This window comes from Thamnophis elegans, chromosome 3 (genome assembly GCF_009769535.1).
Source record: "Thamnophis elegans isolate rThaEle1 chromosome 3, rThaEle1.pri, whole genome shotgun sequence".
Lineage (NCBI taxonomy): Eukaryota > Metazoa > Chordata > Lepidosauria > Squamata > Colubridae > Thamnophis > Thamnophis elegans.
Genome location: NC_045543.1, coordinates 114,028,083 through 114,172,261, shown reverse-complemented (window position 1 = coordinate 114,172,261; position 144,179 = coordinate 114,028,083). Strand labels below are relative to the sequence as shown.

Genomic DNA, 144,179 nt, shown 5'->3' with positions numbered 1-144,179 from the left:
ACTGAATGTATAACTGTCTGAAATTGCATTGCTGGCAAGCTTGATGGACAGCTGTCCAAAAATTTTTTTTTTTTGAAACTTTGGAATTGCTGAGCTTGTTTATGATCTTGTCTTACACTTCATCTCCTTTTTTAATGTTAAATTCAAATAACAAATTCTGTGTTTGGTTACTTCAGGCTTTTGTTAGCTAGGTTTTAAACTCTTGGGATTGATATATGCCTTTTCCATGCTATCCCAAAAATAAAAGAATTTTGATATTTTGTTATGGCAATATTTTTTAAGAAAATATTATTTATTAACAACATAAATACATATTTATTTATTATTATTTATTAGAATCTTTTGCCACCCATGCTGCCTATAAAAATACTTCAGCATCACAAGAGTAAGAATTCATCTTATTCCAAATAGAAGTGTGGTTGATACCTTTTGATAGTTTTCTGTAGCATTTTAAAATGAGTGTAAAGTATCTCTATTTCCCTTTCTTTAAATAAGCCATGGTCCTTATTAAAATATGAGAATATCACTTTTGAACCAAGGCTGATCTACATGTATTTGAAAGTTCTAAATTCTAATGTCAGCAGGGAGTTGAAATAGCTTTTTTAGGAAGAAAGCAATGGTGTGTTTGTGTGCGTGTGTAAGAGAGAGATTTAATTTAAGGAACAAGACATCTAGAGAACCATAATAGTAACTTGTATGGTGTAAACAAAAAGGCTTTGCGGTTTTAGGCTTCCAAATACATTGGAATAAATCTTAGATTTTCCACTGAGTGGGAAAATTGAAATGACTGGAAATGATGAGGACTATAATATTATTAAGTCTGGAGAGTGTCAATAGAGAAGGGGTCATCAACCTGTGGGCCACAAACCAATACTGGTCCATGGTCTGCTGGGAACAAGTGACAGACGAGTGTGCGAAGCTCCATTTGCACATGTACAGAGCTTGTTGTACCCATGAAACCATTCTCTCCTCCTGCTTCTGCTGCCATCACCACTGCCACCACTGCTGTTGCTGGTCTGTGGAGCCAGAAAGGTTGGGGACCACTGCAGGAGAGGAAGGCTGACATTATGGAATGAAGATGCTTTTCTTATATTAATACTAGAGTTCCAGTGAACCTGCATAGTAGAAGATTCAATAGAAACAAAACAAAGATTTTTTTTTTTGCTAGAAGCTACGCAGAAGCTACTCCAACTCCAGATGGCTTAAGACTTCCTCTTATCTGGTTCACTGGAAGTCTATATATGTTGTATTGCCCAGCTCAGCAGAAGAATGGCAGGTTGGGAAAAGCTAATCTTGCAAAAAGAGCGTGTATCTGATGAACTGTATATATGACCAGCCTTCTTATTGTGGTTGAAGATTCTGGAAATTGCAATCCCCAGATATCTGGGTAATGAATGTAAGATTCATTTCAGTAATTAAATAAATTAATCACCGGAGAAATTCTAGGGATTACTTAGATTGGTTCCCTTTAGAATCAAGTGGTTAAAGGTTCATGAGCTTTTGCGATCTTTGCTTTTATTTGACACACAGAGTTTGAAGGTAGCCATGTTGATCAGACAGCCAAAGTACACTGTACATATCATGTCTCCAAGGAGCTAGCTAGTAATGTAATCAGTGTACAGTACACATTGTTTTTTGGCACCAGAAATCCGGATTATCTTTAGGTGAGAGGAAGAAGGAAAACAGAGTCTGTTCCAAAGGTGTGTTCTAGGCATTCTGAGCAATTAGCTAAGCCTAACAAAAGGCAATTTGTTGGGTAACTCTGCTGAGACTATTACAAAGCTTGCATCTCTATTTACCCAATTAATGGAGCCTGAAATTGCATTGAAAACAGCTTGAGTTTAGGAGAGAGCTTAAAGAAACAGTTTTTAAATATCCTGCTGTAGATGCCTTTTAAAAATCCTGCTTTAAATAGTTTCATTAAAAGTATCTTCTTTCTTATTAGTTAATATCCTTTGAGACTCACTGCTGTTTGAACAACACGAGAAAATAAAAGGAAGCATTTGCTGGTGCATTGGAGCAGTGACGTTTTAAATTATGGATAGGATGCAAACTATTGTGGATTCACACAACAGACAAAAGATGTGGCTGGTCTACCTGTGGTTACTCTTGGAGGAGATATTTTCCGCTTACACCAGAAAAGAGGGAATGGTGCAGTCCTATTATTTTGATTTTGATTTGATTTTATTGAACACTTATAGGCCGCCCTTTTCCCTGAGGAGACTCAGGGCGGCTTACAATAATGAGGGAGGGGAGTGCAAGACAAGACATAAAAGAAAATGTGAGTAAAAATAATTAACAATAAAAGCACAACATTCACTCGGCATTCGGGCGGGGAGAGAGTAAAGTCCTATCCCCAGGCCTGACAGGATAGCCAGATCTTAAGGGCCGTGCAGAAGGCCTGGACGGTGGTGAGGGTGCGGATCTCCACGGGGAGATTGTTCCATAGCGTCGGAGCTGCAACTGAGAAGGCTCTCCTCCGCGTAGTCGCCAGTCGGCACTGACTGGCGGATGGAATTCGGAGGAGGCCTACCCTGTGCGATCTGATGGGACGCAGGGAGGTAATTGGCAGAAGGCGGTCTCTCAAATATTGTTTGCCTCTCGTCAACTTTTAATGTTAATTACGTAGCTTACATAATTAACTGTGAGTAAGGGAAACTTTACTGCATGGCTGATCACAACAAACAGCGCTGAGAGAAAAACCCTCTCATATCCAGTGCTATTCAATATTTATACAAAACAACAGGAATACATTTTAGAAAATTAGAAGTACAAGTAATTTATATGTTATAGACCAGGGGTGTCAAACTCAATTTCATTGAGGAGTGCATCAGGGATGTGTTTGCCCTCGACATCACTCGTGTCAGAGCACCTTGTGTCGGGGCGCCTGTGGTGGCCTGAGCGCCCTGCCCGCAAAAATGGGCTCCAAGCTCCATTTTCGGCTGCAATGGCCTCCTGAGGGCTTCCCACAGGGCTTCCCGCAGCCATTGCGAGCTCCGTTTTCACTGGCAGAGGCACTGTGGGCCAGTCCCCTACTGTTTCCAGAGCAGCCCTACGGGCCAGATCTAAACACCCCACAGGCTGGATTCATCTCCCGGGCCTTGAGTTTGATACCCCTGTTATAGACATATAGCTTTATTTTTCACATTACATCTAAATCATCCATGCAGGTCTTTGGATGGTGTCTGGATTTAATGGTGAACTGGAAAAATGCCCATAAACTAAGTTTGAATTCTTCTTAAGAGTGGTCGTTTATGAGCAATTGATTCATAATCCCGGAAACAGTCAATTTGTGCTGGATGATGTTGTTCTCATTGTTTCATTTTGTTTTTTAAATCCTATGAGTCTAATTTAGAGAAAAAATATGCGTACTTCTAATCATATTAACAACATAATAAACCATCAAAATCAGTTATGCTAAGAAAATGACAAAATGACTAAAAAATTATATTGCAAACAGAACATTGCTAACAAAAAGATTTCTTTTTTAGCACTTCATCAAAAATATGTATAATAATTATTTAAACCAGCTCCAATGCTGAAAGTCTGAAATTCTTGATATTTTTATATACGGCAATTGAAATAGAGATCTTCCAAATATTTGCATCTCTAATGGAGTGATAGATCTAGAATCTTTTTAACAATCTTATCTGTTGATTTCAGCTCTGAATACAACAATATTAGAGTAAGTCCAAACTATAAGAGTTAATGATCTAATTCCTAAATTGCAATAAGACAATTACAAAATAAAAACAAAAAACCCTCATTATACATTCCCCAAAATATATTTTCTCTGAAATATACATACAACATCTTTGTATATAATAACCATCTGAAATCATTAAGAAATTGACTTTACATTATTTAAAATAGGACAGGATGTTCAACCCGAGTATTATGTCTTAAAGATTACTTGTTAGATATCTAGTAGTCCTGTTTAAAATCTCATTTCTAGTGAAGAGAAACAAACCACTGGAACACCAATTGGGCTGTTATTCTTCTTATCTGACGTATTAAGTTTGTCAAATCTGCTTAGTGTTGGATTCCAATTGGATAGTTCCAGTTGAAGTGCTTGTTTCAGTGAAACTCCAAAGCAGGTTTCAACACAGAAGCCCCATTGGTTGCACCTGTGAACCTGTGGTGGATCATCTGGACAAGAATAGTGCATCCAACTGAGTGCTCTTTGATCTCTCAGTAGATTGTGATTCCATTGGTCATGATAAACTTGTAGACATTTTCTGTCATTGATCTTGGATATGATTCTACTTCCTCATTTGAAACTGGTACACAATCTGGGGGTAATCTTGGACTCACAGCTTCTGCACGAAGAGCAAGTGGCAGCTCTGGAAGGGTGGCACTGGCACATCTGTTGTTCCCTTTCCTTGACCAGGAAGGCTGTTGAGACTGATGTCTTTGACATTTCATGGATCACTGTAAAGCAATCTAAAGAGGCTAGACCTGTGATGGTGAACCTATGGCACACAGGGCCACAGGTGGCACACGGATCCATATTTGCCAGCACAGCAGCTCTCTGCAGACCTCAGCTCTGGCGCGCATGCACGTACTGGCCAGCTGATGGTCGGCCTTCTGGAGGGCCAGGAGAGCTCTTTTTTGCCCTCCCCAGGCTTCAGGAAAGTCTCTGATGCCTAGAGAGGGTGAAAAACAGCCCAACATCCCAACAGAAGTTCAGGAATGAACTTCCAGTTGGCCTGTTGGGCCGTTTTTTGCCCTCCCCAGGCTTCAGGAAAGCCTCCAGAGCCTGGGGAAGGAGAAAATCCCCCCCACATGAGGGTTGCTCACACATGCACAGGTGGGCGGGCACCCACACACACACACAAAATAGCACCCGCGCACACAGTTTAGGCACACCTTTTGAAAAAGGTTAGCCATCACTGGGCTAGACCTTGGAGACCATTGAAGAGCTACTGTCGAGAATGCAGTGATATAGGCAGTGATGGGTGTTCTTCCTGCCTATGTGATCCCGTTGTTGTTACACGAGCTACACTTGCTGCCATTTACTTTCAGATGCAATTCAAAGTGCTAGTTATAATTTATAAAGGGACTTCCTGGTATAGACCTGGTTATTTGAGGAACTGCATGTCTCCAGTTGCTTCTGGTGAGAGTAGTCATGCTTCAGGTAGTTATCATCTAATAGGCCAAGGAAAATGGGTGTAATGGTTGCAGTGTCTGCCTCTAGAATAATATCACCCTAGAGATCTTGATTGCTTACCCTGATAACATTCAGGCAGCTATTAAAGTTCTGGCTACTCTTCCAAGTTTTTGTATAGGGTGAAAACTAAGCCCTTGTTAAACAGGTTTTTTTTGTTTATATCTTTGTCATCTGACCATTCACTCCTTTTCTGATTTTTTTTTTGCATTCTTTTTAAATTTTAAGTTTCCCCAATTCATTAGAAATTGGGCAGTCTCTAAATGGTTTCTTCGTATACAAAAAAAAATACAATTAATTTCTTCATCTTTTAAGTTCCTGTAAATTGCTAGCTTACTGTAGAGGCTACAATTAACCCTTTCAAAAACCCAAGCTTCTGTAGGACAGCAGTAGCTATGGCATCTAGATCAGTTGGTCCAAACAGCAAATGCTTGAGTAAATTACCAAGCATGCTGTGGTGAATGAAATGTTAATCCTGCACAAGTTTTAAATATGATTTTCTCACAAAGGAACTGATTCAAGGCAAAACTATTAGGACAGCCAAGGGCACTCAGAAAATGAATTTATGTTATTTTTAAATTAATATTATCCCATTGTGTAACATTTTAACTGATTAAAACAGGAATAAGCTCGTCACGGTGATTCATGCATTGGTAACCTCACGACTTGATTAATGTGGTGTGTGAGCCTTTCCTATACGATATGGAACCTGCATTGATACAATCACTAAGCCAACCATAGCAATATGCCATCATCACTGAAAGAGATGCATTGGTTATCCATTTGCTACCAGGCCATATTTAATTATTTAATAGACTCTAGAAGGATCTAAATAGCTTGAGGCAGGATAATTGAGAAAATGTTCCATATAGATCTGCTGATAATCATTGTAATAATCCACAGGATCATGTAATCATACTACACCCTGTAAATAATTATTGGACACCAGTCAGGAAGATTCAAGGCTATCTGGTGGCAAACTAGCGAGTTTCTTCATGTAGTTCAGAAGTGGGTTTCTGCCGGTTCGGCCCGGATTGGGCGAACTAGTAGCGGTGGTGGTGGCAGGCTCCGCCCACCCATCCAGATGCTTCTGTGGATGCGCAGAAATGTTGTGCGCGCAAGAGTAAACTGGTAGTAAAGAAAATGGCAACCCACTACTGGTGTAGTCGGATGGCCACTCACTCTTGGCTAGATTGGCCAAGAGTCTAATTCCACAAGGTACTTCTTATATTTCTGTAAGGGTCTTCTCTGTTACAGGAAGAACTAAAAATGCATCAATCTTATTTCACATTGTATATTAACCAATAATAGACTTATATGATATATACATTCTACCTTTGCTCAAGTTGTTTACAAGGATGTATGTGATATTCTCCCTTCCCCAGTCTTAGATTTGAGTGAGTAATTTGGGCATTTCCCCCCTTCCCATGTGCTCATCAAGAAGATTTCAGAACTAAGAAAGGTGATTGCACAAGGGATGTTTTCTGGATGCCTTGATGTGGGTTAATTGTCACACTGCTGAAACATCATACATCATACAGTGGTCTGATTATGAGTTTTATATACTTCTATTGTTTTAAATGGTTTATTTAAAATGGTAAAACATATATTTTAATATATACAATCTACAGACGTATTACCTGCTCTGCATTTAGTGACCACCTCGGTTAGTGACTGTTTGGAAATATGACGGCTATAAACAGAAATTAAAAAATCATTTCCCAACCAATGGATGCATTTACAACCTCATTTCGGGTGCCTGAAAACAACAGATGCCAGAGCAAGACTAAGGCTATTGTAGATGCATGAGACAACTCTGTCTGAACAAAAGAATAGCAACCAGTGATGTTTGCAAGATCTCTCTCATTCTGTGTGTGTGTGTGTGTCAGGGGTGGGTTACTGCCAGTTCTAACTTCTTCTATAGAAGATGTTCCACAAATCTACAGTGCCGTATAGAACCGGTTCCAGCTCCCCCCCCCCACCCGTCTGCACATCATCAGGATGAAGAGCGAGAGGAGGAATTCTGAGAGTTGAAGTCCACAAGTCTTAAAGCTGTCAAGTTTGAACACCCCTGGGTTTTTTTCTTAAAGGATTAGGAATGCAAGGGTCTTGTAACTTGACAGATTTAAGACTTGCACACTTCAGTGCGAGAGTTCCTGAGCCAACATGACTGGAGGAGGAATTCTGGGAGTTGAAGTCCACAAGCCTTAAAGCTGTTAAGTTTGAACACCCCTGGTTTTTTTTTCTAAAGGGTTAGGGATGCAAGGGTCTTGTAACTTGACAGCTTTAAGATTTGCGTGCTTCAAATGCCAGAGTTTCTGAGTCAACATTTTGGTTGCTAAGCAAGAGCGTTGTTAAGTGAGTTTCACCACATTTTACAAGTTGGCCACTCCCACCTGGTCACATGGCTGACAAGCCACTCCCACAAAGCAGTCTCACCTACATTTTTAGAAGAGATTCTAAAAATTTTGAAACCCACCACTGGTGTGTGTGTATGTGTCACTAAGCCACTATGTCACTTAACAAGCAAGTTGTTGGAATGGAATTTAGTTAATAATGAGAAATATATGTATGGTATTAGAAATAATGTATTTTTAAAAAATTCCTACAAGACTATCATCTTCTCTGGGTCCCAGCATGTGAGTACCTTCAGATTATTACACCCACATGGCATCAGTGCAGCACAAAAGACAACTGAAGCCTTCAAAAACATCTCAAATATACCAAGAGACCCAGCAGACCCAGAAGAAAAAACAGGGATCAACTACAGTATACAATGCAAGGACTGCAATAGCCACTACCTACAGAAGTGGTATTCAGCAGATTCTGACCAGTTCTGGAGAACCGGTAGCAGAAATTTTGAGTAGTTCAGAGAAACAGTAAATACCACGTCTGACTGGCTCCACCCCCATCTATTCTCTGCCCCCCTGAGACTCAGCTGATCGGGAGGAAATAGGGATTTTATAGTATCCTTCCCCTGGAGTGGGGTGGGAATGGAGATTTTACAGTATCCTTCCCCTGCCACGCCCACCAAGCCATGCCACGCCCACCAAGCCACACCCACAGAACCGGTAGTAAAAAAAAATGAATCCCACCACTGACTACATAGGACAAACAGGCAGAAGACTGGCAGAATACATCCATTTCACAGCAGATGGGCAGACTTAACCATAATTTCAACTTGGAAAACCATGGCCATCCAAGACCAGGCCAAGTCTAAAAATGCTACAAAATTCCTGGCAGCCTGGCACTCTTGACAAATTGGCCAAATCAAACAGACACATAGACCCAAACAATATGTACATATAGTGTGATGAAAGAAATGTCCTTCTGGGTTCAGCTCCAAGTGGAGAAGAAGACACTGGAGACATGGAGGCTGCTTGGAAAGATGGTTTATTGTTGGACAGGGCCACATGGCTTGAGCCCTGAACACAAAAGGTGATCACATGCTTCAATGTTGGTGGAGAAGAAGAGAAGGGCTGAAGGAGGGGCTTGCTAGGCTTTTTATAACCTGTTCAGTCCCACCTCTCTGTTTCCTGTTCCTGTGTAAGAAATGTTTATAGGTTTTATAGGTTTTATTGGGATTTATATGCCGCCCTTTTCCCTGAGGGGACTCAGGGCGGCTTACAACCACAGGGGAGGGGAAGTGCAAGGTCAAAACAAACACTTTGTGAACAAAAGAAAAATAATAAAACACAACTTTCATTCAGCAATCAAACACTCGGGCGGGTAATTGGAAGCCTATCCCCAGGCCTGCTGGGAGAGCCAGATCTTGAGGGCTGCGCGGAAGGTCTGGATCGTGGTGAGGGTGCGGATCTCCATGGGGAGCTCGTTCCATAGGGTCGGGGCAGCAACAGAAAAGGCTCTCCTTTTCATCATGTATTCTGATTGGTTGTCAGACTCCCATGGGGCCATGCAGGGGCTACTCTCTAGGCTGTGTTTTGAATCCAGGTATGGATGAGTTCTCAGATGCCATGTGGTCAGTTGAGTAAAGTTCCAATATTATCATGCCTTTCTGTAGCTGCTGGTGAAGTCTTTATTATGTAAAGTGGACAAGCCTGACCATCTTAATGGCCCATTAACAGTGGGGATGGGCAGGAAGCTACAGACAACTATTCTGTCTTTTAAAACATGTTTCTCTGTTTTCACATCCAGAGAAATATTCTGCCTTTTCAATATTTCCTAGGATATTTCATTTTTCTGGGAGAGGGCTGAATGATAACTTCCCACAAGTGCAAAAGAGGCAATCGAGAAACCAAGATGGGAGCAAAAATAACTTCCCTATCAGCAATCAATATAACCAGATGAGCATAAATTAACAGCAAGATAAACAATCTAGGAGTGAACAACACCCCAATCAAAGAACTGCCAAACAAGCCAATAGTAAACAGCCCAACCTTAAAAAAAAACATCGACCACTCCCACCAACACTAACAAAATATAAATTGAGAGCAAACCCCATTTACTAGCACTGATATGTTATCTAGTTTGAGTAATGAAACATCTGAAGAAAAGAATCAAGCACAGACAGCACGACTCCTGTCTGTTAAGGATTCCTCAAAGATAAATTTATGTTTATGCATCACATTCCAAAGTTGTTTATTTGTCTTCAACTGATTGGAACCCTAAATATGTGAGTAGTCTTGTCTAAAGTTCCCAACAAATTAATTCCTGGGTAGATAAATCAATAGTCCCTATAACCAGTATTCCTAAAATCAGTGGTCTCCTACCTTGGCAACTTTAAGACTTGTGGACTTCAACTCCCAGAGTTCCTCAGACAGCTTTGCTCTGGGAGTTGAGGTCCACAGGTCTTAAAGTTGCCAAGGTTGGAGACCACTGCCTAAAATTATATATTTTTCTAGTACAATCACTGATACACAGCTGTAATGCTCTAGTATTAAAAGGCCATCATAGCATTTCCCCCCACCTCCCTTTTTGATGCTACATTGTCATTCTGTAATTTTAAAATTTCTAATTTTAATTTTTTAAAATGTTTTCATGTTAATTTTTATGTGGTTTTATTTATTGGTAACATTATATTATGCGCCGCCCAGAGCCCCTCTTTGAGGAAGACGAGAGATTTAGAAGTATGAAATATAAACAAGTTAATAAATAATAGTTTGGCTGGGTTACCAGGTTGTCATACATCCATCTTTAAATTAAGATTCATGGTTTATGTTGTAAGTACCAATCACTCATTTGGAATGAGTTCCAAATGAGTGAAGTTTAAAATAATTACTTTACAGTAATAGATTAATTTATTTTAATAATTATGACTAATTGGCTATGATTGGCTTGTTTACAAAGCTCAAGAAGTATAATAATGATTTATCAGGTGATTAGTGTTATATAACTTTAGAACAGAGGCTTTTTTTAAAACTAATAAAACTGGCTTGATACATTGTGCCAGGCCCTGGTTTCTGGTACCCATACTTAGCCACACATACACTGTGCTACTTCAAAGTAGCTATAATTCGTTTGTGGTTTAGCACAGTGTGTCAACTTCATTCAGAGAACCATTTTGGAATGTTCACTTTGGGATACCAACTTTGTTCCTGATAAAAATTATTTGCAATGAGGGAAGCTTTCTTAATCATGCACATTCAGTGCCAGATCCTCTCCCTCCCTCATTTCCCACTCCTCACCTCCTCCTCCTCTCCCTGTCCTCTTTCCCAAGAATTCCTGCTGGCTTCCCCATTTACTTTGCCCGTGGGAAAGTTTCAGGAAGTGGCGGGTTTCTAATTTATTTTACTACCGGTTCACTCGTGCTTGTGTGTGATGCTTCTGCGCATGTGCAGAAGCATCCGGGCAGGTGAGGGGAGCCTCCCGACACCGCTACTACTGGTTCGCCTGATCCAGGCCAAACCAGGGGCAACCCACCTCTGCTTGCAGACAGAAAATTAGTGGGGAATCTGTCAGAAAGTTGAAAGTCCAAAGCGAAGCATGCAATCACTGAACCAGTTGTTAAACTAGCAGGATCCCACCGCTGCTAATACAGTGTAATAAATTAATTCCTAACATCTACATTATGTGAAGGTAGCCTTCCTTGATAAAACTGGCTAGAGAATAGAGGATTTTCAGTCCACCTCATTTGGCGGCATTAGTGTCCTATACAGTGTTAGAACGATATTTGTTTTTTTTTTAATAGAAATTAGCCAGTTGCTTTCTCAATAGACTTCTCAGGTGCTGGTGATAGCCATTCCTTGTTCACTTTCAGGCAGTCAAGGCAATTCTGCAAAATAATAATAATAATAATAATAATAATAATAATAATAATAATAATAAAAAATATTACATCCTTTACTGAAAAGGCGATGAAACAATGGAGAACTGAGTTGGCAGTAGGGATTGAGATCTACGGAATGGTTAATATCAAGCGAGGAATTTTCCAGGGTGATTCACTTTCACCTCTTCTCTTCATCATCGCAATGATCCCACTATCAGTAATCTTAAAAAAAATGAAATTAGGCTACCAAACAGCCAAAGAAGCTGAAAAAATTTCACATTTACTATATATGGATGATTTGAAACTCTATGGAAAGTCAGAAATAGAAATCCAATCATTGACAAACACAGTCCGAGTATTCAGCACCGATATTTCAATGCAGTTTGGCATGGAAAAATGTGCCACTGTATCCATAAAAAGGGGCAAAATCACTGCATGTGAGGGAATTGAAATGCCCAATGGCCAATTAATTAAATGCAAAGAAAATGAAGCCTACAAATACTTAGGCATTCTGCAGTTGGATAACATCAAGCATGGAGAAGCAAAAACTATTGTCAGGCGAGAGTACACCAACAGAGTTAGGAAAATTTTGAAATCTAAATTGAATGGTGGAAATACAATTAAGGCCATAAATACCTGGGCAATACCAGTTATAAGATACACAGCTGGTATAGTTAACTGGACACAAGCTGATTTGGACCTCTTGGACCGAAAAACCAGGAAACTAATGACAATGCACTACAGTTTACATCCACGTGGTGATACTGATAGACTGTACCTGCCCCGAAAATCAGGTGGCAGAGGATTATTACAAGTGAAGCAAACAGTTGAAGAAGAAAAACATGCCCTGGCTGATTATTTAAAAGAAAGTCAAGAACATCTATTAATTGAAGTAAAGAACAAAAATCTATTGAAGGTCCAACAGATGAAACAAGAATACAGAAAACATGTGATAAAATCAAGAATGGAGAGTTGGCAGAACAAAGCACTGCATGGCCAATTTCTGGAAAAAATAAAAGATAAAGTGGACAGTGAACAAACTTGGTTATGGTTAACAACAGGTACATTAAAGAAAGAAACAGAGTCACTAATCCTGGCTGCGTAAGTACAAGCGATCCGCACAAATGCCATTAAGGCCAAAATCGAAAAATCCTCTGATGATGCCAAATGCAGACTTTGCAAAGAAGCTGATGAAACTGTTGATCACATATTCAGCTGCTGTAAAAAAAATTGCACAGACTGATTATAAATTGCGGCACAATTCAGTAGCGCAAATGATCCATTGGAATTTGTGCAAAAATTATAATATTAAAACAGCAACAAACTGGTGGGAACATCAGCCTGAAAAAGTCACCGAAAATCAGATGGTCAAGATCTTGTGGGATTTTCGCATACAAACAGACAAAATACTGGCGCATAATACACCAGACATCACACTGGTTGAGAAAAATAAGGTCACAATCATAGACATCGCAATACCAGGTGATAGCAGGGTCGCCGAGAAGGAACATGAAAAAATCGCAAAATACCAGGACTTAAAAATTGAAATTCAACGACTATGGCACAAACCAGCAGTAGTAATTCCAGTGGTAATTGGCACACTGGGTGCTATTCCAAAAGCACTGGAATTACATTTAAAATAGTTAAAAATTGACAAAATCACCATCAGTCAAATGCAAAATGCCGCACTGCTTGGATCTGCACGCATATTACGAAAATACGTTACGACGTCCTAGGCCCCTGGGTGGGGCCCGACTAGTAACCAATGCCAAATCCGGCGAAACAACTGGCCGCTGTGATACAATTGTATAATAATAATAATAATTACAGCTTTCTGCAAAAGAAGGGATTTTTCCGTAGTGCCCCAAAATAGAGATAAATTTGTTTTCACAAGCGAGAACATCTTCCTGTTATGCAGCTTTTCCAAATGATAGCTTTAGTCATGATGTCTCCATGGAAAATAACTGCAAATTCCAAAATAAATCTGAAATGTGTATAATGTTGCCTTAGACATATGTTTTGATTTCTTGATTTATGCACTAATAAATAGTGCATTTATATCATCGTCCTTTTAATAGGCTATATTAATAGAAGCCATTACTGTTGCATATTATCTTGTATGACCAAAAATTACAGTTTATATTCCGAGGAAAAAGTTGTAAATTATACAATGGGCAAAAGCGGAAAGTTTAACTATCATGCTGTCACTGAACATTTTTTGGTAGGTGGGTTTAGTTCTTGCCTTTTTCCTCACCCATTGTATCTTTCTTCCTACCTTTTATTACATTAATATTCAGCTTATTCTTTTTGATCTCAAGATGTTGTGTGTCTCCTCTTACTATGTCCTCATAACTCCAATCTTGTAGGTAGATTCAGGGGTGGGCTGCTTCGCACATGTTCAGGCGATTCTCCAGCTAGGATTCTGCCCAGTTCAATGCACCCCAAATGCCACCCCTGGCTGGCCACCCTTGCCCTTCCCCTCCTGCCTCTCCCCTCACCTCCCAGTTTTCATCCTCCCAGGAATAAGTTTTTATCCTCTTGGAGGCTCAAGGAAAGCATCCAGCACCAGGGTTCAGGAGTCCAGCACTCCCCCTCCTGTGGTTCAGGAGTCCAACTAGGCCACACCTACCATGGCCACACCCACCTAGCAACAGGGCAGTGAACCCGTTGCTGCAATTTTTGAAGCCTACCCCTTGTAGATTGGTCTATGTTGAGAAACTAAAAGATATTTGAGTATTATTTTGACAAATAGCAAATTTTCATTAATCACCAGGTATTAGTACAATAATACAAAATTTCATTCTAAGTCACATTATTTGATATACCCGTGCTGTTTTCCAAGAAAGTGAAATACTGTTTTGCTGATAGAATCATTATGGATGTATATGTACACCCATAAATATAGTAACAATATTCTAGCTGATAAGGCAAACAAAATACGGTGGCACAGTGAGAGAAAGTAAAAAAGTAGATGACCATCTACCTTCTCTGCCCATATTTTATTTTGATATTGCAATAATACAAAAGAAGATAAAAGTAATTAATATTAGTACTGAAAAGAAAATGTGATGAGTCTCTGCTTTGTGAAAAAGCATGCAAAGACAACAAGTAAAAATACAATCCTGGAATCAAAGAATGGGAAATCAGAAATCAGAAGACAGCAGTCTCTCTGATACATTATTGGGCATGCTCATTTAAATCCCATCATGTTGGAACATGAGGAAGTATTGGCTTATTCTGAAATGAAATTGTGAGGTCTTCATGAAGACAAACTTGGAAGTTTAATACAAATACATACAATACTTTAAAAAGGGGGGTATAGCAGACAGATTGAAAGACACAAAAGCACTGAATCACGTTGTATATTAAGTTATAATACAGTTTGTTTTGTTTTAGCATGTTATGTAAACTCAATCAATGATGGTTTATTGTTGAACGCATTCTATAAACCCATTCTTGTTTTTAAACTATTTTTAGACAAATTCATGTGTTCCTTATCTTAAAAAGAGGAAAACTACACTGTGGGTTTCTAACAACTGCAGATCAGGGTGAAAAAATGTTTCTACTACTGTTTTAATTAAGCAAGTGAACACATTTTGAAAGCTGCAAGTTATGGTAATTAGAGAGATAACCCATCTTCTGTTTCTCCACTCACCTGCTTTACCTTCTTTGAATTAAATTACTTTAAGTGTTGGATGGATCATTCCATTCCACCAAATTGATCCTATAATGGTGCTGTATAGAGGAAACTTCGCTTGGTGTCCAAATTTCCACATCAATTTTGCCAGAATTAAAACCAAAATAACTAAAGGCCATGCTCATGTTGATTACACACTCTGGAAAGAGCTGTGCCTTTTTGATATACAGAAAGATTATGTAAATTCTTCCCTCTTATTCATATCCTTCTGCCCCACCCCACCCCACTCCCCACCCCTTTTGGTTTCCTTTCATTCTGCATTTGATCTTTGCTGATGTTTAATAAAGATCAAACTATATTTTTGCTAGCTGAGCTCCATGTTGTGTGAGTGATACTGTATGAATAGAGAGACTGACTAAACTGGAAATTATCCATAGGAATTTTCCAGTGTTAGGAACAGTCTAGCTAAAGAGATGCAGTTATACAAACATTATCTATGAATAGAATTATATTAAATCTGACGATTACATCATGAAAGAGAACTTTGGAATTTTAAGTCATTTTTCAGTGGGAACACTAATTCATAATCCATGTATTAAGGCATATCCTGTTTCCATGTTTATTGAGTGAAATAAAATGAACCAAAAAATTGTGGACTAAAGTTTATTCCGTTTGTTTATTAACATGCAATTTTGGCGGTAATGTCAAATATTAGTTGTCTGAAATAGTATAGGTTTTTCTGCCTGAGCAGGGGTTGGACTAGACCCCCAAGGTCCCTTCCAACTCTGTTATTCTGTTATTTTTGTGTTCTACCTATTTTCACTAAGTCAAGGACAAACATAGGGTTTACTATGTCATTTTATTTAAAAAAAACCTATGATGTAGTTTGTGTAGGGTATTTTTGATACACACTGTATTCTGGGAGTTCCAGAAACTGTAGTCTTAGCAACAAAATAAATATTCAAAAGAGTCCCAACACTATGTTTGCTTAACAGCCAGTAATCAAATACTATATACCTTGTCCTGACCCCACCAGGTTTATTTGTGAATAAACATTCCTTTCTCCGCATGGAAATAAAATATAAATAATAAGAATAAAATAAAGTATTGTTAAATTGCTTTTTCTTCCCCCATGAATCTATGCTTGTGATGGCAAATCATTTTTGCTTACAGATTGCCTACTACTGGTATATTGGCAATGATATACATTTGGACTCTGTTATCTAATCATGCCCGCAGGCTGCTAGGATCAGTGAACAAATCACATTTTCAGGCCAAAGGCAATCTTGAAAGGGTATACCTTAGGCTCAGAATTAGCAAGCTCTATCCACACCCACCTTCTCAGTAGAGGAGGAAGTACCAAAGTTATGTGCAATTGCAATGTAATAATTTGACCACTCCTACCACCCCAGTAGGGATGCAGTGGCTCAGTGGCTAAGACACTGAGCTTATTGATCAGAAGGTTGGCAGTTCAGTGGTTTGAATCCCTAGCGCCGCATAATGGAGTGAGCTCCTGTTACTTGTCCCCAGTTTGAAAGCACATAAAAATGCAAGTAGAAAAATAGGAACCACCTCAGGTGGGAAGGTAACAGCGTTCTGTGCGCCTTCAGCGTTTAGTCATATAGTCATAAATATGAAACAGTTGCCATACATGATCATGGTGATGCTTCAAAAGTCATAATTCTGAAAATAGTTCTGTTACTTTTTTTCAGTGTCGTCGTAACTTTGGACAGTCACTAAATGAACTGTTGTTAAGAGAAAACTACTTGTATTATTATAGCCAAAATTCCTCGATATAATTTGTATCTGAATCTAAAAAGAGAAGTAAGTATTCAATTTATAGGAAGATTGACATAAATCATCCTATAAAATGCTAAAATTACAGTCAACCATAAAAAATTATTGAAATAAAAATATAAGGGTAATTATTAGTGTAAGTGTAAAACTTGGTTACATTTTAACTGTTAGAACATGATAGAAGAAAGTCAAAATAAAATTCTTCAGACCAATCTAAAATCTGCAACAACAGATGAAGGATGAACCATTATCAGAGGATGTTATAAAATGGACAATGTAACTGCACATAAAAGATAGATTTAGTTGAATCCTCAAGATGAGGGCAGGTGTGACTAGCCACAGAGACTAAATTTCCTCCATGGGAGTGCTAAGCATAACTTATTGAACCTGGTTCTGAAAAATTCACAATTATGAACTGAGCAGGATTAAACGTAACTTTAAGTCATGCATGTTATTCCCAAGATTTGGCAGCCCTTACAATTGATAGGGTGTTAGCAATTTACAGTATAATTGTAAGAGTGAAAGGAGAAAACAGGAAACATTATAGAAAAGCTAAAATGGGACAAGTAACTTTTTTTTCTGGAGAGAGTTTAAACATCTATTGCAGTGTTTCTCAACCTTAGCAACTTGAAGTCCGGACATCTTCAAGTTGCCAAGGTTGAGAAACACTGATCTATTGTATTCCTGCTTTTAATAGACACCTACAAACAGTAAACGCTTATTAAAATGTTGTTTGGGGCATTAAAAAGAATTATAACTTTTCAACTAGGAAAGGCATCTTGCCCAGCTTGACAGATTGTGGGCTATTAAAGAGAAATCAGCCCACAAAAATCTTGTAAATGGCAGCGTACATATCTGCTTTCAGGCCAAAGGTAACGCAGAATTATGTATTAGGCCAGGGGTTTCAAACTCAAGACCTGGGGGCCAGACCCAACCAGCAGGATGCTTAGATCAGGACTGCTAGGTAAGCTGTTGGGAGAGCGAGTATGTTCAGCGAAGCGTTGTGAGAGTTGTGTTGGAGAACACACAAACCAGCATACAGAGACATTGCAGTTTAAATAGGCTTTTACTTTCGTGGAAATAGAGATATCAGAGTCCATCAAACAGTCCAAGTCATACATGGATAAGACAGTCAGTCGTCAATGTCTTTCAGTTAAGAGATAATCCAAATAACATAGTCCAGTATCATATAATCAGTTCAGTACTCAGAGTTTGCTAACAGTTGCAAAACTTACAATAGCTCCGGCACTCAGATCAGATCAGCCCAGCATCTAAAGAAAAGAGAGCTAACAGTCATTCTGGCTCCCTCTTATGGCCGATTGAGGAAAACAGCAACCAATCACATTTTACAATATGCTTTAAAGAAACAGGTATAACATTGTTACTTGATTTATATATTGCCAACCCAACCGTTAGATTATATTCTTAACAAGGACCATGGAACCACACTGGAAACAGCAAAGGACCAATCCATGATGCCTCTGCCAGCAAAAATGGAGCTCGGGGGGGGGGGAGGCGCTTGCGGCCCTCCCAAGCTCCATTTTTGCTGGCAGAGTGTTGAAGAATGCTGTCATAGCTGAAAATGGAACTCAGGAGCCCATTTTCTCTGGCAGAGCACTCTGGCCACCCTAGATGCCCCCAACACAAATGATGTCAAGCTGGCCATGCCCCCCCCAAAGTCAAACACAAACCTCATGTAGCCCACAATGAAATCAAGTTTGACACCCCTGTATTAGGTCCTAATTTACATCTTATATTAATCTATAACCACACACTTGCGGCCATAGTGACCTCAACAGTTTTCCAAAATGTTCGGAACACCCCTATTTTTAGAAATGGACCATTCTTTTGTTTTTCCACCAATAAGAGTGTATGCAGCATCATGCCTGTATAAGTTATTTGGGGTTTTCTCTAGTGGCATTTGAACTTGAGTTTCAGTCATTTTGACCACAGATCTTGGTTAACCTTTTTTTAAATATAATGTTGGGGCCAAGTTTTCCACCAAGAAGAGTGGGATTTGGTGATCCAAACCTCAAAGAAACTGTTCTAAAATGGTATGGAGAAGCAGAGAATGATCTGAGTGAAGTGGAATCGAATTGTGACAAAAGTTTTGTAATGAACAATGAGGAACTTGCCGCCGAGTCTAATATCAGCAATGATGAAGCGAAATTGATGACCAGGTACAATCTACATCATGCAAAAATTTATATGGGAAGAACAAATTCAAACGGCCTTCTGCACCTTTTGGAAGCAATGGATCCAGAACCACTAATCACAATATTGTTGTACAATTACCTGGACTATGTGTAACAGCTAGAAATCTTAGAAATTCACCTACTCCCCTAGAAATTTGGAAATTATTAGCACCATCGTTCAGTGGACTGCTGTAAAAATTAGAGAAGAAAGGTTGAAGTTCAAGGATGGAGAAACAAGAAGTGACCTGTTCAATGTGGATTTGATAGGGATCAATACATATTTTGCTTTACTGCTCTATACATCAATTTTTAGTTCCAACCATAAAAACATTGAATGTCTTTTTGCTATCGGGGTCATTATGACCTCATGTCTGTAATAGCGCAGTCAAAATAGTACGTCTGTGGTTAAGAGTTAAACTACAATTTGTCTAACCAGACGTTGCTGAACAAATAACAGTTGGCTAGATTCACCCAACACATTAACTTATATGCTGCAGTGTGCAAATCATATTGCTAGATTTATACAGTGTGTCCCTCAAAATGAGATCAGCCCTTGAGATTGGCTTTCTGAAAGGGCCGGGAAACCTGGCTCTGCCAATTGGCCTGGGATGTCCCACTTTGGAAATACTGGTAATTGGTTAGATTAGGAGAAGACCCCGCCTCCACCCCATTTACATATTGGTCCCTTTTATCTAGTTCTTGGTTAATTTTAATGCTTTAATTCTTAATGCTGAATGTTTTTTAAATGTTATTAATGCTTTTATTGTTTTATGTTGTGTTTTTATATTGCTGTAATGTAAGCTGCCCAGTGACAGAGTTGGGTAGCATAAATATTTAATAAATAAGTAAATAAATCTTTGTGATCTGACCGTATTGGGTTGTATCACACTGGAAAAAGATGAAACAACACTCATTCTGAAGAAAGTAGCAATGGAATGGAGGGGGAGACCAATGTATCATGGGTGTTCATGGCTTAGACTCGAGAGAATTTGGCATTGTGGCTTATTTAGTAAATCATCTATCCCTGACCTCAAGAAAGCTTTCTTAAACAAAGGAACTTTAAAGGGTTTCCTTGTACAGAATAGTTGGACTGCAAATTTCATGTTTGGTTGGGATCAGAGGTGGGTTGCTCCTGGTTTGGCCCAGATCAGGCAAACTGGTAGTAGCAGTGGTGGGAGGCTCCGCCCACCCACCCGGATGCTTTTGCTCATGCACAGAAGTGTTGTGAACACGCGCAAGCATGCCTGAACTGGTAGTAAAAAAATTGGCAACCCACCACTGGTTGGGATGTTCCACAGTTCCACTCAAAAGGCAGTGCAGGTTGACACTGAAAAGGAATCCAAAATTTCTGGAAGTCACCATGATGCTACTCTTTGATCAAGAGAACCAAACTGATTTTGTTTGGCTTAAACAGGTTCATACTTCTTAATTTATATTGTCTGCCTCAATCGGTGGAATTAATCAGTGGAACAACTTGCCTCCAGAAGTTGTAAATGCTCCAACACTGGAAGTTTTTAAGAGATTGGACAACGATTTGTCTGAAATGGTGTAGGGTTTCCTGCCTAAGCAGGGGGTTGGACTAGAAGACTTCCAAGGTCCCTTCCAATTCTGTTATTCTAATAATTCTAATTCAATCAACTTAATTTCTTTGACAATGTATTGCTTTCAGTGCCCCAGGTCATATATGTATAACTGAGCATTACACTGATAATTACCATAGTCTCAGAAATGATATGTTTACCTTTAATGTTGACATTCATTTCGTCATGCAAAAATAGGGTGGCCGTTTCGTAGCTCTGTATATTTTTTGAAAGATCCCTGGAGGCTCTATCAAATCAATGTATCTGCTTGAAGTTTCTTTGAAAGAAAGAGGGCTTAAAATAAGTTGAGTTGTTTATGCATTTCAAGGCCTATTTTGTTCTGAGTCAGAAGAAATCCAGTAGATAAATCAACCCAAATGTCTTCTGTGATTGCATCACTTCCACTGAGGCTCATGCTACTGTATATACAACGCCAGTTGGCCACATTTATCTACATTCCTCCAGTCTTTGAGCTGGTAGAACAGTATGCCAGAATAATTTGCTATGCCATACCTTGCCTCAGTAATAAGGGTGGGTTATCTATTTGTTCAATTTCTTTGTTGTTCATATTGATAGGGCTACGTAAATCCATGAAGACACTGGATGGCATATATTTAAAAAAAATAAAAATTGTGACAAAAAAAACCCTAATGAAAGTTCCAAACAGAGGGGAAAAATTATTGAAACATCCAGAATCCTATAAAAGGTTCATCACCAGAGGTGGTATTCAGCCGGTTCGGACCGGTAGTGGAAATTTTGAATAGTTTGGAGAACCAGCAAATACCACCTCTAGTTGGCTCAGCCCTCCTGTCCCCACCATTCCCTGTCCTATATTCCCTTGTTTTATAGCTCATCTGATTCGCGCAACAGAGTGGATTGCTGCGCCTCAGCTGAACAACAGCTCAGCTCACCAGAGCTGACACCGAAGGCCGTCTTTGAGTGCTGCGTGCCATGTCGTGGAGTGTCGTAGGCGGTAAGTATGCATGTGGTGGACGCCCGGCCCCGTTGCACCGTATCGGTTGCACTGGGATCCAGAATCCACCACTGGTGCATGTGCACGCAATGTGAAGCACGCTCTCATAGAAACGGTAGGAAAAGATTTGGAATACCGCCGCTGCTCATCACCCAACTTATGCCAAGGCCTATGGAAAAAGCCAGCCTTTTAGAACTCTTTCTAAGCAGTCAAGATAGCAGCCAGATTTTTAAATAGTTTTTAAACAGTCAGTATAGCTGCCATTAGCAATTCTGAAGGGATACTGTTCCAGGTGGCAGAGATAGAGAAAAAAAGGCCTCCTTCCTGAGTCCTAACAGATGACTTTGTTTAATTAGTGAATTTGGCTCAAACCAATTTTATCTGATGGCATAGGGTGGCCAGAAACTATCAGAGACTATTTGCAGAGACTGTTGGCTTGCAAATAATACTGTCCACATTGCTCTAAATCAGATAATTTAAAGGCAATGATTAGTTGAGTCCCCTTGATACATTTCCCCTCCCACAAAATCATTGGCCCCTGGGACAATCTACCACCAATTGCTTTTCTTAATGCATAATAAAGTTGGGATAAATGTGAACGTGTGCCTATAGCAGAAGCTTCAGACAACTTTCAAGTTGCTTGGTGATGCTTGCATTCACAAAGAGCCTCCATAGTAGGCACTTTGCAAAGTGGGTTAGCCATCATATGTCCAGCCTTTCCTGCAGCGCAAGCAAAACTGACCAATTGCAATGATGAGAGGGTGATCCTAATATGAGCTGGATAGCCACTGCTGCATCATCACCAACATTATCAATGAGATGTTGCAAACTGTCCATACAGAAACAGCCTCAGAGGTGGGCATCCCATAATGTAACAATCGGTTCGCCCAGAACCAAAATGTCAGCTTATTTCTTATAAGTCTAAAAAAATGTGCTAGGGCCGTGATGGTGAATCTATGGCACGCATGCCACAGGTGGTACGTGGAGACATATCTGCTGGCATGCAAGCTGTCAACTTCAGTGCTCATATATGCACCAGCCAGCTGCTTTTCAGCCTTCCGAAGGGCTGGGGGACCATGACCCAACAATTGCGCGATAGACATATGTGCACCAACAAAATAGCGCCGATTAAAACGCGACGTCAAAATCGCGCCCACAAATTCACGACATCAAAATCGCGCCAACAAAAGCATGATGACAAGCACAATAAAATTGAAAAATTTTTAGGGTTAGGGTTATAACGTACGTATACGCGTCCCACTATGTTAAAGGCCCAGGACACTCACTGGGCTGTCTATAGTTTGTTGATGACGCGATTTTGTCATTGCGCATTTGTCGTCGCGCTATTGTCGAAAATCAATTAGCGATTTTGACGGCGCTCATTTGTCCGTTGCGGTTTTGTCGGCACGCATATGTCTATCGCGCATTTGTCTGTGAACTCTGGGGGACGCCATTTTCACCCTTCCCAGGCTTCAGGAAAGCCTCCAGAGCCTGGGGAAGATGAAAAATAGGCTCAATGGGCCAACCAGAAGTTTGGAAACAATCCCTTTCTGGCATCTGGAGGGCCCCTGGAAGGCTGGGGGAGGCTGTTTTCACCCTCCCCAGGCTTCAGAGCCTGGGGAGGGCGAAAAACGGGCCCAACGGGCCAACTAGAAGTTCATTTCTGAACATCTGGGGTCGTGCACGCATGCGTGTGGTCATGTTTGCATGTGCAGGTGGGTGGGGCACATTGCATTGTGGATATGGGGCACACAGGGACATGTTATTTTGCGCGCATTCACAATTTTCGCACACATTTACAAAAAGGTTCTCCATCACTGTGCTAGGGCCTTCTTGGGTTTCTTTCATACCGAAAGAGGCAAGAACTTACATCCATTTCTCAGTACTTATAAAGCTCTCATGTATATGCACATAATAACCTAAAGCAGGCATACCCAACCCATGGCCTATGGCCTGCATGAAGCCTTGCTTGTAATGTAACCCCCCCCCCCCCGATTGTAAACCTTTAATATTATTATGCAATTTATATACATTAACTATATTATACATTTTATATACAGCCCAAGACAATTCCTTTTCACTCAATAAGGCCCAGGCAAGCCAAAAGATTGGCTACCCAGGACCTAAAACTTAGATATCATCCGGTCCAGATCCCTAAGAATGCTATTCCTATTACCTGGTTGCATCTCAAATGAAGCACTTGGCTTAGAAACTGGGATGATTCTGGAATCCAGGGCATGGAGCTGTCAGCTTTATTGTGGTCTCAAGTTCCATTTTTCTAGAGACTCCATGGCTGTTGGGATCCTTCTTGGTAAATGTTCTTCTTTCTGGAAATCATGAAAGTGGTTTGTGCTTGCCTAGCTTGTAAATGACAACAGGTGTTTAACAAAGATATCTTGAGTCCCGTAGGACTGAGTTAGCCATTGATACTCACTACATATGAATAGGAAACCTTTCACGTCAGCAAATATTCCATATTACCTCCCCATTTATTGCAGAGCCTTTTCTGTAGCTCACTTTCATGAATTGCTCTTCACAATTTTAGAGGAGATATATAATAATACTTCTTTTGCAGAATGAACTGGCCCCAGAGATCGAGAGGAACCTGAAATCCCAGCATGTGTGCCTCTTGGATGTTCACAAGACACAGCTTGTGTCTTTTCCTTATAGTTCCACTTGCTAATAGTTGTCCCAGTAATTCTGATGATTTAATTTTCTTCCTATTGTTTAACAGGAACCTTAATATATCTCAAGAATTGTTACACAGGAAACTGTTCCCTAAACTTTTAGGACACAATTAGCACATAATTTTTTTCTTTTTCCTTTCCAAATGTGTTATCTACCGTCTTATGTTTTGGGCCTTTATGTTTTACTGATCACTTATCCCTGTAACATTTATACACACATATGTATATTTTCGCAGATTTGCTCACAGTTTGGTATTAAATCTGTAAGCATTTAGCTTTTTATTCATATTTAGATTCCTCAGTATCATTATCTGCATGTCATTATTTTACACATTTTTATTGATTTCAGAAAATGTACTTTTTAGCTTGCACTTTGTAACATCTTATTAAAAACTGTACATAATACTGGTCAATTATGATAATCGAATTAACTCATCTATATCTATCTATCTATCTATCTATCTATCTATCTATCTATCTATCTATCTATCTATCTATCATCTATCTATCCAAATAACTAAGTACCGTATTTATCGGCGTATAACACGCAGTTTTAAAACTAAAATTGCAAGCTTAAACCCTGCCTGCGTGTTATACGCCGATACTCCGGGTGGCAGAAGCCCGGGACCCAGTCAAATTCGCTGCGCAAGGTGAAACGGCCGGCAGCAGCCCTGCTCTCCTGCTGCGGCTTCTGTTTCAATAGGGAAGAAAACTTCCTTTCGCTTCCCGGGCTTCTGCCGCCCGGCAGAAGCCCCGGGACCCAGTCAAATTCGGGAAGCGAAAGGAAGTTTTCTTCCCTACTGAAACAGAAGCCGCAGCAGGAGAGCGAGGCTGCTGCCGGCCGTTTCACTTTGCGCAGCGAATTTGACTGGGTCCCGGGCTTCTGCCACTCGGCAGAAGCCCCGGGACCCAGTCAAATTCGCTGCGCAAGGTGAAACGGCTGGCAGCAGCCTCGCTCTCCTGCGGCCAGCGTCCGTTTCAGTCGCTTCCCTTGTCCGTCTTGATTGCTGGAAGCAGTAACAAACGGCGCGTCCGCTCCGCATCGCCCTGACAACCACCCCAGCCGGCGGCTGCCAGGCCTCGCTGGAGTCAATTGCAAAGCTGCGTTCAGCGCTTTGAGGACCTGAGGCATCTTGGGAAATGTAGTTCCCTATCAGAAAGAATGGAGTAGCTGCGAATTTGTAACAACATAATATAACTTGGTGCTTCGCAGGTTACGAAAATCTCGTTTGATTTGCACACTGTTTTTTAAAAGTTAGATAAAGAAATTATGCTGTGAAAGCGACTAGATAGCCCCCTCCCCTTCCTGTGTGTGAGAAAGGGAAGGAGAGGAAGGAAGGAGGGAGGGGGGAGGAAAAGAAGAAGGGAGGGGGGGAGAAGATGGAAGGAGAAAAGATGGATGGAAGGAGAAAGAATGGAAGGAGAAGGAGGAAGATGGAAGAAGAAAGGAAGAAAAAGAAGAAGGGAGGGAGAAGGAAGGAGGTAGGAAGAAAAGGGGAAGAGAGGGAAAGAGCAGAAAGACAAAGAGGATGAAGTTGATAGGCAAGAGGAAGGGGGAAGGAAGGGAAAAAAGAGGGAGAGAGTGAAGATGAGGAAGAGGTTTTTGGTTTTCCAAAAAGCAGTGATTCTGATTAAGTTTTTTTGCTCAAAGAGGTGTTTTTTCATTTCATATTTGCCTTTTAAGAGGAGTTAATGTTATAATTCATGTTCTAATGTTATAAATTTTAATCCAACATTAAGTTCCGAGCTTCCAAGTCATTTATTTTTAATGAAAAAAATTTTTACTCAAATTTTTGTGTTAAAATGGGGGGTGCGTGTTATACGCCGGTGCGTGTTATACGCCGATAAATACGGTATTATTATGAAGATATGTTTCCCCCAAATGGTTAGCCAATTGTTTTAAACTGGATAGCTGTGTAAGTTGAAGAAATAAATGAAAAATAGATTTATATACCTCAGCTTCACATGAGGTTTGCCCAATGTCTAGCTTTAATGACTATACATTACTAATGGATTATTATAACTATTCTCTGATCTTTGTTGCTAAAGAAATAGGACAGAAATAACATTTATTCTTCCGCCTTCTTTCAAGGAGTTAATTAATAGCTCCCTCTGGTGGCCAAAACCATTTAAAACATAGAGTGAATTTTGTACTTTTCCCATCTTATTATCATGGGGTTGGAAATAAATCGGTTGTGATATAAAACAATAAACTTTTGTTGATTGGTCAACTTTTGCACGTGTTGAATTTGTGGCAGACTGGCAAGGGGAGGGGGCAAGGGGAGGAGTTGAAAGAATTTATATCCAGAATGTGAGGGATCTGTAGTTATTTTCTCAGCATTCTTTCTGACCTGTGCAGTATACAGGTCCTCAATGGAAGGCAGGCTGGTTGAACCAAGATGCATCATAGTGCAGTGGTTAGAATGCAGCATTCAGGCTAATTCTGCTGACTGCTGACCATCAGCAGTTCAATTCTCATTGGCTCAAGGTTGACTCAGTCTTCCATCCTTCTGAGGTTGATAAAATAAGGACCCAGATTGTTGGGGACAGTATGCTGCCTGGCTCTGTAAACTGCTTAGAGAGGGCTATAAAGCAGTGCGAGGTGGTATATAAGTCCAATTCATTGATGGCAAATCTGTGGAATGCACGCCACAGGTGGCACTTGCGCTATATCTGCCAGCACGTGAGCCGTCAGTTTCAGCACGCATGCACACACTGATCACTGATTTTCGGCATTCCAGAGGGCCTTTTTCACCCTTCCCAGGCTTCAGGAAAGTCTCCAGAGCCTGGGGAGGGTAAAAAATGGGCCCAACGGGCCAACTGGAAATTCGTTTCTGAAAATCCGATGGTTGTGTGTGTGGGGGGGGGATATGGTGGGTGCATTGTGGGTATGGGGCACATGGGAGGTGCTATTGTACGCTCACACACAATTTTGGCACGTGTTTACAAAAAGGTTCGCCATCACTGGTCTAAGTGCTATTGCTAAGTGCTATTAGTTTTTTTCTGCAGACCTAACTATCCGTTGAAGTCTGTACCTATCCTGTTTAGTTGTTGTACCACACCAGAAAGTTATAGAAGAATAAATAGATACAATTTACCTACAGTTCTTTTAATTTGGGGAGAAATCTTTCCAGATAATAGGGACAACTGTAGGCACTTCGTTGAGACTACAATAGGCCAATATCTTTAGGGATTATGTAGAATATAAATAGTTTCTCATAACACGTTCTTCATCTTCTATTATCTAAATTATCTTTTTTATCCAAAATTAATCAATGACTCATTTATTATTTGAATTAATAGTTTGTGGTGCAGGGAAATTTAATCAGTGCTTTTAATAACTTTTATCCCATTGTGAATCTGAATCTAGCCCACTTTGTCTAATCGACTGTCACGAAACATCATGACGCACACACTTTCTGGGTGCCACCTTATCAGTGGCGGGATTCAGCCAATTCACACCTATCCAGGAGAACCGGTTGTTAACTTTTTAAGCAGTTCAGAGAACCGGTTGTTGGAAGAAATCTTACTTTGATTTTTTCCACTTTACAGAGCAGGCAGGAAGGCAGGAAGGAAACATTCTGGTGTTGTTTCTAGCCTAATCTTTATTGCCCTGTTTACAGAAACTTCCTCTCCGGTTAGCCTTTATTACATTGTAACAGTTGAGGCAAAGCGCCCATTGACCTGAGTGACGTTGAGTTGGCCACTCCCACCCAGTCACATGACCACCAAGCCCCGCCTATTCAGCCAGTCATTAAGGCAGAGAATCGGTTGTTAAATCATTTGAATCCAACCACTGCACCTTATATAGTTAAGGATACTTAAATCTTTATCTTTCCTTCAGAGCTATCACATAACTACTTTGGACAGTCACTTATGTGACTGTCATGGTCCCTTAGAGCACAGTTTGGAAGAGGAGGAGGAGTGGGAACTGGGACTGTCCAACAGGGAAGGCATGCCAGGAGTTGAGGACAATGCTGTCCTGGGCCCCTCAGGCATTGGGGGAGGTGGTGAACCAGATGAAGAGTTTGGCTGCTGGCACAGACACAGGGGACGATCGGCTGTTGACCAGCAATGGTGCTGATAGGCAGATGATGCCCTCTGATGAGGAGCAGCGATCAAGGCTATTCGGGTGGAGGTCACCCCACCCTACTCTCAAGGAACATCTGGAAGGAAGTAACTGAAGGAGACGCTGTGGGATGTTAGTGTCAGCCAGGAACAATTGTTTGCTTTCGCTTACACTCCCCTGGCTTTGACTGGTGCCTATTGCTATTTGCCGTGCCTCACTTGGAAGATTGCCCTTCCCATTTAGCTTTGGACCTAGGACTTCTCTTGGCCTTTGCTTCACTATGCTTTTTGAACTTCTTCTTGGCTGGGATCCATTTCTTGTCCTGAGGGCTGCCCTTGTCTTATGCCTGGACTCTGCCTCATGGATTGGTCTTGGAATCCTGGGCCTTGCCCTGTGAGTGTGCTCCTAATAGGTGGGCTTCCTTTGTACTACCTAGGCTGTGTTTGGAAGAATGAGGGTGTCTGCCTTCAGGGTAGCATGGGGGGTGGTGGAGTCGTTGGAGGTCCGTTGACTGGGAAATTTGTTAAGAGAAATAAAGAACTCTCTGGAGGCATGCCTTGCCTTGACCACCTGGGTCATCGCAGTGACAGAGACACATAATTTAGAGCTATAATAAAGCATTTCCCTAATTCAGAGATGAGGAACAATGTTGATAATTCTTCACCACAATTTATATTGGATTAATTGACTAATCTCTAGAGAAAAAATGTACGCAACTTCTACACTAAATGTTAACTGATTATGCACCATCGAGTTGGCGTCAACTCTTAAATGACCATGTAGATCAGGGGCATCAAACTCGATTTCATTGAGGGCCACATCAGGGTTGTGTTTGACCTCGGAGGCCCGGGAGGTTGTGGCCAGAGGGTAGTCATGACTGGGGTTGGGGTGGGCATGACACAGGACTCATCTCAGGGGCACCTGTGGTGGCCAAGTGCTAAGGCAGGACTTCCCTGAGACCCTCCCTCACTCTCATTATAATCTCCTTCCTTCCTTCCTTCCTTCTTTTTCCTTCCCGCTTCATTCTCTTTTCTTCTTCCTTCCCCTTTCCTTATTTTTCTTTCTTTCTCTCTTCCTATCTTCCCTTCTTTTTCTTTGTCTTTCCTCTTTCCCTTTCTGCTTTCCTGTCCCTTCTTGCACACTCAAATGCAAAAGGGAAACATTTCTTCTTTTGTTTTATTTTTAGTTTGTTTTGATAGCCCTTTGCCAGCAGAAACAGAGCTCAGCCCCCTCCCCCGTGCCCCATTTTCACTGTCAGAGGGCTGCAGGAGGCCATCCGGGGTGTATGTGGGGCCCTCCAGAGCTCCATTTTCACTAGCAGAGGCACCGTGGGGTGCAGTGACGTGCGGTGAAGCTTATGGCTGGTGAGGCAAAAAGAAAGAAAGCGGCTTTTGCCCCCACCCGCAACAGCTATGTCCGAAATAGAGGCGTCCCGCGCCCCACAGCTATGTCCGACCCAGCTGTGGGGCACCTCTATGTCAGACAGAAATGGTGGGGCGCTTTCTTTCGGTTTTTGCCTGCCCCGCAGGGCAAACACTTCCACTTTGCAGGTGCTGGAGCCGCAGGCCACCAGGACTACGTCCCGCCCGCAGCAGAACAGCGCCGGTTCCTGCCCAGGCTGGAGCGAGAGCTGCGGAGGCGAAAGGCGAAGAGGGGTGGGGTGGGGTGTTCCAAGAGGCCCCCTCCCCTTTCGCCTCCGCGGCTCTCACTCCAGCCTTGTCTGGGCTCCTCCTCGGCAGGCCTGCCGGAGCTCTGGAAGAAAGTGGCGGGAGCCGAGGCTGGCTACTCGGGGCTTGAAAAGGGGAGCGGAATGCGGGTCCTCCACTGCCGGAAAGTCCGGGGAGGGAAGCGGGGATGGCTCGTTTCCTCCCGGGGCTGCTTGGAGAGGGAACCGGGGCTGTGGAGACTTGCCCGCGGCCGGCTTCTCTGGAGCGGAGGGTGGGGGATAGAAGTGGAGCTGAGCTTCTTGCCGCTGCAGGCCTGCCTTGCGGAATGTCAAAAGGGGAGGGGGGCTCTTGGAAGACCTCCCCACCCCTCTTCGACTTTCGCCTCCGCGGCTCTTGCTCCAGCCTCGTCTCGGCTGTGGGCTCCTCATTTAAAGAAGTCAGCTTCTTTTTACCACTTTAAATATTCTTTTAGGGATTCAGGGAACTATTTCTGTTTCAACTAGTGAACCAACCAAATAATATATACATGTTGCAGTGAAGAGCGAGCCTTCTCCCCCACTCCTCTCTCCTCTGAAGCGCGCCCTCTGAAATAACCCGCCCAACGTAAGCGTGCTCAACTGCCAACAAGGCATGATTCGCTGCTCCCAGATCAGGAGGCGGGAGAATCAGTGCCTCCTATGCATACATTTTTTTTTTGCTTTTTAACCCTTTCTTAACTTTTAAAAGGCGAAAAATTCCTTATGCAAAAGAGGCCCTGAGTTCTCTCGCCTTCTCCGATAGTTAACACTAAGCACAGACTCCAAGTCACTGTGACTTGGAATCTGGTAGCAACTACCTTGGCTTTAATTATTTAAAAAAAAATTCTTTAAAATTCTTTCCTTTTCCTGATGAGACTGGTGAGGCCCCGCCTCCCCTGTCTCTAGTGACTGCACATCCCTGGTGGGGTGATCCTTTGCTGTTTCCAGGCTGGCCCTGCAGGCCAGATCTAAGCAGCCCTGATGTAGATAAACCTTTTCCAGGATGATCTGACCCCAACCTGGCACTTTAGGCTTTCTAATGGTGCACCCATCACTTCTGTAATTAAAACCCATCCACTTTGATGCCAGTTGTCATCTTCTCTTCTCTTCTACGTTTCCCAGTCTCCCACCCCTAAAATGACCTGATGGGGAAGACTGTAGCAATGAAGCTGTTAAGGCCAAACGCTTCAATACGTTCTTCAGCTCAGTCTTCGTCGACAGCAATGGCTGCTACTCCACATTCCCTAGTCGTACCACAACAAATTGTAATGATTTGCTATATATTGATTTTACAGTAGACAATGTCGAAAGGGCACTACGTAACCTAAAGCCATCTGTATCTCCCTGATGGATTATGTGCCTACTTCTTAAAAAAGAACTTTCCACTGCCATAGCTGAACCTCTATGCACAATCTATGAGATATCTTTCAGAACCAGCTCCTTGCCTATGGCCTCTGGTCATTAGCCAAGGTCATACCAATCTTTAAAAAGGAGACCCTAGTCCAGTAAAAAAAAAAATTACAGCTGAATTGTGCTGGGTGTCCTGTAAAGTCATGGAATCAATTATAAATCAATCCATCACCCTCCCCCTAGAGAAAAACAACCTGTTCTCTAACAAGCAATTTTGGTTCAGGAAAAAAATTGTCCTGTAATCTGCAACTCCTACACTGCAGAAACATTTGAACCACACATCTTGACCAGGGTAAAGCAATAGATGCAATTTACATAGACGTCTGCAAAGCCTTGGATTCAGTGGTGCACGACATACTACTGTTAAAACTAAGTTCTTATGACATTTCTGGATCCCTACACAAATTTATAGCTGCATTCCTATCAAACAGGCAACAAGTAGGCAAAATAGGGAGTGCCCTATCAAATCCAGCACCAGTTACCAGTGGTATCCCCCAAGGCAGCGTTCTAGGACCCAGACTCTTTCTGCTTCATATTAACAACCTATGCAATCATATTAAAAGCAGCTGCGTCCTCTTCGCTGATGACGTAAAATTATTCAACACCACTGACAATACCACTACCCTACAAATTGACCTTGACCATGTGTCTGAATGATTGCACAATTGGCAACTCCAAATCTTGACTAATAAATGCTCTGTCCTACACACTGACAAAAAAAAATCAAAACACCAAATACAAGTTGGACAGAAACTACTTCGAAGATGACCCCCACTATGTCAAGGACCTAGGAGTACTCATCTCAAACAAGCCCCACAGCTCACTGTAACAGCATTGCCAAAAAGGCATTAAGAGTTGTTAACCTAATTTTGTGAAGCTTCTTCTCCAGAAACATTGTATTGCTAACTAGGGCATACAAAACCTTTGCCAGACCAATTCTCGAATACAGCTCATCTGCCTGGAATCCACACTGTACATCAGACATTAATATGATTGTGTCCGTCCAGAGGTACTTCATGAGAAGATTACTCTACTCCTGTAGTCATAATAGAATTGCCTATGCCACCAGACTTGAAATTTGGGGCTTGGACAATCTGGAACTGTGCCACCTGCAGTATGTTCTAAGCACAGTACACAAAATTGTCTGCTGTATCGTCTTACCTGTCAACAACTTCTTCATCTTCAACCTCAATAATACACGGGCAAACAATCGATACTAAAGCAAGGTAAACTGCTCCAAACTCGATTGCAGAAAATATGACTTCATCAAGAGTGGTCAATGCCTGGAATGTTCTACCTCAGTCCATTGTTACATCCTCTAACCCTCACAGCTTCAACTTTAAACCGTGTTCAGTGGACCTTACCCCATTCCTAAGATGTCCGTAAAGGGTGTGTGCATAAGTGCACAAGAGTGCCTAACGTCCCTGTCATACTGTTCCCATTTATTTGAATTCATTTCTTTCATTTATATCCATGTTTATATTTATACCTGCTATCTTGTACATGTTTGACAAACTAATAAATGCAAATACAAATTATAAACTTCTAACGGGAATTAGGTTTTAACATAATGGTCCTGGACATGAAACTTTAAGCCTAGTAATTGTGCCTCAAACGAGAACTCTGCATTGATTTATTTTATGAACCATTTATTTTCCTGACCATCCATGGTGTTGTCAGGAGTTTTCTCCAACACCAAAACATCAATAATCTTTCTGTCTTATTTTTCCAAAATTCAACTGTTGTCTCCATGGAGTGTCACAAGAAAAAAAAAATCTGACAGCACAGTTCTGATTATTATAGGTATAAACATGCTATTTTCCAAGAGCTACATTGCTACCCTTTCAGATGCTAGTCTATGCGTTTCCTATCTGCTTAGGATACTTGCAGTAGTTCAATTCTGTCAACTTATTTAAAGCTAAGAAGCTTGTCATGGTCCCATCAGAGCCAGTTCAGAGGAGGAGGAACTAGAATAGAATAGAATAGAATAAGAGAGGTGGAAGGGACCTTGGAGTCTTCTAGTCCAACCCCTTGGTTAAGCAGGAAACCCTATACCATTTCAGACAAATGATTATCCAACATCTTCTTAAAAACTTCCAGTGTTGGAGCGTTCACAATTTCTAAAGGCAAATTGTTCCACTGATTAATTGTTCTGTCAAGAAATTTCTTAGTTCTAAGTTGCGTCTCTCGATTACTGTATTTTTCGGAGTATAAGACACCTCCCCCCCCAAAAAAAGAGTGTGGAAATGTTAGTGCGTCTTATACACTAAATACAGCCATTTTTGGCTTCCCGAAGCCCTATCCCCACATCCCATTTTTGCAGAAAATGGGCCTTTTTCTCAAAAACTGAGGCTTTTTTGCCTTCCCTCAGCCCCCAGCAGACCTCTGCGGGCTTCAGCAGGGCTGGGGCAAGAAACGAGGGTGTTTTTTGCAAAAACGGGGCAAGAGTGCTGCTCTTGAGGGATGGCAAAAACTTTTTTTTCTTACCTCTTTGAAATCTTGGTGTGTCTTATACACCGGTGCGGCTTATAGTCTGAAAAATACAGTAGTTTCCACCCATTGCTTCTTGTCCTGTCCTCGGGTGCTTTGGAGAATAGCTTGACTACTTCTTCTTTGTGAAAACTCCTGAGATATTGGAACACTGCTATCATGTCTCCCCTAGTTCTTCTTTTTATTAAACTAAACATATCCAATTCAAGCAACCATTCTTTATATGTTTTAGCTCCAATCCCCATTGAAGATATTTAACCTTAGTCCCATTTCTTCATTATGCTATTTGGCTTTAATCAATAGCGCTAGTAGAGTCTTTGAATTTTCAGCTATCAGATAAAGGCTTTAACATAGCTCAAGTTTCTGGTATTTCTTCCTGTCATTTTAAAACCATGTTCATCTTCTTCCACTGCAACTTCCCTCAATGTACAGTATATTCAAGATATAGGTTGAATAAATAGAGAATATGCAACCAAGTATCATTCTCTTGTCAAACTATTGTTCTATTCAGACAATACTTTCTGTCCTTTAAATAGATTTTTCATGAGGATAATGAGAGATTCTGGGAGTTCCTAAGTACATCCCACAGTTGAGATAAGACGCAATCAAAAGCATGTTTAAAATCAGTGAAGAACATACTGACTTCTTCGGTGTTCTCAGTTATCCAACATACATCAGTATATTGTGGTTTGGGGTTTTTTTGCCTTTTCTAAAATAAAGTTGGGCATCAAGCACCTCCTTTTCCATGTATGGCTGTAATCTATGTTAAATGATCTATACATTGTTTTGCTACAATGTGAAATCAAAGGATATATAAATGTTCTTTCTTTGGATATGTAGACAGACCCCTTCCAATGCCGATGTGTTCTCTTTGTTGGCAGTTTGATTAGAATCTTTACTGATTCTTCTATGAGTTCCTTTAGCCTTCAGACATACTAATGACAAGAGTACTTATTTAAGTTCACCTTCTTCTATTAAATGTTCTTATAAATAGAGAATCTTCTAGATATCTTGAACATTGAGATCTCTACAGTACAAAATTTTAGTACACTTCTTCCATTTTGGTTTAATGTTTGAATCTGTTACTATCTGTTCATTGGGAATTTTAGGATAAGAATTCAAGGTTAGACCCTCTTTCTGAGTTCAGAGACATTTTGGAAAACTATTTTTTCCATCTTGGCAGATATTGTAATACTGCTTGTTTTTCTAACAATTCTCAGGTTCTTTCTGGGATATTTGCATCTTTCTTGGATTTGGCTTCTCTTGCAATTTCCACCATTTGTTTTGACTTCCAGTTTGCTTTCTTTTGGTTTTTTGTTCTTTGACAGTCTTTTTTTACATTCATCCTTAAAATGTGTTGAATTCCATGTTACAGTTTCACTGTTTCCTGACCTGAGCATTGCATTGCTATCTAACAGATAACAGATTAACAGAGTTGGAAGGGACCTTGTAGGTCATCTAGTCCAATTCCCCACCCAAGCAGGAGACCCTATACCATTTCTGACAAACCGCAGTCCAATCTCTTCTTGAAAGCTTCCAGTTGATCAGAAGTTGGATTTGAAAGAGACTGAGAACTTCATTTTTTCCCTTTGTAATACTATGTGGGAAAGACCTTGAGACTGGCCGAAGAGACACTGCCAAGAGAACAGTCTGATAAGAGACAGCATAGCTTGCAGCAAGATAGTGAGCAAGGCAACTGCTCTAGTTTCTTGGGCTGTAAGGAGCTGAGGGAGGGGAAATCTTTCATACAGAAGATTAATGTTGGCCTCATGAGGTAAACTAGGTAGGAATCATAACTAGATGAACTAACTATACTGTATTATAAAGTTTTATTGACAGAAGATTGATATCACTTATGAGCAAACCAGATAGGAATCAGATAAACTAATTCTATGTTATTAATATGAAGCTACATTGACAGAATCTTGTAAGAATGAAAATATAATGCTCTCCCGACTCCCCCAACTCTTTTACAACATGAGAAACTAGGGAGGGCTTCTTCTGAATCTTTTGCCTTGTCCACTATGTAGCCAAGGATTATGTTGTCTCTTATCTGTCTGTTCCATGGCAGCATCTTTTTACACAGTCTCCCAACTGTCTTTCCCACATACCATTTCATCCTATGAATAATTCTGCAGTTCTACGTTTATGGCATTTTCACAAAATGGCTGTCATGACTTTTGTGGCCAATCACAAAACATTCTCTTGTTAGAAGGCAATCTGATGAGATTATTCAATGTTACTCTCTCTAATATACTAAGCAACTCTATGGAAACTCAGGCTTTAGTTGTGATATTACACTATTGTGAGCTACTGTATTAATTTGATGTATTGTATTTTATACTGTATCTGATTACTGGCTTAAACTACTATTATTACCTCATCTTCTTTGTTTTTTAACTTGGATAGATGGGCATACTTCCAATTACTCACTACTAAAAGTACTCAGTTTTATTTTCTCAGAATGCTTCTGGGTATTTTTGGAATATACATTATGACAAAAATTGGCACTTTTCTCAGAAGCAGGTAAATCCACAAACATGCAAATAAAGCTGGTAAGCTCAAATTGTTTTAATTTATGAATTTCATATATGAAGATAAAATATGCCTTTAAAATAGAAAATAGGAATCTACACATGCATATTGTAAGCAACCTTTTTGATTATAACTGAGGCTAAGATCCTCTGCTTATTAAAGCATATGGCCATTGATCACTGTAGTACGGTCATAATGTTATTGTATTGTATTATTATATATAGAAAAAATGAATAAACAAAATGTTTGGAGAACCAGGAAGCTACTGTAGCTTCCCTGTTTCTACCAAACTTCAATAACAAGCAGGCACAGAATACAGTAGATATTTTAGTCGTTATAAATACTGTTGAATAGACTGATAGTTTCATGTCAATAGTTACTTTTAGCACCTTATAACCAAAAATTAATGTCTGTACCTCTTCATAGAATTTTTGTTTTATTAAACATAATTAAAAATCTACATTCAAATAAGCAAACAAAAACCCTACCCCTAAATGTAAGACTTTCACTGTTGCAATAAAAGAAATTCCCATTGCTGGTTATTTAGATCTATAACTGAAAAATTCTAGAAAATGCAAGAACCTCTTTCTTTGAATCAGAATGGAAAATTTTTCTGCCCCAAGTGTTTTGGCAAAAAAATAATGTAATAGCAAAGGATCTATATTTTAAATCTTTTTTTAAAGGAACATAAATAAATAATTACCTATAAAAATGTTCTGGATATAAACATGGAATATATAGCATGCTTATATTCTTAAGATCACATTTGTATGAATACAAGCATAAATATGCATATTCCCAAATTTTTCTTGATTTTCTTTTTTCATCTTGATATTCTTTAGATTTTACACATACACAAAAAAGATTAAATCTATATTCCAGGAGTCTTGACAGTTTGATTTTTTATCTGAATAAAAAATATGAAGAATACATCTTGAGTAATTCTATGTATATGAATGTTATGGTTAAACACTTAGCTACTAATGCTACGGTAGCACCTGCTGTTTGTTTTTCCTTTCAGGAGTATTAACATTTTTCAGAAGCTACCCTGACGCTTTTCAACTGATTGACAGCAAAAAGATCCCTTCTCAGTGGGCCAAATCTCCTCTTTTCAGTCAAACATGTTAATCTTCATTCTAATCATACCTGCCACATTTTTATTTACACTGCTTTGTTAATGGCACTGCTGTTTTCTCTACCAGAATGAAATCAAAGGCAATGCTACCCTTCCAAAATGTCTGTGACCTTTTCTATCTCCATCACTTGGCTTTGGATATTGCCTGGCCCTGCACTATCCTGTCACCAATCAGTTACCCAGTATTGTTCTCTGGAACAGTTGCAGCCATTGCTTGAAAGAACACTGCAAGCAGCACATCAGGGTGGTGGGGGGCAAAAAAAAGAGCTTCCAATTGAAATACAAACAAATATATTTGGCGCCAGGCAGGTTGATCATGCCATCTTTCCCTTTACATTTGCATTTATAATCAATCGCCTGGCCGTTATTATCTTTGCAAGCCTTCCAAAAGCTGTCCTTGATTGGGGGCCATCAGATCTGGTGATCTGCGCCCATAATTTTCTTTTGTTTGTAGCGGCGGCTGGCTCCCGGCCGGCTGGGAGATGCGGCGAAGAGGGAAGCGGCAGGAGATGCCGAAGCGGGCACCTCTGAAGGCTCCAGACGCTGCAGAATGAATGCGTCAGGCACGGAGAAGAGAGAGCGGAGAGGGAGAGCAGAAGGGGAGGGACGGCGGTGATCAGATCAGGCGCCTGCCTGGCAGAAGCCGCCAGGGTAGGAGGCGGAGGAGAGCCTAGGTGGACTTTAAACCGGGGCAGCCCCTCTCCAGCTGCACTTTTCTTTGCAGAGCGAGCGGAAAGCGGCTTGGCGAGTGGTTAGTGCAATAGGGGCCGTTGGAAGAAGCCAGCTTTGATGATAACCTGCGGATGCGCCTAGCCGAGGCGTACCAGTCTCCTCCTCCTCCTCTTTCCCCCTCCTCTTCTGGGGAGCCAGGACGATTCCGAGGCTGGCAGGGCGTTGGGTCTCCCAGGCGCGCGGGGAGGCGGAACAGCCCCTGTGGTAGAAATCCCCGACTCGGCACTGTGGAGTAACGCCAGAGTTTCGGTCCCCTCATTGGCAGGGGGGCGGCTGCGCCAGTCCTCGAGACAAGCCAGGTGGTGGGCGGGGGGGACGACGTGCCTCTCCCTCCGTATTTTTACGCGCGTTTACGCCCGCCCCTCCCAAGGCTCTGGGCCACTCTGCTTCTGGGCAGGTAGGCTGCGAGCGCCGGAGGTGCGCGCCTGTTACATCTGGAGCGCCGCTCTCCTCTGTCGCTCCCTTCCAATAGGACTACGCCCGGCGCGCCTCCGACCTTTCCAGGAAAGGGCCAAAAGTGCGCGCTTGGGGCTTTCACGCCCCTTCCCCGCCTGGTTGGTGTTTGCCCCCCACCCCCCCTTCCACGCACGCCCACCTCTCCTGTCCGCGTGGGGGTGTGTGTGAAGGCAGCGGTAGGACGCGGCGCGCGCTTGGGGAGGTCTTTGCGTCGGTCTCAGCTGTGGAGAATGAATTAAAGCGGCTTTCCAGCAGCGGCGGGGCGCGTCTCTCCGGTTACGGTGCGTCTTTCTGATTGAATGAAAGGTAACGGCTCTCCCACGTAATTTTTTTTGGGGGGGGGGAGGCGAGGCGTTGTCGGGGCAGTCCCGCGAAATTCCGACACCCCCGCCCTCCCCTCCTCCCCCTCCCCAGGTCGCTTTTGGATCAACCCCCCCCCCCTCCTCTGTTTCCTCTGTAGAGCGATCCTATCTGGGTAGGCCAATGGATGTAGTTAAAGGGCGGGCGGCGCTCGTGGTCCGATAGGAAGACCGCCTTTTAAGGCTCCCGATGTGGGCGGAGGGGGGAGAGAGGGAAATATGTGCACTACTCCATTTGCAGACTTTCTGTTCGGGGTGTGCAACGCTTACGCTGGAGGGCGGTGGAAGGGTTTGCCGGTGCTCGGTGGATCTTTCGTAGCAACCTTTTGCGGGCTGGTGATGCCTTCCGCCCCTGTAATTGACAATGCCATATTGGCTGGGAATTCTGGGAGTTGAAATCCAATACATGGGGAAGGGGATTCCAGTTTTTTTTTGAGAAGGCTTGTTTTATAAGAAAATTGTTGTTTGAGTCTTCCCGCGTTAATTACGTTTGTTTTTAATAAATTAAGGAGGTTTTGAGCCACACAGCTGAATGGTTGTCCAAATGTAAGCACGTTACATAATAGACTATATATGGATGGACGTATTAGATTCTTGCACAGATTTACACAAATTCATATCAGGAATGAGGGACAAGATTTTGGGTTTTTTTTGCATAATGCCTGTTACCTTGCAAAACAAAACAAAACATTTTAGGCCTAATAATAAGGACTGTAACTTTTACTATCTTTTGGAAAATTCATATTTGGCTCTTGAGAGTTTAACATACTCAGACTGACTTACACAAGGGCCTTGATGGTTTTGTGAATTATTGCAATAGAAAGAGGCCCTGTACTTTACCAAAATTAATACTTTTAGTTTTGTTACTTATACAATGGCAGCTGCTAACACTATCTTTCAAGAATAGTTTTAGTGTTAGTGCTATCTCCTTAAAATTACTGTTCAGAAAGTCCTATTGGAGATGTTTCTCTTCTAAAAATCTGTAACTGATATCAAAACTGATGTCGAGGGAGTAGAGATCATTTATTGCAGAGAGTAAGGAACACTTTTAAAATTTATTTCACTTTTAAAAATCAAAATATCCGAACATTCTAGTAAATCACCTATGCAGTATCGAGAGCTACTGAAAATCTGAATTTAGCTCCCCAGCTTATTGAGCTCTTTTAGTCTTGCTTTCTTAAATCCTTTCTGTTGAAAATATAGAACATTGCTTTTTTGGAAATTTATGTTGATGGAAGGACCAATGTTACTGTTTGGCGTCTATTGCTTGAAAAAACGTAACCATATTGATTCGTAAATAATGCAAATTTGCAAATAATGTTGTCCTAAGCTGCATTCTATATTTATTTATTTAATTGCAATGGGGAACTGGAGAAGTGTATTATAACTATATAAATATTTTGCAAGGCAGGAAGGTTTTTATTCCCAGTGAGAAAATTAGAAGTTCTGGATAAAATCTGCAAAAAAAATCTACCAAGTATTTTCTCCTTTAGAATAGTTGAAATGCTTTTAAGGCACATTGTTATGCATTCAAAATACATCATCTAAAGTTTCTCATAAATAAAAATTGAGAGAATTAATCATTTTAAGAAGGATCAGAAAGATTGGGAGAGGAATCTGAATCCTTTTTAATTTTTTTGTTGAAAAGTTGGGAAAAATAGAATTTTAATTTTATCTAGATTGTGTTTGTTTCATGGAGAATCTTTATCAAACCATTTCTGTAAATTATCTACCAAGATCATTATAATTCCTCTGACATTTTCATGAATGAATAAAGAGGGAATCAGTGTGTTGTCTGTGAGCGATCTTGATCACATTTGTAATCAATTGTTTAGTGGTTCTGTTCTTGTCTTCTAAAAATATGACAGGTTCAAAATTCTGAAAGTGCTTTGGAATAAGCAGCAATGCATTATTCCAGTGGAGATTAGATAGAAACAAGGAACTTGTGATGTTGATTACCTAGACAGAGCAAGTCTAAAGGTTTGGATGTTGGAAGGAACTTCCCTTGATGTTGTAAGTTTATTTTGAGAGTCACAAATAGAGCTAAATAGAGATGAAATACATCATTGTTGCAAGCAAGAGTTCTGAAATCTTTATAATTAGTTCTATTTTACCCATCTTAGAATTTGCATAGATATGAAAAGAGACTATTGTTTGATATTCACTGGGTAACCATTGTAAAAACAGTTTTTACATTTCATTGTATATAATGCATTAAATTTCTCCAAATTATGCTAAAAACAAAGGTTAAAAAAATCTGGAAATTTTTATATTTTTATTTTGATCTAGCAGTATCATTGGTTGCTCCTGGTTCGGCCCCGTTTGGCCAAACTGGTAGTAGTGGTGGCGGGAGGCTCCGCCCACCCTGCCAGATGCTTCTGCACATGCACAGAAGCATTGCACGTGGGTGTGCCCGAACCAGTAGTAAAAATCTTTGCCACCCACCTCTGGTCAAAACTAGTGTCTTTGGCCAAATATCCTTCAAATGAACTACAATTTTTGGAATTTTCAGTCGTTGTGAGCACTGATCTTTTTGAAATTCTGGAAAATCTTATGCCCTGAGGTGAGATGGGCTCCCACCCTCCTGATGTGTTAAAAAAGTCTTAAGAGCTAGCTCTGCCAGATGGCTGGAGACTCGGTGGGGAGAGCTTCATACTAAAGGTGATTGTACTAATTAAAATTCAACTCCCTCCCCTGTGTGTCTGCCCTCTTCTTCGCCATCTTGTCTCCTTGAGTTTATCCGTTAATGTTTTTATTTGCTGTGGTTTAGTAATGGATGATTTTAATGTTTTTCAAAGTTTTTATGTTGTTAGCTGCCTGGAGTGAGATGGGTGGCAAATAATTTTTTAGAGATAGATAGATAGATAGATAGATAGATATTTTCTCTGAAGGACTGATATGTAGGAGAAAGGGTTAATTTGTTCATTGTTTTCTAAATGGCAGAACAAGAAATAGTGGGATTAAATTACAAGATATCAGATATCAGAAACAATTTCCTAACAGTAAGAACTATTCAACAATGGAACAGTCTGCCTTGGAAGATGGTAGACAGATGGATGGCTCTCTAATAGTGGATTACTATTCCTATGTACAAGATCTCTTGAAAGTTGCCTAAGCAAACTATTTAGTTGTCGAGTTACCTAATTTTTAGATCCTCTAGAGTTACTTTTCCAGAGGTACAGATGGGGAGAGATTAGTTTTTCTTCTATATATTTCTGTAGAGAGTAAGAAGGATAATCTTAATGGAGATATCCAAGATTATGTTGCCAGGGCAATGGGAGATAACTTATTTTAAGCCCACAATAGACAGATAATATTCAGAAGTGACTGGGCAGACACCTTCCTAATTTACTGAACAATAAGCAATAAGTACAGCACAACATACCTGCAACATTCTTCTTATAGTCGATCTCAATGAAAGCATTTTTAGCCTTTCCATTTTTTGGATTCATCCACCTAGTGTGCTGAAAATTCTTAATTTGCACTCAAACCCAGACAATGAGTTTTGAGGTAGAAATGCATATGACATTTATAAAAATCTAATGAGATACATGCTAGAAATATGGAGAAAAGAATAGTAGTTAATGTTCAGGCAATTGGTATGTCTATGTGTTCTGGGAAAAATCTCCATAAGGCTCTGCATTTTAAATATCTATGAAACCAATATATACGTCTCACTGTTCTTATTCCATGTGTTGTTGAAGAATTGAAAAATCTTAAGTGTTATCGTGCTAGCTTTTGAAATAAGTGCAGTTGCTTAATAGTTTGAGTATTCCTTAGCATTGCCATTTTATTTGGCATTGTATACTGCTATGTTTTCTATATCTGTTTACAAGCCACAAACTGCACTGTATGTTTTGTAAACCTTAATTGTAAAAACCTTTGTGGGTTCTGTGAATGTGCCAGGATTGTATAATTTCCCAGTAAGTACAAACGGTCAAGAAAGTAAAATTTTAAAATGCTATTTTGGCAATAATTTAAAATACATTCTGACACAGTGAGAAAAAACATTGGCTGCCTGGCAGCTACTTTTTGCATTCAGATTGAAACCTATGAATTGTGTCTCTTGCTAATCTATGAAAGCATAAGATTCTTCTGGAAGATTACACAAAATATGGCAGGTATGTTAATCTGAGCTGCTTGGCTGATGCTTACAATCTATTTTTATACCAGGCGACCAAGATTTTACTCCCATTGTAGCATTTAGGCTGGCTGCATTGAGGACCCGAAAATATCTTAAATCATTTCTGTTCTGAACATCTAAAGAAAATTGCTGGGGGAAAAAACCCATGTCTACCAATTTGAGAACATATAGCAACTCTCTCAACCTGATACCTTCTAAATACGCTAAATTACAGTTCTTAGCCAAACAGTGGTTGACCATGCTAACTGGGAATTTTGAAAATGGTGGGATAATATGTATGGAGGACATTCAATTGTATAACAATAGTATAACAATACATATAACAATATATAGTCTGTTTTTGTTTTTAATCTAAAAAGCTGTTTTAGGAAAAGATATGCTCCTTGAGCAACATTTAGTTCTACAGACACTGTTGAATCCACATTTTCATTATGCTTACTCAGCTAAGCTACTGATAAGATTTGATGAAATTTGTCCTCAGAATTTTGATTCTTTTGTAAGTTTTCTAAATTGTTTCTAGGAACTTCTGATATTTATATTCAGTCTAAGTTAAATTCCTATGTTAATTCTGGAGTTAGGGAATCATATAACAATCTTCCTTTCATAAATCTTCCTTAAATACTTTTATTATCATAACTATCCCATGCTTGGAAGACCAGGTTATGGGCAGATGGTTATGGAATAAATTTTGGTGGTAGTGTGGTTTTCTTCATGGTAGTTCCTTGATTGGGGTATTGTTTTTTGCTTGATAATTATTTGTCTGATGTTAATCCCTGCTTATCTGATGTTGGCTGCTGGAGAAGATGTTTTCTGGTCTTTTTGTTTCCTTTGTAGCTTTTTTATTGTCTCTTATGAATGGCTTGTAAATGTACTTTATCTCTGTGTGCCTACAGATGGTGATTTTTCTGAATACTAAGCTTCCAGGAATTCCATAGGAATTTTGGATTTAGCTTGGTCTAAGATGCTCACACTCTCCCAGTTGAAATTATGGTTGAGTCTGTCCATCTGTTGTGATATCAAGGAATTTTTTTTCTTGTGTCATCTGCCTGCTAGTTGGTGTTTGTGGAGGCATTAATCTTTTGCATGTCTGTCCTACACTGTGGCTATTACATTTCATATTGTAGATACCGTATTTATCGGCGTATAACACGCAGTTTTAAAACTAAAATTGCAAGCTTAAACCCTGCCTGCGTGTTATACGCCGATACTGCGTGTTATACGCCGGGTCCACTGTTCCCTCTAAGGTGCGCGGCCGCGCACATGGCAAGAAACCCCCGCGCAGAGGTTTCTAACTCCCGCGCAGAGGTTTCTTTCAAAGCAAACGTGGGGAAGTCCTTTGCAGGCAGCTAGAACTGGCTGCCTGCAAAGGACCTCCCCAAACTTGTTTCAGCGGCAGCTCTCAGCCTGGCGGCAGCGTCACACAGACTGTGGAAGGAGGGGGAGGAGGAGGGAACCAAAGAGAGCTTTTACCGAGTCTGCGCCCCACAGCCAGGACCGTCCTGGCGCCTCCAGCCGCGTTTCTTCCTGCAAAGCCCTTCGGGCAACCCGAGAGTTCCGCTTGACGCCAGAAGGGCTTTGCAGGAAGAAACGCGGCGTTTCTTCCTGCAAAGCCCTTCTGGCGCCAAAAGGAACTCTCGGGTTGCCCGAAGGGCTTTGCGGGGAAGAAACGCGGCTTGAGGCGCAAGGACGGTCCTGGCTGTGGGGCGCAGACTCGGTAAAAGCCTCTCTTTGGTTCCCTCCTCCTCCCCCTCCTCCTCCTCCTCCTCCTCCTCCTCCTCCTTCTTTCTGGAGCCCCTTCCTCAAAGATTTGGTACCAAAGCAATGGCGGTGAGGAAGTTGTGTCTTTTGGATTTTGCACTGTTGTCTTTTCAATGGTTCTCAGACTGGTTGAACCTTTAGCAGCTGGGGTGATATTCTTTACTGTTAAGGTTACAATTGGATGTGTTGGACAAATCTTAAAAGATGAAACTTTTATTAAAACGTTTGACTTAACTAAAAACGTCTTCCTTTTTCTTCTTCTTCTTAAATATGATTTATTTATTTATTTTTACTTCAGAAGTTTGATGACCGTTGTACAAACTAATCCAACCTAAATGTAGAGGAGGAGAAGAAGGGGGGGGGGATTTAAAAAGAGCAGAGGAAAAAGAAAAGAAAGCATGAAGAAAACATAAAGAAAGGGATGGGAGGGAGGGAAGGAAGGAAGGCACTTTATGTTGAGGAGTTAATGTTATAATTCATGTTCTAATGTTATAAATTTTAATCCAACATTAAGTTCCGAGCTTCCAAGTCATTTATTTTTAATGAAAAAAATTTTTACTCAAATTTTTGTGTTAAAATGGGGGATGCGTGTTATACGCCGGTGCGTGTTATACGCCGATAAATACGGTAATTTTTTTTCCCTATTTGGTCTCTTGGTTTATTTAAGATACTTTGAAGGAATTGAGTTGGTTTGTGTGCTACAGTGATGCCATGTAGTTGTAATACACTGTTGGTTGTTTCTGTGATGTTTTGATGTATGGCTGTGTTGTCCTTTTCATAGCTTGTGTTGAGCGATAAAGAGTTTTTTGATAAAAGTTGTGTTGCTATCTATTTAGACTATGTTATATTAGGCAGTCTGTTTCCTGCATAATAACATTATCATACATGAAAAACATATCGGAAACAACCAAAAGGCTATTACAATCATATGGCATCCCTGTAGCACATGTACATAACTAGAAAAGATTGTTTTTATTATCAACCGTACTGACATCTAAACTAATAAAAGAATTTAAACTAATGATGCTCATTTATCTTATAATATATTTTGGCTCTGTATTGGAACAGACAACAATAGCATATTCAGTTACTATTGGATGTGCTTTTTGTAGCATAGGCAATTTGGATAGTTGTAGAGAAAATGAAAAATTCAGTTGGTGTCACAGAGGGAAATAGCCCTGTCTTCTGAATCTTAGTACAAAGGAACTATTATATAACCCTCTGTTTTGTGCTCTCTCTCCCTCCCCCCCCATTATGATTAACTGAGAATGCAGCCTTGCTTCAGTGACAAGTATAATGTGTTTACTAATTTAAACAGATTTTTTTAAAAAAAACTTCTCCCATCTTCCTAGTTGCATTTTTGTTTTCTGTCTTGTATAAGTAGCCACAATAACAGTGGCGGGATGCTTAACACTACATTGCATTATTCAGTCATCCAGAATATTAACTGAGTAATCAGATGGTTATCTTATAAACAGCACATAGTCCATAGTGTGATATGATAAAGATTTGACTTGACAGTTTAGCGGGCGATGTGTGGAAGCTTAAAAGGAAAGGAAGAAAGATGCTTTCCTCTTCTTCTTTGGACCAAAGAAGAAATCTTGTTGCTGGATTCTTCCACTGCAAAGCTTTGAATACACAAGGAATACACCACACAAACAGCTGCTCCTGTCTTGAGCATTGCATTGTTTTTAAAGGAAAGAGAAAGGATGGTTGATTAGGTCTATCTAGGCTGATATGGATTAAATGCTAGATATGAATGGATTCAGGGTAAACATCCAGATTCTGACCACCACTCTAAAAGAGTTCTTCCAGTTGAGGTGGCCTGATAGACTTGCATCAACCTATTATATCCTATTCAACTAAAGATTCAAATGAATATAGCAGAGGTGTAGGCAATCACAAAAAGTGGCTCATCTCATGGGAAACCAATGATGGGGACCCTCTGAACTTAGCCCCAAATTTTAGGCTTCCATACTCAGAAGACTCCAGATTGCCAAAATGCTATTTTCTGATTGGCTCTTTTACAAAATCTTATTGATATTCCTGAGTCTCAATCAGTCTTTCCTGAGTCACATAGCAAGTCCTAGAATATTTTACCATTTTCAACACGTGTTAATTGCTATTCATCTTGATGTGTTCTTAACTGCTTTTTCAAAGTGGTCCCAATCATCTCCATCCTCTTCTGTAGTTTGTATCCAGCCCTGTTTGTCAAAGCCTGTGATTCTACGTAATATACAGTATGTATAGTATCCTTGGATGAAGCTTACAGATTGAGCAGGCTCTTTGTTTTGGAGATGCCAGTGTCTTAGGAAAGTCTTTGAGACCCTAGGTCCGGGATGGCGAACCTATCGCACGCATGCCACAGGTGGCACATGGAGCCATTGTCAGGGCACGCGAGGCATTGCCCTGTCAGCTGGCCAGTGCACATGCACGTGCTGCCAGCTGAGTTCAGCCTTTTTTAAAGCCATCTTTCACCTTCCCCAGGCTCCAGAGACTTTATAGGAGCCTGGGGAGGGTGAAAAGAGCCCCCCCCCCCTCCGAGGCCCTCCGGAGGCTTCAGGAGCTTCCCTGAAGCCTCTGGAGCGCAAAAACCTGGCCCTATGGGCAAAACGGAAGCCTCCATAGAACCAAAAACGGCCTCCGGAGGACTAAAAACAACTACATATTGTTATAAGTTGAAGACTGTCTATGTCTGGAGATTGAGTGGGGCTATCTTGTCAGCCAAGGGCACTGTAGCCAAACTATACAAACCGTTATAGATTCCCCAAAACACCACATTTGAGATAACAATTCACATGGACCAAAAGGGAGAAAACCATCAACAGTGTTGAAATTCTGTAGCTGGGCCAAGGAAAAGAAATTTCACCTCAGTTTCTACCACTATAGAAAAGCCTCAGCAAGGGACTCCAACCAAGCACCCTCAATGGACAAGTCTCAGCCCCCTCCTAGGATTCAGTAGTGGGAATCAAGGCAGTTATTTCCTGTCAGGATCTTCCTGCGATCTCCCTATTCAATGACTCACTATCTACTGGTATCTGTTATGGGATCTTCAGCTAATACTTCAAACCCTAATTTAAGACTTGTTTGAAATTTTAGACAGGTTAATCTTAGAATAGGGGTGTCAAACTCAATTTAATTGAGGGCCACATCAGGGTTGTGTTTGACCTCGGGGGCGAGCAGGGGTTTGTGGCCAGGAGGCATGGCCAGCTCAGCTTCACTCCTGTTGGGGGCCCCTATGGTGGCCCAAGTACTCTGCCAGTGAAAACAGGTTCCGAAGCTCTGTTATTAGCTGCTATGGATTCCTGCAACCCTGCTCCGTTTTCACTGGCAGAGAGTTGTAGGAGGCCGTGGCAGCTGAAAATGGAGCTCAGGAGCCTGTTTTCGCTGGCAGAAGCACTGCGGGCCAGTCCTTCGCTGTTTCCAGGGTAGCCCCATGGGCCAGATATAAGTACCCCACAGGCTGGACTTGGCCCCTGAGCCTTGACTTTGACACCCCTATCTTAGAGCATCTGACTTACAAACTACTGTTTCTAGTAGCCAGAGCCCTGTCAAGTGGATGTTAGAAATCATGGGCGCTCTCCGCAAAGAAAGCGTTCAGCATCATCCAGCTGGACACCACCATTCTGTGTTAAACCCTTCATAACTAAAGTGAAGTTGTTTTTCACCAGGGATCCACCCTTCTTCCCTCTGATATCCCTACCTAGGCTTCACAGCCTTATCAATCATAATCTCCAGGTGGATCAGGGTTTGCATCAAATTAACATATGAAACTCCAAATAAGGCCACCCCACAAAAAACCTCTGGCACTTTTGACTAGGACAACCACATTAGCTGCCCTCCCACTTAAATGTCTCTGGCAGACAGTATACTCTGGCAGACAGTATACTCTTTTATAAAGCATATAAATTTAACTTTTGGGCAGCAGGTTCCATCCAGCCAGGGAGAGTATTACAGAAAATAGTTCTCAGTGGGGATTAGGGGGCCTTATGATTGTAAGATTCCACCCTTAGGGATAGCTTTGATATGCCCCACTATAGAATTTCCTGACTTCATTGTATGAAAACAGCACATTTTTCTAGCTTTGCCTCCAGGGCTATTAGGAGGGAGATACCCATTGTAGGATGCTCTCTGTAGACAAAGAACCATCCCAATAAGTCCAAGGATAATTTTGTTTTCTGAAATCTTCAGTATTTTTGCCTTTTTTGAGGGGTGGTCCATGAAAGAAATAGCAAAGAGGAAGATCTTTACACTAATAAGCTCCTGGAATGCAGATGGGTAACTTCTACTTCATTTCTTTTTCCTGAACATTTCAGTAATTGAAAATGATTGTATTTTCCTGTGCACTGCTTGGAGAGTCCAAGCAATGGGTTAAATTAAAAAGCCGAGGTGGTGCAGTGGTTAGAGTGCAGCACTGCAGGCTACTTCAGCTGATTGCAGTTCTGCAGTTCGGCTGTTCAAATCTCACCGGCTCAAGGTTGACTCAGCTTCCATCCTTCCGAGGTGGGTAAAATGAGGACCCGGATTGTTGTTGGGGGCAATATGCTGACTCTCTGTAAACCACTTAGAGGGGGCTGAAAGCCCTATGAACCGGTATATAAGTCTAACTGCTATTGCTATTAGTCTGGTTGTCCTGGGACTGAGGAATCTTTTTCCTTGGCCATGCCTCCTGGTACCTCGTGATGCCAGATTTTTTCCTCAGTCTGGCCCGGTCAGGGACTAATTCAGCTTTAGTCCTTAAAGCTCTAGCTTTAAATTTATTCCAAGGCTTGGACTCTCCTTTTTCTTTTCCCTTTTATTCTGATTATTTGTCTTTTTCCTTCCAATTAAGTTTCTTTCTTCAGTTCTTCTGTGGTCTGCTCCCATTGGGAGGTGAACAGCTGAAGCTGTCCCCGATGGGAGGTGACTGTTGGTGGTCACTTGGATTTGTGGAAGGGTCTGTGAGAAGCCCCCCCCCCCCCGCGGTTGGATTTGCAGAAATTAAACTGCTGCCTACCCCTATCCCAAAAGGACTGTCTGTCCTGGGAGTGATCGGAGGATTGATTATATGATCTTGGGGCAGAGGAGGGGGAGGGGGAGGGGGAGGAATCATTGGAACGAAAGGATTGCCTCCTGAAATAGGGAGTGGACTTACACACCTGCTTTTTGGTTAGCCAATCTTGTCAGTTTGTTCGTGTCCAGCCCATGGCAAATTCCCCAGGGTCAGGTCTCCCTCAGCCAGGGGGCCATAGTTCATCCGGACCCCCAGTGATTCCAGTTGGCCGTCTGACACTTGAGGGGGACCTCCTGAGGAGAGACGGCCTGTCGCAAGAGGTGATACGTACCATCCAGACGTCCTTCGATAACCAGAATTTACGATTCCACATGGTCCAGCTTTGCCAAGTGGTGTGATAACCTCCAAATTGATCCAATCACAGCACCGGTTCCCCGTGTATTGGATTTTATTCATGAGGGCTTTGACAAGGAACTCGCTCCTTACACCCTCTGTCACCAGGTAGCTGCCTTATCCACCGTTTGGTTGGGGACCTCAGCCCAGCTCCTCAGCAGGATCCCGAGGGTTAGGTGCTTCCTTAAGGGCGCTTTCAATTTACGCCCTTCGGTGGTCCACCGATACCCGACTTGGCAACTATCTGTGGTCCTTTAGGCTCTCACTTCTGCTCCCTTCGAGCCATTGAGTACTGCCTCCCTTCGACACCTAACACTCAAAACAGTTTTCCTTGTCGCAATAACATCTGCAAGGCGCATATCTGAGCATATAGGAGGCCTATCGGTCCGCGAGGACCTTTATATCATCCATCCGGATAGGGTTTCCCTGTGCCTGGACCCTGCCTTCATCCCAAAGATCATCACCTGGTTCCATAGGGCGCAATAGCTCATATTACCGAACTTTTGCCCGCACCCCAGGCATCCAAGGTAATGAGTCTGGCACATGCTGGATGTCAGACGGGCTCTGCGAAGATACATAAAATGGACAGCAGATTTCCGCAGATCGGAGCCCCTCTTCCTGTCGTTCCAGCCAGGGTCCATGGGTAAGAAGGTGTCCTCTGCTACTATCGGCAGGTGGCTGAGAGCATGCATTGCGACTGCTTATGAGCATCAGTCCAGGATTGCTCCTCGGAATGTCACCGCTCATTCCACAAGGAGTGCCACCACCACTGTGGCCTGGGCAACCCAGGCTACCATAGACGACTTCTGCAGAGCGGCTACAGGGTCATTTCCATTGCCCTTTGTTAGACACTATAAACTGGACATTTTTGCATCGGCCGAAGCATTGTTCGACAGGCGGGGTCTCCAAGGGGTTGTTTCCACGGCAGAATCCTGGACAGACCTTCTTCCCACCCTAGTGATATGTAACTTGGGTATGTCCCATTGCTTGGACTCTCCAAGCAGTGCACAGGAAAATGACCATTGGCTTACCTGAAGGGTCCTTTTCTGTGCACTGCAGGAGAGTCCAACCCACCCCGGGGTTTTTTAGCCCAGGGATTCGGTACCATCAGTTACCATCGGACTTTTCTCTCAGCATCAACAAACCTACGACCTTCACAGGATCCAGAGATTGTCAAAAATCTGGCGTCACGAGGCACCAGGATGCGTGGCCAAGGAAAAAGATTCTTCATTCCCAGGGCAACCAGGCTAATTTAACTCATTGCTTGGACTCTCCAACAGTGCACAGAAAAGGACCTTTCAGGTAAACCAATGGTCAATTCATTCTCATTCATATATTCTTTCTTTCTCCATTTCCCCCCACTCTCTCTCATATTTTAGGTTCTGTTTTCTGTTCTATTCTTAAAATAAAAATGACAAACTTTATGTAGTAACAGATGATTGCCCTTTTTTGAGGCAGTCAAAAATCCCGATAGAAACTTCAGCTGTGATGTTCTCCTCCTTTTTGTTAAATGCTAATTTTTTTTCTTATGTTTTAATCAGTTTGTGTAAACATGCTTTTAACTTTAAATTGGTTTCTGTTCCTTAATTTGTTAACTATTTTAGGAAACTTAAAAGAAAATACTTTTAAAATATATGATGGTTAGATGAAAAGATACTTGTGAATTGTACTTTAGTTGTAAGCTGTTTGGGAGAAAAACAAAGTATTTGTGTGTACATTTGTGTGTGTGTGTGTGTGTGTGTGTGTGTGAATGCTCATCCAGTTTACAATTTCCTCTTCAATCCTAGCTTAGTAACTTTTTAGAAATGAAATGCATAATGCATCTGGAACATTGTTGGCACATTTTGTTTGTTATTTTTTGTTATGGCAAAATGTCCCATTGCGTTTTCTGTCTCTAGATTAACTGGTCCATAGTTTGAAATGCTCTCCTGGTATGTATGAACCCAGCCTTTTATATTTCTACTGAAGTCCTTTAAGTGATGTTAGTCCGAGGGTCAGGCAGTTAATCTTAAAGGTGGGCCTTCTATGCATGGCGGAATTTTTAGAACTCTGATTTTGGAGGTCCTTGCTTTAGCTTGCATTTCTTTACAGCAATAGCAATAGCACTTAGACATATACCGCTTCACAGTGCTTTACAGCCTTTTCTAAGCGGTTTATAGAGTCAGTATATTGCCCCCAACAATCTGGGTCTTCATTTTACTGACCTCAGAAGAATGGAAGGCTGAGTCAACCTTGAGCTGGTCAGGATTGAAGGAATTGAACTCCTGGCAAACTAGCCTGCAGCAATACTGCATTCTAAGCACTGCACCACGATGGGCTCTTAATTTTTTATGCAGCTTTATGTAGGCATTTTTATCTTTTATGTGTTTGATGGTAACTGCCATGTGCCTGTTGCTGCACATTCTATTGTTTTTATTTTGTTATTTCATTTTGTTTCTAAGAAAACTTAAAATAATATAATGTATTTCAAATAAACAATGATGGAGAGCAGGAGAATACAGATGTTGCTTCTTCACGTGAAACAATGTGTTATTTTGTTGTAATGTATACAATAGGCGTCAGGGTGAAAAGCAAACTTAGTAACATTTTTCTCTTGCTGTAATTTTGAAAAACATAATTATTTTACTAGCAAATTTGAACCTTAATCCGTTTTTTTGTTAAATTATTAAATTTTGGGAAATTATTTTACGCAAATATCTAGATGGAAGATTGCAAAATAGATGCGATGTTACTTTGATTTTTCATGGATACCATCAGAGGTGGGTTCCTACCGGTTTGAACCAGTTCAGCTGAGTAGATAGTAACTCAGCTGCCCATACCCCCAAACCGGTTTTATTGGCAGCGCTATAGGCGACGCCCTCTTGTTTTTTGGTTCTGCGCATGCGCAAAAGCAATTTTTCACTACTGCACATTCGTGCGTAGCAGACATCAAGTGTGCGTGAAGAGCGTGTGTGCCCGAAGTGCGTCACTGAGAGAACCTGCAGTAAAAGAATCCAGAACCCACCCCTGGATACCATCCCCAATCTCCATAGGTTATATAGATTGTTATAATCAAATTTATATACAAAATAATACAATTAACTGGTGCAGTAATTAAAATGTTGTAGTGGGACTGGAAAGTCCCACTGAAAAATATCTCCATTTAACTGTGAAATTCATTGGAAGGTATTTTGCAAACCACTGTCAGCTGGCATGGTTGATGTTGGTGAGGATTCAGTGAAAGATAATTTCATATACCCTGCTATCGGCTCTTTAAAGGAAAGGCAGGATATAAAAGAGCTCCAGAAAAAATGGAATGGATTATCTGAGACCATGTAGATCTAGCTACAGAATCGTAAAACAAGGCACAGGGGTTTTTTATGTCCTTAATTTGAGCTTGCAGATTAAACAAACATAGTAACTAATTTTGCACTATAATTCTTGGCCATTAGGGGAACCAATAGATTTTGCTTTCCAAGTCATGAAATGGAAGTAGGGAGAATATAGAGTTAAATAAAGATTATTATCAATTGCATAATAACAGAAGAACTGATTTTCCCCCAAACTTAAATGATGTTACTAAATTTATTTTAAAGGTAACAAATGCATTTTTATATAGAGGGTATTTTATTTCTCTTGTATTAATGAAGCTTAATACAATTTTTTCAGCTCTACGTTTGCGTTTTGCATTGGCTTCAGTTGGTAATTTTGATCTGATTGTCACTGTCACAGATATAGTTGGTTGAAAATTGGGTTGGATAGTGTGAATGGAATGTTTTCTCTGCCTGATATAGAGATGCATTCTGATAGAATAAGATTTGAAGATAGATTTAATTCCTTGCGCAAGGTGAATTAAAGAGTTGATAATTTATTTTAAGTCTTTTCCCATTTTATAAGTGCAGGTTAAATGAAAATCAAGTTAATATGGAACAGATGGAATATGTGGTTCAGAGTAATAGGAACAAACATAGAGCTACTAATCATGTTAATGATTTAGTCTCTATCATGATACAACTCTTACCTGCTTCTTTGGCATAGATAGTCCTTGGCTTATGTCCATTCATTCAGTGACTGTTCAAAAAGGCAGTAGTGCTGAATGAGCAGACTTATGACTAGTTCTAGCTATCACAGCATTCCCATGGTTGTATGATTGCAATTTCTGACATTCCCTGCTGGCTTTCCACAATCAAAGTTAGTGGGGAAGCTGGCAGGAAGTCGGATGTTAATCATGTGATATCCTCGCTTAATGATTGTAACCAACACTGTTGAAACTCCTGTCCCTAACGTAATGTGTTTTATTATCAGGTAACATGATGTGTTTTATGATCATGTTGCTTAGCAATGTTCATTCCAGTCCCAATTACTTTTGTAAACTGAGGACTACATGTATATCCTCATGAGCTGCTGTATGAATACTTTAGATAACATGTTCTGAGTGGGTACAAAAATGAGTGGAATGGTATACAGTTTTCTTTTTAACTTATAAGTAGTTTTCTCCAATTTCGCACCTTGAGGATGTGTTGGAACTAAGTTTCAAACCTAACCTGTAATTGCTAAATATGTTACAATTCCTAAACATCTGGAGACTATCAATTTGGGGAGGGCTACTCTGATGTACATATAACTTTTTAAAATTCCATATGGATTCCTAAGATGAAATGATTACGGTAATAATTATGTATGTGTTTGTGGACTCTCCCAAAGGGATGGCCTTCCCTGTGGATCTCCTGGATAACTACAGTCATGAAGATCTGGAGAGTTCTGGAGAGGATTATCTATCTGAACTTAGATGTGGAGATCCAGAAAATCCAGAATATCTCTCTCTTGTTGATAATATCAAGGTGAGATTGGAATCAGCGATTTCAGGGCATGAGTCTCTTTCTTTAATGTCTCTTGGTTCAAGAATGTACTGTGTCAGCAATTCACAGATCAAAATCAGAGGTGGGTTCCTACTGGTTCGCACTGGTTCGGGTGCACCTGGTAGTGGTAAAGGGACCTGGGTTGGCAAACTGGTAGGGATAGTAGGCTGGCCACGCTCCCAAACTGGTCTCCCGCTCGCCGCTCACCACTCGTTCGCCCACCTGACGCATTCTTCGGATGGCAAGCTGACCGGAGCTGGGAAGTGGCTGGTTGGCAAAGAACCCTCTCAGCCGCCGCTTTGAGTGCCGGAGGATCAGAGGCTTCTTTTCTACCCAGCCACTGGCTGCAGGGTGCTGAAAAAGTCCTCTAGCTGGTGAGAAGAAAGCTGTGCATGGCGGCAGTGATGGAGGACTTTTCGCCGCCCTGTGGCCAGCAGTTGGATGGAAAAGAAGTCTCTTGGCATCCAGGTTCAGCATCAAACTCAGTCCCTTCACAGAGTTGCTTTTCTCCATGCCCGAGAAAGATCAGAAGGCGCAGAGCAGCACCTTTCCCATAGCCCACGATAGCCCTTCCTGTTCCCTATCTGCTTTTTAAACCCTACCTCCATGAAGGGAGCTCCAAAGGGCGCTGCCTTAAGGACACAGCCGGCATAGCCACCTAGAGGTAAGAACATGACTGCTGAGGAAAGGAGCACACACCCCCCATATGCCAGGGGGGCTCCTCCCTCCCACCTGCCTCGGCAACTCCGATTGTGCTCATGTACCCTTGCATGGAGGAGTGGAGCACGCTGAAAGTGTGGGAGGGACAATCTGGCAATTTGGTGATAAGGAGGAAAGCTCTATCCCTTCCCTGGGGAAGACCCCTGAACCCATTTTTGGGTCAAATATGGTAATGGAGAACATGTGCTTCATCAGTGATGTGGTCCTCTCAGCTTTGATTTACACAGGATTAACTCAATTGTTTGAGGTTTGTGTCAAGGCACCAAACCTCAGGCTAACCACACTGGAATGGATTTGCATTATAAATCAGCCATATATTTTAAGCTTGCATGGTATCCTAGCCCAACCCATGTGTCTTCAGACCAGTGCTGCAGAATCTCTGGGTGCCTGGACTCTTCTTAGTAGTTTTAGGTATCCTATGAATGAGCGTTGAGGCAGAAAAGGGGCTGCTTTGATGCCCTGTTCCAAATCCCACGTAGGAGACAGAATGAGTGAGGGGGAAACAGTTAAAGAAGGATCAATTTTAAGTAGCTTACGAATTCAGTTTTCTGAAATAGGTGCACTTAGCTGCCTCTTTGAGAGCCGGTGGCCTCACCGGTGCTGCTGCCAGCTGGGCAGACAAAGAGAGCGGGTTGCGGCCTTGGTCTGGCGTGAGCTGCGGGCTGGCCTGGGGAGGTGGGGAGCTGTTTGCCCGGGTGGCTTCTGCGACGGCCACGGGAGGAGTGTCTCTTCTCGCCTCTGATGGCTGGCGTACTGAGGCAGGCCAGCTGGGTTCCCCCCCCCCCAAAAAAGTGTCAAAAAGTCCCAATTTTTTTAAAAATTATAATTAAAAAAAAAAAAGTCCCAAAATTTTTCACCATCGGTTCGGTGGGCGTCGCTTGGCTGGGAGGCATGTGACTGCGTGTGCATTAGTGATGTCAAGTTGGCCACGCCCACTCAGTCACATCCCCCCACTAGCCATACCCACTAAAGCGGTGGTGAAAATTTTTGAAACCCCCCCACTGATCCAAATGAATAGAATTAACAATGATGAACTTTTTCTCTCTCTCTCAGATTCCAATTTGTTTGTCAACTGTAGGCTTTGTCCCCCTTTACGGCGGAGAAGAAAGACACAAAGTCCTTGCTTTATTTGCACCAGAGGATTCACTTGCAGGTTTCTCTTACATTTTGAATTGTAACAATGTAGCATTTTGATCTGAGTTATTATTTTTTTCAGTTCCCATGTTGTATGTTGCTTTTGATAAGAAAGTTTTAGAAATACTGTAGAAATCATGATAAAACGGGGATGCAGTTGAAACTGGGCAAAGAGCCTTTTGGTGCGAATAGCTTCTCCCTTCCAGTTTTATAATGTTTGAAAGACTTGATTCAATCATAGATTGAATCATTAAATCAGATCTGATTCAATCATTTTGAAATTACCTGTTCAATCAAGCTTTGATTTAACAGGTAATTTCAGTGAATATAAGCCTGGAATTGAAGATTTAGGGTTTTCCTGAATGTTCTCCTTGTACATGAAAAAAGTAAATCGTGTGAATCTATGGTTAATTGTGATTTGTTCTTACAAGACCAGACTGTCATTGGTTGCCATTTCGTTGCTATCATAGTACTGTCATTTTTCCTGGTGTATATACCTTTCCTTAATTTTAATTAGGGACTGATAGTTGATGAGGGCTTCCTTTGGTTCAAGTATGTACTATAGTTACTTATTCAAATAAGTAGTTTCTTTAAGTTTGATAATTTAGAAGTTGAGGTGGAACCCAATATGCTATTCTGTTCAGAAGAAGTCTCTTGCATGTAGAACCCACATATCTTTTGAAAATGAGCATATGATGGGATAACTTAGCTGGGAAGTGACTACTTCTAAAATGGGACCAATCCCAGATTTCTAAGAAATGCATGTACTGTACACGTATTAAGTATTATCATTAAGAATAACACTAATGTGAAATATAAATCTCTACAACCAATGATATTTACTAGGCATAATTAGAATTGAAAGACTGAACACATTCTTACTTTACATTCTTTTCCTCTTTGAGCTGTTGCCTTGTTTCTGGCTGATCAATGGTGGACTATCGATGATATTTTGAGAACATCATCTCCTTCTAGAGAAGGACTCCTACGGGTAAATAAAGTTGTACTTGTAGTAAAGTGTTTGATAATGAAATCTAAAGCTTAACATAAATAAAAGAAATATCTGGCTTATTCAAGTGTGGAGTCTGATTACTTTGAATAGAATTGCCTGTGTATACAGTTAAACTGTGTCAAGCATTTTGACTTGTAGTGATGAGTAGTTTATAATATGGACAATGCCTCAAATAAGGATTTATGACTGCAATTGTTTTTTATTTCTAGCATCTCTCATAATTGATCATGGTGTCTAGGGCTGCTGGGTTTTGCGGTTCAGCTGTGGGTTTATTGTTGTTTTACTGTATAATCCAAGACAACTTCACTCAAATTATTTTATTTCAATGAATTCCGAGCTCTGAAGAATTAGCATTCCTATCCCAACATTATAGGATTTATGTTTTCTTTCTAGTCACTGTATCCTCACTTTTGAGCCACTTTCAATCAAGTTCATATTATAGTAGTGCCCTACTAGGTTTTTATCCACTCCTCATTTTTATTTTATTAATAGACATGTATATCTACTTTCTCCTAAACTGTTTGAGGTGCTTTAGAAATGTAAGCAAATTAACTAATAGCTAAAACCGTAATCAAAAATAAAACCCCATTCTACTTTCATTCTTTTGGAAGTATAAATGTGGATTTTAACTATATGAGACTTCTGGCTATGTTTACTAATTCATATGTGTTTTTGTAGGCGAAATCAATTGGGGAGAGAGTGGTCCTTTATGTGCTCAACAGAATAATTTATCGTAAACAAGAAATTGAGAAAAACGAGGTCCCGTTCCTTTGCCATGGTAGCCATGATTATGCAAAAATTCTGTGGAAGAAAGGAATGGCTATTGGTTTTTATTCTATTAAACTGCCAGGTAAGACTATTCTTTCAATAAAAAAGTAATTTAATGTGAGGCAAAAAATAAGCCCATCTTTTAACGTCACTTGCAAAGAACTAGTCTATGTCCACAATTCCCTTCTATTTTTATTTTGGAAATGGCAAGGGACATTTTTACCCATTCAGTGTGACACAGACAAGAACATTCCTTACGAGCTGGTTGTGGTTATTAGTTATGATGATGGTGATTACTGCTGTTGGTGAACTGCTTATGAACCTATCCAAGAAGGTAGCATAAACTTGTAAATTTGCCTTTATAGAAATCACACAGTTCTAGGAACCTAGGAAACATCTTTATAACAACATAAAATATATGGGAAAAGGTCATCCTTCAAATTTTCTAATTCAGAAAAAAAATGTTTACATCTATCTTGATGAGTTTCATTTTATTGGCTCCAACCCAAGCTTTTACTACAGCTGTGCATTGATATAGCATTTGTCATACAATCTGACAGAGGTTTATGGAAGGTTTTGGGCTTCCATTCATTATTTTACACCCAGAGCATTGATGTCAAGCTTCTCAGCACTGTATCTGTGATTAGTCATGTTGGTTCAGATACTGAGGTATGCTGGTAGCATTATGCATATTATGAGAATATAAGTTTATTTCACTTCTCAATATGGACACTCAAAGTTGGAAATCAATAAAAAAGAAATTAGAGAAGGAAATTAAATCCTTACAGATTAAGCCAGGGTTACCTCCTCAGATCTCAAATCTACTTACCCAGATTTAAATGCAGTTGAGCGACATTGATGTCACCAAACTCTTTTGCTAATTCTTGACATCGTAAATTAAATCCTATTTAAAGTTATAGGCTCATTTCCCTGTCTTTACAGATTGCTAAGAGATAGAACAGATCACTAAGTGTCTTGGTTCCTTTATTGCTATTCTCACATGGACTTTAATCTATTTTAATTGAGGGCTTCAATGCAGACTTCCCTTTCTTCTTTCTTATTGTAAGCAGAAAAAACCCTCCTTTGTTCAGTTTAAAATTGCAATAGTTTTAACAAGGCCATGTAATGAATGTCTAAAGAACCTTGGTGAATTAGTAATGACTGCTTGTTCTCTCTCTTTCTCCCCCTCCCTCCCTCCCCCCTTCTCTTAATTTCTAAGGAAATCAGTTGCCAAGTGCAACAAATTATATGGCCTTGACAGCTCTTAGAAACTTGATATTTGGCCAGATGGCCCTCCCTTCTGCCATGACTTGCCAAACCTTGGGGGAAGGTAAAAAGCAGATGGCAAGGGATTCTTTTGTTTTAGTTGCTGATATTTGGACCTTCTTGAATAATTTCGTTCAGAATTTTTAGACAGGTTAGAGGGTGATTTGCCTATTTTTGGAATTGTATGTTCCTATTAGGAGAGAGCAGTTTTGCCTAACCTGCTCCTTTGTTACTTGCAGGCTGGATCAGTGAGGATCAATCTCCATAGTAGGCTGCTTTCATACTACTTGCTCCTTAGTTTGCCAACCCTGATTGTATTTAGGGTTGACATCTGCATTCATGTCATCAGTCTGATAAGGCCTGGTCTGTAGTAGCTATGGTAGGAATAAGAAGATAACATCCTCCTCCCCTTCCTGATTCTTGACAAAGTTTAGCGAAGACTAAGATTTTGTTCCTGTATATAAAAAGAGATTTAAAAAAACCCAAACCAGACTATGATTTCATAATGCATAATCTGATCTTTTAGCTTATTCTAATTTGAAGGATGTGAAGAGCCAGTTAAAAACTAATAGGCTCATTATGCCTACAAACTGTTATTGAATTTTGCTTCAGTTACATGCACAATAATCAGGACAGGTCCAGTGGAAAGGACAAAAGATCTCCTAATAATGATCTAAAATAATGTGATGGACTTTAAAGCAGGGTGATTGATTGCATGGCCAATACCATGGAGCCAACTATTGTTATTAAGGTTCAAAAACATATTTTAATCAGTCTTTTAAAGTTTAAAAGCTTATATGGATTTTATGCATTTTATTGTTGCCCAGAGCCCTATTTGAAAACTTATTTGAGGGAAATAAAATGCCTCAGGTATGTATGTATGTATGTAGGTAGGTATTCTGAAATGCTAATTAGAATTGGCTGTTGCGTTTGCAGGGAGCATTTGTAGTGCCTTTCTTACTCAGAGCTACCAGCTTCCTGTTCTGGACACAATGTTTGTGAGGAAGAAACATCAAAGTAAGGACTTTGGCCTTCTGATGCTGGAAGATTTTGTGGATTCTTTCACTGAAGATGCCCTTGGTTTGCGTTTCCCTCTGACATCTTTCATGCGAACTGGTAAGACCTTCAGAATGTTCACTGTTTGAAATTTAGGAATAGAGTTTGATATTCTGAATGGATATTGCATATCTCAGTTATCAGAACATATTTCTCTGCATTCTTGCTATTATCACTTATTTTAGCTTCAAGTCCATCCTCATACACGCAAGAAACAAATATCTGAGAAATTTAGGTGAGGCCTGTAATCTGAAAGAACATTTTAAAAGGATTTCCTGAGTTTTAACATCCTAGGTCCGTGATGGCAAACCTATGCCATGCATGCTGGAAGTGGCACACAGAGCCATCTCTCTGGGCACGCCAGCCATTGCCCATTGCTCTTCTGGGTTCTGGCACGCACATGCCAGCTGGTCTTCGCATGTTGTGCAGAACATGTACACCAGAAACCGGAAGACCAGTTCAGCTTTAACTGGTCTTCCAGTTTCTGGTGCTCCCCCACCTGCGTGCACGCGCTCCCATTTTGGCACTTGGTGCTGAAAAAGTTAGCCAACACTGTCCTAGGTATTGAATTGCTTATACTGAGCACTCCTTTCATTGGTATATTAGGCAAGGCAAACATTTAGCAGTCCAAGAGCTATATGTGGCTTTTGAAACGGTTCTACGCAACTAGGATAGGTGTACTGTATGTACCTGTTCTCTACAAACTGCAAAGTGCTCTTGTGCTTCTGTTTGTGACACGATTATGTGTTTTCAATGCTCCATTTAAAGCAAATGGTAAAATAAAAGTGTTGCCATATTTGGGGGGAGAGAGTGGGAAGCTTGTAAAATAAAATAAAAACAAATCTGGATGGTTTACTGAATGAGTTCTATTTATCTTGCTCTCAGCTTGCCAGAAGTACTTTGAAAGGTATCCAGGGGATCGTGACCTTCTGTGGGAAATTGAAGGCATAGGCCACTGGCACCAGCGAACACCTATTGCTACTGTTTTGCAGAGAGAAAGTTTACAACTCAAAGGTAGGAGGTATTAACATATAATGCAATTAGGCAAAAATAGAGACTGAGAATTTTCACTAGCCTGTGAGTGTTTTCCCGAGGTTCTGGAAAGGTATCTGGTTTTTAAGATCAGCAAAAAGAAACTTCCTTACAAACCAAGTTGTGGAACTGAAGGAAGATTGTTTGGGGCAAGGGAACCAGAGTAGATTCGTAGGTGGAAGATTATTGTGCTACCATAAAAAGTCTCAGCTTCCAGGTCTACGACAACTTGCTGTGGCTAACTCACAATGGGACAACTTGCCTCGGGAACCCACAGTGAGTTGCACTGCAACTCCAGTGAATTGTTCTGTAGAGAATTGTCCCATGGCAAGGGACCATGGCGAATTGTCCAATGGTGGGTTTCAATTTATTTTACTACCGATTTCCCGCATGTGCGTGCACTTGCGGGACAGTTGTGCATGCGCAGAAGCGTCCGGGCGTCCGGCCGTAGCCTCCCACTGCTGCCATTACCGGTTCACCCGATCTGGGGCAAACCGGCAGAAATCCACCTCTGGAGTTGTCCCATTCTGGCCCTCCACATGGACTCAGAGTTCTGTGCCTGTAAGGACTATTGTACACCTTTGTGTAGTTGACCAAATGGGGGTTTCTGTAATGGTTCTAGTGGAAAAGTAAATAGGGCCTACTCTTTTGGTATTCTTAAGTCTGCCCACAGAAAAAGGCAGAAAATAGTATCAACATATATGGGGGGATAATATTTTGTAATGGTTGCATTTTTATTTGTTTTCCCCTATGAACAAGAAGCCTTGCAAATAGAAGCGAACACTTCCCAGAATGAGGAACGGTTTCTGCACTCTTCCACAGATAACAGCCCATCGCATGAACAGGCAGTTGACCCCAGTGAAGCACACTTAAGTGTAGGTATAAAATAGCTTCCTTTTAATTATTTAGTACCCGCTCTGTGATCTATATGTATGCCTATGATTTTGTTAAATTTGCCTTTTCAAAATTCTTAATGTTTTTACTGAAGTAGAAAAATGGGAAACCTCTTACAATATCCAATTTAACTTGCATTGCTTTGTCCACTCCCGAGAGTTTATAATATTCTTGTGTAAATAAAGTATACATTTGGAATTAGACTTGAAGCAGTCATGTTTAGTGCTGCTTCTTTTTACGGGCTACAAAGAAAGCCTCAGATTGTGGTAAGCAGTGTTCTGACCTAGGCTTACCCAGCAGCACAAAGCCGAGTCCGAGTCCCGATAAACCCCTTTTATTTAAGTTACAGTGAATTCCTCTCCAGCAAAGCCCCGACTATTCAAAATAGTTCATAATTAACGACCTTTATCAGGCTTGGACAGTGGCCAGGCTTATATCTTTCAGACTCTGCAATACTTGGCAAGAATGCAGGAATGAACAAATTGTCTCCTGCAAATACCCCTCCCCTTTTGGTCCTCTTTTATTCCCTATGGGAGGGGCCATTCACTGTCCACTTGTGGCTTTACTCCCAAGTTGACCCTTATTCCTTAGCTGTTCCCTCATCTGGCAACTCTGCGTATGCACACACTGGGAACAGGCTCCAGTGGTTCATCTGCCTCACTGATGCCTACCTCCAAAGGCAGCTGATAACTGTCAGACGGCCCTGGCTCAATCTCTGCTTCTGACGCAGAGTATTCCTCAGAGCCTTCCCCAGACTCCAGGACTGGCCCGTGTTCCTCCCCAACTTCCTCACTGTCTGAATCTGCCACCAGCTCCGCTGGCCGTTTGCGGGCCACAATAAGCCAGCAGAAAAAGGCAGAAGACAATTGAAAGTGTATCCTGACTTTAATCAGGTTTCAGCAGTGTGTGACATTTCTCCAAATTAAACTGTCAAAAATCATTCGGAAATTGTAATTTTATAGGTGTGATTTTTCAATTTTTAGCAGTAAAAATGAGATCAAAGTTTTAATTCTCCCCACCATTGAAATCTATAAAAACCATACAGGAAAAAAGATTGAACCTCATTTAGCTATATTAACAATGTTTTCCTAATAGATTATCTCGGGCTGTACAGATGAGGGTTTTGGTGGAATATAGTTTTAAACATTTTGAATTTCTCCTTCAGTTCTCTCATATATGTTAAATTTCCAAGGTTTTTTAAAAACTTTTTCTTCTCTCTTTAAATTCCATATTCATTTTAACTTTTTATATTGATGTTTTGTTTAATAAAGTAAAAATCAGTATGGATATGTAACTGAATGAATGGAAGAAATCTTTAGTAATGGTTTACTTTAAAGAGTTTTGGGTTTATGTTATGGATTTATAAACTGATGGTAACTCTTCCTGTTTTTAGGTTGATGTCCATACAAATAAAGATGGCTTTGATGTATACGAAGGTACCTCTGAAGGTAAAAAATGCAGTATTGCATCTTTTTTGGAAAATATTCTTCGTCTATTATTCACTTTGTTCATGAATGCCTATGATTAGAGGAAGTACTTCAAAAGGAAACTTATTAATTGAGGAGCCCTCAATTATTTGTGTGTGTTTTATAAAATATTCATTTATCTTTTCCCTACTCCCAAACTCCACAATTTGGGTTCGTTCTCCCTCTCTCTACACACACACACACACACACACACACACACATACACACACACACACACACACACACAAAGAAACACAAATTTATTTAGATTCTATAACTGCAGAAAACTTCAGAATATGGATGGAAAAATTCAAACCAATAGTAAGGTTCCATGTCATTGCTATAAGGCTGGAGACAGCTGGACTGTGAATAGCTCCTAGTCATTAGTAACACATTGTTAAAGCAATTATATATTTTGAATTTGTCATATATTTTGGTATTATTTGTATACAAAATTAAGTTTTGAGGTGGTTTTTTCTTCTCCAGAACTTGTTCCTACTCGATCACGAAGCAATCATCTGAAACGTCCAAAGTTGGGGAAAAGAATGCAAGAACCCGAAGTTTCTGAAACTGAAGATGTAAATACTTCTCAAACATCAGGAAACAGGTAGTATGTGATTCAATACAAGTACAAATGAAAAAATATCTGAATAGGCCTTATACATATTTGACCAGAAAGACAGTATGTCATTTCACACTGAATAATATATATTTATTACTGTTAATCTGTGAAATTCAGGAACTGACTGTAAAACTGCATGAAACCTAGCATCAGTAGCAGGGCAATACCTTTTATCAAGTTCAATCAAAGTAATAAAAAACAGTCTTGCAAGTTTTAAAGTTCTCCAGAAATCTTCACCAGGAAAGATGTTACAAAGAGCTCAGGATTGGTAAGAATAAAAGAAAGTTTAAATATTAGATGTGATATTTCACCTGTGATGACTATAAGTCATAACCCATCCCAAGTTGAGGATGGAAGACATTAGGTAGGTATTGTCAGTGTTGTGTTGCAAAATAGCTTTTTTGGATTTCCTGATCTCCAAATAATTTGTTCCCAGTATTTTTCCTGTGTGCTTGAATAACCCAGCAGATCTGAAGGTGCCAACAATTGTTCTTTGCCAGTAAATAATATATGTAACTTAATATAGTCCTAAAAATCACATTGTGTGCATTTCAGTATTGCTCAGTTGCTGTTGGCTGTTTTATATGTATATTTATTGTTTCGCCTGTTGCATAGATTGGATCCTAGTACTCATGTATCTGAACATTCAGAAGAATTGATAGATGAGATGGAAGAAAAAGTAATGGACAGGGAGCAGGAAAAGTTAGTGGAGAATTCAAAACAATCAGTCCAAGAAACACTCCAGCAGTGTATTCCATCAGAGAAGCAAGATGATAGAGAGGTACGATGATATCTTTAAAAGTACAGATTATTTATTACTAGTATTTTTAATCTTCCCTCTGTGACAGCTGTATTCCATAAGATCACACACCATTGCTCATGTGATTTTTTTTTTTAGGAAACAGATATAGAGCCAATTAATGGGGAGATAATGGAAAATGCTATCAAGGTATCAATAGTGACTGAAGGATCAACAACAAATGAAGTTCTGGATGGGGAGTCAAAGTTACAATCAGACAGTTCAGAAGAAACAACTTTAACTCTACTTGTCCCACTAATCCTTGATTCTTCAGGGAAATCCACTGAAGACAGTGATGACAATATTTCAGATAAGGTGAGGGAATGTTAAAACTATATTTTCAGACTATTTTACACCGGGCCTTTAATTTAATAGCTTTTAATACCAGGCAATGGATTTTATTTTGTTCTTCCAATACTTTGAATTTTAAGTTCTTATTTAAGTTGCAGTATTTTTTTTGGGGGGGGAGTATCTTTATTACTGTTTTCCTTGTCTCTCTTCACTTTTCTTGTTGTAGTTATTTCATGTGTGTTTCTTCTTATGTATTCATTTTAAACGTTGCAGTATGTTGAATGGAAGTTCATTTGGAAAATGTCCTGCTTTAACAAATGAAACAGTGTTTGCATTTCAGTTTACCCAACATGTAACAATTCCATTTGAAAACGACTGCTTCTGTCCATCTCTGCTTCTTCATGCATGCTGGCTTTTATATGGAGACTTCATACTTGTGTCATCTTTACTATTACCTGATTTTTCAGGTCATCTAAAAGTGAACATTTTAGATAACATATTTTAATAGAAATCTATGCCAGAAGCATTGTGAGAATGAATAAAGTAAAGAAGTATTCTTTGGATTAAAAGCAACATCTATGATATAACATTTCTTAAGAGTTTTGTACGTAATATTTGACTTACAGTGGTGCTTCCTTCCTTCCTAAGGTAGAGAATTTCGCAGATTCTGAGCTGCCAGCAGAAGAGGAGCAGGTTACACAAAGGAAAAGAGGAAATGCCGATCCTGTTTCAGCAGCAGAAAAAGAATCTTCTAATAACGGTCTTTCAAACTCAGTAGCAGGTGAAGCTCCAGAAGATGCCATTTCTGAAAATGTCTCTCCCAACACAACCTCTTCCTTGGAAGAGCAAAGCGAAGAGGGCGGATCGGACTCACCAGAAGCCCCCATTAATCTGGGTCAGGGGGCTCTGATGATGGTGGAATTGGAGGACATCTCTTACCAACAACATTCTGAGGGACAAAAGAACCAAATGGATGAACAGTCTGAAGAGTCAGCTGAACGAGTGTCTGAGAGAGCTGCTGACAGCAGTTCAGAAGAAGCAGAAATTGAGGTGCCTGTAGTAGACAGGCGGACCTTACGAAGAAAGGCTAAAGGATACAAAGGCCCACCTAAGAAAAAAGGAAAACTAATTTGAACAGAATTGTGGTCAATCTAAGTGGGAATGATTGCTATTTTCATTGTGTTACTTTCTTCACAGAAAAAGCTGTAAAATTACACACCACTTTAGGATACACATGTGTTTAAATACTGGAATCATTCCCAGTTTTTTATAGTCTGTTACTTATTTTGTTGTTTAACCACTACATAAAAGGAACCGAATTGACATGGAAGTAAATGTCTACTTTTGCTAAACAATAATCATAAAGACACCAGAAGTTAAAATGGGGACGGTAACTATAAACCATTTATTTTGGAGATGTTGAAAGTCCAAACAGATGCAATTGTATTGTTAAGCTGCCTCAGGTGGTTATTTGAACTTCCTCGTGTACAATAACACATAATTTGTGAGGTGTCAGGCATTTTCTTCATCCTGAAATGGTTACGGTAATTGCACACCTTGATGCTTTTTCAAGCTTATCAGGGATAGGTATATATAATTACAGTTTTCCCCCCCAAATCCTTTTACTGTTATTTTGTAGTAAATTTACAAGCCTGTTTTAAACAGAAATATAAAATACTTGATATTATTTGTGCTAGTTTAAAATACCCTTCAACTTTTCTATGGATACTATTTACCCACGTTAAAAAAAAACCAAGATTATATGATCCTAGCTAAACCTGAATCTTAAAATTTGTATTGAAGTACTCCTGATTATTTTGCCAGTGAATAAACCTAATATATACATAGTAAAGTGAACTCTTTCAGAGTAATTGTAGATTAGACCATCATAAAAACTTACGGTTATCGTTTTCAAAGTATTAGCAGTTGGACAGATTCAGTTGTTGGTTTGACGCATATTCAGTCTTTAGTTTCAGTATATGCTAGTAAAAATATTCATTTGAAAATATGTCAAAGTGTTCATTTTACTCTCTTCAGAATTGGTCTGCTGTGACTCCTAGCTGTATAAGTTCTCAGGCTTCTCAGTAATAGATCAGCTGATTGCTTTTTTAAAAAAATAACTCATCTTGACGTAGAGATGCTGGGTTTTTGTTTTTATTTTAAAGGGTGTCATGAGAAGTTTTGGCTTTGAGGTTTATGGAATTGCCACGTTGTTTGGATTTTCAGCAAGATACACATTTTTTTACCAGTGTACATTTTGTATATCATGTATTAGAATTTGTGCAGAAATCTTGGTTCTAATTTAAACACTTTCTATGAAGCGCATAAAGAAGCTTGTATCTTGTACTCCCCCCCCTTTTTTGGGGGGGGGATAAAATAAGACATTTTGACAATTTAAGATTAGGGCAGTTTTTTTGCTACTTAGTGCTGAGTTTTTCGAGATGGACAAGGTTAGATAACAGTTTTTGAAAGGAACCATAGCTATGTTAGTTGTATTGAGGCAGATAAGGGGCCAAGGGGCTTGATAATTCTCTTCTGTAAAACAAAACAATATTTTGTGAAGTGGTTAAGTGTGTATTTCTATTATGGCTTCTGGATTGATGGTGATTTAATACTATACTAAATGTGTTTTAAATCAGTGTTTTTCCCAAATCATAAATTTGACTTGTACATTTAAATATAAAAATATTCTCAATCTGTAAATTCAATTGGGTCTATATAACATTTAATTGCAAAGTTACTTCTTTCATGAGAGCTGACCTTAACTTTTTTAGGATATTCAGTTATAAAATCTTAAGGAAAGGTCATTTTGACATCTGTGGTCACCCCAGAAAATTTTTTCATTGTTTTGTCTATAAACCAAAAGATATTTTCCCTTGTATGCACAAGTAAAAAAAACTTTCTGCAGAAAGCAACCGACTAGCTGAAATTATTCAAAAATCTCTCTTGGAACACATTTTGTTTATAAAAATGTGCAATGCCCGTGGCAAGGTCTGGAAGAATTAAATTCAATTCTGATTTGTTATGATAGCAAATATTTATATGTATTATGTAACAAAAACTTGTCCCCCCCCCCACTGGAATTAAGTAACCTTGCTTCAGTAATATGCTATTGGTGTCTTATCAACTATCGTCTTGTAACTTTTTTACATTGCAGCAGTTATTGAAGTAAAACACTTAAATTATGCTGAGAAATTAGTTAAAAACAAATTTGTAAAGCGAAATTAAAATGTGCAGCTTCACAAAGGAACATGTTCTCAAAAGGATTATTATATTGTTTAGCTTAAATAGGTGAAAATGATTATTGGGCCTGCAAAGAACAAAAGACCTGGTTTTGAAAAAAGTTCATAGCAGAAGTGAAAAAGATACTGTACAAAATTAAAAAGCAGTATTATTCATCTGTTTTTAGTTTTATAAAGTAGTGTGTGAACTCAACTTTGTTTTTAACTGTAGTTTTCTAGGATCTCATCATTTATTCAGGTTCTTACTGCTTCCAGTGTCGAGGTGTATTTTACATTTCATGCACATATTATTTTCAGGTATGATTTCATGAACTGTTTTACTGTACCTATTGCATGAAGTATGTAGAAATCTCTTCTACATAAATTTAATAAAATGTTTACCTTTTAGCTCAATAGAAATGTTGTGGTTTATTTTTGTTTATGCACATCACTTAGTCATGAAATTGTAATGCAGTGTAAACTTGCAGTACCACATTCATTTTTCATCATCATTACAGCCTCTGCTTTTAAGGAAATTATCTGAAGAGTAGTATTGTTGCAGGGTCAAATGTGGGTCGGTCACTGGGACCAGAGGTTTTTCTTGAAATGGGTTCCAAACCTCTGGTCCTAGTGACTGATCTTCATTGGATCCTGCAACATTAACCTGGGACACACGTGCTTGCCTTCATTCATGAGTTGTATTGTTGATAAAACATTTTAATACAATTCTTTCTTAAATTAATATGTTGTTTCTCCCTTATACTGTGTATTGTTTCTAATTGGTTAAACTTACATTTGTAATTTTCTTATAGTACTTACTAGCTTGAAAAATTCCTTTCTTTAGTCAGGATGGATGAGCATTTATCCAGACATCCATGGCCCAATATAACTTGATGGAACCTAACTAGACATGGTAGGTCAATAGAAAAAGAGATCAGTGATAAGATTTTTACATTGTAGCTGGGAAATCTGATCCCTTAGGTTCAATAAAAACTTTGCTCCACCAAGTTTTGAATGACTGAGATATTATATGCAGCAAAAGTCTACCCATAATACAACATTTGAAATGTGTGGCAAGTAGAAAAGCAGTAGAAAAGAGAACCCTAGTCTCTTGATCACAAAATGTAATTAATATAATGTAATGTGTTGTTATACATACTGGGCATGAAAAAGGGTTAAGATTGGTTGCAGTAACATTACTGGTAGAAATGCAGTTCAATAATTGGCCTACTAATCTGTGTTATTAATATTCCAGGCTTTTGATCTTAACCTATCCAATCTTGAGTAGGTCAACCCTCCTTGTATTCTGAAGATTTGGGAAACTGCAACGGTGATAGGATTACACTAATCCCAGATTACAGAGGAAAGGGCAATAAGATAACCACATTTGCTCTTGGAGGGAGTTCTGATTCTACATTGATAGCAGCAAACATAGTAACTTCAGAGCTTCATTAACATTTGACTATATATAAGAAAAAAACACTTCAACTAAAAATCTTAGAATGTGAAGATGGTATGCACTAGGGGCTAATACAGGAAATGTTTTAATATAAAATGAGGTTACAGTTCAGTCACCCACACATTCCCAGGTTAAGAATTTTTTGCATGCCTTGATAATTTTCACTGAAACTAATGATCTCCAATATACTATGAATATGCTTTCTCACTACAAAGATGCTCCTTGATATTTAGCAAGCTGGAATATTCTTAAATTTCAACTTGTGTTCTATGTATGTGAAATCTGGCACAGAAAATTAGTTTCGGCTATTACTTGTCCATACGTACCCTCCTTTCTTAATACTGGAAAAACTGACAGTAAAGGATGTTACTATATGCAAGAAACAAGAAATACAGATATTCTGTTTTCTAAGATAAGTTCAGGTTTTGGAAGTCTATTTAAAATACTAATCAAGACATTTAATTATTTTATTTTTGATAATATCTGGAGAAAAGTCAGTCCTGCAAGAGTCCTTTATCTTCAGATATGGCTGTTCTGAAATAAATTCTTTTATCCGAAGTCTGCAAAGGCACTTGTATGCGTGAAGAGATTGCAAATCCATAGTGCAGTGTCACTATACAAGTAAAACTGCGTTAATGCACCCGTCATTTTCTGGATTATTGGTTACCTGTGCATATTTTCCTGAAAAGAAAACAAGTTTTATTGAAACTAAATATTTATAATGGCAGATTCTTAATAACCCAGTCTACTACTGCAGTACAGTTTTTAAAAAAAGCATCCCTGGCATAGCTGGCATTTGAATGCATCATGACAAAACAACTCTTCTTAAGGAGTCAGAGGAAAAGAGAATAATGGGCCTTTTATTTTTCCCAACTGAAAAGTTACTCTGTGAGACTAGACAAACCAACCTTAACATTTGTTACAGTAAAGTTGCATAATGTAACTTTTGAATGAACTGCATAATTGGTATACAACTGAAGAAGCATTGGTATACAACTGAAATTAATGAGATTTTTTTTTCTCTTCATAAGATAGCTTTGAACTGCTGGGAAAATGTAGACAAAAGTCATCTGATTATCAAGATCCAAGCAAATTGTGATTAAAAAAAAATCTTGCTAAGCAAGAAATACTTATTTACTTAGATTTGTGTGCCATCTGTCTCATTTAGAGGTGATTAGATATTCTGTAGTTTTCATCCTGAAAAACCTGCAATTTCATAGGAGTATAACATAATATCTAATTGCTTAAATGCTTCTTTTATTAGCATTAGTAGGAGCCTCTGTGGTACAATGGTTAGAATGCAGTTCAGAGGCTAACACTGCCCACAGCAAGGACTTCCAATTCAGATTAGCTCAAGATTTTCTCAGCCTTTCATCCTTCTGAGGTCAGTAAAACCAGGACCCAGATTGTTGGGAGCAATATGCAAATAATGTTTACATTCGGCAACCAGCCAGCAGCAAGGCCAACAAGCAGGGCGCGGAGAACCTGGGTCATTGTGGCCACAGGCAAGCAGGTGGTGGGACGGAGAGGGTGGGGCCAGGGGACTTGCTGCCTCCTGCACCTGAAAAATAATAAGACCTCCCCGAAAATAAGGGCAAGCCCTTATTTCAGGGGGTCAATAACACCCTGTCTTATTTTCAGGGAAACATGGTATATAAGCCTACATTCTACTGCTATTAATTCTTATTACTTAAAAATAGTATTTGGTTACTTACCCCAGATAACTTTGCCGCCCTGGGTGACGAGACCAAGCTCACTCACGTTCACCTCGATTACTGTACCTCTTGTGATTACTCCCAAAGAAGTATAGAGAGGAGAAGAAGGATTCTTTTTTACACCAAGAATAGGTAGGCAAAATGTAGCTTTAAGTTCTGGATGTGTTACATGGGCCTTCTTAAATCGCAAACCCTATTATTCAACAAAACGAATAAAATTCTCGATAAGTAACATTATTCCAACTAACACATGCAATTATTTTTAATCCCAATCCTACTTCGTTTTAAACCCAGAAAAGTTAGCAGCTGTTTTTTGAGCTTTCATGACTCTGATTCCCACCAGGTTGGTGGACTACAATTGTGACCAGTTCCAGGTGGTTTGTCCTCTTTTTTTGATTGCTAAATGTACCACTATCTGTGCATTTCTCATTTATTTTATTTATTTAATTCATTGGCTTCCCATTTTGGGGGCTTACAATATTGAAAAGGCAAAACTATAGAAAATGTATAGACACTATAAATTGAATACTATAAAAATGTAAATATTGAGCTTTAACTAAAAGATCGGCATGGAGGGATTAGGCTAAGCAGGATGGGAGGTGGGTTCTATTATTCATCTATCAACCACCCCAATGTAAAACCCCTGCATTGAAGCTCTAAGTCAATTGGCAGAACCAGGTCTTTAAGCTCTTGTGGAAAATGAGGAGGGCTGCCATTCTGGGTGGCAAGATATTTCAAAGGGCAGATCCAATAGCAGAGAAGGCTCTTCTCCTGGGCCCCGCCAGCCAGAATATCTGGCCGATGGGACCCACAGCATGCTTCCTCTGCTGACGTGGGTGGGGCATCTTTACTGAAGATTGAACATGAAAAAGCAGATTAACTATTAACCAACTACAAAAAAAATGATTTACCATTGGTCGAATGAAGCGCTCGTATTTTGGAGGTTTCCTGGTGAAGCCGTCCCCTACGAAACACACTTTGGTAACCATTCTTTTCCAAGCCTTCTTCTTTCGTTTTCCTGTACGAATCACTTTGAGCACTTCTGTTTCTCCCTGGGCCCGGACTTTGGGCACAGGAACCTCCCATTTCCCCTAAAAATAAGGAATTTGTAGCATTAGGCAGCAATTGATAGAAAAGGACACACATACAATATATTGCTTCAATAGTTTTGTAACATACTAGTTTGACACAATAACAGAATGATTGTATCTGCATCACAAGCCATAAAGGAAATGAATAGACCCGTAATGGCATACCTATGATACACATGCCGGAAGTGGCAATAAGAGCCATCTCTCTGGGAACGTCAACTGTTATCATTTGCTCTTCCAGATTCTGGCAGCACATGCATGCTGGCCAGCTGGTCTTTCGGAAGCACCGGAAACCAGAAGATCAGGTGATTGGCATGCATGCGCACATCAGAAACCCAGCTTCCCGGCATGCACATGGGCAACGGGGAGCTGCTCTTCTGGTTTCTGGTGCTCCTGTGCGTGCGTGCTGGGGAGCTGCTCTTCCGGTTTCCGGCACTCTACTGCACACGTGCATGTGCTCCTGTTTCAGCACTTAGTGCCGAAAAGATTCGCCAACACTGGTATAGATAGTGTTCCAAACATTGAGGCTATTGCTAATGGTTTGTTTGATTATAAGCTTTATGTCCCTTTCAGGTTTAACTATTAAACAGTGCTACTTGAAAGAACAGCCCACTGGGACTTGAATCACAGTTGGTCCTATTTCCTTCTGGGCTGTAACATATACACTGTGAGCAGAAATAATAAGCTTATAGTCAAAGTAATCCAACTAAGAACCATCTATTGAACAGATTGGGATATCATGAAAAAATGATATATTTATCTGATTCATTGTATTTACTACATATTTTATTTTTACTTAATTATTTTCTTTTTATCTATGTGACCCTGGAATTAGAAACTGTACTTTCTTTTCTTCGAAAGGGTTATTAAATAATAATCATCTACTACTACTACTACTACTACTACTACTACTACTACTACTACTACTACAGTTGGATTTTATCTGTGGTTTGATTATATAGACAACTCTTATTTGGTCTTCCTATCAAGAGAATGGAAAATTGTATCAAAATAAGCTTTTCAACAGGCAGAGGAAATCTTCCAATACTCAGGATGACATAAAATTCCTGTCATTTATACTGGAGAGAGGAGCAATAGGAATGTATATTAAATATTATACTGCACTTTTGTAAAAGGCAGAAATAGCTATATCTTCCCACAAAGAGATACAAAAAAAAAACACAAGTATTTCTTCCCAGCAAAGGCTAATTCCTTGTTTTCTAGCCATTTCCTGTACACACATTTAATTTTGCTTTATATAAGTTAACAGATGTTTTAAAAAGCTATTTCAAAGTTGAAGATATAAAATTACTAAGTAAATTAAAACATTTATTTAGACTGTTGGACAAATCCAGTAACTCCCCATCATATGTGCATACTAGAATGCCATTATTTTGCAAATCAGTATTTTAAAGCAAAAGCAGATGTTCTGCCAAATGATATTAATTTAGGCATATGCATGACTTACAGCTTTTTCTTTTCTTTTTTGTTTGATCATGTTGGAAAGAACTTTTGCTCGAGACTGGCTCTCCCTGTCCAGCAGGTATGCTGGTACAGCACCTTCTGGGGTCTTGTCTTCATTCTTCTGCTTGGTATTTCTCTTCTCATGCATTTTAATACTAGATAAGATAGATACAACAAGGTGCTTTTCAGATTTTTTCAAAATTAATCTAGCATTAAATCAGCAACACTGCCATATGAAAATAGTTTTAGTAAGAGAGATCTTAAATTGCTTCCAAAGCTTTTACAATAGATATAATATAATATGGAATCATAGGCAAAATATGCAAAATTACTGCCAACTGTAACATGAAGCACATTTCCTAAATAAGTGCCTTAAGAAAATTATATTGTCATTGTATCTAATGTTTGAGCAATGGATATACACAAAAATAATCAGCATACTTTCTAATAAGTCTAGATCGCAGCAGTACAATTTATTCTATCAAAGTCCTTAATTTTATAATAAAAGTTGTCTCACGTCTTTTTCATCTGTATTTTCTCCGCATGGCGCTGTTTATGATACAGTTTAGCTTTTAATCCTATCATTTTCTTGGCTTTCTTTGAACGCTCATGAGCCTCACGTCCTTCTTTCTTCCTTTTCTTCTCATGGTAATCCAAGCGGTAGCCATATCGCTTCCGATGTAACTCTATATATTCGTTTTGTGGCTGTGAATTAGAGAAAAGTTTAGAAATTAAACTGTTAAAATTATACCCATCACTTTTTCAGTGTCTGTATTTACACAAAAAATATTTTTGTGGTATTCTTATCAGCAGATTATTATCTGAAACTAAACATATTGTCACTCATATTTAGTCTCCAAGTAATTACACATCAATCTTCCACTAAGTAACAAATTTAAATCTATTTTAAAAAACCACTTTAAAATACCCTCAGCATCCATTTTTATTTTCACAGTTTTCATTCTGGCTATTTTAAGCAAATAGGAGCAAAAATACTTCAAAGTGAAACTGTAACATGAAACATTTGATTAAAAAATTATCGAATAATCAAGTTCTATCACTAGATACATGAAAAATATTTTATGGTATGGCAAGTGTTAATTAGCTAATAGCAGCTGTCTGTATTCGGCTGAAGCTTCTTAACAAATTTGACTACAGTATCATTTTGCATTTTTTCCCAGTTTGTAATGCATTATGCAATTAATGATGCAAACTTTAATTCATAAAAGCATACAATTTCTGCACAAATATGAAACCCAGCCCAGGAGAGATACACATATATACAAAAACCAATAGATTATTTCTAATCAGAAATGTAGGAATCTGCAATCTACTAGATGATACTGAACACCCCCTGTTATCCTTCACCACAGCCCATTACTGACAGCCAGGTTTGATGGAAATGGTAGTTTCACAATTAAAAAGTTACTGACTGCCTAAGCAAGCAACTTGTGCTGTAAAATGATGTTTGTTGGTGTAATGTTGAACTAAAATGCAATACAGAATGCAAGATTACCCAGATGCAAATCTATTGGGAGATCAATAGAGATTAGGTATGGCTGCAGCAATGCACACGAGACTGAAGTCTGAGCTACCAGCCTGATTATAAACGACGAACCAAGGTAGATAAAAATCTATGATTTTTTTAAAAAAAAATAAAATAAAATATGGGATTTTTTCGATTTTTATCAAATTTATTTTAATAAAATATTTTTGGAGTAAAAAATCTATCTAAAGATAGTTTTCTGTTTAAGATACATTAATAATTTAGTTTATTCAGCATGAAATGGAGCTTAGTTATGTAGCATGAGGCTGTATATTCTGCAATATTAGGACTGTTGTTCAGTCAGAGGGTCAGAGGAAGAGCTGCTGCGGAACAGAGGTGACAGTTGCGCTTTAAAAATTACGATTTAAATCGAGTTGATTTAAATCAAGCCTTTTTACTAGTGATTTAAATCATGATTTAATACTGGATTTAAATCAAAGCCAACCTGCGACGGACAATAAGCGGGGATTCCCGGGGACCTACTTCTCCTCTTTCTCTTGGTCCTCCGCAAGGCAGCTCAGATTTTAACAGATGAACAGAGTTGGAAGATGTCTTAGAGGTCATCTAGTCCAACCCCCTCCCCCCGCTCAAGCAGGAGACCCTACACCACTTCTCTTCTACACCAGTCTCTTCTTGAAAGCCTCAAGTGATGAAGCCCCCACAACTTCCGAAGGCGACTTCGGTTCCATGTCCCTCTAAAGACTCCCCTCATCCCCATTCCGTTCAAAGAACCCACCGCCAGTCAATCACCTCCACTCACCATTGTAGGTCGGTGCCCGAAGCCCAAGCAGAGGCCGGCAAAGAACCACCTTCCTTTCGATCCCGAAAGAAAAAGGAAGAGCGGCGGTCAAACAAGTCCGGGTAGATCCCCAGTTCCACTTTCACCTCGTTCCGTCGACAAGAGAAGGAGCTCCGGTGTTGTTTGGCTACTCAGCTTCTCTCGCGCCTGAAACGGAAAGATGGACAGCTAAGCGGAAGGGAAAAAAAGAAGAAGCAGCAAAACCAAAACTGTTGGGGGCTTTTTCTTTGGCGGATGCTTCCCGGAAGACGTGGAGGGAGGGGGAAGGAAAAGAAGCAGGGACGCCGATAAGGAAGTGATACCTTCCACGTGGGGAGTCGAGCGGAAGCTTCTCGGGAGGACTGCAGGACCCTTGGCTCTCAAAGGGCATCTGGTGACGACCAATAGCGTTAGCGTATGGTTTGTTTACTGCATCGATTTCCATAGCATGAAGCGCTCTCTGTCGACCCCATAAGCCTTTTCTGTAGCGGCGATTTACATGGTTAGGCTGGTCGGTGAATATGCTACGCAGTACAAGAAAAATGATCTTGCCTGCACTGCAAGGGGTACGTTTTATACGACATGGTTTTTCCAATATGCGTATGAAAATGAGGAAAAAAGAGATTTAAACAATATCAACAATTAATATTGCAGGGATAAAATAGGGGCTCATGATACTGCAGGGTGTGGGTGTGCAGTAACGTATCACAAAAGACCCACCATATAATCTTGAATAAATTAGCGGGTTTTTTTAGTGACATGCAATATGCTGCTAATGCTTTTAACAAAAATATTTCAAAGGTAATGACTGTTTTGATGTGTATTTTGTCTTCGAAGTGTACAGGTTGCAGAAAAGCAAGAATTATCACTATGAAATGCTTCAAAGACTTTTTGAATCTTCAAAGAAATTACAGTCATCCAGCAGGTAATTTCTTGACAAAGGTAATTCTAAATCTACATCGCTTTTGACTCTCTAGTAAAGTGCTACAAAGATGAAAAAAATAGTAGTACCAGTTTGAATATCGCTTTCATTCCACTGAGACAGTATTGTATGGTTAGTGCTTTTTGTTACAGTGAAATTCTGCAATCAGAAGAAGATAAAAAGTTCCTAATTTTTCAGGTTAATTCCAGATATTCTGTGAAATATTTAAAAAAATATTTAACATGATCCTGTAAAAGTACTTTTTTTTCCAGAATGCATGCAGCACAATATTTCTATACACACACTGTTGATAGGGAATAAATCCTCTGGAAACCCCAGTTATGTATGTAATGAATAATACCACTTTATAATGCTTTGGTATGGCCACACTTGGAATACTGCATTCAGTTTTGGTCACCACGATGTAAAAAAAATGTTGAGACTCTAGAAAGAGTGCAGAGAAGAGCAACAAAGATGATTAGGGAACTGGGGGCTAAGCATATGAAGAACGGTTGTAGGAACTGAGTATGTCTAGTTTAATGAAAAGAAGGACTAGGGGAGACATGATAGCAGTGTTAAATATCACAGGGGCTGCCACAAAGAAGAGGGAGTCAAGCTATTCTCCAAAGTACTGGAGGGTAGGACAAGAAGCAATGGGTGGAAACTAATGAAGGAGAGAAGTAACCTAGGCTTAAGGAGAAATTTCCTGACAGTTAGAACAATCAGTGGAACAGCTTGCCTCCAGAGCTTGTGAATGCTCCAACACTGGAAGTTTTTAAGAAGATGTTGGAATTTGTACTATGAATATTTTTGCTAAATAGCTAAGTGGATTATCAGGTCTAATTTCTGATAATTTTTGTGATAAAATGAATTTAGACATTCTTTCCCACATTCCAGATTAAATAGCACTTTTAGAATAGACAGTGTTGTTTATTTTTTTTGAAATGGAAAAAGAGGAACTTCCTCCAATAGCAGAATATCTCTGATTGGAGCCTGCATATACTGTAAACATGATGCTTTCTATTTATTAAGATAACTACAAATGTAAATGTCAACAACTTTTCTATTTCACAGGTGAAGTAAAATCTTTACGTTCTGTTTTAACTCCACCAATATCTAAGTGAGTAATAAGGTTTTTTTATATAGTATGTAAAATGTAGTAAGACTACCTTGGTTAGGACTGGAAAACTCATTTGGCAACAAATGTTTTAAGTTTCTTTGTATATTGTATGGAATATTGTAATAAATTTAATAAAATTATAACGATGCTAAATGAAAATGTTTTTGTCTTTTTCTTCAGGATTCGCAACATAGGTATAATGGCCCACATAGATGCAGGAAAAACAACAACTACAGAGAGAATGCTCTATTATTCTGGTTACATAAGATCCCTTGGAGGTTAGTGGTGTGAGAGATAAGAAAAAAATTAAGTGCAATAATTATTTTTCATAGCGGTTAAAATCTATTTTATTTTCTTCACATTTAAACTTTCTGCTTAAGCATTTTCAACAAAATCCTACATCACAGAAAAACTAGATATAATTGCACTTAACTTATTGCCATCTTTGCTATCCCTTTCAAGGGTTTAGCTGGCCAGCTCCCCCTTCCTTAGACTAAACTTTTCTTTAAAGAGGGGAGGCAGCCATCAACACCAAGACAAAGTGTTATCTCTGTGAACTTGCAAAGCTCCCTTTATAGGCTTTGAAATCTATGAGACAGAGAAAGCTGTAATGCAAAATTGTTTCTTGGAGATTTGCTAAGATCAGAATCTGACCTGAGCAAATAGTGTTATAAGTTAGCATGTGAACTCATTTTTGTTTGTTTCTTGAAAATGAAATTTTAATTTGGCTTTCTGTCTCCTTTCCCTCTCCTCTTCCCCTCTTTGCATTTTTTAACTTGCAATCCTCATGCTTTCAAAATATAGGATATTGAGAAACATTACAGCTGTATCAACTTTTTTCATTCCTCTCCCTCCCCCAGCCCCATAGCAATTAAAAGGACTGGGGGGTGCTATTCAATATTTATTTATAGTTGTGTATCTTATCACCCCACATTTCTTGCAAGAGATAGTCCAGGAAATAGGTAGTCCAAGAGATAGGTAGTGGTGAGGCTGATGTTATTGTTTTTCAAAAATCAAGACCACATTATAGGTTTCTTGTTCAACTAAGTAATCAATTGGCTCACCAGGTGTTATATTCTATAACACTTATTATATTACCAAGAGCTCAAGTTATTTGATTAAAAGCATGCTCTTTCTATTAAACAGATGTTGATGATGGTGATACAGTAACAGATTTCATGGCACAGGAACGGGAACGTGGCATTACCATTCAATCTGCTGCTGTCACATTTGACTGGAAAGGCCATCGAATCAACCTGATAGATACACCAGGTACCATGTCTCCCTAATGTTAAGAGCACAAAGAGCTTAAGAAAATAACGGCAAAGTGATTTCATTTTTTTCAATTATTTTATTGGGGATTATATTATGCAGGTAAAATTTATACAGCTACAAAAAAGAGATACATTAAAAAAGTAAAAGGGGCTAAAAAGGAAAAGAGGAATAAAAGAAAAAGGAAATAAAAAAGCCTCTACCTCTTTCATTGCCAGCAAGTATAATCAACATTAAGAATTTATCACTATCTCTTAAAATAAAACCATTTCTTCATTCCATATTTCCCCCTGTTCCTATAAACCCATCTCTGAAACCCGATTGCTTTTTATTAAACAGCAAAAGTGCAATAGGACTAAATAACAGCATAAGCATTGCATATTATATCTAGGGTAGATCCATGTTTTCCCTTTAAACAACCCCCGCATTCCAGGTGTGTTAAACTGGCAGCCCGCGGGCTGAATGTGTCACATGCAGGCCATGCCCACCCCAGCTCCGTGAAGGAGAAAAAAAATCACAAAAAGTCATGTGATGACAACGTGACACTGCGAGTTTGACACCTGTGCCCCATTCCCTCTCTTCAAATAATCAAAATTCAATTCCACCACAAAAAACAACAGTTCTTGCTTTCCATGAAAAATCAATTACATGGAGCACATATGGGTGACGTGACAATTTCTCTTTGACTTCAGGGAGATTTCAACCACCCGCTTCCTGCAATTGGGCACTTTCTCAGCCACAGGGTGTCCCTCATTCCCCTCTTTTTAGAAAGAGAGGCATTAGGCTCACTAGAAGTGTCATGCCAAAGTGATTCCAGATGGCTATGATCAGTATAGATGATTCTTCAGGAGGAGAGCAGTCAGCTCAGTAGACCATTCTTATTTTGGCCTAGCCACTTCCCAAGGGCCAAGGGTCATGTGCATCCTTATCAGCAATGGGTTTCACATTTTGTTACTACTGGTTTGCCCCCTCCCCCCTGCGCCCCTGCTCGCTTTCCCTTCCGCACATGCGCCTGGGCTCAGAAATGTGCCTAAATAGGAAAGCATAGAGCCGGGGCGAATGGGCGGGCCCACCTGCGATTTCCGCTACCGGTTCAGGTGAACCAGTCCGAACCAGCTGAATACCACCTCTGATCCTTACATAATGTGCCTTTTTTAAAAAAAAATTTTTTTTATTAAATAGTTTTACACTGTTTTGTACTATTACAAAACAAAACACTTTACCTTCCCGTGTGGACTTTAGGTCACGTGGACTTTACTGTAGAGGTGGAACGTTCCTTACGAGTGTTGGATGGGGCAGTGGCTGTTTTTGATGCTTCAGCTGGTGTGGAGGTAAAAATGACTCTTTGGTGGCTTTGCTTCATGTCTTGGGGATGCTTAAGGATGAGAACTTAAGACTTACTCCCATTAGCAAATGGCTCCCTTTGCTTGCATCTCTGCAAGAAATATATTGGAGGGGAAAATGTTGTGGCCGAAATCTGGTTTACTTAAAACAACCAAATCACTTTGAAGATATAACATAAAGTTATTAACCGTGTAAACAATAAACAATGTATTCTGAACTTCTAGCAAAGCATTGGCATATAGCTTAGCAGCTCTGAGCAAAAATAGAGCTATAGCTTATTTACCTTTGGTCTATCACATTTTAAGAGAAGACAAAAGAAAAGATAAACACAAAGTAAACTACAGCATAATGAATTGTTTTTGATGACAGCCTTATTTATCCCTTCCAAGGTCAACATGGCAGCTATACTATCTCTCAACGTATAGTCAGTGAATATAAACAATTTGGATCTTTGGTTCCTACCTGATTCCTCCCCATCATCCTAAATATCATACGCACAAATATGGGGAGTAACACCCAAATTGCTGGATACATGGTGTGGGCAGAGTCTGTGTCCAAAAATTCACATTAAATAACTAAATGGAAATACAGTTCAAGGAAGAAGTGCAACATATAATTGGCAGAAATTGTGAAATTGACAGCTTTGATTAAAGAAAAGACTTTGACCAATTTTCTGCTTGGGAGCTACTTTTGGACTTTTTGAGAGAAACTGAAAGAAATGAAATCTTGATTTTGGAACTTTATGATTAGATTTATATGTGATTGTAGTACTGCTGTAGACCAGTGATGGCGAACCTTTTCGGCACCAAATGCCCAAACCGGAACATACGTACGTGTGCATACGTGTGCGAGCGCTGGAGCACCGGAAACCCGAAGATCAGTTGACTGGTGCGCGCATGTCTGTTTTTTGACTGTTTGGGGGGCCATTTTCAGGCCATTTTTCGGCTTGAAAACAGCCTGAAAAATGTCCTGAAGGCCTAAAAAAGCCCCCAAAAGCAGCTTATTTTTTAAACCTGTAGAGCAACTGGTGATGGCACGAGTTCCCACAGAGAGATCTCTGCGTGCCACCTCTGGCATGCGTGCTATAGGCTGGCCATCACGGCTGTAGACTATTGTTAAGTTTAAACTAATAGATGTATTTTTATATCTACTGAAGAAAGTGAGACCATTCTGTTTTTCTTTTCTTTTCTTTTGCTCTTTCTTTTTTTCCCATTTAATATTTTTATTGAGTTGTAAAATAAAGTAAGATACAAAATACAAAAGGAAATAAGAAAACAGTGGGGAGGAAGTGGGGAAGAGAAGTGAGGAAGGATAAGAAAAGAAGAAGAAAAAGAAACGATTCTCTCTGTTGCAGTAAAATAAAGCATCGTCACAAGTTTTTGTTTTTTCATCATAATACGAGCAAGCCATTGCTATAAAGATCTATCAATCTAATCGGTAAAACCCAAAAATCAAAGTTTCATTCTTTTCCACTTCAAGCGCAAAGTTCAGAAGAGGTCTCCAAGTGGAAACAAAAGTACTTATCTTCCTTTGCTCTTTCTTATTGCAGCTGGATCTTGCTTTCAGTTTGACTTTTCCTTCTTTTCAATTCCTTTTTTTTTGCTTGTTTACTTTTTATTCATGTTTTGAAATTTAATCAAAAATATATTAAAAAACAAGGAAGAAGCACAGCGTGGCCAGACCTCTGGAATTTCAAGTATCCTAAGTAATTCCCTTTCTACCGAGAGTCAGCTTTCCCAGGGACAAACTCAAGTTACTTTTAATTTTTTCTCTCCAGGTCAAAACAGGGTTCAGCTTGGGTTTTTCTTTTTTCTGTTTTTTGCACATGTACAAAAGCACAAAGACCATGTAGCTGCAGGGGGTTAGGTAAAACAACGTACACATCACCTGCTACCCTCAACAAGTACTTACAAAACTTTCCCCTGTACAGAACGGTATCTTTTAGGAACTGTTATGACACATAATGAGCATGACCAAGCAGTTCCAATTTCTGCAGACCATTGTGCTGTAAGCCTCACAAAATGGGCTGTTTGTACTCAGATCTAAGAGGGCATTGTCTATGTGACAGCAGAAGAAACGTTTTCCTGGTTTTAATCTAATAATAGCTATCATTTTGGTAGCTCCTTTTGGAATTTGCAAGCAACTATCTCTATCTTTCTGCAGTATTTGGAAACTATACATTTCTGAATTTTGTATTTAGATAAGCAGTGCTATTGACAAGACATGGATTTTTTTTTTAAAGTGATTAGAAATTCCTAAGCTTTAGTTTAGTAATACCAATGATGTAATTTGTTACAATTTATCGTTGCTGACTTAACTTCTAATGTGATAGAGAAACCATATCCTTCTTTCTATCCCATTTATACTTAGGTTTTGTATTCCCTGTTCCCTTTAAAAAAATCTCAAAGCTGGAATTCTTTAACTTTGCAGTTATTCATTTTTAATTCTTTGCATCTACTTGTCTACTGCAGTCTATATTTCCTACCTTCCTTATGTTAGCACTTAGGTTTTCTATTAAATTCATCTTATTGCAAATTTCATGGGTAACAACGGGTTTTTCCCCCCCTTTGTGTATCATGGAAATAAATATTTACATGTTTTAAGGGACAGAAGACTGCCACTGTAGAGAAATGATTAATGCTGTACATTTTTGCTTAGGCACAGTCTCTGACGGTCTGGAGGCAAGCAGACAAGCACCATATACCCAGAATTTGCTTTTTAAACAAGATGGACAAACATGGAGCAAGGTACCAAAATAACTATTTTTTTTTTTGGGGGGGGGGGAAGAAGGACTACAACAATGTGGAGTGATAGGCTATTACTGAATTTTATAACTTAATAACTAATCAGTGAAAATATTTCAGTTCTGAACTGAATTGAAGAAGCTTCTTGGATGAGAAGCGAAACATTTTCAAAGGGAAAACCAAGACATTCCAATTGTCTTTTGGAAAAAGCACCTTTGGGGAAAATCTTGTGCAAGCATTATAGCCAAATAATAATTTCTTATTTTTGTAGCTGTTGCGTTACTTTGGAAGTTTGGAGAAGAGAATAATTTAATGGTTAAAGAAATGTAACTGTTCTCTCTAAAACAGTAATATTTTGTCTTTAGTTTCATCCATTCAGTTGAGAGTATCAAGCAAAAGTTGAAAGTGAAGCCTTTACTTCTACAGGTAATTTTAGAAAGTGATTAATATTTATTAATTACATATAGGTAGTCCTAGTTTTGCAACTGCCTTGTTTAATGATTATTTGCAGTCACACTGATGGAAAAGTAACTTCACGACTGATCCTTATGTTTGTGACCTTTGGAAGTCGGTAAAGCAAAAGAAAGGTCAATAAAATCATAAGTACAGTTATGGTTTCATTTAGCGACCACTTGGCTTAAAAGAGTTGCCAGTTCCAATTCTAATGCTAAATGAGGTCTACCTCTTACTGCTTTTTAAAAATATTGTTATACTGTTATACAGGCGTGTGTGTATGTATTGCAAAATCTGCATTTCCACCCGACCCTGGGGTTGACCAGAGCTGGTATTTACCGGTTCTCCGAACTACTCAAAATTTCCGCTACCGGTTCTCCAGAACCTGTCACAACCTGCTGAATTTCACCCCAACACATACATTATACTATTTGCATAATGCTGGATTATTAAATTTGTGGGATGACACCCAAGTGTACATCTCAACACTGTGCTAACTGAGTGATGCCATCAATATACTGTCCAAATGCCTGGAGATTCTCTGGGTCTTCGTGGGCTTCTGTCAAGAGAAAGCATGTCTGTGGATTTTGGGGTCCTTTAGATGTGGGAATTACCTCTGATATTTGGATGGGGTTGTACTTTCCCATTTAGATATGCAACGTGGGGGTTGTCTTGGACTGACTGCTCCTGCTCAAAGAATTGTGTCTGCCTCCCTGGATTGACAGTCACTACAGACAATCAACCTCTCTTCATCCCAGAGTTCGGTTTACATGGGGCTGCCCTTAAAACCTATTTGAAGCTACCGTTGGTCCAGAATGTAGTGGCATGATTCTGTGGACATGCCTCTGTATTTGAGGGACTGCTTGTCTTCCATGGTTTTTGCCCATCTGTTAAGATCAGGCAATTGATGTACTTTGGGTCCCTTCAGTTAAACAATGCCATCTCAGGAAGCATTCCTTCTCTGTCGCTGTGCCTGCCTTTGGGAATGGTGTTTCTGCAGAGAACCATATACCCCTTTAAAAATGAAATTGATGGATTTAAGAGGCCTAATTGTGTTTTTTATGGGATATGGTTGTCTGTTGACTTCAGAGACTTTATAAATAATATTTAGTGTTACTTTGGTACTACTGTGCCTTACCTTACTGACCCTGATAGTTTTTAATATGTTTTTTGTACAGTTGCCAATTGGAGAAGCAAAATCTTTTAGAGGAATCATTGATGTGGTGACCAAGGACCAAGTTATCTGGAATGCTGTCACTGGATTGGATGATGGAAAGACCTTTAAGCAGAAATCCTTAGAAGAAGCTGGAGATCTTAACTTGTTAAGAAATGCCAATGATGCAAGACATACCTTAATAGAACAAGTAAAGTTCTAAAGTAAATATATAAGACACATGAGAATTAAATTTAAAAGTCTTGCTGATTAGAGAATTAATCAGTCTTGCTGATTAGAGAATTGGGGGAATTGGTGCACATATTTGGAGAATAAATAAATCAGGAAAGCTGACCTGGAAATAATGAAATACAAGCCAGAGATGATAGGCTAAGTTTATTTGAACTTGCTGTACAGTGTCCGATGTACAGCTGCTTGAATAAATAAATATGGGTAGTTGAAAGCTATACATTGAGAACTACATATATTTGCTGCAATCAAATAATGAAAATAGTGCTATGTTCTCATTTTTGATCAGAGTGTTCTGCTGGGATGTGTATTGCTAAATTCTTAATTGCTCCTGTGATGGTGGCAAGCATTTGCAATGCCTTTGATGCAAATTAACATTGAATTAGCATATGTTTCTCTAAACGGCATAACAGGATCCTTTCATTCTTGTTCAACTACACCAGTGGTTCCCAACCTCTTTTTGGCCATGCCCCACTTAAGCATCTTTAAAATCCTGATGCCCCCCCACCCCCTTGTGACTTTTAATTCTTACTTTACTCAAAAAGTGAACTCTACTCAGAGGAAGCCTAAAAGGCTTAACTTGGTTTAAACAAGATTCAAATTGTCCCCATTAAAAATCAAATTGCCCCCCTGTGAGGCGTAGGCCACACGTTGGGAACCACTGAACTAGACAAATGCTACATTTAATGATTGAAGAGGTTTCAATACCAATTCCCCTCCCTAGTCCTAGTCCAGTATTAATTCTTGTACCATATTGACTCTTCACTTATTTTAACCTAAATTAATTATTGTGAGTTGCCCAACATCACTGACAGTTGCTTATAATATAATACACAATAATATACATGTTTTATTTATTATTATCCAATGTAAACATTAGCTTTGATTAATACAATACATGCTGCTTTAGTAGTCCTTGACATGACTGTAATGTTGCCTGCCCATTATGGTTGCAAGTTGTAATGGTGGTTAAGCAAGGCAGCCATCTGATTGCCTTGCTTAACAATCCCCATCCCTGCTCTGCCAGAGGTGATCATGAAGTGGAGCATGGGGTGCCTCAAGGGTCGGACAGGCTCTGAGAGGCCTAGTGCAGACTTGGGCCTTCTGCTCCGGGCATCTCAAGCCTCTTCTGCCTCCAGAGGCTTCCCACCCCCTTGCAGGCCTTGGACTCTTTCTTAGCCTACTGAGTCCTCATTGGCCTTTAGACTGATCTCCCACCCCAGTGTGTTTCTGGAGGCCTTGGGGCTCTTTACTACTCCATTGACTAGGGGTGGTATTTACTTACCTTCCCTACTGGTTCGCAAATGTGAGCATGTGTGCATCTGCGCATGTGCTCAGCCTTCTGCACATGCTAAAAAAAAGGGCCTAAATGGGACAACATAGAGCCAAGTCGGGTTAGGGTTAGCGATTTCCACTACTGCGATTTCCGCTACCAGTTTGGGTGAACTGGTCCGAATCGGCACAATTCATCTCTGCATTGGACCCTACATCCTCTTCGCTCCCTCACCACCATCACTCACCTTCTGCAGACTGGAAACTGGAGAGTGTGTTGGGGAAGAAGGGCAGGCTGCTCCAACCCCTGACATCCCCAGGCCCCATGGCTTTCTCCTGGAAGCAGGTACCATTTTCAGAGCAGCCGCAGTGAATTCCACTTTTTCCGTTCACATCCTTTCGAGCCCATATCAGACTAAGACAGTGATACTGTTCAATGAGGTCTCCAATAAAAAATGCCCCCTGGCGCCTTGTGAAACGTATCCTGAGATATGTTATTGTTTTGGTCACTTTATTTTAATTGAATCAATTTTGGTTGCCATAGGTGTCTTTGAGGTGGCGCAGTGGTTAAATGCAGCACTGCAGGCTACTTCAGCTGACTGCAGTTCTGCAGTTCGGTTGTTTAAATCTCACCGGCTCAGGGTTGACTCAGCTTTCCATCCTTCCGAGGTGGGTAAAATGAGAACCCGGATTGTTGAGGGCAATATGCTGACTCTGTAAGCCGCTTAGAGAGGGCTGAAAGCCCTATGAAGCGGTATATAAGTCTAACTGCTATTGCTATTGCTATTGAGGCACATTAAATCCCCATGTCTCTTTAGGTGCGTTGTTGCTGACCTCTGGTGTAAGACATTTGTAACTGCATAAGCTTATATAAGGAAGATACTTTTAGGCTAGCAATTAAGGGAATTCATATTTTCATATTGTTAGATTAAATAACATGACCTTTATATCTTTATTTCATTAAGAAGCTAGCAGACCTAACGTAAATAATGTGAAATGTTAACCATTTGGAAATGCATTATCTTTTAAAGGTTGCAGACCTGGATGATGAATTTGCTGAATTGGTCCTTGGAGAATTCAGTGAAAGTTTTGATTCATTACCAGCTGATGAGGTCTGTGCCTTGACTCATTTATCATGTAAACTGGATTTTATATATGAAAATATACTTGTGTTGAAAAAAGAAGCTACTGACCTCTTTTCCAATAGAGTGTCATAGATTAAAATAAAATAGTTTCTTTGAATAATATTGCTCAAGTTCGAGGTAAAAATAATGATTAGTGAGAAATAATAGGGAATTGAATCAGATTGGATTGCAGAATATGTTATGGCAAGAGGAAATCTAAATTAGATTTTCTGTATCAATTAAATGCTTAAGCCACCTTTCTGGATCAAAATTACCTGAAGTGGATATTAAGCTATTTTAAACTAGCTGGTATGTGAAATGCAGCAAATGTTTTAGAATTATTATAAAAGATAAAACATACTATCCACTCTCCTTTCAAATTGACCAGTTGTTATCAGTATTTCAGTTTTGTTAAAAAAAATTAAATTCAAACAACACAAAATGGTTCGCAGAAAGCTTGGATTTGCAAAATGACAAAGATCCCATGTCATTTGAACAGAAGGAGGGATTTGCAAGCGGTTTGGGATCTGGTTTACACTTGCTAGAGGAATGGTACAAAGTTTGTTAACAACTACCGTAGTCAGTTATTTTAAGGCATGTGAGCATCCTTAAAGGAGCAAGTTACAAGTTTTAATAGTGTAAAGCATGGGTATCAAACTCGCCATATCACGTTGCCATGACATGATACATCGCAACGTTTTTCCCTTTGCGGAGCTGGGGTGGGCATGGCCTGCATGTCAGCTTGATACTTAATGTGTGACATTAAGTATGGAGCAATTCTAGCTGAATTCATAAAAAAGGGTCTTTTCTTGAATTGGACTCATTCTGTGGTGGTCTTCATTGTAAAATGTATTTCCGTTATCCTCTTGGGATATTTTTCACATTACACGAAGCGCTTGATGGTTTGCATATTCATGCACAAGGGGGAGATTTGGAAGGAGAGATGCAGTGACCCCATATGTCTGAATGTGGAAGAGGATAATTGTGAGTTTAGTATCACTTTCCACAAAAGTTAGTTCAGAATAACTCTGGGGGAAAAAGGCAACTTGTAATTTTGTTGCTGACTTGTTTAAAAATGATCAGAGTCAACTTTTAAATCATAGTTTTCACTTCTTATATAACAAACCAACCAGCTGAGAAACCATTGTGCTGCTAGTTTTATTCCTGTTGTCTCAGCGGCTGGCAAACTCAGCCATTCATTTCTTAGCAGCTGATATTACTGTTAAGCTGACAGCTTGAGAAGTAATTAGTCTAGGAGAAAGGTTCAGTGACTCTGATAAATACCATATAATTTTATCAAGCTGTTTCGAGTGCCCATGAACACAATAGATATAAATTCAAGTAATAGCAAACAGTAATGCCAAGCAAAAACCAATCAATGTATCTAAGAAGTGGAATAGGCAGATGCCCATTTGCAATTGCACTTACTTTGATTTGTTGTTAACTTTTTGAGTCAATCAGTGTATCCAGCCACATGTTTTTTATATTGCATTGAATTGTAAGCATGCATTTGTTTAAAATAAGTGTGTCTTCTCGATTTTCTACAGCTACAGGCTGCAATACGAAGAGTAACCCTGGCTCATAAAGCAGTGCCTGTGTTTTGCGGAAGTGCATTGAAAAATAAGGGTGTTCAGCCCTTGTTAGATGCGATCACCAAGTATTTGCCTGCACCTGATGAACGTAGTTATGATTTCTTGTGAGTATGGAATAAAGATGCAATTTCATTTGATCAAAAGTAAGCAAGATTTGTACAGCAAAGAAAATTTAATATCTTACGGGATGGGCAAGTAAACTGAATTTTGGAGAATCAGGAATATGGAAAGCATGCTACAAACACAATGTACTGTTAATCGGCAAGAGACAAACACAGCCAAGGATTCCAGGAAGCCTAATCTATGCAAAGATCTTCCCACTTAGTATTTCAGGGTGATTAAGGAAATACAAATAACATGTCTGCAAATGCAGCGGAAATCACTCAGTTATCAGTAATTATGGTGTTTTCAGTGAATGAATCTGCTGCTAGATGCTAAGTATTTTTTTTTCATGTCATGATTTCTAAGATGAATAGGTGGACTGGCTGGTTTACTTATTGATTGATTTAATTGATTTTTCCAGGCCGGCGTATAAAGATGATCTATGTGCTCTGGCATTTAAAGTTCTTCATGACAAACAGCGTGGACCCTTGGTTTTTCTGCGCATTTACTCTGGCACAATGAAGCCTCAATCGGCAGTTTATAATATTAACAAAAATTGCACGTGAGTTTTTTAAAAAAGGGTTGGTGGTGGGAAAAGGCAAATGAGCTTAAATAAATGGGTATCTCTGAGGGGACCGAAGCCTAATCCGAGTCAACTGTTGCAGAGAGAGAATGAGTCGCTTGCTCCTGCCTTTTGCTGACCAGCAAATAGAAATCTCTTCACTAACCGCTGGCAACATTGCCCTGACTGTGGGGTTGAAACAGGTAAAAAAAAAACAAAAAACCAAACCCTCCTGTGATTTCTCAAACTTTATATTTTGTAAACAAAAAAAATCCTGCATCCTGATTAGTTTATGGAATCAAAATCATTTTGCTGATTTAAATGTCTGTGGAGATTCTCAGTCATCCAGGTCATGGTTGTTTCAAAGGTGCTTTTCAAGAGGCAACTGGACTTTCTGACCAATTTGCTGATTTAAGTTTTCTCATAGGTAACCTTGCAACCTTGGAACGTGGTGGCTCAGTGGCTAAGACACTGAACTTGTTGATCAGAAAGGTTGGCAGTCCAGCGGTTCGAATCCCTAGCGCCGCATAACGGAGTGAGCTCCCATTACTTGTCCCAGCTTTTGCCAACCTAGCATTCGAAAGCATGTAAAAATGCAAGTAGAAACATAGGAACCACCTTAGGTGGGAAGGTAACAGCGTTCCATGCGCCTTTGGCGGTTAGTCATGCCGGCCGCATGACCACGGAGACATCTTTGGACAACGCTGGCTCTTCGGCTTTGAAACAGAGATGAGCACCGCCCCCTAGAGTCGGGAACGACTAGCACATATGTGCGAAGGGAACCTTCACCTTTAACTTTGCAAAATAGTCTAATCAGGATTTCCTGAATGTGATGCCCTTCAAATGTATGGAGACTGCAGCTCCCATATTCTTTGGCATATATTCTTTTGAGGCTATAGAAAATGTCTAACCATACATGGAATAGCATTCGACATTTATTTTTCTAGAGAGGAATAATACGTGGAAATCTTCACAAAATTTTTCTTCCATTTTTAAAAAAGTGCTTTTATTGTGTAAAAAAATAATTATTGTAGCTGCAAAACAAAGGATTGGATGTGCTTGTCCTTTAATTGGGAAAAAACAATGCTGGACAGCCAATTAACATTCAGTGTTTTTTAATGATGGAAACCAATTGTGTGCTGGCCATTCACCATGCATTTTGTTATTTGGCTTGCATTAGAGTGCCACTGGCGACACCATTGTTACTTCAAAAGCGTCTGCAGTGGCTGCAGCTCGTCGAGCTGGAAGATACGTGGAATCAGCACGTGGTCAAGCTAAAGAAGTACAGAACCTCCTGTTAGCTGGCATTGAGATTCCAGAACCGGTCTTCTTTTGTACCATAGAGCCACCTTCCATGGCCAAACAACCAGGTACAATTCCGTTTCTGAAATAGGAGAGTTGTGCTTGTAACCTTTCCATGGCCCTAAAGAAATGGGATGATTTGTTATTTATTAATAGGCACAAAAATATATTACAGTTGACTAGTATTCTTATCTAGACCATGTCTTCAATTGTGAGATAATTTGAGAAGGAATACGATCCTGTTATGGGTCTCTAGCTTAGCAGGTAAACTCATTAATTCAGATTTTAGGATAAATATCCAAAGGTCACTGTACTCGCATTGCACATCCGAGGTGATCATAGTCAGCAACTGTCTGTGTTGGTCGAAAGACTTTTTGGAACTAAGAGATGAGGAGATGAAGATCAGAAGTGTGAGAGTCCCTTATTTATTCCTGATGAAGAAGAAAAAGAGGCAAGGAGGAATAAAAATCTTAGACACCGTTTTTTAAGTAATGATTGACAGAACAGCTTCATGGTTTTTAAAAAGAGAAGAGAGAGAAACAATGGAAGAGATAAGCCTAATGTAGCTTTTTCTCCCTGGCCTGCTTTTCACTCTCTTAAATTTTGAAACATTGTCTTCCCTTCCATGCAGGTTTTGGCCTGTAGTTTGGAAATCAAAATTTTAAAAGAATAGAATTAAAATTGTTAATTATTGGTCTGGCTAGGAAACCCCGGTCTAGCATGCTGCTACATTAACTTTGGAAGAGTTGAATAACTTATGGGTAATATCACATCTTTTCTTGAGAGTTGTCACTTCTTACTGCTATTATTCTCCCTGAGGGCACAAGAGTCAGTTTCACTAGAGTACTGTAGAACTTCATGCCAGGATTCCTCACCAGTGACCCTTGCTAAGGCCCTGGGAAACTGCAGTACAGAAGAAGAGGACCACAGTTATGTTCTCTGTATCTATTCTAATCAATTATTTGCTCCAGATCTAGATCAAGCATTGATTTGTCTGCAGCGTGAAGATCCAAGTCTGAAAGTTAAGATTGATGCCAATACGGGGCAGGTAAGGTTTACGATGTTACCCTGTTTTCCCGAAAATAAGACCTCTCTAGATAATAAGCCCAATCAGGCTTTTGATGTTGTATTTGTGCTGATAAATAAATAAAGGGAGACTAGTATAGATCTATTTCAAGCTATTTAGCTCTCATCAGCTAGCCATACCCTTACTGGGATTTGAACCTGGGCTATATTACATACTAGGCAGACATCTTAGCCATTAGGCCACAGGCTCTTATCCGTTATCAGCGAAGCCAGGGTGAAAGGTATCTATTAGATTTTTTTAATAGATACCTTTTTTAATAGATACCTTTAATAGATACCTTTATTTATCAGCACAGATGTCTGCCTAGTATGTAATATAGCCCAGGTTCAAATCCCAGTAAGGGTATGGCTAGCTGATGAGAGCTAAATAGCTTGAAATAGATCTATACTAGTCTCCCTTTATTTATTTATCAGCACAAATACAACAAAATGTAACAAAAAGGCAACAGTAAAAATATTGGGTTTCTGCCTGTATATACACACACACACACACACACACACACACACACACACACACATATATGGGTACAATATAAGGAAATGAGATGTAAATTGTAAACAGTGATTTGGAAAGAAGGATAGAAAACTTTGTTATTAAATATTATGGATGTTTAGCTAGAATAGGATATAAGGATTTAGTGTCATTGGAGGATTTTAGAAATATTAAATGAAATGCCAGTATGTGGTTATGTATTAAATTTTGGTATATTTTATGATGAAGGACGTTTAAACAACTATAGTCAAATGAAAATGGAGGTATGATGATGGTAACATGCATAAATATCTGAGTTAAAATACTTTAGTTAATATGAATTATGCTTGATGACTGGAAGAGATGCACGAAAGTCTTTTGTAACCAACTGATACACTTTCTACAGTATGTAAAAAAGGAAGATTTTATGTGTTGTGTTTGTTTTGAAAATAAAAATAAAAATTTTTTTAACCCCCCCCCCCAAATATTGCAACATAGCAGCAGCCATGAGGTGTCCATGCTTGCATCTGAAAAATAATAAGATCTCCCCGAAAATTAAGGCCAAGTATTTATTTTGGGGGGGCGGGGTCAAAAGAAAAGAAGACCCTGTCTTATTTTAGGAGAAACACGGTACTATTATTAAACTTACTGCTATGCTCTAAGGCAGTGAAGCATGAATCCTTACTGCTATGCTCTAAGGCAGTGAAGCATGAATCCTGTGTAGACCCCTTCTCCTTTTTTATGGTGGCACTACCTTTCAGCTGACACTGCTGAAATCAACGGAATAACTTTTGCTGAAATACAAAGCATCTTTTTTTTAAAATTGTAAACTGCCCAGAATCATTTAAGTGAGATGGACAATGTGGAAATATGAATGAATGAACCAATGTTATTATTTTCTGCTGTTTTTCTGTGTCTATTTTATATCCCATCCACCACCATCCCAAAATAGGATCTATGTGCTCCTGGTGACATCGCGACATTTGCATTTCCTGCAGACTTTGGAAGGAGCAAAAGTTTCATCTCCAGCTGCAGAGGTTCTAACATTTATAACTCATTGTTCGTATTTATACTGGTGTCCATATTGGCTTATGTAACTGGACGGGGAGAAGGAGGTTCCCAAATTATTTTCCCATTGCAGCTGTAATTATTTCCAGAAAATCTGCTATGAAAGAAGGAAATCTATGAAAAACGGATAGACACTGTTTAGCTCAAATTCACTGCCAAATGCATTTTGCTGTCTGTATTGCACTCCTCTCTCGTCTGCCTGGTTTTAAAATCACTTTGAAAAGTAATCAGTATATGCCATGCTTTGATGATGCTACTTTTATGAATATTTTTGCTAGACAATTCTTTGTGGCATGGGAGAACTACACATTGACATCATTCATGACCGAATCAAACGCGAATACAAACTGGAGACTTACCTTGGACCTCTTCAGGTTGCTTATCGAGAAACAATCCAAAATTCAGTTGAAGCTGCAGGTACATTAAATGTCATAGAACTGCAAATGAAGGACTTAAAACTGGTGGCTAGTAAACACTATGCTAATTTGATGGCTTGAACTTCGTGCTTGATATGTTACTTGATTTCATTACAGATACACTGGACAGGACAATAGGAGAAAAGCGACATCGAGTGACGGTTGAATTGGGAATTAAGCCATGGGAGGGAGAGATGCCAGCAACAGCACCAGTCATTGAGTATGGTGAAAGTATCAATGACTTACTTTACCCTGACCTTCGTGAAGCTATAGAAAATGGAATTTCAACCTCATACCTTCAAGGTAAAGAGTTATTTCAGCAACTGTTTTGAAAGTCTCATATTGGAATTTTTTGAAGAAGTAGACATTTGTTGCCTACAAAAGAGCAAGGCTGTCAGGTAGAAATTAGCATATGTCCTCCTTTCCTTTTTTTTAACTGAAGATGCAAATGAACAAAACTGCTAGAGAGAATAGTTGCAGCTTTTTGCTGTTTGTTTTTATTAGTAAAGTGACTGGCCTTGAGATGTTTACTCTGCAATCTGCAAAATACCTTTGAAAAGAAACAGGATGATGCCATCTGAACAGATTGAATTATCATCTGTATGGTTGATTCAATGTAAAATTGTTACTGATACTTCATTTTGTAGGACCACTTATGGGCTATCCAGTTCAAGATGTGGCAGTCACTGTCCGGGCAGTAGATACAAATGCTGATACATCACTAACTATGGTTTCTGCATGTGCATCTCGTTGCTTGCAAAAGGTATAAATCAAATAATCTTATCCAGGCCAAGTAGCAATTTTTTTGACTTCTGTAGTTCTCTTTGTTGTTGTTTACGATATTTATTTTCCAACATTCAGAAATGGTGAGACTGGGATCATGGTGAAGATGCATATTTTCTGTTTTTTTATATAAAAGGTTTTATTTCTTTAAAAAAAAAGACAAATATTTCATCATTCGTCAATCATTAAAACATTGAAGTACAATTTTTTTTGTATGCCCCTCCCTCCCTCCACCCCCCAACCCCCTCCTCCCCCCCGACTTCCCAGAACCCGTACACGGTATGGATTTTTAACTAACACAGTCTAAAATCTATTGAAAAAAAAGAAATAAAGAAATTAATGACATTCTACATTGACCTTAGCTTCTTCTTCCTGAACTAACTTTAAACAGTTTAAATCATTTCTGATCTTAAGCATAGGCTAACTGGAATTTCTTGGTCCCGTATTTATTTTGTATATAGTCAATCCATTTTTTCCAGTCTCGTTTATATCTCTCATTTGAGTGATCTTTAAGATATGCCGATATTTTAGCCATCTCGGCTAAGTTTGCGACTTTCAATGTCCATTCTTGGATTGTAGGCAAGTCTTCCTTCTTCCAGTATTGCGCCACATATTTTCTGTTTTAAGTTGCTGTTTTAAATTAAAATATTTGTAAGCTGCATGGGACTACTTACGTTTTAGAAAATGGCATTTCATTAATCACTTTTTAAAAAAATTTCAGTTATAGTTCATAATTTGTTTATATGAAATTTTATAATTTTCGGATTCATACATTATAAGTATAGCCTTCATTTCAGCCTGATCTTCTGATGCAAATTAATACTGTATTAAGTAGATTGATATTTGGATGGAAAATTTGTCTTGTAATTTTGTTTCTTAGGCTTTGAAGAATGCAGATAAACAACTCCTGGAACCTGTCATGAAATTGGAAGTGACCATGCCTGGAAACTACGTTGGTGTAGTAGTTGCTGATCTTGCACAGAGGAGAGGCAACATAAATGACATTCAAGGTCGCCTAGATAACCAGGTTGTGATTGCAGCTGTTCCCCTCGCAGAAATGATGGTATGTGCTGTAATTGGCAGGAAACTAAAGTTGCATGTTTTGGATACTGTGGAGTACTTTACAACAAACCTGAAAAATTGAGCACAGGTAGTCCTCAACCCACGGCCACAGTTGAACCCAAATGTTGTGTTGTTAAGCGATAAATTTATTAAGTGAGCTACTGGATCTGAGAATTTACTAACTTTAGTTCTGGATGGGCTGGTACTGCCCCAGACTTACCTGGTGTGCTGTTTGGGGAAGGGAGGGTGTCTTTCTAGACTCATGACTGTGATGAGCAGGTGGTGGTCATGGGCCTTAGCAGAATTTTGGACTGTGTGCCAGTTGCATCCATTCCTAGACAGAAGGCCCTATGTTCAATTACTCATACCCCGAAAACCTCCTGCATGAATTACTGTAACACATTGTGTCTGGGTCGGCTCTTGAAGAGCATCCAGAAACTTCAGCTGGTGCATTTGTTGTGGTGTAGGGAGTTATTTGCACCAGATTAGGATATATCACACCTCAGCTCCGTGAGTTTCATTGGTTACCAGTTTGATTCTAGGTTCAGTTTAAAATGCTGGTAAGGACTCCTAAAGCCCTACATAGCTTGAGGTCAGATTATTTTGAGGGACTGCCTTTCCCAATCCCATTTACCCATCTGATGTGTTTTTAATGATTTTTGTTGTTTTTGCTGGATTTTTTTATGTTTTTAAATTTCTATGCTGCTCAGAGACACTACATGAAACAAGCAGTTATAGAGAATAACATTTTGGGCTTCAAAGAATAGATGCTGTTGTGCAATTCATCTGTGAACACAGAGGGGGCTCTGCAGACCCAGTCCAGATATGCAAAGTCTAGCACAATTGAGTTTTATTGTTACAATATCTGTCAGTATTGATCTGTGATGCCATTCGCTGTTTTTGGCAGTGCCTGTTTTCGAAGCTGGTGTGGGCTTTGTAACACAGGGCTTGCCAGCAGATTCTGGCAGCAACCACAGCTTCGAGTTTCCTTGGCTGGATGTCAGTGGCATAGACACAGTGGCAGCATCTTTGCAGTTCTTGTGTAGATGTCCTCAAGGTCTCTTTCCCGTTTCCATTTTACCAGAATGCAATTGGCGATGCCTTCTGATATATAAATTTACCATGTAAACAAATAAGCATGTTTTTTTTCTTTGAAATAGTAATTGCTAGATCTCAAAGTCCGAACAAAGCACTCTCTTTTGCTCCAGCCTCAAAACAACTTGGCTGTTTTGAGCATCATCCTTTTGGCCATAAGAAACCACCACAGGTCAGGGCATTTCAGCTTCAAAGCAAGCTGTTTCTTTAACTCCTTTTTAGAAATGAAACTTCAAGCTTATTCCATGTATTTGTTATCTGAACATTTTGAGGAAGTGGTGGAAACTTCTCTGGCATAACATTTAATCTTAAAAAGAGCAGTTCTGCTTTATAGTGATTCTTGAGTGGAAAGATATTTTTTTTAATGGAAGAACTTGACCTAGAACAGTTTGTTTCAGATTAAATTAATCTAGGCTGGAATCCTCCTTGGGCTGTATAGCTCACATGCTAGAGCAGGGGTGTCAAACTGGCGGCTGGATGCATCATGTGCAGGCCACCCCCTCCCCAGCTCCGCGAAGGGCAAAAACGTCACAATATATCATGTGACAGCACCGTGATGTCGCGAGTTTGACACCCCTGTGCTAGAGCATTATACTGTCTGGCCCATTTTCTATGCTATGGTATCAAATAATTCAGTTAGTGCAGTCTTTTCTCTACTGGGCTAACAATATTGAGTATGATAAAAAAAATCTCCAGGAAAATATAGTTAAATCACACCCCCTTAGTATATAAAGCAATCTCATTTCAGATCAATTTCACTTGCAGAAGCATTTGATGAAAATTTTTGCAGGCTCACAATTAAACAAATTTAAACTTGAAATTGCAGACAAAATACACTATATTGTGTTATTGAAATACCGATTTTCTACCGGCAGCAATCAAAAAGTATTTCAATTGTAGGCAAAATTTATTTTTATGTCTTTGAAAAAGCTTCATCTTATAATCTTTTGTAATATACATTTTTCCCCCCAGGGCTACTCAACAGTTTTACGTTCCTTGACATCTGGGACTGCTACATTTACGCTGGAATTGGCAAACTACCACCCAATGAGCCTTTATGAGCAAAATGCTTTGCTTAATAAGAGGACTGGTTTGGCATGATCTCATGGAGTAGTACTGACATCCTATGTTTTAATCCTATGTTAGGAAACAGTTTATGTTGCAATTACAATGATCAAAAGTATAGATTGCTGCTGCAGCCTGTTTATATGTCAATAGAAACTATAAGATATAAATTGTAATTCATCTTCAGAAAAATTGACGTTTCGTGACTGTTAACGGTTATTCCACTGAAGGACTAGAACTGCCTTTTTCCTGAACTGTTATATTGTTATATACAAAATATGCACTGGTATATTTCTGGTCCGAGTGGTTATGTAGTAGGTTTTATAGCGTTCTGCTGTTGTACATAGCTCTCTTCCTATATAGTTCACACCGATACATACGTCTCACATTAAAATGAAGAATAGGCACTTTTGCTACGATCCCTGATCAGAGGAAGTCATGGTTGCAGGATCCAACAAACAAAGGCTGTGCTGCAATTCCACGCCTGTGGAGAAGAGAAAAGGGGATTAATCTGTGGCCAGGAAGTACTGTAAAAGGAGAGTTTGTATTGTACAATTTAAAGAGCTACGGAAGGAATTGGATATGGTTCCAAGACTAAAATCTGTTTTTTAACATTAAAACAAAATCTCTTCTTATCATTTACATAACTTCAATTTCATGGCAAGGTCTAATACTATTTTTTTTTTTAAAAGGCAAATAGTTGAGGAAGGACAAGTTAAAAAGTGCATATGTGTGCTTGCATTGTTTTATAAGAAACACTTCTGAGCCATTCATAATTAAGTTAAAAACCATGAAATATTGGACAGATTTTTCAACTGATAAAAGTCAGGTTTTTAAATAAAATAAATTTTTCCAGCATTAAGAAAGAATACAAGGTCAGAAAAATATAATTATTTTTTAAAAAGGCCTTTCTGCATACCTTAATTAATACAAACTATTAAGTATAGCTATCAAATACAAAAAATATGTATTTTACATATGTGTCTGTTGTGAAATTCTGAAACTTATCCACACCAAATTATACTCTTGTACTTCCATAAATCTAATGCAAAGAATGAAAATATGCATTTAAAGCTCCACAGATTGTTTTCTCAGGAAAATGTAAATATCAAGCTACATCTATCCATTTGAACAGACGTATGTGGGGGACATAACAAAACTTGAATTTGGATGAATTAAATTAATTAAGTAACATAATTAAATGCATTTATACATTCCCATATCCTTGCAAATCTTTTGAAGCTTTATAGAGCCATATCCAGCCTTCCAAGCTTCGAGCTACCTACATTATGCTAAAATCTTACATTTTTGTTCAGTGAAAAAGAGGGACAGTGTTACAATACACTCATTTAGTAACAGAAGAGATACAAGAAATTTTTTAAGAAACTTTGATAGCACTCTACTACTTTATTAAACTATAGAATCTTAGAATATCTGTATCTTACCTAAGCATGCGACAACGATGTTGAGTCAGTCTTTTAGAAGCATCTGAAATATCGGTTACATTTTCGCTGCTCCAAAGTCTCTCACCAACAGCACTTGCCCGGGGCCTGGAATTACAAGGGAAATACAATTTTATTTAAATATTTTTTTTAAAAAAAATCAAATGGTTAGTATTTGTTTAAAAAGAGTAGGACAGTATGTGCAGAATTTAAAAGCTTTTACCCGCTTGCTCTCAAAATGGAATATCTACCTTTTGCTTAGCCAAACTGAATTACAAGATTTCAGATACAGCATTATAAAAAATGTTACTGTGGCTTATGAGTTCAATGAAAGTTGAATGAAAGTTCAATATCACTTTCAGAATATAGTCATGCCTAAGTTCTTTTATATGAGTCTGGTTTAAATTAGGAAAATAGGCATTGGCAGAATAAAGTTTTAGATTCTGTATATATTTTGTTCTAGGTAGTGTTCTGGTAGTGACAGGTTTTATTTTCCTGGGTTCTAAGATCACTGCAGATGGGACTACAGCCAAGAAATTAAAAGACGCTTGTTCCTGGGGAGGGAAGCTATGGCAAATCTAGACAGCATACTAAAAAGCAGAGACATCACCCTGCCAACAGAAGTGTGTATAGTCAAGGCTATGGTTTTCCCAGCTACAATGTATGGCTCCGAAAGTTGGACCATAAGAAAGGCTGAGCGCCAAAGAATTGAGGCCTTTGAACTATAGCGCTGGAGAAGACTCCTGTGAGTCCCTTGGACTGCAAGGTGATCAAACCGGTCAGTCCTAGAGGAGATCAACCCTGACTGTTCTTTAGAAGGCCAGATCCTGAAGATGAAACTCAAATACTTTTGCCACCTAATGAGAAGGAAGGACTCACTGGAGAAGAGCCTAATGCTGGAAAAGACTGAGGGCAAAAGAAGAACGGGACAGAGAATGAGGTGGCTGGATGGAGTCATGAAGCAGTAGGCATGAGCTTAAATGGACTCCAGAGGATGGTAAGGACAGGAACGTCAATGAAGCGGTGGACGTGATGAGCCAGGGTCTCGAGGCCGTTAGGGACTGGATGAGGGCTAACAAACTTGTACTCAACCCGGAAAAGACCGAGTGGCTGTTGTGTTTCCCTCCCAATAATCTGGCCAGTGTTCCATCGCTCAGGCTGGGGGCCAAATTTTATACCCCTCAGACAGGGTTCGCAACTTGGGAGTCCTTCTGGACCCACAGCTGACCTTTGATTACCACCTGTCGGCTGTGACCAGGGGGGCATTTGCCCAGGTTCGCCTGGTGCGACCCTACCTGAACCGGGAGGCTCTCACAACAGTCACTCGCGCCCTCGTGACCTCTAGGCTGGAATACTGCAACGTGCTCTACATGGGGCTGCCCTTGAAGAGCATCCGGCGGCTTCAGCTAGTCCAGAATGCGGCCGCGTGAGTGATTGTGGGTGCACCTCGGTTCACCCACATAACACCTATCCTCCGCGAGCTGTGCTGGCTACCCGTTGATCTCCGTGTGCGCTTCAAGGTGCTTCTTACCACCTACAAAGCCCTTCATGGTAGTGGATCTGGGTACTTGAGAGACCGCCTCCTGCCAATTACCTCCTCGAGACCCATTAGATCTCATAGATTAGGCCTCCTCCGAGTGCCATCCGCCAGCCAGTGCCGGCTGGCCACTACGCGGAGGAGAGCCTTTTCAGTAGCAGCTCCGACTCTTAGGAACGATCTCCCCGTGGAGATTCGTACCCTCACCACCCTCCAGACCTTGTGATGTATTGGGATTGTTTTTGCCCTTATGTAGCAAGGGTAGGCGTGGCCTGCATGGACTGTACTCAGCCCATGGGCCGTGTGTTAGACATGCCTGTTCTGGATGATGCCGGAGAATAATAAATTCAGTATATAATCCAGAAAATGGTCAGAACTATGCCTTTTTGTATAAAAGAAGTTAGGCAGATTTGCCTCTGATTCTGTAATGTTTCCCATCTATAAAAGCAGTTTCTTATATTGAACTCATTAGTGCTTCCTGTAAGGGCAAATACAAGTAATCCTCGACTTAGGACCAGAATTTATGTTGCTAAGCAAGACAATTGTTACGACTGTTTTTGTCAGCAGTGTGCTGGAAGTTAAGATACATTCCAAAACAGGGAAAGTAAGGTTTATGTCCTTTTTCGCCATGGCTAGGAGAATCACTATAGTTGTTAAAAGAGACACACAGTCAATAAGTGAGTTGGCTTCCCCTATTAACTTTGCCTGTTGGAAGCTTTCAAATGGGGAGCACATGTGCCAATGATATTGAAAAAAGTGTTTTATAAGAACCTGAAATGTTGGTTATATTTTCCCTGCTTCAACATTCTAGGCCACGGGCAAAGGGACATTGCGACTATCATAAAAATATGTTGGTTGCCAAACAGCTAAATTTTGAATGCATATCTGTGGGGCTGCTACAAGAGTAGTATGTGTGAGAACAGCTTTAAGTTACTTTTTTCAGTGCCCCTGTAACATTGAACAGTTTATAAACAAATGATTCTAAGTTGAGAACCACCTGTATATTAATGAGGAGGAAGAGGAGGAGAAGAAACAAATGCAAAATAGAGATTTGCAATCTTCTGATGCGAGGAAAGTATATACACACATTTTAAATTTCTATTTTAAAGCAGAAAGAAAACGATTACATGCTTAAATTTATGAAAGGAGAAACAAGCTAAGTAAGTGATGAGATGTACCAGAGTCTTGGTGTAAGATTAGTTGCATCCACATATTCTCCCCAAAGACAAGCCTCTCCACCAAGCACCAGCTCCTTCTGTGATTTGCTTCCTGTGTTTAAAGGGATAAAAAAAAAAACATTTGTTCATTTCCTATTTGCCATTGAAAAGAGTGTTTAAAATGCAATCTTAATATAAATTAAATCAGTGTTGGTAATTATTTAAACTGAACAGTATGATTACACAACTTGTCACAATAATGTGATGGGTTCATATACAAGTAGTCCAGTATGTAGGTGCTTCCATGTTACATCCCTTTTAGGCATCCTGCACTAGTTGCTGGTTGTTTTCCGGGTGCGATTCAAGGTACTAATTATGACCTTTAAAGTATGGCTTAGGCTCAGGGTACCTGCGAGACCACCTACTGCCGCCAGTAGCTTCCCACCGTCCAGTGCGATCCCACAGAGTTGGCCTCCTCAGGGTGCCGTTGGCCAGTGTCGGCTAGCGACCCCCAGGGAGAGAGCCTTCTCTGTGGGAGCGCCTTCCATCTGGAATGAGCTGCCCCCCGGAGCTTTGCATAATCCCCGACCTCCGGTCCTTCCGATGCGCCCTAAAAAGTTGGCTTTTCCAGCAAGCTGGCCTGGCCTCAACAGAATAAAATAAATGATTAATTTAATTGTTAATTTTAATCTAATTTTTAAAAATTTATTGTTAATATTAATTGGGTTTGTTTTTGGATACTTTATTTAATTTCCTTTTAAACTTTTGTAATATATGTCTTTTTTTATGTTGTACGCCGCCCTGAGTCCTTTGGGAGAAGGGCGGCATATAAATCCAATAAACAAACAAACAAACAGTGGTGGGTTTTGGATTCCATTCCAACTGGTATGGTTGGAACGGCCCTGGCATCAACCACATGGATGCACGCGGCGTGCGCACTCACATGTGCGGCACACGCATACGTTGTACTTGTCTGCGACACTTCCGCAAGCCTCCGCAATGCTCCAGCTCCTTGGTGGAGCATCCCGCAGGAGCCATATGCGCCATCCACGTGCGCACGAGTGCCAAAGGCTTAAAGCACAGGTAAGCAGCGGGGGTGGACCCTCTGGAGCACTGTACTGGAATGGTATCTGTGCTCCAGGCAGGATCTGGTATGCCCGTATCAGGGCGTACCGCCTGCAACCCACCACTGAAGTAGTCCTAGACTTACAATAGTTAATTTTGTGATTTCAAAGTACATCACTGAAAAAAATGACTTATGACCATTTTTCACACGGCCATTGCAGCATTTCCATGTTCACATGATCAAAATTTGGATGCTGGGCAACTGATTATATTTATGACAGTTGCATGTCCCGGGGGTCACATGATCTCCTTTTGCAACCTCCTGACAAGCAAAGTCAATAGGGAAGCTAGATTCACTTAACTAATTTAACTGCAGTGATTCACTCAACTGGCAAGAAAGATGGGGCAAAACTCACATAACTGTTTCACTTAGCAACAGACATTTGGGGTTCAATTGTGGTTGTAAGTCAAGGACTACCTGACCTCTATTTTTTCTTAGGTTACAAAAATTGTAACCTTCACACAAACAACGAAAAGGAAACTTTCCTGTAATATAGCGTAAGAAAATACATGAATTTGAGCACTAGGGAATATGCCAATCAACACACTGGAATCCAAAGATTTTAAAAATGCCCAACTCCCACAGAAAGAAAGAAAGCTATTGACAAACCAATAAAGTTCAGTGGTTCAACACTGTAGTAGCTCTTCCAGTCCTCGCCATAACTGATGAGATCTAGGTACCAAGGTGCAGCAAGGATTGCCTGATGCCCTTGTTTTGTTACTCTTGCTAATTCAAGTTGATACAAAAATTTCTTCCACACTTCAACTACTGTGTCTGGCTGCAGCTGAAAAGACAGGAAATTATAGGATGCTTTTGGTTTTTATTAGAACAGCATGAATATGATTCATTCCACCATGGCATGGTGTTTGAGCAATTCTAAAAGACAATGTATTTATAGCCCAACTTTTCCTCAGAACCCATAACAATTACCCCTTAATTTTATTTTACACTACAATACAAACATTCTATAAGAATTGTAGTCCTAATACATTTGGATGGTACGAGATTGGAAATGTCTGGATTATAATATTTTGAAGGCTGGTTTTTCTGAACCTTGGACAGAAGCAGCAATTGGGCTGGTCTTACTCATTTTTACACTAGTTAAACCTTTCTTGGTTTTATAAATCAATAAAAGGGTTATTTAGTTCTACATACATCTTCTAGTGTATTTTTGCAGATGAGAACTACTCTCAAAATTATGATGGAACAGTTCACATAATTTCTCAGACCTTACCTTTGCTCCATCATCAAATACTTCCTGCCATATTATGGATTTCTTGTTAAGAGAAGTCACTATTTCCAGGATTCTAGGCGCAAAACAAGACACTCATGTATTTGACACACATTCAATTGTTTATTTCCCTCTTAAACATACAATTTTCAGCCAAGAACAGACCATCCAGCAACTTCCAATAACTGGATATAACAGAAGATTAAAAATTGCCTGCAAAATTGCTTTTGAACTTTCCAAATATTTACAAACACTTATCTCAAGTTAATAACCAATCTTGACGGGATTTAGATTATGAGCCCAAAGAAAATGAAATACATTCTGGTATATTTGCAAATAGACACTATTCTTTTGTGGTTGTTTTAATGTTGCTATATCCTTCTGAGTATGACAAAGAAAACATTTTCTGGTGTAGGTTTTTACTTAGGGGTCTTTCTGATAAAAGAACATTAAGTGCTAAAAAGCACTGCTTTTCTGCTGCAAATTTTGAATGCAATTGATATAATGTATTAAGATTTTAAATTTAAAGAAGCAGCCAGGGCAAGAAAGCTAGTCTATCATTGTCAAGAAAAATATGTGAGTGTGCTAGTTACTAGGAACTGAACTTGATTTGAGAGATTTCTGCTACTCACCATGTCTTAAATTATGTCCATCTCATTATGTTGATCTTCACAGCGAAAAAATAAACTGAGTTGAAAAATGTACCCCCTCTCTGCTCCATCATTTTAAGCAGGCATTGTTCCTTCCTTCCTTCCTTCTTTTTTTTCTGCTTCAGTTTCAAACCTACTGCCCCAAACTCTTTATAACACTTCCTTTAAAATGGTTAACTTTAACTAATCTAATTTTCCATGATTCTAGATGTAATTTTAATCATTATGTTTTAGGTGCCTGAAATGCAAGATGAAATCATTGCAACAAAGCTTACTTTTAAACTTTCATTTAAGTTGTAAAGATTGGAAATCAATTTTTCCTGATACCTCATCAAGTTTGAAAACATTTAATTCCAAAGGACAGTGTGTGCTGTTGATTCAGTCTCTTATTTCAATAGAAAACCTCAACACCTCTCCTAATTCAAAGTAAAAAAGCATTTTTAAAAATTTGTTAGAAAAAGGGTGTATTTTAAAAATCAAAAATAAGAAAGGATATGCTAGAATGAGTGATATTAAGACCATTTCAGATAACTTCTATTGTCTAAACAGTACTTTCCTCATCTTTTAAAACAAATCATTTGTATTACTATTCCAATCTATCAGTCCTTCAAGTTAGACCAGGTCAGGCAGCAAATATTCCAAGAAATACTAGAACTCAATTTTTAAAAATAGGCTATAAGAACAGAATCTTGAAAATCTGAGAATCGTTTGTCTTGTTTTCCCAGGCTGAGTTCATGTTTTTGCTAATAATTTTCGCATATCTTCTCCAAGATCATATTTATGTTCCTCTACACAATTCCTCCTCTTAATTGATTTGTGTATGTATGTGGTGATAAAATATGGGGCAGGTTATGAGGTAAATGGCATCACCTGAACTGAGCTTAGTTATTCCACAACAGAGGGCTGGTTTGAAAACACTCCTGGTCTGCCTATTGAATTTTCTAGTCAGAAGAAGCGACTGTTGAAATTGTGGAATACAGCATCTTTAGAAGAAATTATGAACTAGAATCTGCAACTACACTGGATTAAGGAATAAGACAGATTTTGCTTCAAAACTTCTGAAAGTACCCAATTATTTAATTAATTCAAATGTACTAGATATAGAACTGAGTCAAATGTTCTATCTTCTGCATCTTCTGCAGACTCCAACCCCATCTTCTCCATCTCTTCCAGGATAGAAAATGGCCAACAAGAAGGAGAATCAAAAAAATAAAGTTCCATGCCACAGCTAATAACATGGATCCCATATCATACTACTAAAATTAGGCAGGTAAACTGCTGGTTTTCAGCAGCATCTTGTTTTCTTTTGCTAAGTTACAAAGGCTCAAGTTTCAAGCTCTCAAAATGTCACTTATACCCACTCCAGTGACATTGTTAGGTATTTCATTCCAATCCCTGCAATGTTCAGCTGCAAGAAACCAGCCTACCACTGGCATTTAGGAACTTTTACTAGCAGCAGTATAAACAAAATTTAGGGGATTGAAGCAATCAATAAAAGAACCTGCAAATATATAAAATAATATTTCTGAAAAAGGAACAGACTCACTTTTCAACATAATAGGATTCCAGTTTAGAATACCAGAACCCAAATCCTTTCTTTTTCATGAACTCAGTTACATCAGGGTTGGAATTCCTAAGAAAGAAAGAAAGAAAGAAAGAAAGAAAGAAAGAAAGAAAGAAAGAAAGAAAGAAATAAAAAACAAAAGCAACAAATTACATTTCTTATAATATAGTATTAAAGTAGCATAAGAATAGAATGGATTTTGCACTCTAATGTTCTTTTTAATCATACAGGAATGGGAATCTAAACAACATAATGCTGATGTGAAGAATGCCTTCTCTGACTTGTGACATAAGCTAGCTTGAGCCACTGTGTAGTAAGCATAAAGCATCTGCAAGTCCCTTTATTTTTTTGGCATGGCAATCTTAAGATCAGGATATTCAATGCATAAGCAATTGTCCTATACGATACAATAACCATGTAATTGTAAGTTTCTTTTAATTCCACCCAAAAAGATTTCCATTTGCTTTTCAATTCAATTGTACAGCTTACGTGTTATATTGAAGGTGGAAAATATTCTGAAGTTATTTATCTTTGTTTGATTTTTCTACATCTCAAAAACCTGGCATTTTAACAGGAGTGTATAGATTTTCTATACTTAAATATTTTGGTAATGTAATATTGTACATATTGGGTTCCATTAGGAAGAAATACTTTGAAATATGCTGTATTCAGGAAAGCATCTCCACCTCATTAAAGCTACTGTCTGTTTCTAGGGTCATATCCTTCAGTGGCTGTGTAATCCTGGATATGGACAGAGCTACATTAATGAGATGCAGTTAAATGTTGCACTTATACTACTAGATTTTCTACAATACCTCTTCCTAATCAAGTCTGGAGAATTGTATAATACTAGTATCTGTTTAGTTGTGATGTTCCACCATACCAACAACTGAAGTCCACTTCATCTCCTCCTAAGTGGATATAGTCATCAGGAAATACAGTGCCAACTTCTTCAAATAATTTCATCATAAAATCATAAGTTGCATTCAAAATGGGGTTTATAGGTCCATAAGAGCCACTTGGATGTTTTCCACTGTAGCAGGGTGTGAGGATATCTTTTTTCCCAGTGTATAAAACAAAGACAAAAATAAAACAAAAGATTTATACTATTTTATTCTACATGAACTTGCATTTCTTACGTTCCTTTTAAAAGCGCTTCCAAGAATTTAAATGCTTTTTTTCCTTTTTAATGGCCAAGAACCTAATCCTTTCAAGTGGAATATGATTACTGGCTAAGTGTCAGATTTGGAAAATAATGACTCCTAAAACCTTTGTATTCACATGATATGATTTAGCTATTTATTCAGTACTTTTGTCCTGGATTCTATTTGTTTCCATTTATCTGAATCACTTAATGATAATCACTGACATTGGTAGAAACAAACATATATTATAGAAATACCTTATTAAACCTCTAGAATTTTGTTGCTAGAGGGTTGTAATACTTTTTTAAGGACAAGGAAAAGGCAACAGTAAATCAGGGCACTGATTTAAGTATAGGGATTTATACCAATAAAGCTGGATATTTAATATTCTTATTGGGTAAGGGCCAGAGGTGCAATTCAAAATTTTTCCCTACTGGTTCTGTGGGCATGGCTTGGTAGGCATGGCAGGGGAAGGATACTGCAAAATCCCCATTCCCTCTCCACTCCTGGGGGAAGGATATTGCAAAATCTCCATTCCCACGCCATTTTGGGGCCAGCCAGCGATGGTATTTGCCGGTTCTCCGTACTACTCAAAATTTCCGCTACCGATTCTCCAGAATCTGTTAGAATTTGCAAGGGGGAATGATTAGGAATATTTCTTTTTAAAACTATGTTAATCTTATTTAATGGCTCATGCTACAGTTTATATGTGCTCCTTCTTCAAAATAATAGGGAAAACCATTACATGCCAACAGTTTTCAGAAATGATGAGCGTGTGGGACTGGGCTGCCTGACAGGACACAGATCAATTATCCTGACTAGCTTAATACTGCAGTGTCAAATCTAGTCTAAAAATCTGGCTGAGTATGCAACCACAATTTATTAAATTTGTATGCTGCCCAAATCTCAAGTACAACAAAACATAAGAAGATAAATAAAAGTAATTGAAACCCTACCTACTCTCTTTATTAGAAGATATCGTATATAAAATCTGAACATATTTCATTTTCATTTCATTTTATTATGCATTTATAGGCCGCCCTTTTCCCTGAGGGGACTCAGGGCGGCTTACAATAAAAGGGGAAGGGGAGTGTAGGACAAATACAAAAAGAAATGTGAGCAAAAATAAATTAAACAATAAAACACAACATTCACTCGACATTCGGGAGGGGCTAAAGTAAGACTTACCCCCAGGCCTGACGGGCTAGCCAGATCTTGAGGGCTGTGCGGAAGGCCTGGACGGTGGTGAGGGTGCGGATCTCCACGGGGAGATTGTTCCATAGCGTCGGAGCCGCAACAGAGAAGGCTCTCCTCCGAGTAGTCGCCAGTCGGCACTGACTGGCGGATGGAATACGGAGGAGGCCAGCTCTATGCGATCTGATGGGACGCAGGGAGGTAATTGGCAGAAGGCGGTCTCTCAGATAGCCAGATCCACTACCATGGAGCGCTTTATAGGTGGTGAGTAGGACCTTGAAGTGCACCCGGCGATCGACAGGTAGCCAGCGCAGCTCACGGAGGATCGGTGTTATGTGGGCGAACCGTGGTGCGCCCACGATCACTCGCGCGGCCGCATTCTGGACTAGCTGAAGTCTCTGGGTGCTCTTCAAGGGCAGCCCCATGTAGAGCACGTTGCAGTATTCCAGCCTAGAGATCACAAGGGCTCGAGTGACTGTTGTGAGGGCCTCCCGATTCAGGTAGGGCCGCAACTGGCGCACCAGGCGAACCTGGGCAAATGCCCCCCTGGTCACAGCTGAAAGATGGTGGTCGAAACTCAGCTGTGGGTCCAGGAGGACTCCCAAGTTGCGGACCCTGTCTGAGGGGTATAAATTTTGTCCCCCCAGCCTGAGTGATGGTACGTTGGCCAAATTTTTGGGAGGAAAACACAACAGCCACTCGGTCTTGTCTGGGTTGAGTATCAGCTTGTTTGCTCTCATCCAGTCTTTAACGGCCTCAAGACCCCGGTTCATCACGTCCACCGCTTCATTGAGTTGGCACGGGGCGGACAGATACAACTGTGTATCGTCCGCGTATTGATGGTATTTTATCCCGTGCCTCCGAATGATCTCACCCAGCGGTTTCATGTATATGTTAAATAGTAGGGGGGATAAGACCGAACCCTGCGGCACCCCATAAGTTAGGGACCTCGGGGATGATCTCTGCCCCCCCACCAACACCGACTGCGACCTGTCCGAGAGGTAGGAGGAGAACCACTGCAAAACAGTGCCGCCCACCCCCACCTCCCGCAGTCGTCGCAGAAGGATACCATGGTCGATGGTATCGAAAGCCGCTGAGAGGTCAAGGAGAACTAGGATGGAAGCGCGGCCTCCATCCCTAGCTCTCCAGAGATCATCGGTCAATGCGACCAAAGCGGTTTCTGTGCTGTAACCGGGCCTGAAGCCGGACTGGAAGGGGTCTAGATAGTTAGCTTCCTCCAAGGTGCGCTGAAGCTGGAAGGCCACCACCTTCTCAACAACCTTCCCCACGAAGGGGAGGTTGGAGACTGGACGGTAGTTATTAAGGACAGCTGGATCCAAAGACGGTTTCTTCAGGAGGGGTCTCACCACCGCTGCCTTAAGCGTGGTGGGGAAGTGCCCCTCCCGAAGAGAGGAGGTAACAACCGCCTGGATCCAGCCTCGTGTCACCTCATTGCTGTTGGCAACCAGCCAGGAGGGACACGGGTCCAGTATACAGGTGGAGGCACTCACAGCTCGCATAGCCTTGTCCACATCCCCAGAGGCAACTTCCTGAAACTCAACCCAGAGATGGTTTGCCAAGTCTTCCCCCTGTGTCTCGGCTGGATCTGCTGGAGTGGAGTCCAGGTTCGATCGAAACCGGGCAACTTTGTCCGCCAAGAACTGGACATACTCCTCAGCCTTACCCTGTAAGGGGTCCCCCGTCTCCCTCCTATTTAGGAGGGAGCGGGTTATCCTAAACAGGGCGGCTGGGCGGGACTTGGCGGACGCTACCAAGGAGGCGATATGTGTTCTTTTTGCTGTTCTTAAAGTCCGAATATACTCCTTGGTGCATGCTGTTAAAAGTGCCCGTTTCGACTCGGACCTATCGGACCTCCACGAGTGCTCTAGGCATATCTGAATTATATGTAGTCAGGCAAGACCTGAATTATGTAAGAACGCAAATTGAATTTAAATAATATTTAATAATAAATATGTATTTGTATTTAGCTACCAATCTTCCTTTTCTCTTTTTTTATTCCCATTGTAAGCATATAGTGTTTTCAAATCGCCTTTCAGAATGATACACATTTTACCTTTTCTCCAAGACTGGGTATGTCCTGGCGTGTCAAACTCTGGAATAACTCTAATCCCTCGTAACCGAGCATATTCTATGACATTATGGACATCCACGGGAGTATAAACATGGTTGGGAGTATAAGCACCCTGTGGAAATAAACAAGAGGTAGCATTTTTTTTCTCAATACTCCAGAAAAATGTCAGCAAGTGAGAAGAATGGTTAAATCTAGGAGCAACATCATATTGCAACAGTCAAGCACTAGGATATAATCCAGATACAAATTATTTTTTTTATGAAATTAAGCACAAACCATATGTACCTTTTACTGATGATCTGTACTTTGAGTAATGTTAAGTAAAAGTGGGACATGGTGGCTCAGTGGCTAAGACGCTGAGCTTGTCGATCAGAAAGGTTGGCAGTTTGAATCCCTAGTGTCAGGTAACAGTGAGCTCCTGTTACTTGTCCCAGCTTCTGCCAACCTAGCAGTTAAAAAGCATGTAAAAATGCAAGTAGAAAAATAGTTTTTTTCTCCTGCACTTTGGTGGGAAGATAACAGCGTTCCGTGTGCCTTCCGTGTTTAGTCATGCTGGCCACATGATCATGGAGATGTCTTTGGACAGCGCTGGCCCTTCAACTTTGAAACGGAGATGAGCACCACCCCCTAGATTTGGGATGAGTAGCACATATGTGTGAGGGAAACCTTTACCTTAAGTAAATGTGAATCATTCTCTGAAATCCTAGGAGAATTTAAGCTTGCTTCCCTATGTATTATTTTGATGAGTGACCATGTATCTATTGAGGGACTGGCAAATGACTTTTATGGATGAAAAACTGATATTGTTTGCTGTATCTCTGAAGATCTAGCCCATGAAATGTGAAGTTGGTAATTGAAAAAGGCAGGAAAGAAGATGGCTTTGTGTATTCTTTATGAAGTTATTTTATGCCTATTTTGTCAATAGGAATACATCTGCTGCTCTGCTATTGACATAACCCATATCAAATAAAAAAATGTTACAACCACCAAAACAGCACAAACAGATAAATACAAAAAGAACGATAAACAATACCGTAAATATAGGAATAATTGAGTCTTCAGGAAGCATCATATGTCAATTCACAGAACTTGGTAACATTTTAAGTTCACCCGCAGTTCCTTACTAGCTAAGAGGAACACTGAACACTACATAGTAATCTTTGACCACCTTCACATTATTACTAAAAAAGGAGAAATTAAAAATTGGCTTAAGGCCAAATAAAATCTACAGTGCAAAATCACGTTTTGTAACAAGGAACCGGGTGATAGGTTATAGGAGTTTTGTGATATCTGTCCAATAGCAGGGCAGGGAGAAGACCTTTGCAACAACATTTAGAAGAGACTGCTCTGTAAAGATAAGATTCAAAATAAACTGCAGTTCTAAATCCAAAAGGCATTATGTGATCAGTTCTTTGGTCTGTTTCATTGTTACTGTTGTTGTTTAGATTTCTTTTATCTTGCCTTCTTTTGTCCACTCAAGATGACAACCGTATTTAATACATGGTTGGTCTCAATTGCCATTGTTAACTGAGGACTACCTATAAACTTTATAATTACATTTTATTATTATCCTTTCTCTGAAAGTTTAGTGAATAGCATAAATATTCAAAATGGTGTACCTGAATTAAGAACGTTTTAAGTATGCTGACTGTGATTCTTTTATATTATTCTTTACCTGTATCTTAGTTTTAGGATTTTTATGTTATTTGATGCTGGTTAAAATAATGTAATTTCATTTCTCTTCAATAAACTACAAATCTTCTACTCTATTGGAACATTACCCTGAATTACTATTTTCACATTTCACAGATTGGAAGTGTCCAGATATGTTAGCCCATCACTACCAGTCAATAAGGTGACCCTAATATAACTGACATATGAGAAAGAGGTCTCTGAATTTTATTTTTTTAAAGACTTGCCACAAGATTTCATATGTTCTTACTTACCTGGGCATTCAATTCTGGAAAAGTGGTACTTTCATAAGGAAAGGAAGGATCATCTACAATGTGCCAATGTAGGACATTGAACTTGTTAAAGGCCATGGCATCCTGTGATAGACAAGATGGTATTTTAGTGACACACTCTACACCCAAAAATTAATTTATATATGTGGGAATTTAAAATCCGATTTCTACCATAAGAACAATCTCATCACTGTTTCTATAACTACTACATTATTTTTAGGCCTAAGAGAACTCAATGGAGGAAAGCTTTACATACAAATACTGTAAATTTTTACAAGATATTTAATTTTATGTAACTTATTTCAACAAGTGGTCACAGGATGCAAAATATAATGACCTAAATAAGATAGCTGCCAAAGAAGGTATTTATCACAGAGCTTTCCACATGTTGTCGAAATGCATAGGCATATATTGACTATGTAGATGTCTTTACAGTGTAAAATTTAGGCCTTAAGCGTGTTCCTCAAAACTACCTGAGTACTTGTCTGTATGTTGTGGGTCCCACTGATTAGGAATTGCTGCCTGACTGGACCATGAAAAGGGGTCTCAGTGGTGTCTCCTTAATGAAAGCCATTCCCACTGAGGTATAGTTAACCCCCAACCTGCTGCTTTACTGTAAAGCCCTAAAAGTGGTTTTGTCAGCAGGCTTGGGGACCATGAATGGAAACTGACCCAATCAAGTGGTTAATGGGAAGAAATTGTTTAGACCAGTAGCTTCTCCCAGCTCAGTGAAGAAGTCTAAATTAATGGATTCTATTAAGTTCTTCCTAATGTTCTAAAGAACCTGCCTTCTGTAACTAAACACATTCTGCATCCTGTACTCTGAATGAAAGAGAAGAGAGCTTCTGCTATTTCCCCTTTTCTCATAGGCATTTTCTTGTATTTTATTATTCTGTCAAATATGTTCTTACATTGAGTGTACCGGTATGGAGCCAACTGTTTCATGCCATGGCCTCATTTCATTGGCCTTTTTTCTTTGCCAAAATCCAACAGCTATTCACTCTTCAGTTTTCTAGGTCATCCTTTCACTGAATGAAAACCCGTCTATGGATCTTGGATTTTGCCTTTAGACCGTTATGTGCAAAATGGTTTTACTGGTACATCTTGCTCATGTTACCCAGAATTTTAGGCTTCGTTATTAGCATTCTAAAAGGGTGACATTAGCTTTTTTAACATGGAAGTTGAAGCCTCTTCTCTAACTTTAAGAAAGCACGTTGTTCTCTTCTCAGCCAAGTCCACTTCGTTTGGTCTGTGAGAACTTGTTTTTTCAGCAACTATATACAATAGAAAGTGCATCCTGGAAGACCTGAGATATATATGCAAGTATTAAGAATCAAACTCGACTGGGAAAGGAAATGTATGTAACTTATACATTTGAGGTTTGAGCAATAGGAAGCATTAATGCTACATAACATTTTACAAGAGGCAAATTTATGTGTTGTGTAGTCTCTTTCCCAGTCAATTTTGATTCCTGAGTTTTGTCTGAATTTCAAGGCAAAACATTATAATTTCTTCAAATGGATGCCACTTATATTGTTCAGTAGAGAAGCCCCTCTTAAAGATAATTTGTTATCCAAATCTGTTATTAGACATGTAGAAAAGGGTTTTCTCTGTTATTACCAAGCTATGGAATCTGCTCCCTTTGAAGTTGCACTCAGTCTTCCAATCTTTCTGCTTTCTTTAATTAATCAATACGTTTTAAACTGATTTAAATTAGAGATAGTTCTTGATTTACAATCCCAATTGGGACCAGAATTTCCATCACTAAGTGATGCAGTTTTAAAGGGAGATGTCACATGACCACACAATAATCAAAACCCCACTTTTTCTGGTTGCCATTATAACTCTAGACATGAGGTTTGTTAAGCAGAGGGAATCCCAGGTAAGAAGCTCAGGTGTAGGGAAGAGCTAGGTGACATGCAAATGAGGAGGGTGCTGTGGTGTGGTATGAATACAGAGAGGCCAGGAAGAATATGCTGCGGCTCAGGGGATTCTTGGTGTGCTATGGCTCTACAGTTGCAGCAACTCCCTGAGCTGCAGTGCAATTCAAAGCTGCAGTCATCCTGGGAAATGTCATCTGCCCCAGCCTGGCCCACCACAGCCTGGAAAGCCTTAGCCACTACAGGCCATCCCAGCAGCACAGTGCAGCATGCCTCAGTCTGTGTACCCTGCAATCCACAGGCTCTTCCATGCCTTGCTGACCTTGGCCTTTTTCTCCTGCTCTTGGTGAGGCACAGGCAGCCTGGCCCTATTGTAAGAGAGGAAGTTGTTGGCCATGCTCGGACTTTCCCTTGAGGCCACTTGTTTGCTTCATTATCATGATCCTTTGGAAAATTTGTGAGCGTTGTTCTGAAGCATTGTGAGAAAAGGGCATCTGCCATTCTCTAAGTCACCTTTTTCTAAAGGTGTGGCAAAACTGTGTGTGCGCATGCTATCATGCGTGCTTTCCCACCCACCTGCGCATGCATGAGCGACTGCCCACATGCATGTGGGAGCGAACGCTTGCGCGTGCAGGGGAAGGAGAATATTCACCCTTCCCATGCTCCAGAGGCTTTCCTGAAACCTGGGGAGGGAGAAAACAACTTCCCTTGGCCCTCCGGGGGAGGGGAGGCCGTTTTCGCCCTCCCCAAGCTTCAGGAAACCCTCAGAAGACTGGAGAGGGCAAAAAACAGGCCCAACGGGTCAACCGGAAGTTCAGAAATGAACTTCTGGCTGGGGTGTTGGGCCTGTTTTTTGCCCTGTCTAGGATCCGAAGGCTTTCCTGAAGCCTGGGGAAGGGAAAAACAGCCTCTCCTGGCCCTCCAGAAGGCTGAAAAACAGCTGGCCAGCGCACGCATGCGCCCTGGAGTTGAGGGCTGCCACGCTGGCAAATATGGTTCCGCGTGCCCCCTTTGCATGCCATCATGACTCTAAGTAGTTCTCCCAAGACCTGGGGAAGACCTCAGAAACTTTCTCAGAAGACTTTTGAAGCATTGCGGGAAAGGGGCAGACTGTTTGGAACGATGTGCCCGATTTGAAAAATTGAGAATGAGTTCACAAACCATAAGTTCACGAGGGCTGCCATGTGCCTAAATTTTGATCACATGATTCTAGGGGTCCTGCAACAGCTGTAACTTCATTCAGTGCTGTGGTAACTTTGAATAGTCACTGAACACATGGTCATAAATTGAACATTACAAGTATTTAAGTTTTTCTAAAATGATAAGCCGCAGTGAATGCCTTCTGGGAAGGTAGGAAAAATATGAATTGAATAAGGAATAACAACAGTAAATACTATAATGGAAGTCTTAAGTCAAAGCTCACCCACAACATGCAGAGATTGATACACCTATCTTATTCATTTATAGTCATTCATTTTAAATGTCTACTAGAATCTTCTCAACCTGTAGTTGTAGATGGCAACTAGAAGCTTCATATACCAAGATAACTCAGCATATAATCTGGATCACTTACCAAATTAGTTAGAATAACTTTCAGTGGCAGGAAATGTCGTGATGTATCCAGCAAGATTCCTCGATATGCAAATCTTGGAAAGTCACTTATAACAGACTCATTAACAAAATACTGTTGAAACAAACAAAAGAGCCATATGCATGCGTGAAATGTGGCAGATAATCAGATTTGACTTTTGCGTTAAGATACATTTATTCAGGTGTTAAACTTCATTTTCTAGCATATAAAAGTTATCAAATATTTTGCAATGCATTTAGCCTTAGATTTGAAAAATTATGTATTTGTATAAAAAATTACTACTATTCCTTCTGTTTGGAAAGGGTATATTTTATTACCTGCAAACAAAATATTAATGCATATGTTATATTCAAATATAAATACTGCTTAGTGTAAACGTCAATAAAATATTGACATACGGTTCCAAAGATTATAAGCAAATACATAATTTGTAATGTACCTTCTGCTTATTTTTGACTCTATCCCCTGCCTTCCTCCAGCTATTATCCAGATTTTTTTTGGATAGCAGCTCCCATCATAACCAAGCTGATATGGTCACAGCCTATGAAATGGTGAGAGTTGTCCCAACAACCAGCCAAATAAAGGACTCCCAGTTTAGTCCTGCTAAAATATAATTAATAAACAATAGACCAGAGAATATCGGAAACAAGGTTGAAATGATATATTATAGATAGGTAGGCAGATAGATAGATAAAGTTATTAGAATTTCAGCAGAAAAATTACAATGCATTCAGAAAGTATTCAGATCCCCTTCACTTTTGTCAATTTTGTTATGCTGCAGCCTAATACTACAGTTGTTAAAATCATTTTTTCTCATTAATCTACACTGAATACCCCATCATGACAAAGTGAAAACAAAATTTTAGACTGAAAATGGCTGTCCACTGACGGTTACCATCCAACTGGATTGAGCTTGAGAAGATTTGCAAGGGAGAATGGCAGAAAATTCCTCAATCCAAGTGTGCAAAACTTGTCACACCACTCAAGGCTTAATTGCTGCCAAAGGTGCTTCAACAAAATATTGATTGAAGGGTCTGAATACTTACGACAACGTGATATTTCAGTTTTTTTTCTTTTTAATAAATTTACAGAGATTTCGTACATTCTGTTTTCATTTTGTTGTTTTTTCGTTTTCATTTTGTCATTATGGGGTACTGAATGTAGATTAATGAGAAAAAAATGAATTTAGCAATAGCAATAGCAATAGCAATAGCAGTTAGACTTATATACCGCTTCATAGGGCTTTCAGCCCTCTCTAAGTGGTTTACAGAGTCAGCATATTGCCCCCACAGTCTGGATCCTCATTTCACCCACCTCCGAAGGATGGAAGGCTGAGTCAACCTTGAGCTGGTGAGATTTGAACCGCTGAACTGCAGATAACAGTCAGCTGAAGTGGCATGCAGTACTGCACCCTAACCACTGCGCCACCTCGGCTCTTATACTCTTAATTTCAACAACTGTAGAATCAGGTTGCAGCATAACAAAATTGACACAAGTGAAGGGGGGTCTGAATACTTTCTGAATTCTTCAGTATTCTGCAGTATTACTTTATTGTATTAAAATATTGTTCTCAATAAATAAATGTATGTTAATATTACCTCCCAAAGTAACCTCAAATCACATCACAGGGGTATCAAACTGGTGGCATGCGGGCTGAATGTGTCACATGCAGGCCACACCCACCCCAGCTCCGCGAAGGGAAAAAATGTCACAATATGTCCAGAGGTGGGCTGCTGCCGGTTCGGACTGGTTCAGGCAAACCAGTAGTTCCCACCGCCGGCTGGGTCTGCCCACCCTCCCCAGCGCTAGCCTGTCCTATTTATCTCACTCTTTGGCTTTGTTCCCCACCCATGAAGCCCAGCTGATTGCCGCACCGCACATGCTCTACTTACTGCGGCTGCTGAGAAGATATGTTGTGTGTTTGAAGCCGTACGAAAGTGAGGAATACATGCGAGCGAAGCGAGAGAGAAAGAATGCACACTCACATTTCCAGCGAACCAGTTGTTAATGTATGTTCAGCCCACCTCTGAATACGTCATGTGACGGCAACATGACGCAGTCAGTTTGACACCCGTGACAAACAGCAACATCTGGAAGTGCTAAAGCCAAACCTGAAGAAAATAATGTACCATCTGGGATACTCACAGTCCCACAATCATCTTCATATAATAACTGGCTGAAAGTTTCCAGACCTGGAAAGAGAGATAGATGGATATAACTTTATTCCTGAACACACAAGAAATATTGTTTTGAAGCCAGAATCACTAAGATATTCCAAAGACACTTAAGTAAACAATGGGTCTTGTTCCTAAATTTATAAACTTTCTTTTAAAGAGGGAAAATGGATAGACAAAGACCTGAAATGGGACTTATTTGTGGCACAAACTGTATTGTATATGCAGAAAGTATGAGCTCTTCTTTTGAAAAGGTTGAGAAATGAAAGATGAAGAAGCACACATCACTTATATTTCCTGTCTCATCTTTTCCTCTGAATATTTGCAACAACAGCAAAGCCAACCACTAGTAAATACTGGACGGGCTATTAATGTTTTGCAATTTACATTGATATGTTTCCAGTTGATTATAGTATAATATGGACCCCATCATAGACAGGTTACAACTGTCTACACTCAGCTTTTAACATGACCCATATTAAAACAATTAGCTTACTGTTTGGGAGAAAAGTCAATATAATAAAAGTTTTAACATAATATAAGAGTTGGGATTATATGCAAATCTGGAATTTGGGTCACCTAATAAAGCTAATTTACAAAGATTTAGGAAAAATAAATAAGAAGTTTTTTTTTAATGCAATTCATAATTTGCAAATGTAAGGACCTGCCCCAGTTGGTCCCTCAGGAAAGCAAAATTCTTGAATCCATTGAATTGAATCAAAAGAACTTTTATTGAAAGAATGTGGTTGCAATAAAGTCAGGTGGTATCTGAAAACACCCATGCAAAGCACAAAGCAATTCTTTCATATCCCCAAACCCACCCCCACCCCACATACCAGTTCATCGGCAGCCAATGTGATGCCGCAAGGTTGTTTTGAGAACACAGTTCAACTCTAAGGGCATGACGGCCTTGGAACCAGGGAGGGAGTCTGTTCCATTTCTGAAGGCAATGCCCATCTTAATTCCCAAGCAATTACAGCAAAAGCAAAAGCATGCGAAAAATGCTAGCAAGCAATTCTCCTCCCACCTTTCCAACAGAATGCCAAGACATGATAATGGACCTGACAGCAATATCCATTGCCACAGATTGTCAACACTGTCAATAGATGGTTTTCAAAACAGAGTAGACGTTTGAAAGGACATAGGTTTATATCAGTATTAACCACGATTGCTAAAAAGAATCTTTATGCAGAAAGATGATTTTTTTTCCAAGTGATGCTTGGAAAATTCTAAAGTTCATTGTGATAATTAATAATTAGGACACTTCATTGAATATTATTACAATAATAATAATTATCACAATGATAAGAGCATGCTGGGTGAGTAGGAAATTTCCATCCTCTGTTATTTTGAGACTCACCTCTTAATATTCCCCAAACTTTGTCTGCTTTTAACACAGATGTGGGCTTTGATACTTGGAGATGATCTTAAAAGGAAAAAAATATTTAACATGGAATTATTATTCAGTAAAACAAACCATGAAACAACCACTTAGAAAATTAGCACACTGAGTGCTTATACGTGCAAACCAAATGTGGAAGCAGGTGTCCTATGGGTCTAATGAAAGGAAACTAAGCCCATTTAGAGCAAATCACTTTCCCACTACAAACAGCCTCTAAGGAATAAATATTTCTTGACATCAGGTCTCATATTACTTGTGATTTCCCAAACCGAATGAAGTTGCTCAGGAAACAGGTTTGTGTACCTGATTCACACCTCATCTGCTTTTGCAATGGAACAAGATAAATCAGCAAATATTTCTAAGAAGCTCACAGTACTGCATATGGCTACAACATATTTTTTTCTCCATGGATGTGATCAATAGGTGTTGTCGTACTCTAATGCCTTTCATATGCAGTAAGGTTTCTAACGAAGGTGCAAAGACAAAGCACAAATGGAAATGTGTGAGGTATTTCCCTATCTATGTCTGTTTGCGGATACATTGCTCTGAAAAGGAAATGAAATTTCATCCAGCTTAGAAAATGTTCAAGGTCTTTCATTCAGACACCCACATCCCTGAATAGATTAGGGGGGAAAAATAATGTTAACAGGATCACAATCAAGCTGCATTCCTTCTACTGAAATTAAGAATCTTTATAAATTCAAGATTATGTCATCCTCACTTCACAGGGAAACTTTAGTATTTTATTAAAAATAAAGCCTTTAACGAGATGAGAAAAAATTCCAAAATCAGTGCATTGACTCCTGAGCATGTGGAATCCTAAACAATTACATGGGGAAGGAGATGGAAAAAGTTTCAGAATGAGGAATTGAATCGTGTATCTTTGAGAAGGAATCATCTGATAGAATATTAGATTTTATTGCCAATCCCATTTGTGTTGATCAAATATTTCAATTATCAAAATATATACATCTAGTTTGCACAGTGAATTATTTGACTGGGTATATAACATTCATCTCCATCTATCTTTATAATTCGATAAGCTATGAGTAATGGATTGTGAATATAACTTTGGAAGTCAGCAGGAACGCCATAGCCTTCAGGTCACAAGTGAGACAAAAGATATATCAAGCTAGAAGGAATGGGGATGTGGGAAATGTCTCAGAAGAAATCCTCCCTAGTTCTCTGGAAAGTAAAGGCAGGGGAGGGCAGAAGTGCTTTCAGATATGCAAGATTCTATTATTCAACTATTCTATTACTATTGCTCATGATTTTGGTTTCTTATCGGAACTACCATAAAGGGCTGACACTATATAACTGTATCATAAATACATATATTAGTCACAATGAGTCTTATTAAAGAAATTTTGACTTACAATATCACAATATTTTATTCAATTACTCACCAGATAAAATTTTAGATAAGAAGGTGGTTATTACAGATGATTAAAATAGCGTCCAATACAGTGGTAGGATTCAATTTTTTTTACTACTGGTTCTGTGGGGCATGGCTTGGTGGGCGTGGTGTGGTTTGGTGGGCGTGGCTTGATGGGCATGGCAGGGAAGGATACAGTAAAATTTCCATTCCCTCCCCACTCCAGGGGAAGGTTACTGCAAAATCCCCATTTCCTTCCAATCAGCTGGGACTTGGGAGACAGAGAAACAGATGGGGGTGGGGCTAGTCAGAGGTGCTATTTACTGGTTCTCTGAACTACTCAGAATTTCCACTACTAATTCTCCAGAACTGTTCAGAACCTGATGAATACCACCTCTGGTCCAATAATATACCCATAAGAAAATAAGGAAGACAGAAGACAGGCACAATTCTATACAGATTTATATTGTCAGATACTCACAGGATTCATCTGATGTAATACTAGGGAATTTATCACATTCGGAATCCTTTGAAGTGATAATCACCTGAAGCAAGGACAATTCTGTTTCACATAGGGATTTTTTCTCATCTTGATTTTGCCATTTGGAATAGCCAAACATATATTCATAATATCTGGAAGTAAATTCAATGGCACGGAAAAATGTAATTCAAAGTTTGCTTTCTAGCAAGATAGTCACAAACTGGAGAAACCCATATCTAATAATTCAAAAAGAGACAAGCTATTGTTTATTTTTTCATAATAGAGAGACTATACATAGTGTTAATACTTTGTGTTATTTTAACGAGTTTTCAAATTATTTCTGGTCAGAAATAATTTCTTTGAACCTTGATCCCCACAGCAAGATTTGAATCAACAATGGTTTCAGTCCGTTGAACCATGGCTTGTTCTAACTATAATGGTTGAGTTCAAACATTGAAATAAACTGAAAGTCAACAAGATAAGAAATAGCTTAGCATATCTGCATAACTTCCAATTACTGAAACAGAACTTTTAAATCGATCTGAATATACCAATTCTGTGTTAAACCTTGGGTTTTGAAATTCAGAAAAAAAATTGTATTATTTTTAAGATCCTCTCTCAACACCTACCCACAATTTTCAGCCAACATAGAAACTAGTTGCAGCAACAGCCTTTGGATGGATAATGTCATAACACTGCTGCACAAATGATGTGAATTCGGTAATCTGGTTACCTTGTGACGTTATTACTTCATTTGTGTGATTATTTATTTTTAAAATTTACATGCCGCTTGCAGTGATTCTGAGCAATTATTGCGTTTAAGATGCTACTTGTTTTCAGCTGCAGATACTTTATATTGACAATGGTATATTCTAAAGGTACTAACTTGGGAAAAATTGTTCTAAATTGAAAGGCAGTTGTCTCTGAGATCACTTTAGTGTAATTATCCCACCTATAATGGAAAGGAGCATTAACCATGCATTTCCTGCTGTCTGTTGCTTCACTGAAGTATGCTCAGAATCTCCACCATCAACATTTAAAATTTATCTGTAAAAATGCATATTTTTATACACTTGGATTCTAGATGTTATGCAATAGTCAGTGCATTCTTTTATTGGTACCAGACCTACAACTATCCCAAGTTAGTTTAAGTATCAGACAGACAAGAATCACGCACTTTCAAAAATAATGAGAACACAGGCTTCCAGTGTGAGTCTTGGCTGACTAAATAATGAACAAAGATGCCAGATGCCAGAATAAAAGACCAGTTAGTAAACAAGCTCTTCGCATTTTTTCGGAGAGGGGGAGATTGGGAGATCTTTGGTGAGTGCTGATAGGCAGCTCATTGTAAGAAGACTCTAAAACACTTGTCTCCTATGGGTTTGAGACAGTGGTGAAATTATTTTTTTTTACTACCGGTTCTGTGGGCGTGGCTTGGTGGGTGTGACAGGGGAAGGTATACTGCAAAATCTCCATTCCCTCACCACTCCAGGAGAAAGATACTGCAAAATCCCTATTCTCACCTCACTCTGGAGCCAGCCAGAGGTAATATTTGCTAGTTCTCCGAGTACTTTACTCTCTGAGAGTAAAACGTATTTTCTAATCGCCTTTAAAAATGGGAACTTAATTTGACATGTGGTGAGTTTTATGTTCTTCAGATTTAAGAAATATTAAATAGAGTCTCAAAAATTTTAAATAATATACAATTGGCAAAAAGCAAGAAAAAAGGATTTTGATTTAGGAAAGTTTAAAATGGATCAGAAAACCAGAAGTTTGAAATATTGATATTTTTTTTTGCTGCAAGTCTTGAAAAACAAGTATATAATTAAATAATAGAATAGAATAGAATTAAACTCATATAGGAAGTAAGGTTTATTAAAGTTGAAAATAGATACTGGAAGGAACCAAATCACCAGGCTGACAAGAGTTCAAATGAATGAAAACTATATCTATCTATATTTATATCTATATCTATCTATATCTATATCTATATCTATATCTATATCTATATCTATATCTATATCTATATCTATATCTATATCTATATCTATATCATCTATATCTATATCTATATCTATATCTATCTATCTATCTATCTATCTATCTATCTATCTATCTATCTATCTATCTATCTATCATCTATCTATCACCCTCTACCTAGACTTTCAGAGTTTCAAGACATGGAAGATAATACAACTGAGATTATCAAAATGGGAATACACAAAGCAAATAAGAACAGAACAGAACAGAATAACTGAGTTAGAAGGGACCTTGTAGGTCTTCTAGTCCAACCCCCTGCTTAGGCAGGAAACCCTATACCACTTCAGACAAATGGTTATCCAACATCTTCTTAAAGACTTCCAGTGTTGGGCCATTTACAACCTCTGGAGGCAAGTTGTTCCACTGATTAATTGTTCTGTCAGGAAATTTCTCCTTAGTTCTAGATTGTTTCTCTCCTTGATTACCACACATTGCTTCTTGTCCTGTCCTCAAGTGCTTTGGAGAATAGCTCGACTCCCTCTTTTTTGGGGCAGCCCCTGAGATATTGGAACACTGTTATCGTGTCTAAGAAAAGAATCTGGATCTTGATGCCTTGTAGACAGAAGCTTTTCAGCAACCAATGTAATCAGAAGGGAAGCTTAACAGTCATTCAGTCCATGCCTCTCCAAAGGGCATGCACCTGTACCCCTTTAGATGCTCCAGTAGTGGTGAATATATGTAACTCAGAGTTGAACTGCTGGTTTCCTGGGAGCTTCTGATTTCTGATTTTTATCTCAGACATTTTGTTTCATGGTTAGAGTAACATCAGTGCCTCACTCTGATGTTACCCAATCTGGCAACGAAACATCTACGGGAAAACAATCAAGTTCAGAGAACACCCATAATTCAACTCCTTAGATATTTCCGTACTTCAGCTCCTAGCAACCACAGCCAGACTAGATCTGTGGTAAGAGATGCTGGGAACCGTAGTTCGATAACGTCGGGCGATATACAGCCGCTCTACCCCGTCCAACTATATAGATCCCATAAAAGAGGGCAGGAAGGATACAATTGCAGCATTTCATGCGATGGCTTAAGCAGAAGAGGGAAAACTCTCCTGCTTAAGAGGGAAAACTCCCCAGCTCAAGATAGCTTCTTTCGCTTAAAGCAGGGGTGTCCAAACTTGAAGACTTTTAAGACTTGTGGACTTCAACTTCCAAATTCTGGAAGTTGAAGTCCACAAGTATTAAAATTCTCAAGTTTGGACACCCCTAAGGCTTCATTGGGAGAAAAATTCTCTAGCGGATCTGCAAGAACCATCCCGGAGTTCTTCCCTCTATGCCAGGGTTACCATGCTGATCCCCCTCCCTCACCTTTTGCTTTCCCCGCTCCTGTTATTCCGCTCCAACTCACCCCAAAGAGAACGGAGAGACTCACCTGCGGAAAGCGTCCTGCAACAGGGAGCAGTTCGGACCCGCGGAGGATCCCGGGCCGTGGACGATCTGGAACTGATCGGGCGCCAGCCGGAACCTCGTCGGGGAGACGCGGAGGGACTGGGGCAGCGGCCAAAGCGAGCCGTAAGGCGCCCCGGGGCTCAAGGACAGCAGCTCCTGAGGTCCAGGCGCCCACCTTGGGTACCGAGACGAGGCCGCCAGGGCCCCCGAAACGGCCAGGAACAATCCAAGCAGCTCCATGCTCCCCATCATCACCCGCCTGTTAACTCGGCAGCCGAGACCGACAACCGCACCCTCCGCGTCGCGGTCCCTGGCCTCTCAAGAGGAAGGTCCTCCCCGGCAGCTCCCAGCCCCTCCTTCTTCAGCTCTCCCGGGATGAGGGGAAAGCTGCTGCTCCCGCCCGCGAAACGCCCCTCCAGGGAAAACGCCGAGCTGCTGCTGCTGCTGCCCATTGGACGGAAGCACCCGCCTGAATCTGGCCGCCGCAGAAGCGGAGAGTCCATCTGCTTCGTCCCTTCCGAGGTGTCCCGCGTTGTCCGCTTTCCCGCGTTCAGGCCAAGCATCCGAGAAGAGCCGCGGTAAAACACCGCTTGCCCTCTCCTTTGACCGTTGCTCCGGGTTGCTCCCTTTCTCTTGGTTCTTTGCGACCTTTGGAGACGGGACGGTCAAATGCAATGCAAGAAAAATAGCCGGGGCGGGGGGACCCAAATAGGGTAGAATCTTCAGTGATCCGATTTTTGGAAACCAATCCATATTTCTTCACTGCAATTGTTTTTTTAAAAAAAAATTATTATACATTTTCCTTTATAATACATGGCATTTCCAGTTTTGCAACAAAAGTGTACTGGCTAAATCAAGTCCTTTTTAAAATATACATAGTATTATACATCTTGATATGCATCCCCATGTATATTCCTAAGAGGTCTATAAGGATTGTGCATAAGCGTACCAGCACGCCTACCATCCCTGTCCTAATAATCGTATTCATTTCATGTAGACATAATCATGTTTATACTTATATCTGTTATCTAATTCGTGCTTGATGAAATAAATAAAATAAAAATAAATAAAAATAAATTATAACCATTGTTTTCATAGTCATACAGTATAGTCTCTTTTACTTACATAATGTTGTACGTAGTTATGACCATTATTTTCATAGTTGTACCATAACGCTCCATATATCACTATATGTTTTAATCTATAGTCATATACAGTCCAATAGTAAAATTACTTACAGTATAAGTAGATATAGTTCATACCTTTTTTTAATGAAAATTATCAGTACTTTTGATCAGTGACGTCATCAAAGTAAACAAACCCACGTGCTGATTACGTCACCAGATCATGCCCCCTAAGCGGAAGTGATGTGCACAGCCCTCCACCCTCCGGATGTGACGTGCATATCCCTCCTCCCCGGCTGGGGTGTGCATAATTGACCCCACGTGGTGCAGGTTTCACAAGATCATAACCCTAGCCGAATATGTGTAATGGCCTAAGCAACCCTAGCCGGATATGTGTAATGGCCTAAGCCCATAATGATGAGTAGCCCTAACAGATAAGTTGTTGTGCAATATCCTAACCCTATTTTTCAGATAGGGTTGAAACTTACCCCATCAAGAAAGATGCCAAGACTCTGTGTACATGATTAGTTTAACCCTAGATAATTCTATGGACATTCAAGGGTGGTGGGAGTGGGGTTGTGAAATAAAAAAATGTTTTTTATTTGTAATCAATCTCCTAAGGGCTGCATTTTAACCCACTTTTTTCCCTAGAAGGAATTTATTTCTAGGCAATGTTGGTTTTAATTTTTGTTGAGACATGGGCTCTGCATTTAACCATTTTTTCTCTAAAAGGTATGGGCTGCATTTAAACCCACTTTTTTCCCTAGAAGGAATTTATTTCTAGGCAATGTTGGTTTTAATTTTTGTTGAGACATGGGCTCTGCATTTAACCATTTTTTCTCTAAAAGGTATTTACTTCTAGGTAGATTGAAGCCCGCCAACAGGAAAAGACAAGGAATATTAACAGGAATTAAAATGTTCACAATAGACAACCCCGCCAGGTTGCATGCAGTGGATAAGCCTGTTCATTCATGCCTGGGATATGCCCTGACATGCCTTACTCGCCCACCCACCCCACTCCTCTGGTGCAAGAGACATGTGTGGGACATGCCCGGACATGTCTTACCCGCCCCACCCCCTCCCCTCCCCTGTGATTCTGCGCATGCGCAAGGCGCACTTGTCATTACAAGAGCTGGTTAGTTTGCCTTAATTTCAGCAGTCTCTTGAAAATGGCAACCTCTGATTCCAAAGATGTTTTTAAAATGACAGCAAAAGCCAGCATCGAATGCTCTGACACAAGACCCCTGCCACCAGAATGCAACAAACCCTATATGGCAACCTCAGAAGGGGATTTGTTTGATATAAATTTGATCCCCAAACCTCCCAAGCATGGGCGTAGAATAAGAAAAAGACCTGGCTTCATTGAAGAGAATATAAAGCTTTGTTATTGTAGATTCTGCAAAATATCAAATGGTAAGTCAATATAAAAATTAAGAAAACAGTATTTTGATTAGTTGAAACACCCCAATCTAATTCTACCTTATTTCCTGTTTTAGAAACAGTGGAGCCTCAAAATGTCAGCATGCCGCAAGTTCTGAAAGCGTGTGTTATTAAAATAATACATCATTGTTTAATGGGATGTTTAAAATCAGAAGATGATGTAGATGGAAACAGTGAAACAGAACTTATTAACAGCTTATGTATTCGGCTTTCTATGCCGCATGTTCTCTGGGTCATCATCAGTATTACTGACAAAGTGAATAAATTATATTTCACCCGGGATACATTTGACGATCTCAAGACATTCATACAGTGTATCGAGAAGAGCCATAAACCGCTGTCATTAATGTCAAAGATTGAAGCTGAATTGCCATTGGCTCTGAAGAGGATCATATGCCAGAATGTAACAGAAATTAATTACAAGAAACTGTTAAAACTATGAAATTTATAATAAAATGTGCTTTACAAAACATATGAAAGGTGTATTATGTTTTTTCTTTTGCTGGCCCTTCTGTTTAAACTTGTCAGATGTTAAACACAGAGATACAGTTTAATTAAAGCTCATGTGATATTATTCATTTGGGATTTCCTATGCTGGTTGGGGGGGGCTGGTCAGTGTTTGCAAAAGGTGTGAAGAACTCATCAACTCTGATGCGATTAATTTGCTACATTAGCTTCTATTCAAATGCATCTTCCGGCTAGGCAGGGCGGGCAGTTTTTGCAAAAGGTGTGAAGAACTCCCCTTTTCTGATGTGATTAATTTGTGACATCACTAAGGTGTATAAAAGCAGGAGACTATACATGTCTAGTCATGTTTACTGGTTTCTGGCATAACCATACCTCTGGAGCAATTTGAACTGCTAAGACGACCCCTATTCAGAATGGAATCTACTATTGTAAGTAATTTTATGCCTAATTTTGAAACACTTAGATGTAAAATGGTTTTTATAGAGTGCTTGCTTATTTGTTTGATTGAATTTTTTCTTTCACTAGAATGAATTGACAGATTCAGAATGTTTGATGGGTGTTACAATTGTAAGTAGATTTATGGCTAATTTTTTTTTTGGTGCACTGACCCCTTGTTAGATGTAAAAAAGTGTTTATAACATTCTTGCTTTCTTGCTTGCTTGTTTGACTGTTTGGTTTTTTTCATTAGAATGAATTGACAGACTCAGAATGTTTGAGGGCATATGAAGGTATTTATCTTTCATACTTTCATATATTTAGATTCTTATAAACATTCTGCAACAATTCTGACTATTGGGGTTTTTTCTTTTCCTCCAGAATGGGTGGACGATCAGGCATTCGTGGATCTCACTATTCCTGCAGAACTCCAGGGGTCCCAGCATAACATGACCCCTCAGCCTTCCACAAGCCACACAGCACGAAGGCCGTTAGGAGGTATAATATCTAGCATTTTATCCAACTATAACTCTATTAGTATTATTTTTTAGAAACTAAATGTGTGTATGTGTTTGTGTGTGTGTGTGTGTGTGTGTGTGTGTGTGTGTGTGTTTATTTGGAATGTTGGTGATAACTTTTTTGTTTCTTTGCTTGTTTGTTTAATCAGAGCCGTCCTGCAAAAAAGCAAAAATGCATGGCACCGGACTTCCTGAATCCCCAGCAGACAGTGTTAGTTGTGATTCTATTATTGTCTCTCAACCAGAAGAAGATACATGCCATTCTGTGTCCCAGCTACAAGCTCCTAGCTCTGTAAACTCTCAAAATGTGAACAATGTTTATCTGGATATGGTGCAGGCATGGGAAAATCCTATCCGGAATTTTAGAGCTGTGGAATATTATCAGCGATACAGATTTATTAATCTTGACCAAATCCGATCTTTTGTAGTTGCTATAGAGGCCATTCATAATGTGTTACAGATTCTTTTGAATAATGTAGCCATGAACATCGGCCCAAATGATTTTGTTCAACTACGGTTGGATGCAGAGGGGTTAAACCATCCTCTCTTTTCTCATAGGAGGTGTATGAATGATTTAAACGCTGATGATTTTCTGACCAGTGTTGAAAATCTGCTACAAAGTAAGGCTGAGATATTGTGGGGGGGGGGTAATTTGCAATTAGTGGTTACCATCGTGAACAACAAGGAGGGAGGAGGGTTTAGGAAGTTAAATACTTTGCTGCTCACCAGAGTACTGGAGAAAAAAAGACAGCATCTAGTAGATTTCAATGTGGAAGGCGAATTTCTTTGTTTTGCCAGCTGTTTGCTCTGTCTGATTGGTTCTGATGGTAGAAAGCAAGAAATTATTACCAGGGCCAGGGAACTTCACAGCAGACTGGGTATTTCCACAGGAAACAGGATTGACTTTTCTCAGGTACACATCTTTGAAAAACATTTACAGGTCACTATAAAGATCTTGTTTTTCTTGCTGCGGGTGACCTGTAACAAAAAAACGCCACCCGTCCTGCATGTTACAGCAAGGTGGAGGTGGGGTACTGGTATGCACTGGTATCATTAAAGAGGAGCTAGGTGGATCTTTTCGAGTTGAAGATGAACTCAAAATCCACTCTCAAATCTACTGCCAGTTTTTAGAAGTTTCTTCAACAGGAAAAAGTCTGCACCTTTCAAGAACACCATGATTTTTATGCAGGACAATGCTCCATTGCATGCATCGAAGTACTCTACTGCGTGGCTAGCCAGTAAAGGCCTTAAGGATGAAAGAATAATGATATGGCCCCCTTCCTCGCATGACGTAAACCCTATTGAGAATTTGTGGGTCCTTCTTAAATGGGAGATTTACGGTGAAAGAAAACAGCACACCTCTCTAAATAGGTCTGCGAGGCTGTGATTGCTGCTGCACAAACAATTGATCGACAACAGATCAAGAAACTGACAGACTCTATGAATTGTAGTTCTCCAATAATAAAAATTAATTCTAAAAAATACAACTTGCCTAATAATTGTGCACACTATGTATTTGCTTAACAGTGATTTTTGTGTATTGGTAATTATTTCCTGTTGATCAAGGTTGTGCGTCATACAGTCCAGCTGCACCTATCTGGAAAACCTTGATAGAAATAAACAAATGTACAAGATTCAGGATGTCTGACAGACTGCAGCATTAGCCAAATCCGTTTGCATGTAATACTATCCTTCTGAAAAGGTTGTCCAGATGGGTGTGGGTGGAACAACTTTACAGTAAGTAATCACCTCCAGACTGATTTTGGTGGTTGCCTGCTTAACCCCATGATAGATGTTCCCCAGAATTTACCTGGAACTGCTGTGTGAGACCCTACAGATACACAGGATAAAATCTCAGTATCAATATGCTAATAACAACCAGGTGTTTTCAGTGATTCCAGGTGTGGCAATAAGATTGAGAAATCAACACCCGGATAGATGGTAATCTCTAGTCAGTTTGATACAGTTTATAAGATGCGGCTGTTAGACATTACTGCTAAGCTCAAACTCCTATTTTTCCTAATGTGCTGTGCCACATTAATTTACCTAGGCAAAGTAGGAGAGAAAACCCAGAGCATGTCTTCAAGATCAGATTCCATGTGCACAAAGTAGAAAGTCTTGACAAGATTGTGTTCTGGGTTTTTTTTTTTGAACAGCCAGTTTGTCTATCCAGAATGGGAAAAATGTGAATACCATTAACTCTAACTGCACTGAAAAGATTGGGACCTAAGCACATAATGAATTTAATTTCTATTGAGTCCTTTTTAGCAGTCATGTGCATCATTGTGATTTATGGATGTTTAGTTCAATAAGAGCCTGAACACAAAATTATTTTACATTGACACATTTCTCAAAGCAGAAGTAGGATTTAGGATTATAGGTGATGCCTTTTAAGAAGTAAGACTTTTAAAATTACTTAATTATTTCTGCGGTGGCTCAGTGGCTAAAATGCTGAACTTGTTGATCAGAAAGGTTGGCAGTTCAGCGGTTCGAATCCCTAGCACCATGTAACGGATTGAGCTCCCATTACTTGTCCCAACTTCTGCCAACCTAGCAGTTTTAAAGCATGTAAAAATGGAAGTAGAAAAAAATAGGAACCACCTTTGGTGGGAAGCTAACAGCGTTTCATGAGCTTTTGGCATTTAGTCATGCCGGCCACATGACCACGGAAACATCTCCAGACTGGCTCTTCAGCTTTAAAATGGAGATGAGCACCGCCCCTAGAGTCGGGAACAACATATGTGCAAGGGGAACCTTTACTTTTAATTATTTCTGCACAAAGTCCCCAGAAGGCAAAATCGTGAAATTTCGTATCACTTACTTTGGCCATGTTATGCAGGAGAATTCATTGGAGAAAGTGATTATGTTTGGAAGAGTTAGTGGTAAAAAACCCCTAGGCAACCAAAGAACATGATGGTTGGACACCATTAAAGCTTACATCAGTCAGAGCATATAAAAATGCAAACTAGTACAAGATTAGAAGACGTGGAGAGACCTGGCCCATAGAATTGCCAAAAGTCGGACTTGATTGAATGGATAACATCATCGTCATCCTCATGCATTCATACTTTCATAATGCAGGAACATCAAACTATTTCATCTTCTGTCTTCAATTCTCTGAGTAAAGCATCCAGGACCAATTCTGCTATTATCAAAAAGTGCTATCTAAAGGGAATTTTTATACTGAAAATGATTTTCCTGACCGGCTTGAATTCCAAAACCACTGTAATTTTGGTTAAATTCTATTATTTACAGTGGATGCCTGAATTTATCCTATCAAAGTGATTTCTATTTGAAATGTTAGTATTCTGCCACAGCATTCTTTCTTTTTATATATATATAAAGTTTCTTATTTTTTCATTTTCATAACAAATAACCATGTGTATACTATTACATAACCAACATCATATTATATTGTTAAATGTTTATATCAATTCGTCTCTGAAAAACAATTATTGGTTCTTCTGCTCTCCATACACCATATTTGTACTCTAACCATCACTTTCTTCTCCCTCTCTCCTCCTCTTCCCTACCTCTTTTCTTCCCTCTATCATCCTTCTCTTCTCTCCTTCCCCTTCCGCTCTCCTTCCCTTTTCTTCCCTTTCCACTCCTTTCTCTCTTCCTCTTCCCCCCACTCCTATCTTTCACTTCTCCCCTTACCTCTCTTCTCTACTTCACACTCTTCCTCTCATTTACATGGTATATTTCAGCCTCTGAGCAAGCTCCATTTTATGTTGATGGTATTTATAATTCCTTTTCAATATACATATTTAATTTTAACATATATCCTCCTTTTTGAAAAATAAAAAAGTATACATATATAATAATTGTATTTTAACACCCCCCCAGCCTATTTTTGGCCGAAATGTAGACCTGGTTATGATTCCCAGCTATTCTCATCATTATATTTATACATGCCCCCAATTTGTAGTTCTGTCTTTATAACCTCAATAATTTCCCATTGTAAGCATATTTCATGTTCCCTCTCCAATTTTCCATATCTTGACTTAGCTTACCCTCCTTAATTGTCTTTAAATAACAATCCTTACTGTTCAATGTTCATTACAATTCCATTAATCTACTATATAGAATAACAAGTGGTACACATCTCACTTTGTTCATGATCTTAGAAGTTCTCTGTGTCCATATTTCATATATTTTAACCTATACTGAATTGTCCTTCTATTGACACATTCAATCAGTTAGCACTCAGTTTCATTATCATGTATAAAAGTGAATCACATACCTCTACTTTACATTCTCCACATAAGTTTCATATTTGTCCATATTCCATCTATTTTAATCTTTATCTAATTATCTTTCCATGATCATATTCAATCAATTAGCAAGCCAGTTTTATTATCATATATAGGAATAAATCACATATCTCAGCTTTATATTTCCCATATAACAATTTCTAACTGTCTGATTTTTTTTCCTAGTAATTTTTTTGACCCATATCTCTATTTCTGTGTTCTCCCTTTTCTTTGTTTTGGCATGTCCACCCAAGCCACTGCCAAACCCAGTGAAATCTTTTGTATTTCCCTTTGTTGGGGTGTAACCCCCCCTCTTCAATTTTCCCTATGCCACTGTCAAACTCAGTAAGATCTTTTGTCTGCTTTTTATTTCCTTTTGTTGAGACACATCCCCCCTTTTCAATTTTCCCTATACCACTGTCAAACCCAATGAAGTTTTTTGTCTGCTTTTTATTTTTCACCATTTCTACCCCTTCATTATCCCCCCCTCTTCTTCCTTCACTTCTTCCTTCGCTTCCTGCTTCTCCTCAATATCTATCTTCAAAATTCTATTTAGATTTGATTTTAATGATTTATGCATACTTTTTAAAAATAATTTCATGTATTTCTTCAAATTCCCACCTTTCCATAATGTCCAGTTCCAAAATTACAGTTAGTTATACAGTTCTTATTTCAGAGTTCTGGTCCACCTTAAATTTAGCTAATTCAGCTGATGTGAAGAGGAAGAGAAGCAGGAACCATCTTGACCTTTTGTTCTCCCTTCAGCAAAAACTACAACACAACCTTCATACTTTCCCGCTTCTTGATTTTATTATCCCCCCCCCCCCACTTGTTACCTTCCGCCTCTGTTGGTTATAGTTGCTCAAAATATATTAATTGGAACAAAATTAAAATACAGCAAATCTCCGGTATGTTTCTCTTCTTCGCCTCCTGCTTTTCCAAATTCTGATTTATGACAATTGGTTAATTAAAACTTTCTGCTCTGAGTTTTGCATTCCATTTGCCACACAGGCAAGATTAGGTTATCAGTGAGAAAATAATGCTTTCTTCTTGAGTTTTTTTCTCCCTTGTTACATTCCATTTCTCCTTAATTTGAGTTGCTTAAGATATATTAGTTAGAAGAAACTTGAATGAAACCAATCTCCTCAGTATGTTTTGGTTTCTGTTTCACTCTCCTAGTCTCTTTTAAAAATTTATAGTTTGTGTTTGAATGGGTCTGTCACTTCTCTGCTTTCTTTTTGTCCAAATTGTTTAAAGCAAATGGCTCACTTTTGGGCTAGTGATTCTACCCTCCCTTTTCCCCCTTTTCTTTCTTTTTGCCAAAATCCCAATCTGTCCATCTATATTATTTTTTTATACTCTCAAGATTCTTTGCCTTTTCCAAATTCTGATTTATGACTGTGGATTAATTAGATCTTCTTACCGGGCTTTCATCTCGTCTCCTGTATGCTACTGTTTAGTTGCTTTGGCCTGAAGTCAGCTTCTTGTGCAGCCATGTTGCCATGCTGCCGCCCCAATTCAGAGGGCAAATCTCCGACCTACAAGGGACCTGTTGCACTCACTCTGGGTCTGATGAGACGCTGCCCCTTCTTCACCCCCCCCCCGGGAGGTTCTGATCCAAAAGGATCTTGGCATTGGATTGTCAGAGTTCATGTGAGGCTCTTCAGAGCTCACACCCCCCATGTCTGTCCAGCTGAAGAACTTTCGGTCAACCTGCCACACCATTCTTTCTTATTGGTGTTGTGATCTGCTATGTTTTTAAAATTTCTGTTGAATACAGCTTTTTAAAAAGATGTGTTAGTACATCCTAATCATTAAATTACTTTCAGATTTGTAATTTTGACAAGATAATAGTATAATTCATTGTTTGAATTGGGTTGTTGCCTTGATAACATTCCTGCTCTGGCTGCAGGATTAGGCTCACTAAAGGCCAACAAAATGAAGTCTGGTCCAAAGTTTCAGTTAGTAGATGGTTTATAAGATCCAGGCTGTTCTGGATGTAGTTGAAGTTCTCCCAAACGAATTACATCCACAGTTTTGGAGTATTTTCTAGATCCCCTTTTGACATTATAGGCAGTAGAAGCCTTTGTAGCATGAAACCTTTCACTGGTTAGGGTTGGTTATACCAGTTATGGTCCTCCTCTCATAGTGAGAAATGATCCCTTGGTAATTTCTGGTTTAGATTACTGCAATGTGATTGTGATGACCAGGGCTGGGCACGGAAACAACACAGCCAGAATGAAGACTTAACTCCCCTTTAATGTTCCAATTTCCACCCCAAAATTCCCACTGTTCACTGCAAGTCCAGGAGCAAAGCTCCAAACACACATCTCCAATAGTTCCTGGCTGCTATTAGTTCAAGGAGCAGCCACAGTTTTGAAAGCCACCACAGTTCGGGGAAGTTGATTCCAAGGAGTCCTCTTCACAGGAAGAGTTCACTAGTATTGTAGCACCACCTGGAGTATAAGGGTGTCACTGCGATCTCGCACTAAGCCAGACCAGACCAGCATGGCAAACAAGACAAGCAGAGCAAAGTATCCAGACGTCGGTAACAGCATATGAGGCTGGGAAAAGCAATGCGTCATGCCTGCAAGCCATCTTTTCGTTTTGGACTTCATGCCTGCCCCACTTTCTACTGTGGGAAACTGGGAGAAGGGGATTATGTGGAGTTGGGTAATATATAGCCATAATAACATTCTTCTTAGAAAGTCAACGTCGACTTTGTCTCTGCAGCTGGACGGATCTGGATGGGAGGAATCTGTCTTCGTGGCAGTGGAAGATTGGACCATGTGATGAACTTGTGGTTGGGGCAGGATCTTGAATTTTCAACTGGGTGGGAAAACTGGGAAGCTTTCAGATTTGGGTTTTCCCAGAAGTGCCAACATGGCTCTTTTAATAAATTGGAACTTGAAGGAATCCTTTGCCTCGGACTCTGATTTAATTTTGGATGCTCTTTGGAACCCTGACACAATGCTTGTTCCCCACAAATGCCCTTCCTAACAGTGTCTCTTTAAATCTCACCCTCTTCCCGAGTTGTTGGGTTGTGCTCGCTGATCCTGCTGCCTCTCCATTCTCCGTGCTTGGGGGGTAGTGTTAATTGCTCCTGTGCTCCACTGCCTGCCTTGTCCTCCTGCACTCCCTTTCCTTCGCTGGAGATCCTTCCCAGGCCAGAGGGATCTGGGACTGCTTCGTCCTGCTCCTCAAATCGTCCCTCGGTTGGCTCTAGCTTCATCTCATCCTCCTCAGACTCAGGGGCCATGACAGTGATGTAAATAAGGCTGCCTTTGCCTTGGACAATATGAACATATCACACACCCTTGTGATCTTCACTGGTTCCCAGTTTGTTTCTAGTCACAACTCAAAGTGTTGGTTTTAACTTATAAAACCCTTAATTGTTTGGACCACAGCTTCTGCAGAAATGACTCTTCTCATATGTTGCTAGCTGTAACTTAAGGTCATCTTCAGAAGGCCTACTCAAGGTGCCATCCCATCTTAAGGCATGATGGCTACTCAGGAGCAGGCATTTTCAATAGTTGCATTTCTGAATTTGGAATGCCCTTCCCAGTGAGAAATACCTGTCATCATGTTTTTCTTAGTTTTTCATTACTGAGAAAGTATATTTATTTTCTTAGGCCTTTTTAAAAAGCTACTATACTTTAACCCTTGTTTGGTGCTGTTTTGGGTTATTGTTTTGTTGTTTTATTTCTCATATTTTATATTTTCTGCATATTTTATATGATAGTTTAATGTATGTGATAACTGATGTAAATTATTGTTTTATTGCTAATTTTTATTTGAATTTCTGTGATGTTTTTAAATAAGCAGCTGAATACAACTATTTAAATTAATATAATTTAGACATAATTATGCAATTTTTCTATAAAAATAAAATCATTTTAGCTAGTTAGTTTAAATGCTGAATATTGAATTGCAATAAATCTGGATTTTAAATCTAAATCTGGGGTTGGTACACCCACCCACCATTCAAACTATTCAAATGTATAGGAAAAGATTACATATAAAAATGAGGTTCAGTTATAAGCCCAAGTAATGATTCTAAAACTTATTATCCTCAAATGTAGATTATTACAGGTACAAGATTTATGTTTTGTATGCATAGCAAACAATCTGGAACTATTATTTGCAATTAAGTCTGAATTTATAAACAATTAATACAATGTTAGTAAATTAAATGAGTGTCCTCTTCATACAATAGCTAACTATTCCTTGTAGCATAAATTTGCCTTTCATTTCTTCAAACTTTTATCAATTGCTCAGCCACAAGCAATAAAATATCTGGAGAACTAGATTAAATGGAAAAAAATACTACTCTGTTAGGAGTGTCTGGCATCCATACATATGCTCTGTAATGCACCTTTTTATGGGCCAGATGGGATATTTTGTGTTATGCACACAAGAAGCATGTTCACTCATACATTTTATTGCAGCTAAATGTTAAGATGTATTTTAATAACTCAGAATAGAAATTGTATTGCGGTAGTTAGAAGATGTTAATATGTCACAGATAAATCTTTGAACAACTAATCTGTCTGCTAGGAGATAATTTACATTTAGGGTGACTTGACAAAGTTGAGAGAATGAAGTTTATATATTTTCAAGGGCTGTTGCGGTAAAGCTCATCTCCACATACTTTGATTGTTCATGCCCAGGGAAGACCCATGGTCTTTTTATATTTATTGCTGTATAAAATAATTGCGTCCTCATGTTGATTTTTTTTCAGCTTTTCTCATTTTACCATCAAGATTAAAAAAAAACTTTGCACAAGCCTGCAAAATCTCTCCTTTAAAGATCTCCATGGGTTTTTGCATTGAACATTTAAGGAACCAAACTGAATGTTTTAATTTGTGGCTGTTGCCTCCTCTCTTACATTAACAACCAAGATATTTGCTTTTACAGATTACAGATTAACACAGTTGGAAGGGACCTGGTAGGTCATCTAGTCCACCATCACCCCGCCCAAGTAGGAGACCCTACGCTATTTCTGACAAATGGAAATCCAATCTCTTCTTGAAAGTCTCAAGTGATGACGCTCCCACAACTTCTGAAGGCAAGCTGTTCCATTGCTTTTTATTTTAGTCATAGTTCTCTGTTCTGACCCCCCTTCTCCATCCAGGAATGAAAGCCAAAAGCCACGTAACTAAAAAGGTTTCTTTTAATCAGTCCAAGCCCTTGTTGGCTGCAAGCCCAAATAAACAAAGATAATTAGCTCTGGCAGAAAGTCCTATAACTCACACCAAAATGCAAACCCAGCTTCTCTTATCTCAAACCACTTAGCCAAGTTGGCTTCTCTCAGTTTGCGAACGCGAACAAGAACAATCACTAGAACGGGAACGGAACGTTGACTTCTGCAACCAGTGCGTGGCACCAGCAGTCTCTTTTATCAGCAGGAGGGGATCTTGATCAGCCTCAGCTGTTTGCAATCATCTCCTGTAGTTACTCCTTTGTCCTTTACGCTGAGTAGACCTGCGCCTGCATGCCTCCTGATACAACTCCCAAATGCTTTCATGAACATTCCCTTTGATCCAATGCTCTGCCGCCACCTGGTGGCCAACCAGTCTCTTCTCGCCCTGCTCGGAGTTGACATCCTGTCCAGGGTCCTCCACCTCCTCCAAGGCCGACTCATAACACTCCTTTCTGTCAGAGTCTGGCGACAGCTCTAACGGCTCCTGCCGGGCCACAATAGTTCACTATCCAGCTAGAAGCCTGGTCAGCATCCTACCTGATAATACAATGCTCACTCTTAGCCTGATATAAGGTGTATCAGTTCAACACATTTGGATAGCACCAGTTTGGGGAAAAGCTTCTCTCAGCCAGCAAATGATAAGAATTTTTGTAATTTGTCACCAAATATTCACCTACAAAAGCCAGATGGACATTTTTTTTCTGACTGTATTCAGGGGGAAACAGTAATTCTCCAAAAGTTTCTTAAAGGGTGTTCTTTTTCCTTAGCATGTTACTGAAAAACTCCAGGATCCAGTCTGGGTCAGTCACTGGGACAAGAGGTTTAGTCTTCTGAGCTTTCGGACTCACGTTGGAACCCATCCTCAGGGAACTTCTCTCTACCAGAATGTGTGCTTTGGGTTATTCTGGGGAAGACTAAGCATTAGGTCTAGTCCAGTGGTGGGATTCAATTTTTTTTAACTTCCGGTTCTGTAGTTGTAGCTCGGTGGATGTGGCTTGGTGGCATGGCTTGGTGGGTGTGGCAGGGGAAGGATACTGTAAAATCTCCATTCCCACCCTACTCTAGGAGAATGTTACTGCAAAATCCCCATTCCCTCCTGATCAGCTGGCAGAGAATAGTTGGGGCGTGGCCAATCAGAGGTGGTATTTACCGGTTCTCTAAACTACTCAACATTTGCACTACTGGTTCTCCAGAACTGCTGAATACCACCTCTGGTCTGGTCCCAGTGGATTACACCCACATTGGATCCTGCAGCATTATTCTGGGACACTTATATTTGCCTTCATCCGTGAAAAACCACAGTCAGAAGCATTTCTTTATTGTGTCATTATTTTTTTTTACCCTGGGTCCACACTCTGTGTTGTTGGCTTGGTCTGGGGCATAGTTATACAATTGGCTATCATCAACATATTTTATTTATTAAAATTTACTATGAATAATTTTTACTTCACCCACTTTCATTCCAGGATTCTTGGCAATATATAATAAAAATAGTGTAAAATATTCCATAAAAGACGATATTCTGAATATTCAGTAACTTTATCAGTACAAAAAAAACATAAAAATAGGCACTCATATTGGTTTGGTATATAAAAAAAGTTTTTTATGAAAAGACAGATTTTATACAGGAACTTAATAGTTTGTAATACATTTCTTTTCCAGAATCTATGCAATAATAGTTATTTTCCAAAGACTATGTAGTATTAAGTAACCTAATGAACATTTGGAATAAATATGGGAGGGAAGAAAGTCCAGTGAAGGCTAATGAATACCTATTATGCGGAATGAAGAAAATACTAATAAATTTGTTCATTGGAAAAGACATTAATCTGTTTAGTTTAAAGGATTCTATTATTAGAAATAATAATAATAATAATAATAATAATAATTGCTATTATTACAATACAATTGTATCACAGCGGCCAGTTGTTTCGCCGGATTTGGCATTGGTTAGTAGTCGGGCCTCACCCAGGGGCCTAGGACGTCGTAACGTATTTTCGTAATATGCGTGCAGATCCAAGCAGTGCGGCTTTTTGCATTTGACTGATGGTGATTTTGTCAATTTTTAACTGTTTTAAATGTAATTCCAGTGTGCCAATTACCACTGGAATTACCACTGCTGGTTTGTGCCATAGTCGTTGAATTTCAATTTTTAAGTCCTGGTATTTTGTGATTTTTTCATGTTCCTTCTCAGCGACCCTGCTATCACCTGGTATTGCGATGTCTATGATTGTAACCTTATTTTTGTCAACCAGTGTGTCAGCTTCTGCTTTGCTACTGCTTCAGCTGCCATGAAACGGGAGGGGGGGCGTGTATGTGGGAGGGTTTTAATTGATGTGCTGGAGGTCTGCTGCAGGAATGTTCTAGGATGTTCCAGTCGTTTGGGGTCTACGCATGCGTACGTGTTTCCCGCCTGCATCAACGGCCTTCACATTCCATCTTGGCCTGTCTTTTTGAAGTTATCTCACACCTGACATTTGAAGGACTTATGATTGGACTGGAGCTTTGATCCTAAGGGGGGGGACGGGCTTTGCCATATATCAATTGCTTTCGCGCCATATTATTCAGATCTTGCTTCACTACTGCTCGCTTACCATTTATAATTAGTAAAAGTACTTTGGATTTCCAACCCATGGAGTCTCTTGGTCTTCTTTCCTAATTATGGAATGGAGTGGGGCGTGACACAGTGTGATGTCTGGTGTATTATGCACCAGTATTTTGTCTGTTTGTATGCGAAAATCCCACAAGATCTTGACCATCTGATTTTCGGTGACTTTTTCAGGCTTATGTTCCCACCAATTTGTTGCTGTTTTTATATTATAATTTTTGCACAAATTCCAATGGATCATTTGTGCTACTGAATTGTGCCACAATTTATAATCAGTCTGTGCAATTTTTTTTACAGCAGCTGAGTATGTGATCAACAGTTTCATCAGCTTCTTTGCAAAGTCTGATTTGGCATCATCAGAGGATTTTTCGATTTTGGCCTTAATGGCATTTGTGCGGATAGCTTGTTCTTGGGCAGCCAGGATTAGTGACTCTGTTTCTTTCTTTAATGTACCTGCTGCTAACCATAACCAAGTTTGTTCACTGTCCACTTTATCTTTTATTTTTTCCAGAAATTGGCCATTCAATGCTTTGTTCTGCCAACTCTCCATTCTTGATTTTATCACATCTTTTCTGTATTCTTGTTTCATCTGTTGGACCTTCAATAGATTTTTGTTCTTTACTTCAATTAATAGATGTTCTTGACTTTCTTTTAAATAATCAGCCAGTGCATGTTTTTCTTCTTCAACTATTTGCTTCACTTGTAATAATCCTCTGCCACCTGATTTTCGGGGCAGGTACAGTCTATCAGTATCACCACGTGGATGTAAACTGTAGTGCATTGTCATTAGTTTCCTGTTTTTTCGGTCCAAAATGTCCAAATCAGCTTGTGTCCAGTT

At 39.6% G+C, this 144,179-nt stretch overlaps 4 protein-coding genes across 7 annotated transcripts; 2 read left to right on the top strand and 2 right to left on the bottom strand.

Annotated features, from left to right (window-relative positions):
- The first annotated feature begins 55,105 nt into the window (after nucleotides 1-55,105).
- FAM169A (family with sequence similarity 169 member A) lies at nucleotides 55,106-71,380 on the top strand. Its single transcript, XM_032212706.1, has 12 exons — nucleotides 55,106-55,240; nucleotides 57,032-57,131; nucleotides 58,018-58,103; nucleotides 58,803-58,974; nucleotides 61,095-61,274; nucleotides 62,100-62,228; nucleotides 63,006-63,121; nucleotides 64,534-64,588; nucleotides 65,093-65,213; nucleotides 65,844-66,009; nucleotides 66,127-66,342; nucleotides 66,967-71,380. Exons 1-12 carry the CDS (start codon nucleotides 55,106-55,108, stop codon nucleotides 67,450-67,452), a joined length of 1,962 nt encoding a protein of 653 aa, XP_032068597.1. The 3' UTR covers nucleotides 67,453-71,380.
- A 71-nt stretch (nucleotides 71,381-71,451) lies between these two features.
- On the bottom strand, nucleotides 71,452-77,671 carry NSA2 (NSA2 ribosome biogenesis factor). Its single transcript, XM_032212707.1, has 6 exons — nucleotides 77,575-77,671; nucleotides 75,786-75,973; nucleotides 75,273-75,423; nucleotides 73,625-73,804; nucleotides 72,714-72,906; nucleotides 71,452-71,679 (listed from the first exon to the last, which is right to left on the bottom strand). Exons 1-6 carry the CDS (start codon nucleotides 77,575-77,577, stop codon nucleotides 71,612-71,614), a joined length of 783 nt encoding a protein of 260 aa, XP_032068598.1. The 5' UTR covers nucleotides 77,578-77,671; the 3' UTR covers nucleotides 71,452-71,611.
- Nucleotides 77,672-77,779: 108 nt separating this feature from the next.
- GFM2 (GTP dependent ribosome recycling factor mitochondrial 2) lies at nucleotides 77,780-100,705 on the top strand. Of its 4 annotated transcripts, XM_032212701.1 has the most exons (20): nucleotides 77,780-78,158; nucleotides 78,430-78,517; nucleotides 79,589-79,634; nucleotides 79,815-79,912; nucleotides 80,781-80,906; nucleotides 82,149-82,237; nucleotides 84,909-84,997; nucleotides 85,360-85,420; nucleotides 86,626-86,811; nucleotides 89,153-89,233; nucleotides 90,793-90,941; nucleotides 91,361-91,501; nucleotides 91,605-91,704; nucleotides 92,682-92,871; nucleotides 93,775-93,851; nucleotides 95,708-95,846; nucleotides 95,963-96,148; nucleotides 96,493-96,608; nucleotides 97,509-97,691; nucleotides 99,758-100,705. In XM_032212701.1, the coding sequence occupies exons 1-20, from the start codon at nucleotides 78,114-78,116 to the stop codon at nucleotides 99,884-99,886; spliced, it is 2,319 nt and encodes a 772-aa protein (XP_032068592.1). In that variant the 5' UTR covers nucleotides 77,780-78,113; the 3' UTR covers nucleotides 99,887-100,705. The 4 variants fall into 4 exon arrangements, with proteins under 4 accessions (XP_032068592.1, XP_032068593.1, XP_032068595.1 ...); XM_032212702.1 differs by lacking the exon at nucleotides 79,589-79,634; XM_032212703.1 differs by lacking the exon at nucleotides 77,780-78,158 and having other exon boundaries at nucleotides 78,468-78,534.
- On the bottom strand, nucleotides 100,193-127,556 carry HEXB (hexosaminidase subunit beta). Its single transcript, XM_032212705.1, has 14 exons — nucleotides 127,273-127,556; nucleotides 123,856-124,007; nucleotides 121,958-122,023; nucleotides 120,569-120,615; nucleotides 118,406-118,516; nucleotides 114,935-115,036; nucleotides 112,971-113,100; nucleotides 109,441-109,612; nucleotides 108,540-108,626; nucleotides 106,347-106,419; nucleotides 105,722-105,896; nucleotides 104,008-104,098; nucleotides 101,296-101,400; nucleotides 100,193-100,334 (listed from the first exon to the last, which is right to left on the bottom strand). Exons 1-14 carry the CDS (start codon nucleotides 127,539-127,541, stop codon nucleotides 100,277-100,279), a joined length of 1,638 nt encoding a protein of 545 aa, XP_032068596.1. The 5' UTR covers nucleotides 127,542-127,556; the 3' UTR covers nucleotides 100,193-100,276.
- Between the last annotated feature and the right edge of the window lie 16,623 nt (nucleotides 127,557-144,179).

Excerpts from the sequence above, each read along its gene's own strand:
- FAM169A (XM_032212706.1), top strand. The coding sequence starts at position 55,106 with ATGGCCTTCCCTGTGGATCTCCTGGATAACTACAGTCATGAAGATCTG. Across the intron at positions 55,241-57,031 it reads CTCTTGTTGATAATATCAAG|ATTCCAATTTGTTTGTCAAC; the intron begins GTGAGATTGGAA and ends TCTCTCTCTCAG. Across the intron at positions 58,975-61,094 it reads TTATTCTATTAAACTGCCAG|GGAGCATTTGTAGTGCCTTT; the intron begins GTAAGACTATTC and ends TTGCGTTTGCAG.
- NSA2 (XM_032212707.1), bottom strand. Across the intron at positions 73,805-75,272 it reads AAAAAAGAAAAGAAAAAGCT|GGGAAATGGGAGGTTCCTGT; the intron begins GTAAGTCATGCA and ends CCTTATTTTTAG. Across the intron at positions 71,680-72,713 it reads GGGCGGCAAAGTTATCTGGG|GAAAATATGCACAGGTAACC; the intron begins GTAAGTAACCAA and ends TTTTCTTTTCAG.
- GFM2 (XM_032212701.1), top strand. The coding sequence starts at position 78,114 with ATGCTACGCAGTACAAGAAAAATGATCTTGCCTGCACTGCAAGGG. Across the intron at positions 86,812-89,152 it reads GACATACCTTAATAGAACAA|GTTGCAGACCTGGATGATGA; the intron begins GTAAAGTTCTAA and ends TATCTTTTAAAG. Across the intron at positions 91,705-92,681 it reads TGACTGTGGGGTTGAAACAG|AGTGCCACTGGCGACACCAT; the intron begins GTAAAAAAAAAA and ends GGCTTGCATTAG.
- HEXB (XM_032212705.1), bottom strand. The coding sequence starts at position 127,541 with ATGATGGGGAGCATGGAGCTGCTTGGATTGTTCCTGGCCGTTTCGGGG. Across the intron at positions 122,024-123,855 it reads TATTACATCAGATGAATCCT|ATCATCTCCAAGTATCAAAG; the intron begins GTGAGTATCTGA and ends TTTCCTTTTAAG. Across the intron at positions 120,616-121,957 it reads AGTTTGGGGAATATTAAGAG|GTCTGGAAACTTTCAGCCAG; the intron begins GTGAGTCTCAAA and ends CTCTCTTTCCAG.